The 140,305-nt window shown below is 32.8% G+C and overlaps 19 protein-coding genes across 29 annotated transcripts; 10 read left to right on the top strand and 9 right to left on the bottom strand.

Moving 5' to 3' along the window:
• Positions 1-913: 913 nt before the first annotated feature.
• On the bottom strand, positions 914-4,993 carry LOC110607085 (methylsterol monooxygenase 1-1). Its single transcript, XM_021746142.2, has 5 exons — positions 4,502-4,993; positions 3,465-3,787; positions 1,669-1,816; positions 1,551-1,583; positions 914-1,352 (listed from the first exon to the last, which is right to left on the bottom strand). The coding sequence occupies exons 1-5, from the start codon at positions 4,829-4,831 to the stop codon at positions 1,275-1,277; spliced, it is 912 nt and encodes a 303-aa protein (XP_021601834.2). The 5' UTR covers positions 4,832-4,993; the 3' UTR covers positions 914-1,274.
• A 9,956-nt stretch (positions 4,994-14,949) lies between these two features.
• On the top strand, positions 14,950-17,618 carry LOC110606475 (pentatricopeptide repeat-containing protein At4g22760). Its single transcript, XM_021745293.2, has one exon. The coding sequence runs from the start codon at positions 15,422-15,424 to the stop codon at positions 17,150-17,152; it is 1,731 nt and encodes a 576-aa protein (XP_021600985.2). The 5' UTR covers positions 14,950-15,421; the 3' UTR covers positions 17,153-17,618.
• A 1,702-nt stretch (positions 17,619-19,320) lies between these two features.
• Positions 19,321-21,198, top strand: LOC110607273 (uncharacterized protein At4g22758). The gene is made up of 3 exons (XM_021746362.2): positions 19,321-19,885; positions 20,235-20,442; positions 20,682-21,198. The coding sequence occupies exons 1-3, from the start codon at positions 19,553-19,555 to the stop codon at positions 20,915-20,917; spliced, it is 777 nt and encodes a 258-aa protein (XP_021602054.1). The 5' UTR covers positions 19,321-19,552; the 3' UTR covers positions 20,918-21,198.
• A 5,656-nt stretch (positions 21,199-26,854) lies between these two features.
• On the top strand, positions 26,855-28,924 carry LOC110608122 (uncharacterized protein At4g22758-like). Of its 2 annotated transcripts, none has more exons than XM_043954256.1 (3): positions 26,855-27,372; positions 28,528-28,631; positions 28,707-28,924. In XM_043954256.1, exons 1-3 carry the CDS (start codon positions 26,988-26,990, stop codon positions 28,728-28,730), a joined length of 513 nt encoding a protein of 170 aa, XP_043810191.1. In that variant the 5' UTR covers positions 26,855-26,987; the 3' UTR covers positions 28,731-28,924. The 2 variants fall into 2 exon arrangements, with proteins under 2 accessions (XP_043810191.1, XP_043810192.1); XM_043954257.1 differs by having other exon boundaries at positions 26,856-27,372; positions 28,722-28,924.
• Positions 28,925-30,212: 1,288 nt separating this feature from the next.
• LOC110608120 (protein cornichon homolog 4) lies at positions 30,213-32,787 on the top strand. Its single transcript, XM_021747329.2, has 4 exons — positions 30,213-30,439; positions 31,049-31,230; positions 32,296-32,418; positions 32,513-32,787. Exons 1-4 carry the CDS (start codon positions 30,368-30,370, stop codon positions 32,550-32,552), a joined length of 417 nt encoding a protein of 138 aa, XP_021603021.2. The 5' UTR covers positions 30,213-30,367; the 3' UTR covers positions 32,553-32,787.
• A 915-nt stretch (positions 32,788-33,702) lies between these two features.
• Positions 33,703-35,242, top strand: LOC122722532 (general transcription and DNA repair factor IIH subunit TFB5). Its single transcript, XM_043953606.1, has 3 exons — positions 33,703-33,846; positions 34,734-34,809; positions 34,940-35,242. Exons 2-3 carry the CDS (start codon positions 34,775-34,777, stop codon positions 35,115-35,117), a joined length of 213 nt encoding a protein of 70 aa, XP_043809541.1. The 5' UTR covers positions 33,703-33,846; positions 34,734-34,774; the 3' UTR covers positions 35,118-35,242.
• A 1,527-nt stretch (positions 35,243-36,769) lies between these two features.
• Positions 36,770-37,430, bottom strand: LOC110608119 (trigger factor). Its single transcript, XM_021747328.2, has one exon. The coding sequence runs from the start codon at positions 37,428-37,430 to the stop codon at positions 36,975-36,977; it is 456 nt and encodes a 151-aa protein (XP_021603020.2). The 3' UTR covers positions 36,770-36,974.
• A 1,475-nt stretch (positions 37,431-38,905) lies between these two features.
• On the bottom strand, positions 38,906-44,384 carry LOC110608118 (AT-hook motif nuclear-localized protein 1). The gene is made up of 5 exons (XM_021747327.2): positions 43,538-44,384; positions 40,946-41,013; positions 40,463-40,594; positions 39,588-39,749; positions 38,906-39,474 (listed from the first exon to the last, which is right to left on the bottom strand). Exons 1-5 carry the CDS (start codon positions 43,905-43,907, stop codon positions 39,244-39,246), a joined length of 963 nt encoding a protein of 320 aa, XP_021603019.1. The 5' UTR covers positions 43,908-44,384; the 3' UTR covers positions 38,906-39,243.
• A 6,706-nt stretch (positions 44,385-51,090) lies between these two features.
• LOC110609919 (ACT domain-containing protein ACR8) lies at positions 51,091-54,479 on the bottom strand. Its single transcript, XM_021749758.2, has 7 exons — positions 54,002-54,479; positions 53,529-53,574; positions 53,278-53,392; positions 53,050-53,117; positions 52,386-52,952; positions 52,169-52,273; positions 51,091-52,071 (listed from the first exon to the last, which is right to left on the bottom strand). The coding sequence occupies exons 1-7, from the start codon at positions 54,061-54,063 to the stop codon at positions 51,706-51,708; spliced, it is 1,329 nt and encodes a 442-aa protein (XP_021605450.1). The 5' UTR covers positions 54,064-54,479; the 3' UTR covers positions 51,091-51,705.
• Positions 54,480-60,539: 6,060 nt separating this feature from the next.
• LOC110609528 (ATP-dependent Clp protease ATP-binding subunit CLPT2, chloroplastic) lies at positions 60,540-63,234 on the top strand. Of its 2 annotated transcripts, none has more exons than XM_021749151.2 (5): positions 60,540-60,827; positions 60,911-60,959; positions 61,036-61,145; positions 61,669-61,848; positions 62,876-63,234. In XM_021749151.2, the coding sequence occupies exons 1-5, from the start codon at positions 60,659-60,661 to the stop codon at positions 63,031-63,033; spliced, it is 666 nt and encodes a 221-aa protein (XP_021604843.1). In that variant the 5' UTR covers positions 60,540-60,658; the 3' UTR covers positions 63,034-63,234. The 2 variants fall into 2 exon arrangements, with proteins under 2 accessions (XP_021604843.1, XP_021604842.1); XM_021749150.2 differs by having other exon boundaries at positions 60,541-60,827; positions 60,921-60,959.
• A 159-nt stretch (positions 63,235-63,393) lies between these two features.
• On the bottom strand, positions 63,394-65,306 carry LOC110609527 (protein DETOXIFICATION 56). The gene has a single exon (XM_021749149.2). The coding sequence runs from the start codon at positions 65,115-65,117 to the stop codon at positions 63,591-63,593; it is 1,527 nt and encodes a 508-aa protein (XP_021604841.1). The 5' UTR covers positions 65,118-65,306; the 3' UTR covers positions 63,394-63,590.
• A 10,206-nt stretch (positions 65,307-75,512) lies between these two features.
• LOC110608723 (AT-hook motif nuclear-localized protein 24) lies at positions 75,513-77,198 on the top strand. The gene has a single exon (XM_021748003.2). It carries the CDS (start codon positions 76,051-76,053, stop codon positions 76,930-76,932), a length of 882 nt encoding a protein of 293 aa, XP_021603695.1. The 5' UTR covers positions 75,513-76,050; the 3' UTR covers positions 76,933-77,198.
• Positions 77,199-86,877: 9,679 nt separating this feature from the next.
• LOC110610137 (kinesin-like protein KIN-UA) lies at positions 86,878-96,009 on the bottom strand. Of its 3 annotated transcripts, none has more exons than XM_043954466.1 (19): positions 95,522-96,008; positions 95,050-95,150; positions 94,815-94,937; positions 93,649-93,834; positions 93,251-93,472; positions 92,913-93,069; positions 92,359-92,523; positions 91,585-91,673; positions 91,290-91,493; positions 90,841-90,987; positions 90,521-90,646; positions 90,288-90,419; positions 89,183-89,321; positions 88,969-89,061; positions 88,668-88,793; positions 88,434-88,559; positions 87,901-88,044; positions 87,545-87,673; positions 86,878-87,445 (listed from the first exon to the last, which is right to left on the bottom strand). In XM_043954466.1, exons 1-19 carry the CDS (start codon positions 95,733-95,735, stop codon positions 87,285-87,287), a joined length of 2,784 nt encoding a protein of 927 aa, XP_043810401.1. In that variant the 5' UTR covers positions 95,736-96,008; the 3' UTR covers positions 86,878-87,284. The 3 variants fall into 3 exon arrangements, with proteins under 3 accessions (XP_043810401.1, XP_043810402.1, XP_043810403.1); XM_043954467.1 differs by having other exon boundaries at positions 92,359-92,508; XM_043954468.1 differs by lacking the exon at positions 93,649-93,834 and having other exon boundaries at positions 95,522-96,009.
• Positions 96,010-101,853: 5,844 nt separating this feature from the next.
• LOC110609738 (zinc finger A20 and AN1 domain-containing stress-associated protein 1) lies at positions 101,854-103,836 on the bottom strand. Of its 2 annotated transcripts, none has more exons than XM_043954352.1 (2): positions 103,506-103,836; positions 101,854-103,284 (listed from the first exon to the last, which is right to left on the bottom strand). In XM_043954352.1, the coding sequence occupies exon 2, from the start codon at positions 102,648-102,650 to the stop codon at positions 102,129-102,131; it is 522 nt and encodes a 173-aa protein (XP_043810287.1). In that variant the 5' UTR covers positions 102,651-103,284; positions 103,506-103,836; the 3' UTR covers positions 101,854-102,128. The 2 variants fall into 2 exon arrangements, with proteins under 2 accessions (XP_043810287.1, XP_021605211.1); XM_021749519.2 differs by having other exon boundaries at positions 101,854-102,666; positions 103,506-103,831.
• A 3,585-nt stretch (positions 103,837-107,421) lies between these two features.
• LOC110608668 (protein LITTLE ZIPPER 2) lies at positions 107,422-108,445 on the top strand. 2 transcript variants are annotated; one of them, XM_021747946.2, is made up of 2 exons: positions 107,422-107,888; positions 107,980-108,445. In XM_021747946.2, the coding sequence occupies exons 1-2, from the start codon at positions 107,785-107,787 to the stop codon at positions 108,197-108,199; spliced, it is 324 nt and encodes a 107-aa protein (XP_021603638.2). In that variant the 5' UTR covers positions 107,422-107,784; the 3' UTR covers positions 108,200-108,445. The 2 variants fall into 2 exon arrangements, with proteins under 2 accessions (XP_021603638.2, XP_021603639.2); XM_021747947.2 differs by having other exon boundaries at positions 107,450-107,888; positions 107,983-108,445.
• Positions 108,446-109,623: 1,178 nt separating this feature from the next.
• On the bottom strand, positions 109,624-117,269 carry LOC110610131 (ycf49-like protein). Of its 5 annotated transcripts, XR_006349960.1 has the most exons (5): positions 116,881-117,266; positions 112,214-112,292; positions 111,117-111,185; positions 110,097-110,266; positions 109,624-109,928 (listed from the first exon to the last, which is right to left on the bottom strand). XR_006349960.1 is itself a non-coding variant. In XM_043953941.1 (4 exons), exons 1-4 carry the CDS (start codon positions 117,189-117,191, stop codon positions 109,860-109,862), a joined length of 528 nt encoding a protein of 175 aa, XP_043809876.1. In that variant the 5' UTR covers positions 117,192-117,269; the 3' UTR covers positions 109,624-109,859. The 5 variants fall into 5 exon arrangements, 4 of the variants coding, with proteins under 4 accessions (XP_043809876.1, XP_043809875.1, XP_043809877.1 ...); XM_043953941.1 differs by lacking the exon at positions 110,097-110,266 and having other exon boundaries at positions 116,881-117,269; XM_043953940.1 differs by having other exon boundaries at positions 109,624-110,266.
• A 2,634-nt stretch (positions 117,270-119,903) lies between these two features.
• LOC110604999 (transmembrane protein 64) lies at positions 119,904-124,232 on the top strand. The gene is made up of 4 exons (XM_021743288.2): positions 119,904-120,428; positions 121,662-121,898; positions 121,972-122,189; positions 123,820-124,232. The coding sequence occupies exons 1-4, from the start codon at positions 120,147-120,149 to the stop codon at positions 123,992-123,994; spliced, it is 912 nt and encodes a 303-aa protein (XP_021598980.1). The 5' UTR covers positions 119,904-120,146; the 3' UTR covers positions 123,995-124,232.
• A 2,027-nt stretch (positions 124,233-126,259) lies between these two features.
• LOC110609341 (probable LRR receptor-like serine/threonine-protein kinase At1g12460) lies at positions 126,260-130,046 on the top strand. The gene is made up of 2 exons (XM_021748858.2): positions 126,260-128,235; positions 128,321-130,046. The coding sequence occupies exons 1-2, from the start codon at positions 127,067-127,069 to the stop codon at positions 129,804-129,806; spliced, it is 2,655 nt and encodes an 884-aa protein (XP_021604550.2). The 5' UTR covers positions 126,260-127,066; the 3' UTR covers positions 129,807-130,046.
• A 509-nt stretch (positions 130,047-130,555) lies between these two features.
• On the bottom strand, positions 130,556-133,783 carry LOC110609340 (probable aminotransferase ACS10). Its single transcript, XM_043953939.1, has 4 exons — positions 133,091-133,783; positions 132,845-132,979; positions 131,547-131,707; positions 130,556-131,462 (listed from the first exon to the last, which is right to left on the bottom strand). The coding sequence occupies exons 1-4, from the start codon at positions 133,589-133,591 to the stop codon at positions 130,607-130,609; spliced, it is 1,653 nt and encodes a 550-aa protein (XP_043809874.1). The 5' UTR covers positions 133,592-133,783; the 3' UTR covers positions 130,556-130,606.
• Positions 133,784-140,305: the final 6,522 nt, after the last annotated feature.

The following is a 140,305-nucleotide window of genomic DNA, read 5'->3' as shown; positions in this document are numbered from 1 at the left end:
AATTGTTTTATATAATTAATCTATTTCAAGGAATTTTTTTTTAATTTAGATTAATAAAGAATATTTCAAAACAAGAGAGAAATGTTGTCAATTCTCACGTTAAGATTAAAAGAAATTAATTTTTTTTAAAGTTAAAAATATATATTTCATAAGAATTAGAATTCATATGATGAAAATGAAAATTTTAGATTTTGACTGTTTGGATTTGTGTATTAAGTATAAACATTTCAATATAAGGTAAAATCCACACGTGCTTATTCATACTTATAACTAATACATTATCATAACTATATTTGGGAATCCCACTTTTAAAATTTAATATATTAAAGGTTGTTTGGCATTGTTATCGCAGATAAAGTTGAAAAAATATATATATTTTAATATATTAGTTACAAATATTTAAAATTATTTTAATTATATAAATATAAAAATGATGAATCAGTTTTTTCAAACTTTTTTTCATTAGAATTTAAAGATTATTTATTTTAAAATATTTTTTAGCGTCCAAATTCAAATGCCATATCAGCTTTTAAAGGAATGTTTAGTATTGAATTTAGATTAAAAAAATGTTTTTTTTAAAGTATCATTTTAGATATATTAAAGAAAAACTATTATTATTTTAGTGTTTTAATATTTTTTAAATAGTATTTTTAAAAAAACGTTTCTCTCAATATCAACTTCAAACACTAAGTAGTTGAATAAAAACCCGTTACTACAGTCACCACTAAACTTTGATATTTGCATTTTGGCAAAATCTTATGTCCTCAAATTAAATTGAATTGCTATGATATTTCATTAAATTAAATTGAAAATAATATAAAATTTTCATGAAGTACAATATAAATATCAAAAATTTTATTAAAATTGTCATGATTTTGGTAAGAGACTAATTTTATCTCTAAACCTAACAGCGTCTGATTAAAAAAAGAACTACTAGTCTCCAATATATGAAATTTGACAAAGATGTAGCTTTTCCTCCAAGAACAGATAGAACGAATATATCATCTTAAGTTACAGGAGCAAACATAAAGTTGTAGCATTTTATACATTTGGATTTTCAACAAAAGCTAAACAACAACTAAAATCTTAAATTACCCCAATCCACTGAACTTCATTAACAAAACCCCAAATTTGAAACTTAACTCCCTCATGCTACAGACGAAGTGCGTTAAGCTGCATCTGCCAGGAGTAGCACATTGACGTCAACCTGAATATAGAGGTTTATACGAGATGCACCCTAAGATCATTGTTCTGAAAGTTCTGCAGTCCCATGGCTACTCAGATTTAAGATCTTGTATAGGTAAGTCTGAGCCTCCATTCTGTTCACCATCACTTTTCAATCCCTCTTTCAACTGAATTAGATCAGAACAGAATAATTTTATCAGGAATAAGCTCAGAAAATTGAAGGCAGAAAAGCATGGTCATACTTAATCAGTCAACTCCGTTCAAACTATTAGGTTCTGCTTATTAAAGAACGAAGATGCTCAACATCAAGTAAGCTCCAACAGTCAAATAATATTTTAATAAAATAAAGAGTGCTGCAGGTTTACCTTTCCAAGTAGCTTCTTTTGATACCGATAGCCCTAATCCAAGAAGTTATACCACGTAATTATCAATCACCTGACATTATACCCCAAATGCACGTAGTTGCAAGATTTGTATAATTACCTTGTCAGTTCCATAAATAAAGTCACAGTAGGTGAACATTGAAGCAAAGTTGCTTTGACTCTGTCTTCCAACGTAATGGTGGTAATCATGGTACTCTGCCCCACCATAAAACGGAATATATTTTGTGGGAGTCCAAGGGAAATCATACCTGTGTACCCAGAAATATAATATGACATGCTAAGTTTCCCAACAGTTAAAACATTTGTGCATAATACATACATCAAGTCATCAAGGATAAGAAAAGCAGCATTCGAAACATTATGCAGTCTCAAGATTAAAATCATGAATAAAGGAATACAGTGTTTATGTATAACAGAAACTAGGAAAGATTCGGAGACATAGCAGTGAAAGAAAAAAAGAAGAGATTTATATTACATACAAGGTGCAAAACGAATGCAAAGAAATTTCCATCAGGAAAAAAATCATATTCAGAGAGACAAACATATGACCATTTAGGGTAAATTAATACCCTCAGTCAAACCAAATAAATAAATAACCCAAGGTTTAGTATGATATGCTTCACTGGACTCTTCATGTAAGTTTATCATAAAGGCCCCATCATTATTAACATTTCAATGTTAGATATCTCAGATATTTTTGCTACCTTCTATGAGAAGGACAAGAGAATTGAAAATCTATCTAATAAAATTTGCCATTACCCATGCTTTACATGGATTTAAAAAGGGGAAAAAAACATTTCCATCATCTCCTAGCTGCAAAGCAACTGCTTCAACCTGAACTATAAGATGACCTTTTCTCATACAACAAAAAGTTATTCCAATGCATCATAATACCTCAACATAAACTAAGATGACCTTTTCTCATACGACATAATCTGACAATGATAAGAAAGTTGCACAATGAACCGGTAACCTTCATGTTTTCTGAAATTCATCTTATTTATAACTCAATTTTCCAACCCAAGGGTCGAGAAAAATGTGATGTGGGAAAGATGAAAGCAAGAAACCATAAGCAACGGCAATAAAATACAACATTAACAGCTGGCCAAGTGGTCAAGCTTCAAGTCCCTTGATTTCAGTGTGTTGTGAGTGACAAGCCCCATCATGGACTATTATAACCGATAACCGCCGGGTCTTTTCTCCTCCAAGGCCGAGTCAGAGACCATAATAGCGAAGGTCAGCTCAGAGCTCGGAGCACCACAAGAAAAGCCTGCCCACAGCAATGGATCGAATTTGAAGACATCAACCGACTTGGGCCGCCTTCAAGTTCAGAACCTGCTGTATTGAAGCCAGCCCCGTGATGGGACCCAAGGATGGGCAGCAAGCCCGGTTTTTTTGCAACCCTTCTTGCACCCGCTTTGGGAGAATTAAATGGCCGCCTGACATGAGTAAGGGGAACTGACACCATATTGTACGTATGGAACTGAATGATAGAGACAGACGTCTTTATAGCAGAAAGGGCGTTAGACGTCATTGGTCAGAGAAAAAGAAAAAAGAATAAAAGGAGAGGGGCTTAGAAAAAAAAGAAAAACCATTGTAAAAACGATTCTCTAGATCAGAGAACATCAATAACTAACTTTGCAGTATCTCTTTTTCACACCCTCCTTATCACTTAGCAGGGTTGCGCTAGGAGCCATGGAGTTCTACAAATATCAGAAATAGAAATCAACAGCAATAAAAAGTATGCCACCGCTGATGATACTTGAAATCTCCTCCTAGTACTTAACCAGAAATCAACAATAAAAGGAAAAAGAAATTCGCAAGTTGGCAACATTTTGCCACAATCAACTAAAGCAGAAAGGCTCTCAACAAATATTTAAATCTTAGCACGCGTACCCGCTGTGTGTCTCAATTGCCTCAATCTGCCGCAAAACAAACCACAACCAAAATGTGATCATGTGCCCGGGAACTATTGCTGGCCCAAGGAAAGAAGGAAGTCCCAGGATTAAAATTTCAGCCCAGTGTGCATATGAAGCAGCAAAAGCAATGGGAGCAGTATACTCATGGTGAACTCGGTGAATTTTCTCATAGCCCCATTTCCCGTGCAGAAACCTGTGGATCCAATAATTGGTATAGTCCTCCACTATGAAATACACCAACAATTGTAGAAAAATTTCCCATCCAGACGGCAATGGCAAACTTGTCCGAATACCGATCATCTGCGATTACAAGAATTAAAGTATTAAACCCACAAATTGCATTGAAGTCGACAAATATCATTTGGTTAGCGTAGGTTTCGCTACAAATAAAATTTCATTCAGAATGAAACAATATTAGAGAATTCGACTTCTGAAATTATTACCCAATAACCAAAAATTAAAGCCAATAAAAATTTCACAAATAGAAAAACTAAAATGGGCACTAGTTACCAGCAGCTGCTTAAAAGATAAAAGGCCAAAATAAAAAGGGAAAGAAAAACGCATATGAGATTTTATATGTCCATAAACGTAATTGCAGAACAGGCTAATGAATAAAAAAAACTAGAACAGAGCATATTCCACCCAAAATCTATGAAACAAACCCCCACAAGAGAAAACTCCAAAATCTCTTCATGTGTCACTGAAAGTAAGTGATTAGATATTTTAAGCCAACACAATTCTTCGCAGGTAAAGTAACATCACCAGTGCAAAATATAGCAATTCCCACAACATAGAAAAATGAAAGAGGAAAAACAAATCCATATTGATTTTCGGAAATAAAATAAGCAAACTACAAATTATCACACAAATCAACAGATCCACGTGGATACTAAAAAAAAATTGCCAAACCCACAAATCCATTCCATAGAAACCATTAACTACAAACCAAACTTATAATGATGATCAAATCTCACTAACTCCTTAAAATAAACAACTATAATTGCTTATTCTCACCTTGACAGAGGGGTATGAGAGCAATTGCAAGGGACCTACAACGAGAAAAGACATGCGCATGACATCTTTGTAGCATTTGAACGTCTCGGAGGACGACAGCTTAACCTTGGGCTGAATCTTATACTTTTCGAACCCAGCAGATCTCATTAACTCGACTAAAACATAAGGCAGAGGCACAGTAGAATAGATTAAAAACATGAAGAGAATGTTATGGCAGTAAAGGAAGTAATCGGACTTGTTTGCGGAGTAATTGAACCACAATGTCTCGGCGAAGGTGAGGTTGCGGCCAAGAGAGACCGCCGCCTCGTCCAGCGAGTTGTACGGCAGCATAGGAGGTGGTGGAGTGAGCAGGGATTTGGAGCCGATTTATGCAAGTGTTAGTTCAAATTTGCGGGAGTTTTGAATGCATTCGACGAAACAAGCTTTTTACGTCTTGTGATCAGACGTATTACCAAATTTTATATGAAGATAAGGCGGTATCATACTATTGCTGTATGTAGGGGTGAGCATTCGGTCGGTTCTGTTCAAAACCGAACCGAACCGAATAAACCGAAAACCGAAATTTTAGTTTTTATGAAAACCGAACCGAACCGATTTTGGTCAGAAACCGAATCGAACCGAACCGGTCTGATTCGGTTCGATTCGGTTCGGTTTGATCGGTTTCGATTTTTAATATTTTTTTAATTTTTTAAACTTTATTTTTAGTATTTTAAAATTTAATTAAAATATTTTAATTTTAATATAATTTAATTTCTCTATATTATTGAAAAAACATATTATTATTCCTAATCGGTTCGGTTCGGTTTTTTCGGTTTTTTTCTGATCAAAACCGAACTGAACCGAAATAACCAAAATTTCTGAAATTTACAACCGAACCGAACCGAAATATATAAAAAACCGAACCAAATTTTCAAATCGGTTCGGTTCGGTCGGTTTTTTCGGTTTGAACCGGATTCTGCTCAGCCCTAGCTGTATGTCAATTTTTATAAAATTATTCAACTAAAACATTTTGTAATTCAACTCTTTTAAGGAAGGGCCGATTAAAATAGATTAAATAATATATTTTTAAAAAAGTGAAAAGTTTTATTTTATAGGGTAAACTATAATTTAGTCCCTTTAGTTTAGTGAAATATAATATTTCATCCTTCTGTTTTAAAAAATCATCAATTTAGTCACAGTGATTTTTAAAAATTATGCCATTGGTCCCTCTCGTTAGGTTTTCAGTTAAGTCACCATTAGTTTTAGTTAAAAGACTAAAATACCCATTCTCTAATTCACCTCATCATTGTCAACAATGGTAGCTAGGAGTATTCGGTTCAAATCGAAAAAATCGACCGAACCGAATCGATTTGAAAATTTGGTTCGATTTTTTATACATTTTGGTTCGGTTCGATTTTTAATTTCAGAAATTTCAGTTATTTCGGTTCGGTTCGATTTTGATCAGAAAAAAAACTGAAAAAACCGAACCGAACCGATTAGTGATAATAATATGTTTCTTCAATAATATAGAGAAATTAAATCGTATTAAGATTAAAATATTTTAATTGAATTTTAAAATATTAAAATAAAGTGTAAAAAATAAAAAAAATTATTAAAAATCAAAACCGATCAAACCGAACTGAATCGAACCGAATCAGACCGGTTCGGTTCGATTCAATTTTTGACCAAAATCGATTCGGTTCGGTTTTCATAAATACTAAAATTTTGATTTTTGGTTTATTTGGTTCGGTTCGGTTTTGAACCGAACCGACCGAATGCTCACCCCTAATGGTAGCAAAGAGTGTTTTAAGCGACAGATCAAGCAACGGTAACAGTAACCATTAAATGAAGCCACCTACTTCTACCGAACACTTAAGCGACAGATTTTGATCACATATTTTGCAGCAAGTGTATTCCTCAAATCTCATGTCAAGCCACCAATTCAAGAGTTAATGAAAGATAAAATAATTAGAAACTGCCATATCAGGAAAATCTCTCTCCTAAAGATGATAAGGCTGATCCCGAGTCAATAGAGAAGAGATAAATTCTGTTTATAGTTTAAATGATGTATATATTATAGTAGAGTTCTATTGTTGTATGTCACTATATGTATTTATACGGTATTACAGTTAGTAATCAATATAACACAAATTCTCAAATTACTGAAATCCTTTATGGTATCAGAGCCTCTCCATCTCTAACTGAGGTTTTTTTTTTTATCCTATTTCTTCTCTTCAATATGGGTGAACTTGATAAATACAAGGCACGTTTAGTTGCAAAGGGGTTTACACAACGGCCAGGTATTGATTTCAATTCTACCTTTAGTTCAGTTGTTAAACCTGCTACTGTGCGATTGGTTTTGTCTATAGCTTGTCAACGGCAATGGGGTTTACATCAATTAGATGTGAATAATGCTTTTCTTCAAGGGCAGCTTGAAGATGAGGTTTATATGCAACAGCCTCAGGGGTTTGAAAGTACTACATACCCGAATTATGTGTGCAAGCTTCAAAAGGTGATTTATGGACTTAAACAGGCGCCGAGAGCATGGTTCTTATCACTATCTTCTTTTCTGCTCAGCTATGGTTTTCTTGGATCGAAATCAGATTCATCTCTTTTTATATACTCTAAACTGGTGTCTTAATGTATTTGCTGGTGTATGTTGATGATATTATTGTCACAGGCAACAATTCTATGGCGGTTAAATGGATGATTGAAGCTTTAGCTGTAAGGTTTTCAATTAAAGATATGGGCAGATTGCATTTTTTCCTTGGTGTTGAGGTTGTTCACAAACCAGATGGGCTTGTCCTCACTCAATCGAAATACATCTCTGAAATACTTAAGAAGTATAATATGCATGAAAGTAAAGGAGTACTATTGCCTATGTCAAGTTCTCTTATATTGCAGGTTTCTGATGGTTCGGCACTAGCTGATACTAAACAGTATCGTGAGATTCTTGGTAAATTACAGTATCTATCTTTTACTCGGCCCGATATTAGTTTCACAGTAAATAAGTTATCTCAATACATGCACTCTCCGACAGCAATGCATTGGCAAGCGGTCAAGCGTCTCTTGCGTTACTTGAAGCATACTATTAACTATGGGATATTCTTGAGCAGAACTTCATCTTTGTCATTGCAAGTGTTTGCCGATGCTGATTGGGCAGGTAATCAGCATGATAGAACCTCCACTTCTGGTTATATTGCTTATCTTGGTGCCTCTCCTATTAGTTGGTCCTTTAAGAAGCAGAAAACTGTTGCTCGGTCCTCCACAGAGGTCGAATATAGATCAGTGGCTGAAGTCAATTGGCTTCAAAATTTGATCAAAGAGTTACCCATTTCTTTGCCTACAGTGCCCACTGTTTTTTGTGATAATGTGGGAGTAACATATCTTTGTAAAAATCCTATTTTTCACAGCCGGATGAAGTATATTGCTATTGATTTTCATTTTGTTAGAAATCAAGTTCAAAGTGGCAGCATTCGGGTCACACATCTTCATTCGGCTGATCAACTCGCAGACATGATGACCAAGGCGCAGACCAAAATTCTGTTTCAGCAACATTTTATAGTTTAAATGATGTATATATTATATTAGAGTTCTATTGTTGTATGTCACTATATATATTTATACGGTATTACAGTTAGTAATCAATATAACACAAATTCTCAAATTACTGAAATCCTTTATCTCCCTCACCCATAAACACAAACACTTTGCTTACAATACAATCAAATTGTAGCCAAAATTAATCAGAGATTCAAACAGAGCTATCAATTCCTATTCCAACCCAACAAACACAAAATGCCAAAAAAAGAATCCCCAAAATAATAATTCAGAAGAACCAAACACAAATTCATAAATTTGAACATACACAATCAAGAATCAGCACTATAGCTAATACCCAGAAAGCAAGAATCGACACAAGAAAGAAGAATGGCAGTTACCTCTGTTGCCATGGATGTCTACAGCTTCCACAAGAAAAACAAGGGTGTTAAGTTAACAGTGGCAAAGAAATCTTACAGATAATTAGTAAGAAATTTTACATAATAAGACCAAAGAACTTGGTCTTGGATTCCACTTTGGATTCAGATTTTCAAATCAAAATAAAATTTTCTTAGATAAGCAACTGATAATCACAACAGAGGAACCAATGGCATAATTTTTAAGATAGAGGATCTTGAAGATGGAGGAGTACCCATTTCGAATCATCCTAAAAAAAGTCTGAATTGAGAGCTTTGCTTCGTGGGTTTGCAGATATGGATGCTAGAACTCCATTGAAGTTCTTAAGCGGCAATGAGTGAATGGGTGAGAAAATTGGTATTTTAGTCTTTTAACTAAGACTAACAGTGATTTAACTGAAAATCTAACGGGAGGGACTAATGGCATAATTTTTAAAGATCACAGTGACTAAATTGACGATTTTTTAAAACAGAAGGACGAAAGGTTATATTTCACTAAACTAGAGAGACTAAATTACAGTTTACCCAAATAAAAAATATGATTAAGTTTGATAACATATATAAAATAAGATCTATTAAAATATATATATTAGATTTAGAAGTCTTATACGAACCTCTTAATATAGTCGGATCGAACAATAAAAAATTTAAACTATAAAATACAAAGATCATATCATCATTACTCTTAATTTTATCAAAATTTGAAAATAGAATAATAGACAAGTTTCTTTAAAACTCTTAACATAAATAGAAATTAAATATGAACAACTATCAATTTTAGTGATCGATGATCTTATCTTCATGATGAATTAGAACGCGATATGATAAGATTAGAGTGGAATGTTAACTTTTTATACTCTTATCATCTTCTTAGTATATCACCGGATCATAAATGCGCGTGCAGTAAAATAAATTAACATGAGGCACATAATAAATAAAATATAAATTAATTAATTTTATATTTATTATTCAATCGATCTTCATTAATTTGTTACCTAAAAGAGTAAGCCACCCAATCTAATTGGATATAACACAAAAATTATTAGAGTGATTAGAAATATATATATTAGAACCTTCTCTTCCACGCTCACATAAAAACTTTCGAATACATTATCTCTTTTCTTTCTAAACCTTTTTTTATCTTTTCTTCTTTATTTTATTTATAATTACATTATTAAAAAATTATAAATCTAACTTAGCCTCTAAGGTTTCACTAAAAACATGTCGGGTAAATTTTTGACATGTTTTTATTTAATTAAAATAATTATTTTTATTCTCAATATTATTTATCTTCCCTTTCAAATACTGTTACTTATTTTTATTTGTTTTTTTACAGTTCAAAATGTTATAAATACAAAAAATGAAAAATGAGATATGAGAGGAGAGCCACTGAGATTTAAAAACGTGGTAAGAGGTCCTCCTTGAGAGGGGTGTCGGTGGTTCATAATTAACTTCAATTTTTTTTTTTCATTTTTTATTTTATCCTTTTTTATAGATAAAATGTGAAAATTTTTGTAATATAATTTTATTTAAGTTATATATTCATTCAAATAAAAAAATTAATTTAATTAAATATAAATATTTTTTATATTTGATGACACTTTTTATTATTATCATATTGATTCTTATGAAAATTGAGTATTTATTTTTTAAAATTTGAGTAATATATAATTTTTTTATTAAATTAAATATTATATATATATATTATATTTATATTACTTTTATAATTACACTCTATTTACTTTCTAAAAATTACTCTTTAAAAAATTAATGTTCCTGGAACTAAATCATTTTGAATTAAACCAAAACTATAATATCAGAAAATGGATAGGATGAACATATCATCCTAAGTTATAAGAGCAAACATAAATTTATAGCTTTTTATACATTTTGATGTTCAACGAAAGCTAAACAACCATAACAACTAGAATCTTAAATTATCCCAATCCACTGAACCTTCATTAACAAACCCCAAATTTTGGAACTTAGCCCCTCTATGCTACTGACGAATGGGCTAAGCTCCATCTGCCATGACTAGCACATTGATGTCAACTTGAATACATAGGTTTGCACCCTAAGATCACTGACCTAAAGAAAAGTTCTGCAGTCCCATAGCTAGTCAGATTTAAAATCTTGTATAGGAAAGTTTGAGCCTCTTTTCTGTTCACCATCACTTTTCAATCCCTCTTTCAACTGAATTAGATCGGAACGGAATAATTTTATTAGGAACAAACTCAGCAAATTGAAGGCAAAAAGCATGGTTATACTTGATCAGTCAAACTCCGTTCAAACTATTAAGTTGTGCTTATTAGACAATGAAGCTATTCAATATCAATATTAAGTAAACTCAAAATTTCTTTTTTAATTTACAAAATTTTAATTTAAAAAAAATAGATTTATAAATAATTTTATAAGAATCATTTGAATTTTATTATTATAAAATAGATTATATCAAATGAAGAGTTAAATGATATTTATTATAATAAAATCCCTTTTCGTCATATAAATTTATAAAATATAATACACAATTTATTATTAAATTTAATTTTTCTTTAAATTTAAATATCCTAACCTAATACCCATGAATACAACATTTTAATTTATTTTTTTTCTAAATTTAAATACTTTAATCTATTACTCATAAAGATATTACTTAATTTATATTTAAGATTTTTTAAAAAATTTAAATTATTTAGCCTAATACAAATTAAATTTATAGTTTCTAAATTTAAATTCTTAAATTTAAATAGTCCATAAAAACTATTGAATAATCTATTATCACTTATAAAGTAGTTTTTTAAATATTTAAAATTTATTTTCTCTAAATTTAAATAGTGTAATATATAATTTTAATCATATAAATATATTAATAATTAAGTGAAATAAATAAAAAAAATTATTATTTTTTAATAATAAAATAGTATATAAAATTAAATTAAAAATTTTGGAGAGTCTCAATTTGAATCTTAAAAATAAGAATCAAATGTTTTGAATTGAAAAAAAAAAAAAAAGAAGTGAGAGAATAAATAGTAAATATTTTTTAATAAAATGATAAAAGAGTTTAATTTTATAAGATATATAATATTTTAATTGTGTAATAATAAATTTTTGGGAGATTTATAATTTAATTTTTGGATATTGCCATTATTAACAAGTCAGTCCCTATATTTTCAGAAATCTATTAAAACGTTCTTAATTTTTTTCTCCTTCAATAAAATAGTCTTTCTGTCATTTTTTCTTTTAAAAATAAATAAAAGATGAGAGAGAAAATTTTTAAAATTCAATTTTGCTCTCAAATAAAATTTTTTATTTAGTCCTTAGATATTATCATTATTAACAAATCAGTTTCTATATTTTTAAAAATTTATTAAAATGTTTTTATTTTTTCTCAAATTATTAAAACGTTCTTATTGTTTCTTTCTGTCAATAAAATATTAGCTCCTCATTTTCCTCCTCCTTTAAAAAAAAAACAAAAGAAGATATGATAACATGAAGGAAAAGAAGAAGAAAAAGAAAAAGAAGAAAAAAAAGAAGAAGAAAGAGAATAAGAAGATAAGGATGAAGAAAAAAAGAAGAAGAAAAATCTACTCTTTCTTAAGTCGAAGAAGAATACGAAAAAAAAAGGGAAAAAAAGAATTGGGTAATTTGGTTTTTTGCTATATTTTTAACGGTGAAAATAGACGAAATGATTATTTTGTTGATTTATTAATTCGGTTGTTTCGGAAGGTAATGTTCAATGGAGGTTTACTAGTTATTATGGGTTTCCGGAATCGCAACGACGACGTCAGTCCTGAAACCTTATTCGAGTTTTATCTCGTAGAAACTCTCTTCCGTGGCTTTGTTCGGGAGAGTTTAATGATTTATGCTCGAGAGATGAGAAAGAGGAGGAGTATCTTTGTCAAATTATCTTAGACAGAAGTTTAGACAGGCACTTGAGAAGTATCATTGCCAAATTATCTTATGTGGGATTTGATTTTGAATGATTGTAAATCTTTATTAGACTTTAAAACTGATATTTTTGTTAGATAGGTTCGTCGTAATGCTACTCTGACTGTTCATACTTTGGCTAGAGAATCTATTAGGCATAATCGAATGATATCCCTTTTTGTTTGATGAAATTTTATTAATATAATCAGTAGTTTTGCTTTAAAAAAAATTATATATATTAAATTATATGTATTATATGTTAAAATTGAAAATTTTTCATTGATTTTTTTTTTCTATTTCTATAAGTTGTATGTGATATTTTTTTAGAAAAAAAAACAAATAAAAATAAAGGAAAACATAGTCTGAAAGGTTATTAAGTCTTGGTATAATTTATATCTGAGAGTAGAATAAAAGAATTACTTAATATCCATTATATTTTATATTATTACAATAAAGATTAAATTTAATTAATTATTAACATTAATTTGTTTTGAATTTTAAATTTTTAAATTTTTGTACTTAAATTCTTTTAATTAAGTTTTTGCTTTTTTATAACTCAATTAAAATGGAAAATGTTATTTTCACTTTATAAAAATAAAAAATAAAAATAATAATTTTAATATGTAATATAACATTCACTTTTTTAAATAAACTAAAAAATCTTTCCTTTTAAATTAATTTGGATATAAAATGACTAAAAATAAAAAATTAAAAAAACATTATTTTCACCTAATAAAACTGGAACATTAAGATAATGATTTTAATATGTGATGCACCATTAAATATGTTTTTAAAAGATAAACTAAAAAAAACCCCTTTTTTTTCTTTTTAAATTGATTTGTATAAGAATTTATTAAAATTTAAAAAAATATAAAAACTGATAAAATTTTAGCTCAATTTAATTTATTGAAATTATAATATGTCACATTTAAATAAAAATAAAATATAATCTATAATCTACTTATAATAAAAATTAAATAAACCATTTCAAAAAATAAATAAGTTGAAATTATGTAGACTCAAGTTTCCTCTATGATTTCTTTGTGATTCGATATTGTCGTCTTTTCATCATCCTTAAACCTAACTTCTTTTTTTCCCTTTCCTATGGGAGACAATATGTGTTAATTGACTATCAACGAATAAGAAGACGCTGTTGTGCCTATTAAGAGTTTCAAAAATATTCCGATCATCACTTATGATTTCTGCATGATGGGAAGATTTATCACATACAATCTAATCAATTTTCAGAATATACAAATCTCTTTGGCAGATTTATAGTATTCTTTAGAGGGATATCTATTATGGAATTAGAGGCAAAAAAATATCTGTTTCGATTTTTTAATAATATTAATTTTGAAAGTATAGAGAATTGGCCCTTGGTTGTATAATAAATTCCTGTTTATTTGGAAAGAGATACAAGATAATGAAAATCCTCTTCATATCCCTCTAACTCATTCTGATTTTTGGGTTCTGATTAAAAATCTCTCTTCTGGTTATTATAACGAGACATTATTTTGTTGGACACTATAAAGAGTATTATATGAAAAATGCTTCAGCTATATCGCCAGAAACTTTTAATGATTTATGTTCAAGAGATGAGAAAGAATGAGGAGCATCTTTGTCAAATTATTTTATGCAGGGGTTTAAACAGGCACTTTGATGAGCAATTTTGCTAAATTATCCTATGTAGGGGTTTGATTTTGAAAGATTGTAAATTTTTATTAGACTATAGAACTGATATTTTTGTTAGATGGGTTTGTCGTAATGCTACTAACTGCTCATATTTTAGCTAGAAAATTTATTAGGCATAATCATCTCTCTTTAAAATGATATCTCTCTAAAATTTTATTAATACAATCAGTAGTTTTACTTTTAAAAAAAAATCTATTTACAATTTTTTGAATTACCTATAATACCACTATATCTTTATATTATTATAATAATGACTATATTTAATTAAATATTATAATTAATTTTACTATTTAAATTATTAAGAAATTTTATGTAATTTTAAGACTAGTAATCATTTAATTCTTTTAGTTATTTTTTATTATAATCCAGTTTAAATTTTTAAAAAAATTACTTTCCCATTATAATGTAATATGTGATATAATATTAAATATTTTTAAAAATTTTAAAAATCCCTTTTAAATTAATTTTTACAAAGATTGATAAAAAATAATAAAAAATTACTTTCACCTTATAAATGCAACATTAAATATTTTTTTTAAGGTGAATAAAAAGTTAATATGTGTATATATATGGTTGATTTTTTAAAAAATTGATGCAATTCTTCAATTAGAGAAGACAAAGAATGAAACTAAATCTTTTATAGTATTGTTCATATAATACTGCTCTAAGAGTTTGGGACTGAATTCGTAAATGAATGAGTAGAATTTATTAATTTAATATTTTTATTTTACTATTTGATAAAAATTTAATTTAATAAATTTTAATTACATATTTAAGTCCATTTAAAAAAAAAAAACATATTTAAGTAAAAATTTAATATAATAAAATGAAAATTTGAGTAAAAATAAATTACATATTTATCTGTCTTGACATGAACTCTCTTATGTGTGGATTCCCTGTCTTTCGGTTGGAGTTTCGGTGGTTTGAAGATCTGACTTCCTTTGGACCGGCAAAGGATGATGTGGTCGACGATACTGCTACTGTGCTTGCACTGGATTCTGCCATGGTTAGAGTTTATGATAGTGGGCTTCAGATTCTTTGATTTATACTCCTAACTTTTGTTTAAGTCCATATTCTCTCTATGAATTTTCATTTCATTATTTTCTTTTTTCACTTTTTAATCAACTTTCTCTTCAATTTGAGATAATATTAAGGAGAAAATAAGTAATATTTTCCTTTCTCCAGGAAAGGGAAAAATATCTTGTCAACTTTATTTTCCACACAGTATTTTCCTTCCTCCTTTTTTTATCTTATCCAAACGCAACCTTAGTCATCAGACGATCTGTCGTTTAACGTTATGAGGTCTGGGAACTTGAGAGGAGAGAAGCATTCTTGTTGCGAGTAATTTCAAGTTTTTGGTATTGGAATGCTGGTTGCTAGATTAACAACCATATTGAACAATTGTCCTACTGCTAAGCAGGCAAAGCAAATCCATTCACAGATTATTGTATGTGCTCTTAGTAATCTTGAGCCTCTCTTGGTTCGCCAAATCCTTCTCTCAGCTTCCACTTACTCTACAACTGTTGCCCAGTATGTCCTCAAAATCCTTTTCCATTTGCAATATCCAGACGCCTTCTCATGGGGTTTCACGGTCAGATATTTCTCCCAGCAAGCCCAGTTCAAGGATGCCTTGTCCCTCTACTTTCAAATGCGTAGACAAGGAATTTGTCCAAGCACATTTGCTATGTCGTCGGCTTTAAGGGCAAGTGCTAGGATTGTCTCTAATACTGAAGGAATGTTAATTCATGCTCAAAGTTTTAAATATGGTTTCTGTGGGTGTGTTTATGTTCAAACGGCTCTAGTTGATTTGTATTCAAAATTGGGTGATATGAACATTGCACTGAAGGTATTTGATGAAATGCTGGAGAAGAATGTGGTTTCATGGAATTCAATTTTATCTGGGTATTTGAAATTGGGGCATTTAGCAGAGGCTCAGCGTGTGTTTAATCAGATACCAAAGAAGGATATTGTATCCTGGAATTCAATGTTATCTGGGTATGCAAAAATTGGGGATATGGACCAGGCTTGCCTTTTGTTTGAACAGATGCCGGAGAGAAATTATGCTTCTTGGAATGCAATGATTAGTGGGTTTGTGGAGTGTGGGAAGATAGACTCAGCAGAAAAGCTTTTTGCTGAAATGCCCCAAAGAAATAACGTTTCCTGTATTACAATGATTGCCGGTTACTCCAAATGCGGTTTTGTTGAATCTGCTTGGGAAATATTTAATCAGATGACAGACAAGGATCTTATCTCGTTTAATGCGATGATATCTAGCTTGGCTCAAAATAACCGGCCATTGGAGGCTCTTAAATTGTTCAACGAGATGTTCAAAGCTGATGTGAATATTCAACCAGATGAGATGACCTTAGTAAGTGTTGTCTCAGCTTGTTCACAATTGGGGGATATGAGGCATGGGTCATGGATCGAATCATGCATAAAAAATTTTGGAATCGAATGTGATGACCATTTAGTCACTGCTTTGATTAACTTTTACGCAAAGTGTGGGAACATTGATAAGGCGTATGAACTATTTTATGGCCTCAAGAAAAAGGATGTGGTTGCTTACAGTGCTATGATCTTGGCTTGTGGCATTAACGGGAAGGTTAATGACGCCATTAAATTGTTTACAGCAATGGTGGATGCCCAAATTCAGCCAAATTTAGGCACATTCAGTGGACTGCTGACTGCATATAACCATGCTGGTTTGGTCGAAGAGGCTTACCTGTGCTTTAAGTCCATGAAGGAACACCAACTTGTCCCTTTACTTGATCATTATGCAATCATGGTTGATCTTTTAGGGAGGGCAGGAAGATTACAAGAAGCATATGAGCTTATAAAGAGTATGCCAATGCAGCCTCGTGCTGAGGTTTGGGGAGCTTTACTACTTGCCTGTGAAGTACATAGCAATGTTGAGTTTGGAGAGATTGCAGCTAAGCGTTGTTTTGAGTTGGAACCAATGACAACTGGTTATTATTCTCTTCTTGCAAATATTTATGCCTCCTTTGGGAGGTGGGATGATGCTAGGAAACTGAGAAAGGTGATGAAAAACAAAAAATTGTCCAAGATACCCGGGTGTAGTTGGACGGAATTAACTTAATTCTTCCTATTGGGACAAGCAGATGCTGTCCAAGATCTTGAACATTATGGTCTTCAACCTGGTTTTGCTTGTAAACTCTGTATGAAACTTCGAGTTGGCATGCCTCTTGGCCAGTAACCAAAGCGGCTGGTTATAGTAAGACTTAGCTTAAGGATAAAGACGTTAATGCGATCATTCCCCTGCCTCGAAATGGTTGCAGCATTCGTATCAATGGAACATTGATGAAGTCTTGAGCTATAGCTTTACCAGTAAAGGATCTCAAAATTATTGTCTTAGCTAGAAGGGACCTGTAAACAAATAGAAAATAGTCAGAAGTTCATCGGGGAGATCTCCAATGAAGACTGCTCAAGTTAGATATAAAACTATTTTTATGAGTGTGATACAGAGATAAAATAGAGCGAGAAGGAAATAGAGAACCTCATTTCTTCCTTACCTATCCCTATAAAGAGGAAAATAGTTGAGGTCATATTCTAGTGATACAAGCATATTTTTTAGTTTATTCCTTTGTTGAGAAATTTTTTGTGGTCTATTATTTTAAGCTAAATATTTTACATGTTATCAATTATATTCCATTTTTGGTGAAAAATAGCAAATTTTAACATTAGTAGACTTGTAAGAGGTTTTCAGGGCCTACAAACAGCAGCAATATTGCATGTGAATGTAGTAAAGTGTTTATTTTTTCTTGAGAAGAGGTAATCTTGATACAAATTCCATTGTTTGGATATAAAAGGTCTGGCATTCGGATCAAATTAGACATGCATATAAAGTTTGTACCAATAATATGGTTTTAGCTATTGGACCAAATTAAGTTAAACGTCTCATAACTAATATTTACATTCTATTTTATTTGTCAATTGCAATAAATTATAGTACTAAATGCTAATATTGTCAGTGAATTGTTTAGAACCAAACTAGAAAAAAAAATCAAAATTTTCTTTTTTTTTTATTTACCAAATATAATTTTTTAAGCAACTGAATGAACGAGAAATTTTAATTGTTTTGAGCCAATTGGGCTGCCTGTACTTGGGTCATTCGTATACTATTTTATATATATATGACCATGAAAGGTAAGTTGCATTAAAACTCAACCAAGCAAAGTACAAAATGCCCATTATGGCTTAATCTTAGAACAACCTTTCCAGCTCGTTATACAAAAGTCCAAATCCAAAACTCAACCAGTCCAGGATCCATATGCTATTGTATTAACTATAAAAGATATATTCAAATAAAAAAAGGTAACATAAAATTACTGAAAAACTGGAGGGTAGTAAAATCGGGCAAAAGAGTTAAATTTGAGATTTTTCAATTAAGAAAACTGAATTGAACCTGAAAATGGAAGTTTTAAAAAATAGAAATGGCCTGCGGTGGAGATATATTAATTTATTGGCATGAAGGAACCATCATATTATAATAAAGTAGTTTTGTCTGTCTGTTGAAGCAGTGTTGACGCTTGCGTGTCTTCAAAGGCTAAGGCAAATAACAAGAAACGAAGTTTGTCTTTCAGTAGCTTAGAAGCCTCATTTTAATTTCACATTTACACACACATCCCCACCAAACACTAATCCTTCCTTTCGCGTATTGCTGTATCATGCGACAGGGTATCTATTTTTATAATTGAGTTATTTTTAATATGAATTATAATATTTTTAAATAAAAAATTAAAAATACGTCTTTAATATATTTTTAAATCAGATGTAACAGTAAAAACTATAGTGTTGCTGTCATAACCGTTTGGCTTTGTCATATATTAAAAAAAATTCTATCGTTGATGGAAGGTATTGTTAGATAGCATGAAGCTAAGTATTCCAAGTTTCAATCACTCCTTCACCAATCCAATTTCCCGAGGGCTCAGATTTGCTTTCTTGACATTTGACACTATTATTTAAATCATACAGCCCCAAATTCGCTGTAAAGTAGAAGTTATACAAACTCATAAAATTATTATTTTTTTAATCAATATCATACGTAGACATTATTCTTATTAAGAATGGGACCCCCAAAAAAGTCACATCAACATAAAAGTATTAAAATACAAAATAAATGAATTTTATTTATTTTTCATATTAATTTTACTATTTATTTGTATAATTCTGCTAAGTATTTTTCCATAAATAATATTATAACTTAAAAAAAAAATTATAATAGAAGGCAAATGTCTATTTATTCGGAAAGGGCAAAAGACGAATAGACAATGGACAGGTAGAAGCATCCTTGCTTGGCCTAACTGCTATCCCAACGTCTCCTTTCACTTTCTACATTTCAACACGCACACACACCTTCCGCTCTTTTCAACGCAGAACAAAAAACAGGCTGAAGCAAGCAAAGAATCCAATAACATCCACTGCTACAAATTTCTCATCTCTCTCCACCTATTATCGTGCAAATTTTTGTCTTTTATTTATGCCTGAGAGGAGTCTCCGCCGAAGATTGCCGGCGTCCGGTAGCCGGAAAAGCAGGCCTCCTCATCCTTCGCCTTCCCCCAGTAGAAAGACCCCACCGCCACGGCGATCTGTCAAGCACCCTAGACCTATAAAGATTTTGAAGCGTAGCTTGTCGGAGCCGATGCTATGGAGTTGTAGCGAGAGTGGTGGGATCAGTGAAGCTGAAGTTCAGCGACAAAGGGGTTTGTGGTCTACGGGTGAGAGTAGTGGGGTTCTCCCTAGGCCTCATACTTTTACAGATGGTTTTGCTTCCTCTCCTTCCTTGATGAACTTTTCTCCGCGGAGTTTTGAGGTAAGGAGTTTTGTTTTGGTTTAATTTTTGGGTGAAATTTGATCGATCTCGTTTTTTTTTTAATAAATTTTCAACATTGGGTCAATCGAATTTCCTCCTCTGTTTATTTTGTTTTCAACTGGTTTAATAATGGAATCATGGCTGCTTCCTGCATCTTTTATACCTCGAAAGTCACGTCTCATCATCTTGATTCCCGAAATGGGGATATAGTTCATTACAATGGGATTGGCCTGTTAGTGGTGATGAAGACTGGCTTACAAATCAAAAATTTTTTAATTACAAAAAATGCTTTGATTCATCTTGCTTCCAAGGCATTGTTATATATGTCTGATTGAAATTTGGAGTGCAGAGTTACAACAAGGATGCAAAGGTGGTTGTTAATGTAACAGTTGAAGGGAGTCCAGGACCTGTGAGGACCATGGTTAAATTGGGAACTAGTGTGGAGGACACAATTAAGCTTGTTGTAGACAAGTACTCTGAAGAAGGAAGAACTCCAAAGCTTGTTAAGGATTCAGCGTCCTTTTGTGAATTGCATCATTCCTACTTCAGCCTTCAAAGTAAGTCAAGACTTGAACTTGCTGTATAATTAAATTAAGATTCTAACTAATTAATCCTCGTCTGTTAATTAACCATCAAATGAAGCTACATTAAATGAGAGATGTCGTTGTAGTTGTTTCACTCGTTCTGAAGTTCATCCTCTCTTCGTTAGAAGTGAAATTTGCCTTCATTATCCAGAATCTTTAGTTCTAACACATATAAGTCTATCTTAATCAGGGTTTATCTTGGTGTTCAATAGGTTTAGATAAATCAGAGCTGATTGGGGATATTGGTAGTCGAAGCTTCTACCTCAGAAGAAGCTGCAGCAACCGTAGTAGTAATGGAGGATCCTCTCCTTCCATTTCAGACAATGCTGTGGTGAGGGACTCATCACCACCTCCTCAATTCTTGTTTTCATCTTTTGTTGCCCGGAAACTGGGAAAAATCGTGAGAAGATCTCGTAGAATTTGGAATGTCTTGGTCTGCTGGAAATGATCGAAAGAGTAGAGCAACATATTATTTTGCTGAACCCTTAAATGAAGATCATCCCTATTTTTCTTTTTTGAAATTCTTTTACAAATTCCCTTCCTTTACACCATACCTGTAAATGTCAAGATACAGCAACACATCTCATAAATTTTAGGTGTAAGGTCATCTTATCAAAAGAAAACCTTTTGATTTTCTATGTACATAACTGAAATGGCGAAGGAGCCGTTTATATTTAGCTTCAATGTCTCCCTTTATCTATGAATAAATGGATGGAATTTGATGCCTCATTTTAAGCAGTCATGGCTATGGCTTGGATTGATTATACAGTGAAATGGGCATGACATGATATGAGAAGTCAATGTAGATGAATGAGAAACTCCGAAATTGTCCTGTGACAAATTGCCTTTTCGGCAAATTCAAGAAGGATTTGTATGGTTAGTTATGAGGTGATTAATTAATATTTTATCATTCATTGTATGCTTAACAAAGAGAGAGAAAGGTGAGATTCAATTAATTAATCTGACCAAAAGTTTAGAATATGAAGCATAGTGGGTCAGCCACGGCCTCACTTAAAGCCCATAATATTCTACTTGTTCCACCGTCCAATTCTTTTTAAATTATTTTATTTTATCCACACAATAAAGACGATCTTTATTCCTTTTTTATTTATATATTGCGAAGTTTCTTATATGTTTCTTTATTAGCTACTATTACCAAGAAATTTAAATGGTTAAAAAATTAAATTTATTATTAAATTATACAATATGATAAAAAATATATTAAATTTTATTTTTTGACTTAAATTTATTTTTATAGTATCGTTAAATAAAACTAAATAAATTTAGGAGAGATAGCTTTTGCTTTTAAATTTTAATAAATAAATATATTATTTAATATTTTAATAATAATTTAAAATTTTAATTATTTTTTATATTTTTAACCGTTCTTGTATAACTAAGAATGATTTTTTTGCTAATTGAAATATTAAAGTGACGCCAAATTTACCTCTAGATGATGTATCTTAAATCTAATTATATCGTTGCTGCATCAATTTGATGTCGTTTTGATGAAATGTAGCTTTCTGTTTCATTGTGCAACCTGTAAATTTTGTCAAAAGATTGCACGCAACCAGCAACTTCAAACTTCAAGCCAATAAGATAAACGAAAACCCCACTAATGGGCTATGACTGATGAGACACAAGAAGATAGGGCATAGGCAATGCAGTGTCGTTTTGCTGCAATTAGACAATTCCCAATTACAACTATAATCTTATGAAAATGGCAATGCGGCTAATAGAGACAATTTAGTACTACCAAGGAACCCAATGGAGATGTGGAATCCCTTGCTTCCTTTAGCAATTAATTCAAAATATTACTCATCTACTGCATCCATCCCATAAACACAATTTTTTTTTATTCGTTTTTAAATTATAAATAATTTTCTTTATTTTATGATAAGCTGATGAAGAATTAGAGTATTAAATTGAGACATTTTAAAATTTAATTAACATATTTGCCACCGAATTAATTCCACAAAAAAATAGATCATTTTCTTTTTTAAATAGTGATATATTGGTTAGATTCTCAATATTCCCTTTTATATTATGCACTAAAAAAATTTATTAATTTTAATAATAGTAATATAAAATTTATTACTTGTAACCATATTAATTATATTTTCTCAATGATAAAAAAATATGCTTTCTAAATTTATATAAAAATAATAAATAGAATGGAGAGACATTGTATTTCAAAAAAATTATTTTAGTTCTTATACTATTATATCCGTAGTACGTTATATGCGGATTAAGATTTATACATTTAAATCAATAAAAATGAATTAATATTACAATGTCCAAAGTCCTTTCATGTCACTTTCGACGCAAGTTTCTTTCTGTAATCCCTTTGTGATTCGATACTCTCGCTTTTTCCTTTTTCTTAAATTTAATTTCTTATTTCCTTTTCCCATGAAAGATGATTTGCATCAATTAACTATCGATGAAGAATAAGATGCTATTGTCCCTATTAAGAACTCCAGAAATATTCCAATCATCATTTATGATTTTCGTATGGTGGGGATATTTCTCACATACAATCCAATCAATTTTTAAAATATGCAGACCTCTTTGGCAAATTTATGGCATCCTTTAGAGATGGTATCTATTATGGAATTAGAGGCAAAAAGATATTTATTTCAGTTTTTTAATAATATTGATTTTGAAAATATAGGAAATGGGGGTTCTTGGTTGTACAATCGATTCCTACTCGTTTGGAAGGAGATACAAAGTAATGAAAATCCTCTCCATATCCCTCTAACTCATTCTAATTTTTAGGTTCTGATTAAAGACCTCCTTTCTGGTTATTATAACGAGACGTTAACTAAATTAGTCGGAAATTTTGTTGGCCACTATAAAGGGTATAATATGAAAAATGCTTCAGTTATGTCGTCAGGCCCTATGAGAGTTAAAGTGTGTTTGAACATTCGGCAACCTTTGAAACGACGGAAGGAGTTTGTTGGAGATGATAGTACTGTGTTTCCTGTGAAGTTTCAATACGAAAAGTTGACTATTTTTTACTATTTATGTGAAAAATTGGGTCATGTGGAGACTTTATGTGACTTGCAGCTGAGGTTGAAGAAAGAAGATATCAAGTTTGATTGGGGTAATTTCCTCAGAGCACCTATTCGTCGGAACCAGAGACCGACAAGCCTATAGCTGCATGATTCCGGCAATTCTGCTCTGCTGGGATTTGTGGCAGGATTGGCATCAACTAGCAATTTTGAAAACACTAATTTGACAGCACATAATAGGCATTTCTCCTTATTTGGCAAAAGTCAACTCATTGTAAATAAGGAGACTAAGGACCATATTATGGACGTGGACAATAATTCTGTGGGCCAAGGCAGTTCTGATAAACTTGATGAGGAGATTGCAGGGCGAATAAATGATGATACTAAAAAAAGGTCAAGAAACACTAAACATAATGTTGTTACATGTTTTCCTTCCTCTCAACAGGATGACTCTAACAACACCCCTGCGAATGTTAATTTGACAGTCAATAGTGAAGCGGCTTATCCCGTCAAAGGTTGGGATAGCCGAAAGAAATGATCGTCCTGTGTTGGAACTGCCAAGGACTCGGCAATTCTCGGACGGTTAATGCATTGAAGGATTTGGTTACTAGTTACAAGCTGAACATTTTATTTTTGATGAAACAAAAGTTCTTAGTTCTCGTATGAAATTTTTTCATAGTTTTTTACATTTTGATGGTTGCTTCTCAGTCAATAGACACGGATTGGGAGGAGGCCTTTCGTTAATGTGGAAGAGTCATGTGTTTGTTTCTTTGGTTGGCTTTTCTTTAAATTTTATTGATTCGATTGTTTCGGAATGTAATGTTCAATGAAAATTTATTAGTTATTATGGGTATCCAGAATCACAACGACGACGTTAGTCTTGAAATCTTATTCGAACTTTATCTCGTAGAAACTCTCTTCCGTGGCTTTGTTCAGGAGATTTTAATGATTTATGCTTGAGAGATGAGAAAGAAGGAGGATGATTTTTGCCAATTTATCTTATGCAGGGGTTTAGATAGGCACTTGAGGAGTATTTTTGTAACATCCTAAATATATATATATATATATAATATAAAGAATAATCATGTAAATTAAAGGAAAAATAAGAGAATTGTTACAAGATGTAATGTCTCCGACTCAGTTAATTCATTAACCGGGTCGGGGGTGTTACAATTTTTGCCAACTAGAATTGATATTTCTGTTAGATGGATTCGTCGTATCTTGAAATCTTATTCGAACTTTATATCGTAGAAACTCTTTTCTGTGGCTTTGTTCGGGAGATTTTAATGATTTATACTCGAGAGATGAGAAAAAAGGATGATGATTTTTGCCAATTTATCTTATGTATGGGTTTAGATAGGCACTTGAGGAGCATTTTTGCCAACTAGAACTGATATTTCTGTTAGATGGATTCGTCGTATCTTGAAATCTTATTCGAACTTTACCTCATAGAAACTCTCTTCCGTGGCTTTGTTCGGGAGATTTTAATGATTTATGCCCGAGAGATGAGAAAGAAGGAGGAGAATTTTTGCCAATTTATCTTATGCAGGGGTTTAGATAGGCACTTGAGGAGCATTTTTGCCGACTAGAACTGATATTTCTGTTAGATGGATTCGTCGTAATGCTACTCTAATTGCTCATACTTTAGCTAGAAAATCTATTAGACATAATCGCGTCTCTGTTTTGGATGATATCACTCTTCATTTGATGAAATTTTATTAATACAATAAGTAGTTTTACTTTTAAAAAAATGAATTAATACACTTAATTTTAAAAAATTTATAATAATTCATTCAAAATACTATTTAAATTGTTATGTTTTTCTTTATATATTAGCATCAAATGATTAAAAAATTAAAAAATATATATATAATATAAATTAATACTATTTTAAAATTCTCAAAATAAAAGATAAATTAAGAAAAAAAAATCTAAAACGGATGAATATTATGAGATGGAAGTAATATATAAAATTAAATATTTAGTTTCTATATTTGTAAACATAGTAGTCAGTCTCCAACTCTTCAACCCATTAACTATTTAATATTTCACTTATAGTTGTTATTTTAAAATTATAGGATTAAATGATTTTAAAATTTCAAAAATCGAATCTTTTGTAATTTTAAAATTATAATAAATGTATAATTATATTTCAAAATTATAAATATTAATCAGAAACAATTTATTTTTCATTTCACTAGTTAATAGCTAAAAATTTGAAAATAAAAAACTAACTAATTAAGAGTTTAAAAAATAGAGGTATAAATGAATCAAACTGTTCGCGAACTATTCGAGACTCGACTCGATAAAAATTCGATCGGACTTGACTCGTTTTCTAAACGAGTTAAACTCGAGTTCAATTTTTAAACTCGTTTAATAAACAAGCTGGGTTTGAGTTTATCAGTATTCGGCTGATTTAGACTTGCGAGCTCAACTCATTTTCAACGGCTCACGAACAGATTCGTGAGCAGGCTCGCGAACAAGCTCATGAGCAGGCTCGCGAACAAGCTCATGAGCAGACTTGCTCACCAACACCAATCTCACATCGAATCGAGTTTTAATATTTATTTTTATAAATCAAGTTTGAGCTTATAAATAAAGTTTAAGTCGAGTTCGAGATCAGATTCGAGTTTTTAAATTTATTTTTTAATAGAATCTGAACTTGATAGTTTGACTCCATTCGATTACAGTCTTATTAAAAATATAAGAGTAATTAATATTTTTTTTAAAAAATATCAAGTTTTTATTTCATTAAACTATAAAAATTAAATAATAAATTTTCTTATTTACTCATTTTAAAATCCATTTAATCTCCTATCTCAATAGTACAATATTGAAAGAAACAATGGTATGTTTGGTTTAAAAAAAAATTATAACTAGTTTAATGATTATTATTATGTTTATAATTTATTTATTATATTTTATAATTTTAAATAATTTATTGATATGGAAATTTAATTTTAAACTAAATAAAAAATAAATTAAAACAACTACAAATTTGATGAAAAATAGTTATAATTATTGTTTTTTTAAAGCCTATCAACTATCACTCGCTTCTACTAAAATTTTTTAAATATTTTATTTAATAATTTGGATAATTACCATTTATCAATTCCATTCAAACTAAATCAAACGCCTTAAAACAAAAGAAAAAAAATTGTGATTTGATTCATTGGCAATAGAATTAATGCTTTGTGATTTCCATATCCAAACAATAACTACATTGAAATTGTTATAAAATCTGTAAATTTATATTTTGGGAGATGCCATGTTTGTGTGTAAGAGAAATTGCTCCAATAGTAATTCGGAATTTAGCGCTCTTTCTGGGAAGTTTCGTCAGGCTCCCCCTCTTAAGCCTTAACGGTCTTTTCCCTGCCCATCACCTTTATCGCATGACGTAACCGAACCTCTCCCTCTAAATCCTAACCCACACTCTAAATTTTCTCTGCAAAAAAACCTAACTGCTCTGCTACTCTCTACCACCAAGCGCATTTAGTGTCTTTGTCCATGACTTCTCGCGCTCCGATCACCTTCCGCCACATCGTAACCAGACCTCCTTCCAGCCCCTCTGAGAGATCTTTGCAGACCTTCCCTCCCGAGAGACACTCCGACCTCGTTCGGAGGCGAGGTGGCCGTATATCTGTGCCCGGGAATTTGACCTTACCAACGACGGAGATTCGTAATGGATCGCAAAAGCTGACGAAGTTGCTGCTGAATGTGAATATAGAGAGAAGTTTAGGGCCAGTGCAGGTTATTATGGCGCCGGATAATATGGTGAAGGATTTGATAAAGGCGGCGATTGAGATTTACGCGAGGGAGAAGAGGAGGCCTCTTTTGAAAGAAACTAATCCTGATGGTTTTCAGCTTCACTACTCCCAGTTCAGCTTGGAAAGTAAGTGTCAGTCCTATTTCTTCATAGTACTATACAGACGTATAGAGAGAGAAGTGTCACAATTCAAAGAAAAATCTAACCCCATTCTTAAGTATTAGTCTTATGATTATCTATAAGTCATTTTAATTATTATTATTATTTTATTTTATTTTTCAAACTGAACAGAAACTGAAATCTATCATTTTTAAAATAAATTTTATTTAATTTATAAATGCTCAGACAATTTATAATATAGTCGTTGTATATAAAATAATTATATTATAATTTGATTATGTGAATATTATATAAGTTTCATTATAATGAATTATTAATATATACCTTTTTTTTGGAATTATTTTTCCGTAAAATGTTATTTTCTTATATTAAAGAAAATGGTGATAATAGAAAGCAAACAAATTTATTTTCTCTATTCTTTTAGTTAAACCAAGGAGATATAAATCGAAATATGGGGAAGAAAGGAAACAAAATTATATTTTTCAGTAGGGCTATTTCAATGAAGAATATAATAATCTACATCATCTTACTAGTCCAGCAAAATACACCCTCCCAAATTCAAGTTTTAAATTTGAATATAATGATAATAAAATTTATAATTTTAAATAATTTTATAAATTTTTAAAATTTTAAATTAAATTATAAAATAATAAAAAAATTAATTAGACTTTTCAGTATTATTTGACTATTCATAATATTATTAAATAATTTCAAATAATTAATATGATTTTATATTTGCTAAATTATATGATTTTTCAAATATTAAATTAAGTTTTATATATAAGTCTTTCAGTGAATATGTAATTATGATAACTTTATAATTATATAAATTTAAAAGTAAAAACATGCAAGTGTATAATAAAAAACAATACACATTTTTGTAGTCCAATTAATTTTTAATTAAATAAATGATATTATAAAAATGTATACACATTTACGCACACACATTCCTTTAATCCAATTAAATTGTTAATTAGATAAAAGATGGATGCTTTAAGATATGTATAATAAGCAGATTTTATAATTTAATCGACTTAATTTAAATTTGGATGAATGCAATCTAATTTGGTTGTAAGCACAATCCGAAAGAAGATATATATGCATACTGTCGTTGCTTTGGAATGTGGGTGTTAATAAGAAATAAGTGTGTGGTGAGTGTAGGTTTGAAGGCAGAGGAGAAGTTGATAAACTTGGGATCTAGGAATTTCTTCTTGTGCTCAAAGCCTTCATCAGCAGTAAAATGTGGCTGCTCCAAGCAACCAAAAGTACTGACCATCGAATCTGCATTTCCATTTATAAAGTTGATGGACTTCTTGCTTTAATTAATTAATTCATCTTAGATGCTCTTTCACCAGGTTAATTAAAGCATAAATGAGTTAGCAGATGCATGGAATGGTCCTCTTCTTTCAATCACCAAAAGTTTCCTCTTCTTTGAAGCTGAGGAGAATACTATGACGGGCCGGAATGCCCCATCTTGGGCTCATATTGGACGACGAATCGTCTGTGTCCAAAACTTATAGAGAGAGAGAGTAGAGTGTGTGTGTGTTTTTTTTTTAAAGCAAGAGAGATAGTGTGTTATATAGACATCCTTTTGGTGATGTAATTTAATAAAATAATGTTTATAATTTTTAAAAATTCTCATTAAAATATTCTGAAGTTTATTTGTATTGGATACTTATATTTTTCATTTATTTAATTGTTAATACTTGAGGAAAAGTCCACAAACACCCCTTTTAGAATAGCAATGTTTTAATCTTACTCTAAAATATATATTAACAAATTGCCATCCATTTGAAATTTGATTAACAAAATATGTTATACTATAATTAGAAAACAAATAAAATGATTAAGTATCCAACAAAATTAAAACTTAAAAAAATATTTAAATAAATTTCTCAAAATACAATGATATATCAGTAACGTTTCCCAATTATCCATATTTGTACTCTTTTCTTATCCTATATTCATATAGAATTTTTTTTTCTTATTTTCAAGTTCATATTAGCATTTCACTATTCTTGAAATTAAGTGGAATAGAAAAATGAATTCTACCAAATCTTGATGAGGAGGAAAAATATACAGACATATACACAAACACACACGCAAAAACTTTTTCTAAAACAAAATATCAATTAGCATTAAGTTAATTATATCAAACTTGTTTAAAAAGATTAAAAATTTTAAATATGAGTCTTAATTAAAAGTAATTATATATATACATATGTATTGAATTTAAATTAGTACAGCTTTAATTTATTATTGATGAATTAAACCAAGACAATTAATATAAATTAAGTTTAATTTTTATGTTTTAATATCATTTTTATTAAATTTATAACCTTTTAAAAATTAATGTTGGTCTAAATAAATTAAATTGAATTTTAAAAATTTTTGACTCGATTTGTTAAAATTTTTTTGAGTTTAAATCGAATTCGAATTTTATTTATTTCAAACTTGAATTGAGTTCTACTAAGCTAAAATTTAATTTATTTAATAAATAAATTTAAATGAGTTAAATTTTTATTAAATTTAATTTTGAATAATTAATTATCAGTTTAATTTATTTATATATATAATAATTTTATATAAAAATAAATTTATTTATTATATTTTATAAAATTAAAATTATATTTTATTTTTATAAATAATATAATAAAATATTATTTTACTATGATTAAAAGTGAAATATATAATTTATAAGAATAAAAAGGTGAAATTTAGAAGATAAAATATAAAAATATGATTAAAATGATGTTATTTTATCGAAAACAAGTTAAATGAAAGTTTTGATTCAAAAAAAAAAAGTTAAATGAAAGTCACCTAAGAATAATGGGAAAAAAAAAAAGTCTTCTCGGTAAAGGCAAAACAGATGCGATAGCGCTTTACACACCCGGGTGTTGTGAGTTGCTATCATGCGCCATCCTGACAAATCCGGAGCAAGATTGCAGGAGAAATTAGAGAGGAGAGAGAGGCGGAGGAGAGGTAGAATAGGGTAAGGAACATGGAGGATCTGTATGTATGGCTTATATCCTTCTTCTTCCTCATTGCCCTACTTGTCATCATCGTATTCCAGGTCAATCCCCAAAAACCCTACATCTCTCTCTGTCTCTCTCTCTCTATTACTTATGAATGTTTCGTCAATTCTTTTATTCTTTGCTTTCAACTGTTGCACTCAACTTTCTAATTGCTATTTTATCAAGAATAGCATCTGTTTGAATGTGTTAGGCCGTGCAAGTTGATTTTTTTTTTAAAAAAAAAAACCTCATATATATTCATTGAGATATGTTGGTGCCAATTTTGCTTTGAAATTTTATTGCTTAATGTAGTCGAAGGCGATGGGCAGCTGTGGAAACACAGTTTATGCGGATTATAGCTTATTGCGGTCTATTTATATGTCCAATAAGCTTAAGATTTGTTCATTGGATCGTACGCTATTTACCAATTCACAGTTCCTAATTGTGGGGGTTTTCACGTGGATAATTGCATATTCTAATTAATAATTATAATAATTTTATTCATTGCAAAAACTAAAATGCTTTTAGGGAATAACTGAAGTTAAAACAATGTGTGGGCATTGCATCCAAAGGATTATGTTCTGCATTGGTTTGTGTTTTATCATTGCAATTGGAGGTATATGATATTAGATGATGGAAGCTTAACATTTCAGAGGTATTTGTTGCAGCTAATGTGCTTGGCAGATCTGGAGTTCGATTATATTAACCCTTATGATTCCTCATCTCGGATAAACAAAGTGATATTGCCCGAGTATGCAGCTGAAGGAGTTTTATGCTTGTTTTATCTCCTAACAGGACACTGGTGTATGTCGCTATTGTGTGTTCCATACCTTTACTACAATGTGAGGCTGTAAGTTCTGTAATCTCTTTGTTCAACTGACTAGTATTTTGCTTCATCTATTTAGAATTGTTTGTCCGTCTTGATGTCTCTGTGTGTGTGTGTGTGTGTGTGTGTGAGAGAGAGAGAGAGAGAGAGAGAGAGAAATTGAAGGGTGTAGATTTGGGGAGAAAGGAGGTTGCACTTATTTAACATAGAATCTTTATTGCCTAACAACCATTTCATAAATGCTTCAATAGATTTTTTTTTCCCTAGTATTGCTTAATCTATGTATCTATTCTAATTCAACTTTGGTCTTGATGGTCTTTTTTATTGTTGGACAAAGTGCAAATATCCTGATGAAATAATTGCATACCCAATTCTGTAGAAGCTTTAATGCTTTACTACCCTGATTCTTGCTTGGACACAAAATATTTAAGCAGTTCCTGAGTTTCACTTTGGTATTTAAGCATATCTTGAGCTTTGTCAATAACTTTTGTTTTGAAAGAAGCTTCCTACAACTTGCTTATTTACACTATTTAGCAGAGGCATCAGTTATCTCAATAACCAGCCAAATAACAGCACAGCTTAAAATTTTGTATACTCCCTAACTTGCAGAGGACACCAAAGGCAATGTGCATTTTTCTTCCATCTTCGTCTTGAATTATTATTATGATTACAGGGAAGTAAAACCACACAAATTGGTATTTAACATCTTCTGAGTTGGCTTGCCTTTGTGTTGCTATACTGAGCTGCCATCCAAGCATGAGGGCAAACCAGTGGCTAGGGGGTTGCAAACCCTGTAGAGTGACTAATAAAATTGTTAATTTATTTTGTAGGACAGGAATTTATCGTGATCACTCCTACTGACTAGTTGAATGGATTTGAGAATGGTGCTAAGAATTAACGGATGAACTTTATTGCCCAGCTAACAAAGAAAATACGTGTCAGACATTATGTAGTCATTTCATGTAATTTTATTTCATTGCATTTTAATTATGTCAATGCTTGAACATGGCTAGGCTTTGAAATTTTCTGGTTAGGTCTAATGGAAATGGTAAGAGTCTACGTTTCCTAACATCTTCTCTCCGTTGTCAGTTACACACGAAGACAGCATCTGGTAGATGTGACTGAGATATTCAACTTGCTTAGCTGGGAAAAGAAACAGCGACTTTTCAAACTCTTCTATCTCATTTTTCTCCTCTTTCTGACAATTTTCTGGTATGTGAAGATTCAGAGCTACAATCAGCTAAGTTCATTATTGAAATTACTTGCTTTTGATATTGTTTTGACCTTAATTTTTTCATATATGTAGGATGATTTTGACCGCATTGGAAGATCATGACCTTGAATAATTGGGTGCTAATGCGCATCATTGTAATATTCATAGGGAATTCTGGATTCCATAAACTGCCGGCTTGTATGAATGATTAGGACAACAAAGGGGTCTGTTGTAATTCAAATAGTTCACGTCCCAGGATTGAGCAATCATTAGATTCTATTGTTTTAGATGCTATACATTTCTTGGACTTCGGCTAATGTCGAATGTTTTTTAGGCATTTTAATCAGTTCATCTAATCTGTTCCTTCGTGGTCGGTGATTCCCCTCGTGTGTTTTTGGCCCTTAGCACGCAGAGCAGTGCTAGTTCTTCTGCTTGAGTTACTTGTATAAAAGCCTTGATTAGATATCCTATCTGGAATGATGACAAGTGAAATGCTATTTCTTTCCTCCTCCCAAAAGATTCTGGATACAATCGAAGAAAAAGCAAAGTTGTTTTTTTTTTTTTCAAAGTTTATTTTGAAATCCAAATTTGATCTGAACTTGATTTAAACGCTATTTGGTTCATTATTAATCAGATCAAAATGCTAATTTTAATAGGACTAATCACTTAAAAAACAGGGTAAAAAAGGTTGAAAAATAAATAAATTTCTTCTAAATTTATAGATGCGGTTCTTATCTGGACATATCCATTTTATCACGTCACCTCATTTGCAACGGTAGACAATTAAATTGAGAATGGGTGAGCCGGCCGGAGTTCATGGCAATTGGCAAAATATCCAAAGCAGCTCTTAAAATTTTTCATCAAAATTCGAAGGACCTTTTTTTTTTGGTCTATCAAAACTTTTAATATAACCTAATGTCGTAAGAACTGACTAAATAACGCATTCTTTTTTAATAATAAAATATTGTTTTTATAATTTTAGAGATTAAAATTATTTACTTTTATTAATTAAAATAAATATTTAAAAATAGAAAATACATGAAGAAAAATGATAAATAATTATAAATATTTTTGATAAAAAATAATTTTCTATTAGATTATGGCTTATCTGGACTATCATTATAAAATTCTAAAAAAAAATATTAAAATTTAATAAAGAATTTGATGAATTTATTTATTTTTTTTTTTTTATATTTAATGACGCATGAGTTTTCATCCCTAAACTAACTTAGTGATAAAGATGCATTAATTATCTGGACCTAAAAAAAAATCCTATCGAAACCGCTTGAACCGGTTCAACTTTTGATCGAGTAGCGCATTAAGTCCTAATACGGATAAATCTCCAAACCCACCAGCCCTCTCATCTTCTTTCTCTTCTCTCGGCTGTTTACTTGGTGTTCATCTTCTCGAAAATTCATTCTTTTCAAGTGAGTAACGTTTTTTCTCTTTTTGAATCCAAATATGTTTATGATGTCTGAGCTTACTTGTTGGGTATATAAGAGGATGGAATGACGTTTCTCAATTTGTAATTTCTCTAATCCTTTTGTGCTCCGCTGCAATCGAATATATACATTATACTCGTGTGGGTTTTTGTGCGTGCAATCCTTTTGTGAGTTCTATTGAAAATTTGTTGAAATAAAGACTAATGTGAATGAATTGAGAGTTTTTTTGTGAGATTATTGAAATGGGTTTCTGAATTTTATTGAAATGCTAATGTGAGATTTTCTGTGAAATTCTGGGTTTTTTTTTTTTTTAATGTTGGGATTATGAGTTAATTGGGTTTGGACAGTAATCGGGTATGGTAATTGTAAACGGGTTTGATACTTGACACTCCCTAATCGAGTAGAGTGTTTCTGATGTGTCTAGAGGTTCATCCGTAGGTTTTCTTGATATCAGTTGATGTCTTATTTTTTAATCACACTCTTTATCATTTATTATTGCTCCTAATTTCCCATCTGTCCAATATTTCCTTGTTGATAATGAAATTATACGCCCCTTCTACAAGAATTAACAGATCTATGGATTCTTCTGTGCCTGCCATTGTAAGGAGTCCTTTGTATGGGAGCTTTCTAGCTTATAAGAGTTGCTTTTCTTCAGAGGAGGCTCCTCAATTTGAAAATGTTCTCTAATAGTTCCTTGAATTTGGAGATGTGTTCAATTTTTGAATCCCAATAATAGTTCGTTGATATTAATATATCTCCAAAATAATGATTTTATCATAATTTATTTAGTTATTTTATAAATGATTTTATTTATGTTTGGATCATGGATAGCAATGATCATAAATTGTTCTGCTTTCTTTCTGATGGTATAGGTTTTTGCGGTGTTTCAGAGTCTTAAGATTGCTAATACGAGATGGTCAATGCCACTAAAGGATTGTTCATATCCTGGTAAAAGAATGTTCTGACTTTAATAAATCTCATATGTTTCCTCACTAGCAAATAACAATTCATTCTTGAAATTGAATTCGATAGTTGTTAATTGAATAGTTTGAGCGCAAAAGTTGGTTGTTCATTGCAGTGACATACCCATGGCGCAATTCATTATCAATTTGAATGCTTCTTTACCTGCTTCGCAGAAGTTCATTATTCATGTTATTGATAGCACTCACCTCTTTGTACAACCGCATGTTTCTGAAATGATACGTAGTGCTATTGCTGATTTTAGAGACCAGAATTCCTATGAGAAGCCTAATTGATTCAGTTTTCTTTTCTTTCCTTTATGTAATGGAGGAGTTACTGAGATATGTATATGTATACCTTTGTAAGCAGTTGGTTTAACTTGTTATTTTATGAAGTCAAATGTCGTCCTGTGTTGCTTTTCTGAATGCATGATTCTCTGTGGAGCTCTTGAAATGGCCTGTTGAACTTTCATACCATAAATTAGATTTGATGATCTGAATATTTATGCATTGTCATTTCTATTTAATACTGTTAAGTGCTTGGAGAACATCACAGGGCATTCTGCTCATTAATGGCATTCGATATTATCTATCTACTTATTGCATGTAAAATTTTCAATTCCTACTTCAGGTGGTTGAAAAAATCCTTTGTGGATCAGGGAAACTAACGTTATTTGGTTGGATTGGAGTTGTAATAGGAAAGGCAAGGACAAGGCTATCCCTTTGACTTGCAGGTTTGCTAATGGTGTAGAGGAACTTGAAAGTAATAATTAGAAATTAAAGAATGCTTTGATATTTTGATTAATATCTTATGGTGTTCTCTAATTTTTACTTATTTTTAAACAATATATTTTAGTTATTGAAGAGGATAGAAATTTTAATATACTAAAATTAAAAAATTATTCTCCACACAGGATAAGAAATACTTATATTTACAAACTTTCACTGGTCTACCTCTTTTAGGGGTAAGCTGTGTGCAGTATATCTAGTCTTCGGTCGAATTGAATTAATTTAAAAATTCGATTTGATTTTTTATTTATTTTAGTTTGATTTGATTTTTAATTTTAAAAATTTTAATTATTTCAGTTCGATTTGATTTTGATCAGAAAAAATTTTAAAAAATTAAACGGAATTGATTAATGATAATTGTATATTATTTTTAATAATATAGAGTAATTAGATTATATTAAGGTTGAAATATTAAAATAAATAAAAACTAAAAAAATTATTAAAAATTTAAATCGATCAAATTGAATTGAATTTAATTGAATCAGATCAATTTGATTTCACTTTAATTTTTTATCAAAATTAATTTAATTTCATTTTTATAAATATTAAAATTTTAAGTTTTACTTCATTCGGTTCGATTTTAGATTAAACTGATGGAATTCATGTTTACTCTATCTGTTTATTTTTTTAATTTTAAACACATAAAATAATGCGGTAAAATAGATGCAAATTTAATTTTAATTTTATTTTTTATGTATGCTTTTTTTTTAAAAAAAAATAATTGTAATTTAGAATTCTGACCTATTGCATTGACATGCAATTCATATTAGTCTAATTTATGTTCAAAATGTTTAAAATTATAATATTGATCCTTCCCTTTAAAAAAAAAAAAATACAGCAAAATGCCAGCATTCTCTAACAATATGTCCTGGTTCCAAAGCCTGAAGTTCATCTTCTTCGAACCAACAGGGCAGAAGATTCATTCGTTCAGGTTATAAAGTGGCTTTGTTGTTTTTGGCAGTTGAGGAACCAAGTTATATTCAGCTTTTTTTTCTCCACTTTTTTATTTAATATTAGTAATATATAATTGTGGTCTCTCCCCTTCGTTTTTTTTTTTCTTAGGGGTAATAAAAATCGCCTTTTCTAAGTAGAGGAGGATGGCAATGTCAACGTGCATAACAAGAAGAGTCCGCCTTAATATTATGGTAGAAGCTTGCAGATCATACGATATTATTAAGCATTGACCTATTCTATTTTTCAAATTCAGTAGATAATAACTAAGTTAAAGAATATTTCAAATGGTTTTATCAACAAAATCTATGCCAATGTTAAAAGAAAAAAGAAGAACAAAATCCCCTACAAAAATGGGTATTAACAAAAACCAATAAGAACATTTACGTGCATGTGGAGAAATGGGACAATATATTATCCAAGCTTGGACTGAGTTTGATGATTTTCCCTTAACCATTCATCCCTCCATCCTCTGTTAACCTTAGCAATGAACTCTTCAATTCTTCTCTGCAAATTATCATCTTCTTCTTCGTCATCATCTTCCCAACCAATTTCACCATCCCTATCACCTTCATCATCTCGGTCGTAGCCATCAGAAAAATCGTTTTCCTTCTCATAATCATCATCATCATCACTGTCATAATCTTCATCCTTATCGTATGCGTCTTCTACCTCTTCATACCAAGACTGGAAAGCATACCAGCCTCCATCACCTTCTTCCACAGAAGGCCTATAACTTCCAACAACTACAGCCAAGATTACGGTGTTTAACATTGAAAACAAGAAAAGAGTGGATGAAAAGTTTAGAACCAAAGTAGCAGCAAAAGACAGAATCAAGAACACAAGTGCTGGTGTCACAATAAACTTCATGTCCAATGGTGGATGATATTGATGCTTTTACACGTAAATTTAATTGGGTTGCAATGGTTTCCAGTTTCTAATATATAGGATGATTTGGTAGAAGAGGAAGAGTGCTAAAGCATACATTCTCAGAAAGTGTTGAGAAGTGTGAAATAAAACCATAGAAAAATTAATGGGTTTAGTTCATTACATCAAGTAATATAAACTTCCTAAGATGCTCAGAAATTTCTACTATCATTTCTTTGTTTACGCTACTCAATAGTTACCGTGTCCGTGTTCCATGACAGCCACCCACAATTTTTTTGGCCATTTTCACAAGTTATCTAAATTTTGGTATTTTTTATGCTTCTTTAATTTCTGTTCTAGATTCACTTCAAATTCAATCTTACGGTTAATTTACCATTTAATTTCTTCTACTTCAATTTTTGTTTTACTACTTTTATCAAATCTGAAAAGTTTGCTTTATTAGTGAATTCTATTTTTTATGGACTATTATTTTGAATGATTGCTAAATTACGTAATTCAAAATTTTTTTTATGATTAATTAATTATTGGCTTGTGAATAAAGTTTCTTTGATATTTTATTTAATTCCTTTTGAAATATAGTATAATTGATTTTGGGTGAATTTTCCATGCACCAACATTGATCATTCATATATTCAAAATAAGACAGCAGCATGAATGACAAAAGCATGCTTAGATTCAGGGGAATGATTTGAAGTAAACGGATTTAATAGAATATGCTAAGTGCTAACAACCAATCATTTCATTGACCTCATCTTTGGTATTTTAAAACATTATGAAAGGCCTCTTCTCTCCTCTTTTCTTTTAACTGGCACAGGGGTTTCCTATTTTTTATTTATTTTTTTTTTTTAAGATTTATGAATTGAAGGGTTTTTTCTTTTTTTCCTCAACTTAAAAATTGACTTGATTAAACATGACAAAAAAAAAAAAAAAACAGTTGGGTTATAAGCAAAAGCTGAAAATAGCTTATGGGGAAAAAAAATTCAAAAGCAAAATAAAGCTTTGCTCCATTGGAAAATACATGACAGAATTGGGAGCTGACTTTGATGGTAATTATTATTTGCTTGAAGAGGAAACGAAAATGCTTTGAGTTGACGTCTATTTTGGCTGATTTAATTGATTTTACCCTCTGAGGTTCGCATTCAGAAATAATATAATAAACAAAATGCAAGACTACAATGTAAAACCACTGCTTCTTTTCAGCCGTTGAAATAAAAATTAAAAGAAAAAATAATTATTAAAAACTTGGGTTATGAGCAAATCTAAAATTGTAGCATTGCTTTTGTTTCTGGCATTGAAAATAGATTTAGTCAGCAGAGGAAATTTGGAACAGTAGAGGAATATGATTATATCTGAAGCTTACAAATCAAGAGAGAAACCATAAGATGATCTGATTCATTTTGGAATTGCAAAACTAGCATTCAACAGGCCAAAGAAAAATTAGCTCACTGAAACGAAAGTAGACAAAAACAACCTCAAATTAAGGATCCTACAAAGAAGAAAATGTAAAATGAAATGTTAGAACAACAAGTTTCAGACAATTCCCAACTCCCAGGCAGCTCTAGCTGTGGATTACCTTAAATATTCTACATGACACAACAGCAGCAGGAGCCTACCTAATTTGGTTAACTGACTAAAACTCTACCCTCAAAATAAAGGGGTAAAACAAACGTGCCATTTTCTCAAGTATTCAATAGATTTTACAGACAACACATGGGAGATGAGCTTCTTCTGAGTGGAATTCGATAGTCTTGTCATCAATGGCGAAATGTTTAATCCACCCGTAAGATGAACCAATTTAACCTGCTGACAGAGACACATTAATATCAGTTGGCTTATTCCTTGAATCTGACGGCAAAGGAGGCCAACTATCTCCTCGAAATGAGGAAGAAGAAAAGTTGGGTTTTGGATCAGCAGTAGAAATAGGAATCGCGACAGTTGGTGTGACAACAGTTGCAATGGAGTCGGGTTTCTGTTTCTTTGGTTTCTGCTCGTGTTGGTTCCCCGCCAGAAAACTTCCGACTACAACCTGCTCAATTGTAGACAAAAGCAGAGGAAAAAAATGTCAGAATTCATGTGTCCTTGTACTCAGGAAAAAATGTCATGGATGGAATGCAGGAAAAATTTCTAGACAAGACAAACCTGCACAGGACCTGCAGCTACCAAAAGACCTGCAACTCCACCACCAACAACACGTCCATCTGGACTTGCCAATGACACGCTCATCCCACCAGATCGGCTCCTAGTTCCTCCACTTTCACTCGGCATGAATGAACCAGATAAAGACAGTATCTCAAAACGTCCCTGGAAGAAAGACAAAGGGAGGAAATCGGATTTAAACTGATTATTGTCATATAACATGGAAAAAATCAAACAAGACCACACGCAAGCAGTATCATGCCCTTTCGATGAGATAATTTGCCAATATTTCTTGTGTAAACAATCTTAACATTGGAATTGGAAACACAGATTCACCTCTTATCCTTTCACTGCTAGGCTAGTTTCATGAACATATGAATGGACCAATCAAATTTTATCCCCTACACCAAGACGATGTCATCCATTCTCCCTTGTTACCCAGAACAAAAAGAGATCCAATCCTGACCTTAAAAATAATGTGTGCCGTTGATGTTTCACCAGTGAACCTATAGAACTGGCTTGGTTGCATATAGCAACATGTTTGATTCATGTCAATGGTTTGTCCATGTGTTTGAAAACTTTGGACCAGAGTCCAGACAAGGGACAGAATCCAAGTTAACAAGAAGCCGTAAAAGAGAAGCCTCCTAAACTAAAATTGGAAGTTCATGGCCGTGAAAATTGCCTAAATGATGGGTTTAACTTGAAAACTTGAATGGGGGGATGTAAAAAGAAGCAGCATGAGTGACGATCATGAAAATGGGCACCAAGATGTTCTAGCACAACTACGAGCAGGAAAACAAGTCATGCAAATTGACACCAAGATGCTCTACTACAACTACAAAGAGAAATAAAGATAACTAAGGATAAGAATGCACCACCTCATATGTTAATGTGCCCCCAGAGGAATCAGGCTGACGAAGCGTAACACTTGAGATCACACCATTTGCAGAGAGGACGCAAATAGCTCGAGGCCCTTGTTGAGAAAATGATATGATCTTCATTGTAACATCCTAAGAAACCATAGTAAGAACTCCATTTATTGTTAGCCAACCCAATAAAAAAAAGAGAAAATATAACACTGAAACATTGAAGAATCAAAAGAAAGAGCTAGCATTAGCGTGTAAAACATAGTCATTTTTTTTCCCTTAATCACTCAACAAGGAAAAAGATTTACTACATCTTTCAAGAATGATCAAAGCTGATGGGCATTCCTTAGTAATTTCACAGATATTTATCAATAAGTTCAGCACAAAATTCACATATGATCCCATATTAAAACCAACAAATATGACATGAAAAAATATTATCCTGCCAGTACAAGGCGTAGCAACAAAATTACACCGATCATGTTGATTATGTACCTCGCCAGCATTAACAGTTATGATGTGGGGAGTAAAATTAGCACCAACAGAGCATGCAACCCATTCACCTACAAGGGGAAGTCACAAGAAGATCAGTGACGTGGTGATTCTCACTTCATGAAATTACTGAAAACGTATAATATGCCACAAAGGAAACAGGAAAATAATGCAGAGAATTGGAGAAATTTCAAAATACTATAGATTGAACTGTCAACTTTCATTTGCTTAAATCATTTGAAAAATGGAAGAATATGGACTTCAGCATGAGTGAAGTCATTTGACCACTCGTTTTATCAGCTTCTGGCATAAGGTATATCATAAGATTCATAACTCAGTTGATTAAACAGTCAAGTAAATTTTTTAAGCAACTGATTTTAGTTAGAACTTGATGAGAGAATAAAAGAGGAGGGAAGGGGTGGAATCATAACTAATAACAAGTAAATACAGCATTCGACCAACATGCCTCTCCCAACTTCCACATAAACAAAATTCAACAGCTAAGGATTATCGATGCAGTTGAGAAGTATTTGATGAGATAGCACACAAGTTTATACAAGGAAGTTTTATACTGCTGATTAACTTCCAGTTACAACTCCATGAGGACATAATAATTAAGAAGATTAATTTCTTTAGAAATAAAAGACTATTCACCCCTTTCCTTCTCATTTTTGTCTGCTATATAAATATATCAAGGGCATAAATAAATCGATGAAATTGTCTAAGATTCTTTGATCTAGAGTGTTGTGACATTCAACATGAAAGAAATGAGATGATAAGATATGATGCAAGGGGAGAACAATGCAAATGACAACATTGTCCTAGAATTTGAAATCTATAAAGTAATCAAGAAGACTAGAATCCATATTTTGAAATCAAGAGCAATCAGAAGAAAACTTTCCCCTGGTCACTAGTAAAGACCTTCTAACCATCTCATGCAATGGGCAAGCCCTTGGCAAGTGGACATGGTGGGCTACTGGTACTACGTGTTATTTGCATAAGCCTTTATCATAACTAGGAATATTCTGATTATAATGCTGTTATGAAAATACTAACTCGCCTAGCCACAGTAAGCCATCATTATTCACAAGAGGAATCAAAACTTCATGTATCAGAGCATTCAGCAAAGCTACTCAAAAGAGAAAAATTAAAAAAAGGCAGGAAATGAAGCACCAATGTAGCAGATGTGTTAAGACATATTCTTTTGAAGCTTTGACCGCTAGTGCAGGCTGCATAAATAGTTCAAACTCAGATTTTCTTTTGTGGAACAATAAGACTATCAAAACAAAAAACAAGAATTATAGAGAATAGTAATCAATCAAATCCTTTTGGCTAAAAATGAGAAAAACAATGTCCAGAAGAGCTTGTAGAAACCAACTAACTCCCATGATAGCCGCTACAATCCAACCCGGAACAATTAGGAGGAGTACACAGTAAGACACATATGAAAAAGGAATTGTCATGAGAAAGCTCACTAAAATTTTCACGATGAGCACATTGAATCCATGATAAAAAAAAGGGAAAAAATGATTAATTACAAATTATGCAGCTTTTATTTAAATTGAATCCCTCGTGATAATAAAATACTGGATTTCTTGTAAAAGAACAACCAGTAGTGATTTGGAAAATGAAGGCACTTTGTTTTATGGTGTTTGACAAGAGGTCTGAATAATAGTGCAGCATCTAAAGTCTTTTTAAGACAAGGAACTGCGTAGCCACAGAGTTATCACATCTATCCTTGTATTCTTGCACATCAGCTATAAAATTTATTGAGAAGCAGGTCAAACTGACAAAAAAAGGGAAGATATAAATCAAGAAAGCAAGAGCAATCCAGATTATTGTATTGCTTTCTATGGTATCCTCATGCAGCTAGCTAGACTTTGAATTGATTTTTCTACTTCACCTTGGAAAATGGTAAAACAAGGTAAAATCAGAAAAGCGACCAAAGAGTCAGCATGATAAGAGATGGAAAATGTGACAAGTCAAAACCATAATTCCAGACATTCATACACCCAGACCCACTTGGCAGAAAAAAAGAATCAGACTACATAAGACACGAGAATAACAAGACCAACAAGGAAAAAAACATTTAAAAAACACGACATAATACACAGAAACAGTAACTGTCAACAAATCACGGAAACAACAACTTTCAACTTTCCGCTTTCCCCCTTAACCGCAGATCAGCCTGCCAGTTGATCACGTCTCTCTGTGGTCCGATTCTGTTCATCATGACACAGCAAACTTTTAACAGACTTTAAGCAGGTACCCACATAGTATCCTTCACAAATTCTCTTCTCAAAATGCGACAGACGCCAAGTGACATCTTACAATAGCAAGATTCCCTCGTTCCCACCAACCCACATACCTCACTATCCATAAGCACCACCCACAAACTCAGACACAGATCTCAATTGGCGCATCATATCACAGGTCCCACATTCATAAAAACCATTCAATTTTAGCATGGAAACAATACAAAACCACCAATTTAAACACCAAAAATCTCACAATTGATCACAGCACAAGCATAAAAACCACCTCAGCTCAATCAAACGGGTGTCCATAAGATAATAACGAAAAATATTCATTTACCTACATTCTCCAGTTCGTACTTGGCCTTGCTCACCGGCTTTATTTTCCTTGGTTTCTCAGCAGAGAAATCGATCACCGGAGGAAGTGCCGGAGCTGCAGAAGATATCGGCTTCGGAGACAACGCCATCCTGACGCTACCGTCGGGACCATATTTTCTTGGCCTTCCTCGCTTCTTCTTCAAAGGCATCGTTGCCACCGTGGATGGAGGAGACACCATCGCCGGTTGCTGCTGCGGAGGTGGCGCGGATCCAGATGCGGAGCTGGGTTTGTCGGCGGACCTTGGAGCGATTTGGTAGTCCGATGGAACATCGGATCCCACCACTGTAACCCCACCTCCACTACTACTACTTACAGTTTCTCTTGCTTCCATGCTTAAACCCTGTGGATTATATTTTTCTTTCTGGAAGATTTCATCAAACGCCCATTCTGCTTTTCAGCTCAAATCATCCAAAATGAAGTTCAATTAAAAAAATAAAAAATAAAAAAAACTGAAAATCAAAGCACTGCAAGTAAAACAAAGCTTAAAATCTAAAACCCAGAAGAGAAGATTAACCTCAAAAAATAAAAATAAAAACAATGCTTTGAAGTTTTGAAAAGCTAAGTAAGAGCTAAAAAGGAGTTGTACAGTGAGAATTAATCTGCAAAAGCTCTAAGCTTTAGCTTAATTTTAGAGATTAGAGAGCTGAAGCTAGGAGAAACAGAGCTTCACCAATGTTTTTAGGAAAAAGAAAATTAGAAAAAAAAATTGAGTTTTTATTTTTTAATTTTTGAAGAAGGAGAGGAGAATGATAAGAGAAAAATAGGAATTTGTGCTGATAATGAATTTTGATTTTTGGGTATGAATTGTAAAATTGGTTTTGAGATAATAAAGAAAAGATTGTTTTATATTTTAGGTTGTTAACTTTTTGTAAGTCTGTCCAAAATGACATTAAAAAAATAAGGAAATAATGGTAAAAATATAAATAAAAAAATATATAGAATATTAAAAGTAGGCATAATGATTTCTGATTTCTCACATATTTTAATTTTAAAATATACATATTATTGTGTTTTGGTAGGAATCTGGTGAAAATATGCATTAAATAATAGTGAAAGTGGTAAGGGATGATTTTCTTTACTTACTCTTTCTCTATTTCCTTTTTTTATTATTATTTTATAAAAAAAAATGGACATGATTTTTAATTTTTTTTCTTTAAAAAAATTAAATATTTGAGTGATTGGCAAGTAAAATTAGGTTTGCCCAGCAATAAGAAATTGGCTAGAAAGGAAATAAGCAATGTGGATTAAGGCAAGCATGACCTTTTTATAGACCTGGCAACCAATTTCTGATGCAAATAAAAAGAAATTACTAAATAAAAATATCTTGATAAATACAAAATTTTTATTTCAATGATAATCCTTCTTCTATCATGAAGTGAGCTGATGTTGCAAGATGAAAGGGAAATAGGATTGTCTAAAATGACAAATCCCATAGCCAAAATTAGGTAAAAATGGAAGCTCAGCTCAGCTCTCAGCTCTGCCTCTTCAGTTGAAATCATAGGATGTTAAGAATCTTTCTTGATCCTCTCTTTGTTTTATTTTCTTTTTTTGTTGATTCCAACTGTTTAACCTAATTACAATAATTATCACTTAGGAAGTTGGAACCATTAGCTAATCCAACCAAATAGATTTTGTCATTATGGATTACTCATACCTATTTCAAGGATGTCTGCATATGACTTGTGAGAATAAGAGTTTTCCTAAATAAAATTTACAAAATTATTTATTTTTCACCATTTTAATCATCTTATTAATAATAATAAATTATTTTAACCAATAATAAGAGTATTAAGTGGAGAAATTTATGAATTAATAATTGATGACAACTATAACAACTTGAAGCCTTGTCCAGAAAGTTATTATTTTATTTTATTTTATAATTCTAATAAGTCTATTTTGTGAGAATTATTTATTTCCCACCTAATCTTTAAAGTCATTTTTCCAAATTATTTAAAATAAGGGATTATAGATAGAAGAAAAATTGAATTAAATTAATCCTTGCAGGGGCCCACAAAAGCAATTGACCATTGAAATGTCATAAAGGACAGCTGAGCATATAAGGCATCATTTTCTGAACATGGGTTAGATAAGTTTTTTAAACAATAAAATATTTTTAAAAATGCCTGTTTAGATAAGAACACAACAATTATTGAATTTCTTGACTATTTTTTATATATATAAAAATAATGAATTCTTTGAATTTTGAGAAATTTTATTAATTTATTTTTATTTTAAAATCATTTAACTAAAATATTTTTATTATTTTATAAAATTAAACTCTTTATTATTTATATTTAAAAATATTAATTAATTTATTTTAATTTTAATTAAAATAAAATTTTAAAAATTAAATAATATTTTATAATTATTATGAATATTAAATACTATAAAAAATTAGGAGTATAATAATAATTAATCCATTTAGACAGATGGGATGAATCCAACGTATTTTTTTTTTCTTACGTCATATAATTTTTTTTCTAAAATTTTTTCTCATTGCTTGTCCATGTCAAAAATGGAATCTCGAGAAGATGAATTTCAATTTCTGTTATAATTAAAATGAAAATTTTGCAACTTGATCACGAATTCATTTGATTTTTTTTTTAATTGCCGGCTATTAATGCTTAAAAATTTCCCACAGTTTTGTTTTCATTTTTCAATAATAATAATTCACTAACTTCTGCATGTATTTTTAATGAATATTAAAGAAATTAAAATATTGATTATATATGAAAATATATTTATTTAATAAAAAAAATACTTTCATTCACCTCTATATATAATGAATAATTATAAATATTTTTTATACATTTCCTCTATTTTTAATAAATGTTCATGTTGTCAATTTTAATAAAATTAAAGTAAAAATCAAAATAAATTAATAAAACTAATAATTTATTAAAATATTTTAATTAATAAATAAAATTAAATACTAAAAATTAATAGCTAAAATAAAATGTGTATTGGGATTTTTTTAAATTTTTTACAGACACTAAGGAGGTTGCTAAGTACGGTGAAGATTTGTTGAAAAAATAGTGAAATGAGGATAGATTTGACTCTACAGTTGAATAAATGCAGAGACATTAATAGATTCATTTCAAGTTTTTTGAGTCAAAAGTCACATGTACAATGTTTTTGCATAGGTGGTCTCCTTCTATATTCCCTATTATTATTCCTTTTCTTTTCTTACAGCCTTTTTTGAGAGAGAAAAAAAAAAACATTTTCATATTCTTTGGGAGAGCAAGGCCAAGGACTACTTAACTTGAAAGAAAAATAATTAAAATTATGAAAATTTAGGAGTCAAAAACAAAGCAAATTGTCCCCACTGTCACAAAATTAAAGGACTGATTCTTGGAATTCATGAGAATCAAACAAATAAAGAAGATTTCCATCAACCAATTATTTTGATTTTTCAGTTCTATCTGTCTTCTTTAGAGCCCACAATCCTCCTTTTTCCCATTCTTTCTTTCTTTCTTCTCCTTTTTTGGGGAAAAAAAAAAAAAAAAAACTTAGAAAAGGGTTGCTCCCCGTATCTCACGGCCGACTTATTCCAATTTCTATCAAGGTTTATGATAATTTCAAAAAAATAAAATTTTATGCTAAAAATAGTGTTCAAATTTTTGAATAAATATATTAGCGACTTATATTTATGTATTATTATAATTTGTTTAAGTTTTTTTTTAGGTGAGATATAGAATATTCTAATTGAAATTAATTTAAGCTGACAAATTATATGTAAGTTATTAAATATTTAAACTTATATAAAAAAATTGTTTTAAAAAAAATGTTAATTATTTCTAACTATAACTATATAGTAGTTATGCAGAAGCAATAAGGGCTTAAAGCCTTTAAATCCAAATGCTAAAGTTTGGACTTTGAATATGATTCTGTAGGCTGTGGTCCCATTGGATTGAGGCTATCAAGTCTTAAAGATGGGAAATAGCCCAACCCAATCTCTGTTGGTGCTCATGTAATTAATCTTTGAGATTCATCATCAACAAGTTCGCATAATTATTATTATGGCCTCTTGTTTTATCAATTGAAACTTTATTTTGGCATGGCAACCGCCCGCCGGCACGGCTAATCATGAACCAGTGGTGTCTATCAGTCAGTGGTCAAATGGAAGATTTATTTAATTTATGATGGGTTGTTGGTTTATGATTATGATTGAATAAAGAATGTGGTTTGATTTTAAATTACTTACCTAATATGTAATTAAATAATTTTAAAACAAGTCAAATAATTTTATATGGGAAAATAGTCATTAGGGTTGTCCCTATGTGAAGAGAATATAAGCTTGTTTTCATGCAAATGCCTATATATATCCTATCATATTGATATTATAATTTTTAATTTATGAAATTAAAATTTTGGCAAAGTTCGGCTGGAATCTAATTGATTTGTAATTAGATTCAAAATATAAGATATACCTTTCTTTCCAATGCATTATGAACAAAGCGAGAAGTTCAAAGCTGTGTGAACTAGAAAAAGGAAGATTCTTGCTTTATTAATTTCTTACAACAATACAAAAAACAAACAAGTCTCAGCAGTTTGCTTTGTTGGATTCTTTAGCCAACTAAAAGTATTCTAAAATAATAATTTCTTTTTTTTTTTGGTATATATCCTCAGCTTTCACTAAATCACTAGCTAGCTAATACAAAAATAAAGAGAAATTTTGGTAGCCCAGCTAGGTAAGCATAGTTTGTCTTTGGCTTTATGTTTGTCACTGAGCTAATTGATGGGAGAGAACATTACAATGCCTTTAGGACAACAGATGAGACATTTGCATGAACATGCACAGGATGGTCTGAAGTAATTATAATGAATATTAGTAAGCTGCTTTTCTTTCTTTTTTTTCTTGCTCATCTTTTAATTTGTACTCAAAGAATATAGCAAGCGAGTAGTGTGAACTGAAGCATAATGGGGGTGGTGGAGGGTATCTGGTTTTAAGCATAGCTTAAAGATTTGGAAAAGGCAACTTACAGGAGGAGCTGACTCTGAAAAAATCCCTATGGCTATGGAACAAATGCTTGTTATGGAGGATGTTTTTTTTGCATTGATGGTGCTTTGTGCTGAACATTAGATTCCAAAGATAATAACTTTGGCATAAAGATAATGATGACTGTTTATAAACCCTAACTTTCTACAAGTAGTCCAATGAGAATGAACCCCTCGAACCAGCTCCCATGTGGAAATGATTGTGCATTCTTATGTGTAGAGAATCTCTTGATTCTGATTCACGTAATCCAATTCCATTCTTTCTTTTTATGGAATATCAAATTGCAATGCAAGAAATTATTCAGAATGAGATTTGGAATATATAATTAGCATTTCAGTTAGGATTTATAATCTGTAAATGATAATCTAATATCAAAATTTATTATTATACCTTTAACAGTTTCATATATATAAATGAAAAAAATTGCCCACAAAGCCTGCTGCTCAAACAGAAAGAGAAGCGTATGAAAAGCAGAGCCATTTATACACGAGATTTTCAAATTACAGAGAGGACAGGGTGTGACTGTGTTACTTTGTTTTCCCTTAGGCTTTTAACTGAACCAGTCTCGCTTAGAAATTTAGTTAAAACTGCTGTCTTCTTCAACCTCACAACCCAATGTGCCCCACAAATAATTTTCAACCCATTTTCCTGATTTCCAAGAAAATTTAAAAAAAAAATGGAAGACGGCATCTGTAAAGATATAGAAACAAAATCAGAGAAAATAAACAAAAGTGAAGCAACAAAGCCAAAGCTGCAAAATTTTAAAGTATAGTTAGGAGTTGGGAACGGAATGGACTGAATGTCGGGAACTGCGTTGTTTTGCTTGGACACATAAAAACACGCTAAAGACAAGAAGCCGTCTCTCCACAACTCTTAGTTTCCTTAAAAAAATTCCTGTCTTTGACTGCTTTCTTTTTATTATTTGAGATCTGTTTATATCTGCCTGCTACACCCTTCTTTTTAATTAATTTTTTTTACTATGATAATGTTTTTTTTTCAGATTGTTGAGTCAATAATTCTAACCCACTGATATTTTTTCTTAAAAAAAAAAAAAATTTAACTAGTACTACTGTCCAATAATTTATCCGAGTATTAACTACCGCAAAAATTGAAGGTAAACTTAAAATATATATTTATAAACTTGATTTGGAGGGCTCATGTTTTTCTTTCTTTATTTTTTTTATTCTTTAATGTTGTGTAACTGCCGTATTGTTATAGTATAACTTGTCATTATCACGCGGAATTATATGTGAATATATTGTATTCTTTTCTATCGTCAGACGATTATTTAATTTTACTATACAATCGTAATCCTGAATATATAGAGTCTATAATTCCACTGACCTATTAAATCAATTGAGTTAGATCTCTCACTAATGAGTCTGAGCCTGTCCGGTCTATTTACACAAAGAGCTCTTCACTGGTAGATAAACTTATATCGTAAATCTTAATGAGGATAGGGTCCAGTCTTCCTTCATAAATTTCGTTTAAGATAAGATATCCGATATTCAATAATTATTAAAAATATTCTTACTAAAATATTAAATATGGTTTTTTTTTCTCATTTGAAAAAATATTTTTATATCAACAATAAAAATTATAAAGAAAAGAAAAGCTTTAACGTGGAACGTGGAACAGTAAAAGTAAGAAACAGAAAAAAGGAAATGTCCAAGATTCTAATATTAAATAAAAAATCCATTCCACTTTATTGAATTATATTAAATTTCATTACATAAATTCTTTAAATCGGAAGTTTTTTTTTGATGTTTTCAAACAATAAAAGAAGACCGATTAGCTTGTATCATAATTGGGAAATCGGGAATCGCACCCTTTTGGACTTTTTATTTAAGAATCCCTACTTGCCATTTTGTTTTTTAAGATTGGAAGGGATATATTTTTCTTTTATTAGATCAAATCAAAAGAATAATAAAAGTGTGGGAGCGGCAAGACACTAGATTTTTTTGTTTTTATTTTTATTAATAAATATAAAATATAAATTATATATGTTAAAAAATTATAATATTTATATACTTAAATAAACTAATTTTTTAATTAATAAAAAACTATTGTAGCGAATTACCAGAATTTAGAACGGAGAGAAAGTTTTTGTCAACGAAAACAGTACAGGACAGAATTATGGGTTTGGAATGGAAGGATACATTGCTTATTCCCACAAATTGACCATCTAATCCACCAACATCATCCTTACACGTTTTCAGCATAACTAGTTAAGACTTCAGAGGGAAAGAAAGAAAGAAAAAAAAAAAAGAATTCGTTACTTCTCCATGTTTATTCAACTCATCCCTAATTATAATGATTATATTTTAAATCTCAATTAAATAAAAAAATATGAAATTTTGAGTTTAAATACCTCCATTGAATAACGAAAATTTCTTTCAGATCAAGTAAAATTCGAACACACCGCCATAGGCACAAAGTTAAAGAATACCGTGTCGGCTGAAATATGAAACTTAATACCAACTTGGAATTAAAATTATATACGGGTGAGCTGTGATTAAAGTTAAAAGACAGCATCTAGAAGCAGACACGTTTTTGCAAATTGATTCTTTTAAATCCAGTGATGTGGGACCCCCATGTCCCCATTTACATATCAAAGAAACACTACATGCACGCCTTCCTCTCTCCAACATTTCAATGAGAATGATATTAAAAGAATAATCAAGTCAACTATTAAAGCTAATATATATTAAACATGTCGTTATGTACAACTGTGTGCCCCTGTATGAAGGCTTTGTTTTCAAATCTACCCTTCTTTTTCTCTCTTTCTGCCATCAACAAAGCTATATTTATCACCACAATCCTCCACCAACACCGTCTTTTACTTTCTATCCATCTGTATTTCCTTTCCAAATTTCACAACTTTCCTTCAAACCAAGCATATCTTTCTTTCAAATAAATATGTATGTACGAAAGCAGCCCCCCAATCCGTGTCTCTATCAGTTCAACCAACCAAACCAACTACTATTAATGCTACTATCACCAAATTCCACCTTCTGCCATATGTACACAACACAACCCCAAACCTGAAGCAAAGAATATTGCCCCACCTCAAAAGAGCTGCTATCCCACAAATCTCTTTCTTAACCCAAATTATCTTTTATGTATCACTTTAAGAATATGATCTGATCAATCCCAAATTGTAAAGATTCCTTCTCACTAGACCCCCAAGTGATAGCAACACTGCCCCAGCAACTCCAACCCCCTGCTCTTCCCTTTCTGCCTCTTCGTGGTATACCAGTGGGGGCAATTCCTTAACTTTCAAATTACTCAATCCAATTTTTTGTCGAACAGAGTCAATTAACTTAGGATCTGCAGGGTTACCAATTGCGTCTGTTACATAGAATACATTTGCAGCCATCTCACTTGTGGTGGATATCTCAGCCCTAGTCACATTAAGACCATTCTCTCTAAACGTTCTTGTCACATCTGCTAAAAGGCCTTGTCTATCTGGAGTGCATAATTCTAGCCTTACACCCTGTAAACAGAAACCATTCCCATTAACGTTTGCAATACAACCTCTAACAAGTGCATAAAAATCAAACTAAAAACATGACTTTGGAATGGATGATTACCTCAGACGCTCTTCTCTCAACTGCAGCTTGTAAACACTGAATTACCCGCTGCCTTTCCGGCTCTGAACTAATTGGGGTTCCATCAGTGTGTTTAATGTAGAATTCCTAAAACAGAAATAGGAAACTATAAGTTAATAAAAGAATCATAAGAAATCAAATTTTACCATATTCAATTATAGAAATCAAATTATGATAATTACTTATACAGAAAATGTACCAGATATGCTCTGTCCCCAGCTGTGTTGATTGTGGCATGAAATACAACATATTCCATGTCTGTCAAGGTGCAAACAACATCGAACAAGAGTTTCATTCGATCCTTGCATTGAACATTAATAACTGAATACTCTCTCTCAACCCAATTCTGAACTGTAACCACTGGGGAATCAGCAGTACGCCGCAAAATAGGCTTTCTCTCGTAATCCCTATCAGCAAACATCATTTGATGCAATCTTCTCTCCGTGTGTGTGACTGCCATTGAAACTGATGTTTTGGCACTTCTAATGTCATTATCCCCCTTTAGAACATTCCTTAGGCGAGCTTCAATTCTATGTATTTGTTGTGTGTCCTCGATTGGGGAACCTGAATTGCAGTCCTTTACACTAATTAACGAAGCAATTCGACCATTATGAGTCCAAACTTTAGCCTCCACAACATCACATTGCAGGTCAGCCAGCACTGCAAAGACCTCCGAGAGAAGGCCGATCCTATCTGTCCCAGTTAGTTCTAATGCTGTTAAACCATTAAGATCATGGGTTCTGCCATAGTGAATGGTACCAAGTGACTGCAATGTACAAAACATGAAACGGTTGAGCTTCCGGAAACAAACATTTCCATTTATTACAAACTAAGGTAAATGCCATTAAGCTAATAATAATTACCTGCTCAATGTAGTTAATAACGCTCTCCTCTGTCAATTTATTTCCGTTTATATCAGTCACATGAAAAACTGCAGATCAGGATAAGAAACCCAGAAAAATTAAAATTAATAGAATCCTCGGAGAAACAATAATGCGCTAATGTGCGCAAGCGTAGCAGAGCACTTTAGCCAGGAGATCCCCCTTTTTTTGTGAAAAAAAAAAAAGTTGCTTTCTTAGTGAATTACTTACCATCCATGAACCACCTTCCATCGGAAGAAATATAAGCTTTTTTTATTGAAAGGTTTAGATCCGTGAGAACCTGAACAGCGTCAAGCAAAATTCCATGTTTCCTGGCACTGTCAACCTGCAAGACCAAGAAAAGTACGAGTCAAAATTTTGAACAAATTAGAAGAAAAAAATGTATACAAATATGTTTAGTCAATTCTTTAGACACTATAACTCTGATTTGTGGGTATCTTGAGGTTTCGTGGAAGGGTTACCTTGACAATAGTCGCAGTGGGGCAAACGGCATTGTCGATGACGACCCTGCACAAGCAGAGAAACGTCAAATCAGAGAAAATACTATATGGGAATTTAAAATTCTAAGTTCAAAGAAATGATCGTTCACATACTAGAAAATATTTATTCGAGATTATTGAAAAAGTCTAAGATTGGCAAACTAGCAGAAAATAAAAAAAGACGAGTCAAAAAATTTATAAAAGAGATCTGGAATCATCTAATCGATCAAGCAATTTCTGATAACGAAAAGCAGGGATTTGGTGTTAGAAATTTCATGTATTTCATATAATTCAGAAAACCCATGAAATCAAAGAAAAATAGAAGTAGATGCTTGGTGATAACCAATAAAGAGCAGAAAAGAACCTAAAATCACAGAGCGTGGAGATAGAAAGACGGAAAAACAAAAATAATGAAAACTAAGCAGACTGACATATAAGGAGAAGAAAGAACAAACCTGGGAGTGGTCATCCTTATAACAAGCTTTTCATACTCATCCATACAAGCACTCCACTCCATTTCTATAAAGCCTCTCTTAGTTTCTTCGCTTCAATTTCAACACCAGAAAATAGAAACCTACACTGAGCTCTAAAAATAGAGGTCTTCCTTTCTTAAGCCTGCTGGAGTTTTTCTGTTTTTTCGCAGCCCACAAAGCTCACAGACGAGATATTCAAAGATCCAAGCAAGTGCAATCACCGAGAACAACCACGAAAATTAACTATCCTTTTTGAAATAAAGACAAATGCCAGATTTTCGCAAATCTCTCACTTCTGTTTCCTCTTCGTCCAAATCGCCATTAACAAACCCCAACAAACTCAACTTCCTTTCTTTCTCTTCTTCTGTTTTCTTCCCTCGCTCTCTCTCTCGAAAGTTACGATTTTCTCTCACTTAACTCTCTCAAGCGCAAAGCACGCCTTGTTCTTAACTCTCCTCGCCTCTGCCCTTTGTATATTTCCAATATATTTTTTCGTAAATATTATTTTCTTTCTCTTTTTGTTTTTTTTAGAAAAATCTTTCTATTTAATTACAGTATAAAAATCAAACCACGCCTATGTGAAAAGACGGGTCACATGGCGTGAGTAACGCCTGCCCGCTCCATAACTTCGAGGTCAACCTGAGCTCTTGCCAGGTGTAGCACGATCCCCAATCGTGGTTGTTCATAAGTCCAGCTCGGATGCCACGTCGGCAATTTCTGTGTCTTTGCGTGCATTCCACTCATTGGGAGAAGAAGTTTTGCCTGATTCTTGATCAAGGGGAAAGGGTAACTCCACATGGCATTTCATGGGCCCCATATTACTTTTTCGCCTTGGAGATGGCTTGGTTATTAAGTTGAGATTTGCCGACTGGGATTTATGACGTACGCACGTGACAACATCCGACCCCGCCTCCAACTCCACCTCTCCCCCCATCTCGGCTTTTTCACTGTCACTTTTTCGCCGGTTCTCTTTGTATTTATCGTTTCTTTTCTTATTTTTTTTATTGTTATTATTACTATTATTATTCACCTTATAAATTGAAATTTCTAGGTTCTTTGATATTTACACCGACTTATAATTAATTTTTCTTTCCACTTTTACCCTCTTGATTTCCCGGATTCTGTAATCCACAAGGTCAAGTTTGTACTTTGGCTCATGATAGCATAGAAAAAATCTGATGCAAATTGACCTTTTTCCTTGGGGAAAAAGATATGTATTCGCACTTTCCCAAAGGCGAAGCTTTGATCCACTCGCAAGATACTATTACTCCTAGTCCATAAGATGCATCAGATCGTGTAATTTAAAGTAATTTTGTTTAAATTGGAATCTAATATTTTTCATTCAATAAAATATGAAGTATCCAATACTTAAGAAAGTGATTATACGCTAACAATTCTAATACGTATATAAATTATTTTACTTTCTAAAAAATTGGATAAATTAGCCATTTAAAAAATAGATGCGGGATGCCTCCCGTGGCGGTATTTAATTGGTAGGGCATGAAACGGCTCGCATGAGGGAAGGCGTAGTCGTGGAGACACGTATTTGGCTCTCTTGCGGGCGAATGAGTTTTTAAGCTGTTATATGCTTGACACTTGTCGAAGATCCGAGCAATGTCAACTCGAAATATGCTGTCTCTCATCTCACGTGGGCCCTACAGTTTCTGACATTCACGTGCAGGGTTGTCAGAAAACACGTTCACCGGTTGTTCCGCTGTCTCTGGCTGCCGACTGCTTAGGTGGCACCTTAAATACCTTTTTTAGAGTAGCACTAGCAAGTAACATGAGCAAACAACTACGATCATTACCGTTCAGATTTACCATCATGCAAGATGCAGCTACCAAAGGGTGCATATCACATTTAATTTCTCCATAATATATATATATATATATATATATATAATTACTTCCTTCCATACAATCTGAGAATTTTATTTCATTTCATCTAAAATTTTAAAATTAATTTTTTATTACTAATTTACTTTCTTAATATTAGATATAGCAATGGTGTGAAGAAATATCAATGCTCATTATTATTAATATTAAGCGTATTGGAGCTGAATTTATATTTAAAATTTTATAAAAATAAAATAAAATAAAACAATAATTTCCTAACTTATATAATAAATTAAAAAAAAGTTTTAGATTGACTGGAACAGACGACTAATACTTTATTATTATACATGTAATTTTTAAAAATATTTTTATGGATAACAATTAAAAATGAAGGGGCTAGCATTGCAATGGCTTTTTGCAGTGTCGAAGAGGTGTTGTACGATGTGGTTGCAGGGGAGTAGAAAGCATGATGACACGTGTTTCAATGTCATAAATAATAAAACCCATTTCTTTTATTTTTATTTCCTTACAAAGTCCCGCCCTTTCTTCAAGGGACCATGCTTTTTCCAAGCGTTACAGACTTTTGGCGCCAAATTCGAAAACCGTATTCATATTTGGAAAACCAGGCGCGGCAGTAGTAATAGTAGCAAGACTGTGAGTTGGGATTGTATACAGCGGCGCCGCATATCTCTCCGTAAGACACTCGAGGCATGTCTTCGTCTAACATGAATAAACATTTTTGAGCTGATAAATTAAATAATTAATTAGAGAACGTGAGAGATTGAGTTTGATTTGGGCAGTGAATAATCAATGTCTGAGTGGAATCCAGTGCATATTTTCTACTCGTTTTGTTGGAGTACCATATCAGAATCCCGATATTTACTGATTGAGAAGATCTTGGCCGTCAAATTAGGTATGCAGAATTTAACAAAGTTGGTCAAAGTGGGTGCATGTGAATGCAAAAGCAAAAACTCAATTCAACCCACATGATCTGGAAATTTTAGTTTCTTGCTTGATTTAGCGATTATGGTTAATCAATGGCGATTAATTTAAAAATTGTTGACCGCGTGATTTTAAAAATGATTACTTCTCACCGGCCGTGTCTGAACTCACGTCCTCCATAAGGAATTTGGTAAAGAAACTTTGCGTCTGGCCAATTAGATTGAGGCGCAACGCAGCGTTTGATACGTCTAATCGGGTGAATATAATTAACAACCGAAAAGAAGCGCAGTTTCATTACAGATGGTAGAAGTAAGCAAAAAGCAAAGGCCATGGCTTGCCTTTCAAGTCTGGTTTCTATCTGCTCTCTTTTAATTTTGGATTCGCTTCCCTGACTCACTGCCCACTCCTCCAATTATATTAGGGAGACATACAGATTTACGTAAGACTTATTCTTACTATCAAGTTTTTCTTTTTTCCAAATCTTGTAGATGTTTTTCATGTTGCAACGTGAGGAATATGAATTTATTTCCAAGTAGACAAATACACCACATATTGATAGTATGAATTATGGAAAGTAAATATTGAAATTAATATGTGCATGTAAATTGGTTAATTAATCGAATCCTCCACGTTTTGGTATGTATTTAATTTTGTTGGATGTAATAAATTTCATAGCATGATTTAGGAAAAATTCATTAGTTCAGGTAACTTTAATTTTAATACAAATTAAAACGTAAGAATAAGATTAATGTAGTTGTTATAGAAAAACGTGCAAAGTTCATAGTTTTGCTATGTTTTGATGAACAATATTGTGCTAGACACGCATACTCATATTTGCAAATATATATGTGAAATTGAAATGTTTTATAAAACAGTGTTATATAAAATTCACTTTTTGGAGCATTTAACAAGTAAATAATGCAATTTTAAAATTTGTAATTTATTAATAATTATCGATAATTTATTAAGACGAATTTTATTGTCAATTATTAAATTTCATAAAAAAATTAATTTTATAATATTAATATGTCTATAAAAAAAGAATATTATTTTAAAAAGGTGGAATTATGATTTAAGGAAGATAGCTGTAAATTGGAAAATGAAAGCAGGCAGTTGTTACATCAAAACAGCCAGCTGGAGAATGGTAGTTGAGAGGAAAGTATAATCTGGTGCAATTTTTTTTTTTTTTGTTAAAAAAAAAAAAAACCTTACCGGAAACCAAATGAGAAATGCTGCAATTTGAAGTGATGTCAAGAAAAAGACCTTATTGCTCCCTGTCATTGACATTTTCATAATTGTGATTTTTAGATAATGAGCAAAAGGGGCCTTTTAGCTTCCTTATCAGAAGACATTATATCTCATTGGGCCAATCTCTAACATCTCACAGATTAAACTAATAATTCCCACTTTCTTACCTTAAAAAAAAAATCAAAACACTAAATATTTATCTGAATCATAACATTTGAAATTTTTAGCTGTTCCAATACGCATTATTATTTAATTACAAATACAAAAAAGAAAAGAAACCCACGAAAGTGACAATTGCACTTGAGGGAGTCATGATCTTTCTGGCATTTGAAAATTGCTGCACTTTCAGCCAATACCGCTATTTAGATCATGCAGTGAGTAAACTCTACGCAAATACCAAAACCATAAATTGTATTTTATCTCCTTCAACCAACAGAACATACTTTTAATTTTTTTTTTTTTTAAAATATTTATGCTAAGCTTATAATCAATCTGTCAACAGAAGAAAAAGAAAAAAGAAACACCCATCATTGCACAAGTTTTTGACCTCAGATATTTCACTATTGCATCCTTATGAGTTGACAAAGCCTCGGTAACACAACAGGGAAAACATAATTTTGTAGGTCAAATTTTGGTCGGCCAAAAAAAAAAAAAAGAAGAGTTTTGATGAGAAGTCGGTGTAAATTATAGAGGGCAGATTCTCAATAATAATGATGATGTTGCTTAATTAAGTGATGCAATCGGATTCTGATATTGATTTGTTTAATTATTTTCAAAGTCATGGTAAAAATTAGGTGGGTGGATGCAACAATGCAGTTAATACAAGGATTAATTAGTTTTGCTTATTACTAATCGATTTGGAATTCCTCGTTTTGACTTTAGCGACAATGGTGACATGATTTTACGTTTTTGCTGAGATCATTCCACTGCACTGTTCTCTGTTCTGCCTCTTATCAAAGCCACACTCGATGTTCAACTTCGATTGGGATGCTTTTGACGTTGCAGCCCAAGCCCAAGTGAAAATGGAAGGTGAAGGAAGTCAAAAGCACAAGGAAAATTGAGATATTATAGTACAAACGTACAGGACATGCAGAGCTGGAAAGGGTCCCATTCCCATACGCGAGATCTGGTAGGTGCTGCACCTGCACATGCGCATCCTCACTGCTTTTACCTCTTTCTATAACTTTTTTCTTCTTGTTTTTTATAATTTATAGTGCAAAACTCTGTCAACTTCTTTGCTTTGACCATGCAGTCTTCACATTCTATGTTAGCCTCCTCAATCTAATGCAAGAAAACCAGATTGCAATCTATAAAAGATGACAGCCCAATCTATATGGACCACCACCTGTTGGGGCTTAGATGACTTTTTTCTCATGTACCCATGAGAGCAATTGCAAATGACCCCACTGGGATTTTGCATTTTGTAATTGTGTAGAGAAGTTTGACAAAATCATGAGAAAAAAAAAAAAAAAAAGTAGAAATGGGTTTTCTTTGAACTCCCATATGCTGCTGCCTGATGATCACATGGCCAGAAATGGGTTGTGTTTTGTTGGCGACCATAAATTTAGAGGAGTATAGTTCTGAAAGGAAATGACAATATCAGATGTTGTTGTCCCTATTTCTGCAAAAGGGCAATAGCTGATGTAAGGAAGAAGACTCAATGTTTGTTACATTTAGATGATAATGGAAGTATATACGCTGAGACAGAGCAGTGTAGTGTTATGCTTTGTCTGGCCTTTTTGAACACAAGAGAGAAGGGGACAGCTTCATTATGGAAGGAATATGGGCCAATGCTCAATCTTTAGGGCTTTGGTTAGCTTGGGTGTTTTCAACTTTGAAGGATTCCTTCATGGGCTTTCCCGTTTGGGCCCAATTCTATTTACAGAATTCCAGTTTAAGCTCCTTTCACTTTCCCATTTGCCCACCAAGTCCTGGCTGACAATGGAGGATCAATTGAGACCCCAATGAATTGAAAAACTATCCTGTTTGATGTTGGAGAGGAGAAAACGATTTTTTAATGGAATTTGATTTAATTCAATAAAATTTAAATTTTAAACTAATCAATTTGATTTTATTTCATATTTTTCAAAAATTGGCTTTAAAAGTTTTAGTTAGCCGCACCTCTCATTTCTCATGTGTTTTTTTTTCCCTCTCTAATGTCTCCCATTCCCACTTGGGTCTCAGAAAAACAATATATTTCTTATGTTATAAAATAATAGATTAATTTGTTTTCAGAAAAAAAGCATATTGATTGATCGAACTGAGTGTTTGTGGCCCATCAATATTTGAAGCCCAACCTTTACAGAATATGAGTTTATTTGAAATCGTGATTTAAATTTATTTTATTTAAAAAAATTATTTTAAAGTAATTTTAAAAAATCTTCAATTATTTCAAAACAATAATTTTTTAATAACTCCACTATTTTGTAGGTAATGCCAATCAGAATTACAGATACGATGTCGTTCCACATCTCGCTAAGCCCAAGTCCTGATCTACAATTGCGTATTGTTAACTGAAGTCGCACGCACTGTCAATAGTTTCGCAAGAGATGGCTGCTCATTCCTTGGCCAATCTTCCATGGATGCCTCCAGCATTCACTGAATCCAAGCTTCATGGAACAAGACCCAAATCTCTATTACCTCACTCTCTTAAACACTACTCTTCTCGAAAAACATCATGGTTGGGCAGTTCCACCACCCACATGGCCAATTTCTCTGTTCAGTCCTCAAATCCTGCCCGCCGTCCCATCTCCGCGACGGCCCTCTCCAGCCTTCCCACTGCGTATTTCCCCTATCTCCCATCTTTCGTTGATGTCATTCCTTTTGCTATTTTCACATTTTTAGAGGGCTAAATTGCAGTTTCAGGTTTTTGCAGGAATCCAGAGAGATTTGCTTCCATTGAGAAAGTTCCCAAGTTAGTGGGTTTTTCCTTGGTTTGATTTTCGGGTAAATTTGAGGTTTTGTTAACATTGGTGCAACTAAACATTCAGGTGGTCATGGAGGGCAATTAAGGCATTTTCAATGGCTGAACTAGAAGCTAGAAAACTCAAGTATGCAAATACTGGGACTGAGGCTCTTCTTTTGGGGATTTTGATTGAAGGTAGTGACCAATTTTGCGCATCTCAAGCTTTTTGTTTTCTTATTTCAATTTCTATTGAAAGTTGTATTTGTATTAGTTATTTACATTCCAATTTCATGTATTTAATATTTGATTTCTATTGCAGTTCAATGCTATATTGTAACACATAGCTCCCTGTTTCTCCTCATACAAGTAGCGAGAGAAAGTTATAATTCATTTCTGTGTGAAAGCAGTACAAGTAATGGACTTGCAAGCATTTCTATTATCCTACTTGTCATGCTTCTAAATAGTTCACAATCACATAACTGAAAGGAAGGGCTTAAATATTTCATATAACTGAAAGAAAGCCTCTAATTGTTCCCATGTAGCATAGCAAACTGTTTTCCTTTGAAGCCTTGTGTTTGTTTGACTGCCTCTTTTTTGATATTACATCTTTTGGGTTACGTAGAAAGTTAGATGTTTCAGCTCTTCTGGAAGGGTAATAATGTAGTGATTCTCAGTGGTTTATCATTACATAAAAATTATCTTTTCTTATGGATTGTAGGGACTAGTCTAGCTGCTAAATATTTATGGAAAAATGGAATTACTCTTTTGAAAGTGCGTGAAGAGACTATCAAGTTACTCGGTAAAGCTGATATGTACTTCTTCCCTCCTGAGCAGCCTCCTTTGACTGAATCAGGTCAGAGAGCCCTTGATTGGGCTGTTGATCATAAACTAAAATCAGGTGAGTCCTGTTAATTTTTCTCAGTGTTAATTTAGTTGGTTTTAACTGCCTTACTGCATTTTATTCATCTAGTGTTTAATGTCTTACAAGTTACAGATTTTATAGGAAGTTTTAGAACACAGATGAGCAGTATATCTGCAATTCGTAAGGACTAGCTTGTAAGATTTGTGGCTAAACAACTGTTATTGGACTAATAAAATGGGCAATGTGATGTTGCTTTTGTTGAGGGATCTTGAAGTTTTGAAGTTGTTTTATCCAATTTAAGCCAGCCGGTTATTATGCATATCTCAATTCTGGGTACTCCTTAGTGAGTGTGTTTCTTACATCTTATGAATATATTCAAATGTAGAGAATTGCATTCTTGTCATCCCATCATTTTGCACTGGCGTAGTTTGAAATGTGAAATAATACTGACTTTATTTGGTAGTTTATGCTGTCATTGCTGAGTGCTCAAAGTTTTTATGACATGTATCTCTCTGATGAAAATGCCATCTTGTTTATCTGATTTATGAATTCTAAAAAAAAAAAATAACTTGGTTGGGAATGTAATTTTAGGGAAATCTTTTCCTATTAAGCAGCACAGTTAGTCACTAAGCAAAGTGTTGTGTGCTTTCCTTGAACTCTTGAATGAGAATTATGTCCCAATTGAGCAAAAAAGAAAAAAACAGAGAAAAGACAAAGATCATTACATGGGTACAGATGCCAACAGAAAAATGAAAAACAATCAAATGTAAAATTATGTGATGAGATGAGATCAAATGGTCAAATAGTTCCATTTCCTTGCCTTTTTTTTTTCCTTGTTGTTTATTCTTTCTTACAGTGTTAGTGCTTTGTTCTTTTCTAGTTTCAATAACTATTATTTTCTGATAATTTGTCCACATTTCATTTCTTTGTTATCCTGAATTGAACCTTGGCATGACCACTGACCCCAAAAGGGGAAAGGAGTGGGAGAAAAAGAGAAATTAATTATTTGTACTGTGCAGAAGCTAAAACACTTGTCTTTCACTAATGAATCTCTCAATCACAGGGGATAGCGGGGAGATTACAACGAGTGATCTGCTTCTTGGCATTTGGTCGGAGGTGGAATCCCCAGGTCACAAGATATTGGCTGCACTTGGCTTTAGTGATGAGAAAGCCAAAGAGCTGGAGTCTTTAAGTTCTGGACCGGAGTTTCTAGATGGATGATAGTCTTGTCATTCTTGTATGGATAAAAACATAAATATCATTATGGATAAAATCATAAAAATCATTTCATTTTTCAAGAAGTTAGCCGATAGGCTGTTTAAGTTGTTTTCTACTTGGTTAAATGCCTGACTGAGAATTCAATGTGCTGTGTTTTCCTTTAATTGGTTCAGGGTCCGATTAAGAGCTGATTTTCTTGCTTAATCCCATCTGCGAAAGTACTGCTCTGTTGTGTCTTGCTTTAGCTTCTTTTTTCATACCTTTGAATGACGCGAGAATTGGCTAGCCATAAAATTACAGATGATATTAGAGCTCAATTTATTGTGAATAATGGAAAAGCATATCCTAAAGTTACCAGAGGAATGGGAATGGACAAAGTGCTCAATGTTGGAGAATTTCATTTCGAGTTTTCCTCCAAGAGATACAGCTTTACAAAACCTCTTTGGGATCACTATGTTCCCCTCATTAATCATATTTTCCTAGTCGTACGAGGTGAATCATTCATGATGATGGCGACAGATGCTAGAAGTTCAAACAAAACAAATGTTGGCAAGTTATTCTCATGCGTTAGCATCAGTCACTGTTGCACTAGTTCTGCGATCTTCTCTTCCTTCAATGCTCTCTTGCACGTCAATTGCTAGTTTTTGTGCCTGGTCTGCTTCTACTTCCCAGTTAATCCTCATAACAAAAAACACCAATAACGTCACGCAAGCAGCGATTCCAACCAGGTAACCTAACAGCAACCCGCCCAGCCCCAGCCCGGCTTTAAAGGCTAAAAGCACGGCTGTTGGCAAGGCCACAAGATAGAATCCTCCAAGATTGGCGTACATACCCAACCATGGCCTAGCAGTCCCCCGGACAATACCTCCACATACTGCTAGAGGAAAATTTACCACTTCCACCAAAGCCATTAACAACATCATCTTCTTTACACCTCTTATAATGCCCTTGTCATGGCTAAACAGAGGCCCCCAAATACCTCTAGCTGCTACCATCACCAAGGCTCCAATAAAACCTGATATAAAACTCACGGCTAAAGAAACATATGCCGCTTGGTAAGCAGGACATGCTTCATTGGCCCCAAGCTCATTGGACACCCGAATTGAAGCACAAGTTGCCAGCGAGAGCATCACAGAGAACAGCAAGTAGTCAAAGTTTAGCACAATGGCTAACACTCCCACTGCTTGCTTGGCATTCGCCAAGCGCCCTGTTAGCAAGACCAATATCTCCCAGCACCACCACTCAAGGCAGGAGGTAAGGCAACATGGTCCAGAAAGCTTTAGCAACCTGAGCCAGTCATAAATGCCTTGGTCTAACCATCCTCCCTCCTTCCAATTCCCTCCCTTACCATTTTCCTTCAGCAACACGCATGAAGCTAGTAGAATCACGACTATAGCATCTGTTATCCATATAGCCATGGAGATCCCCTCAAGACCCTTGGCTTTTGCAAGAAAAATGTTGATGGGTATGTGCAAAGCTAAACCTACAGCTGAGCTAAACATTATAGGAACGGTTACACCTTGAGAGCTCAAGTAGGCTTTGAGAGGACAAAGCAACGAAGTTATAACCAAGTCCGGAAGAAGGTAGAAAAGATAGGTTTTTGCAATATGAGAAATATCTTCCTGCTGGCCAAAATGGATGAGAATTTTGTCAACATTAAGCCACAAGAAAGACACAGGCAGAGTCGTCAGTAGCAACAAGAAAATTGTCATGAGAAGGGTCTTATGGAGTAGCCTAAAATTTTTAGCTCCATACGCTTGACCACAAATAGGTTCCATGGCAGCACAAAGCCCATTCAAAACAGAGAAGCCAGTGACATTAGCAAAAGTGAAACCAAGAGTGCCACCAGCTAGCGGAAGCTGTCCAAGCCGTCCCAGGAAAGCAGTCGTGATAGCTATCTTGGCAAACCATGTCAAATTCATGGCTAACAAGGGAAGCGTTATTCCTCGTTGTATTTTCAGCTCCAAAAGTAGCACTTGCATAAGGTTTGTAGGCCATTTTTGTGTATTCTGTGAAGGCGATGATGGAGATACAGACGCTATAACAACAGGGTTCTCTTCCAGTTTTGATGTTGTGGCGGTAGACATTGTGGCTAAGCAAAATGGATGCCAAATCCAAATATATATATATATATATTGGAGATGAGATGTAAGAAAAAATTTTTTCTCTTCAGACAAGATAGATTAATCTTGAGTGCATGGATTTCGTGGGGATGTTGGTTTCTAAAGAAAGATGAGCAAGCAGAGAGGGATATTTACGTTGCCAATTGCACGAGACAGAGCTGGTAGTGGATTTATAGTGCGAGGTGAGGAGGATGCTGAGTCCGAGGGCCATGCTCATATATTAAAAAAGCTACCTTATTATTTTAGATTTTAATAAGATAACCTTTTATTTTTATCTAACATTCCTCAGTTATTTATTAATTACGTTCCTTCCTACTATTCTTCAAAATTTTAAGTAGCTGCTCAAGTAATAAACAGCAAATTTTGATTCCGGTTGTCTATTGAATCTAAACTTACATGATATCGATAAAAATTAAATTTTAAATTCAAATCTCATTTATATTAGTAATATAAATTCGAACTATTTTAAATTTGATTAAAAATTAACATAAATAACTTGAATTCATTCATAATTTAATTATTATTATCTAAATAAAATTAAAATTTATTTAAAGTCATATGTTTTAATTAATAATTTATATAAAAACTATTTTTCATTAATAATTTTCTTTTAAAAAATTTAATATTTCTAGAAAATATTTAAATTTTAATTTTTAAATAAAAATATGTAAAATTTTTTATAAATATTATCATAAAATATATATTTTTATATTAAATTAATAATTTATATAAAGAGATTTAAGTGTTAGATACTTTATAAATAAAATCTGAATTCAATATAAACTCATTATGAGTATTATTGTTCGAACTCGTTTTAAATTCAATCATAATTATCCAAACACATTTTATTTGGATTGGGTCAGATCGAGTAAAAAAAACATAGTTGCACTCCCTAACCAGTATCAAAAGATTTATTTTTTCCACCTAAGATAGCCGCCCAAATCTAATACCCTGTTATGTTCTTTTGATGAGCCAACTTCATTTCTAGTGGACTTCTAACTATATCTCCACCGTAAAGCTAAGTTTTCTCTTTTTGTGTTCCATTAGAATATGTTCAACTTTGTGAAAATTCTAATGCTTTGCACCCTCTCTCTCTCTCAAATTCATAGTTGATTTAACTAAATTTTATTTAATCAATATTTATATTTAATTAAACAAGTTGAAATTAATTATATATGCAATCGGTTAATTGAATTCGTACTTATTGAATTTTGGACATCACTTCTGAGTACAAGATGCAAGCATAAGTAAAATAGTGTTTGTGTGGTGGGAAAACGAAAGAAAACGAGAAAGGATAGGAAAATAAAAATGAAAACGAAACTGTAAAAGATAATTAAAAAAAATGTTGGAAAGTTCATGCTTTTGGTATGAATTCATACGTCAGTCTCCTGAATTCCAGGTATGAAGTAACAGAAAACAATTTTGTTGACATGAGCAACTAACTAACAAACTTGTCTCTATAAATGAAAAAATAAAAATATCTATACTAATTTAAATAAATTCAATACAAGAATTAGAATATATGATCTAAAGATAAGATATCCATATGACAAAATAGCTTAGGATTCCTTGGCCAGCGAGCTGCTGTTGCTGTTTTTTCTTCCAAAAAGAGGGGAATCTTAAACTACGGCTTTGCCTTCCCACTTGCCCTGTAAAGTTTCAAAGGGTTAACTTATGATAATTATAATTAAGGGCCATCTTGTAATTCTAAAGTTGCTTGAATTATAAACATAAATAAATTATTTATATTCTTCATTAGCAGTAAATAATTATATATTGTATTTTATACACTAAAAAACTCTACTCATTTAATTGTAATTTAGTGCAAAAATGTTTTAAAACGAAATTCATATAAGGTGTGGATTGATTAGGAATGCGAGTTGAATTTAGTTGTAATTAATGTGAATGTGGTATAACACGTTTGTGCATTACAAGTTTTTGATAAAGATATACTTGTCCTAATTATTCTTAATAATATAAAATTAAGAATTCTAAATTATAATCACCCTCCTATCCAATCAATCACTTTGCTTTCCACTTGTTCCCAATTTATAAAGCACCCGTATCTGCCTTAATTCTGGTGCTGCTCTCTCTATCATTGAGTTTTGAGTAAAGCATGCAGTATCTTCTCAATCAGCATTCTTTTCCCATGCTTGAGTTAGAGTGGGCATCTTCCTTCCAAATGAATATTAGCATCAAATTAATGAAATTCCTTAGCATGATCTTGCCTACAAAACCTTAGTTTTTATATTCCACGGCATAATTTAGTTCTTCTGGTTTTAGGATGCCCCCATGAATGTACTCAGAATCCTAATACAATATGCTTCCCTAATCTAAGAAGCTGAGTGCTACTTTAACAGAAACATAATACCAAGTACTTTGCTTTATTAAATTCCTTTTCAAGTTTTTTTTTTTTTTAAAAAAAAGCTAGAGAAATTTTATTAACAATTATGAAGAATTAACAAAATGAATTAATTGGCAAATGCAATATTGATCTGTCACACTATGCACTGCATCGCAACAAGGACATGGGCATGTCAATCATTTTCCTGAAAAGGAAGAAGTAACATTGTCATTTGCGTTAATTAAAAAAAAAAAAGAAAGAAAAAGTAGAAGCACCAATGGCCACTGCCACACAAACTGATAAGATTGGCTCTCTAGCTTTAAGCTTTTTTATGATGAGTAACCTTTTGATGCCCTTATTCCCTGATTTCGATAATCAATAATGAATCAGTCTTGTTAATTCAGGCCACATTCCGCAAACAACTGTCTTTGCTTCTGAAAGAGACATTTCCTTTCTTTACCATATTTGGGCAATTGTTAACTCCTTATCGATGATTACTTAGTTCATTTTCATCCAACTTACTGAGATGTCCATGCACAGGACAGGAAGAAAATCCAAGTTCCAAATATCTAGAGTCTTGTTTCAACTGAGTTGAGAAAATTGCTTGCAGATGTCACTAAATTAAACTCAAAGTCAAAAGCACTAGCATTATTTTATCACTAATCTTATATTTGATGAAATAATTAAGGCGCTGCACAGATACTAATATCAACTATTCATGTCTTAATACTTTAAGATTATCTCTTTTAGACCGTAGCAAACTTAGTGGTGGAATGGTAGCAGCAATCATGGTTTTGTCAGGTTGTTGTAATGGAATCAGAGGTGTACCTCTTTAGTTGTCCTGCTCATTAAAGATGGGTTTCTTGTGGGTATCGCAATGAAATCCAATTGGAGTCAAAGCAGAAAATGACAGATTGATATATTTTAACACGACACTTAAAGAAGCAGTAGAGCACCCAGAGAAAGATGTTTTTGTTTGTAGCATTCAAGGGTTTCATTTTCCCACTCACAACCCAATAATTTGCTATCTTTTTTGAGTTTCATGCCAATTAATCATTACTACAATCAACAATTGGACTACTGGGCTTGGGCCAAATATGGTCACCATGGCCTTCTTCTGCTTAAACAAACTCCAAATACCTCTGGGCTTCTTTTTCTTTTTCGCTTATGTACTATTGATTTATTTAAATAAATGTTACCCCCTAAAGAGAAAAATAAAGACATAATGCAAACATTCTTTAACTTTGTAACTAACAGGTGGCCATTAAATAAATTCCTAGGTATTATTAATTTGAAGCTACATTAATATAGAACCTTTTTTAAAAAAAAAATAAATAAATTTATGGGAATTTATCCTCTTACAGAGAACTCTACTCCTCAAACATTGGAGGAATAGATGTCTAAACAGGAAAATGATATATATTCTTGCTTCATGCGCAAACAACAAAGAAAAAAAATATATTAAATAGATTACTTTTTTGTTTTTCCTGTTGATTTGTGTCTAGTTAAAATATATATAATGCTGATCTTTTAGGGTTGTTTAATTAATTATTGGTTAATTAATATAGTCTAAAATTTAAAATAAAAGCACTTTTTAGCTTTGTGAGAAGGATATTTATAAAAATTTATTGGATTGGATTGTCTCAAAGTTACCAGTCTTGTCCCAATGTTATCTTATCTTGCCGTACAATGATGCTTACATTATTTCTAATTTAAATTCCCAAACTTTAGTATTGAAATCTTTTTGAGAATCTTATATTAATTTGGGGGAATTTAGTAATTAAGAAGCTCAATTTCCAAGTTGATTGTATAAAAATCATATAGTCCTTACAGCGTCAAATGTTGTCTACATGGAAGCTGCTTCACAAGTACATTTGTATTGTAATACATCATGATCTTGGAACAAAATTCTATGTTTTCTTTTTCCCATTTTCTGAAAATGTTGTAAGTAAAGTTTCGCTTTTGGGTAGCAATCTTTTCTTCTCTTATTTATTTTCTTCTTCAAAATATTTAAAATATTTTATTGAAAAATATTCTTAGTCAAACAAACAGATGCTTAATCTATATATATATTTTTTATTTTATAAAAAATATGATTCTAATGTTGATAATGAAACTATCTAACTAAACCCGAGAAATTAGGTTAGTTTCATACGAGCATAAATGAGATAGTAAGCAAATTTGACCGAATTATTAGTCAAGTCCTAGACTTTATTGCCACTTTGAATGGTCAATTAATGCTTCCCATCACTTTTTGTCGTCAAATTTATTTTTTCTTATTTAACATTTTTTTTCTAATTTTCACTCCAAAACTCTGTTTATTTTTGAATAATTTTTTAAAAAAAATATTATTTAATTTTTATAATATAAAAAATCCATTAATTAATACATTCATTTTAAAAAACATATTTTAAGAAAGCTAAAAATTAATCTTTTTATTATTTTTAACTATTAAATATTATATACAATTTTAAAATTAATTTAATATGAAAAAAATTAATTATTATATATTTTTATAAATTAAGAGATTAATTAATAATTTTTTTATATTATATAGATTAAATAATAAAATATCTAACACTTAAAATTAATATAATATTTAATTAATAAATTTTTTAAAATTTTAAAAATTATTTTAGTATATTTTTCAAAACTGATAAACTAACTAATAGATTTTTCCGATTCATTGAAATTAAATAATAAATTTTCTTACAAATAACTTCATTTAAAGTATTAATATTTATGTATAGAAAAGGGTATGTTAATAAAATTTTAAAATATTGAAAAATGACTTTTTAATTTTTATTTTGATTACTAAAATATTTTTTATTAATTAAATGTATTTAGCATTTTAAACGTTAAAAGATATAAAAATATTTTCTTACGGCATATTTTTCATAAAATAAATAGAACTTCATAGCAATTAATTTAATTTTTTCCGTGGAAGACTGTATGGCTCAACTTGACAAATATATAATACCTGTCCTATACAACTATTTGTCACCGTTTATAATGTGAAAAAGTCCATTTACGTATTCTTTTGTCAACTTTCATATCACTTTTTTTTTACAAAAAAAAAAAAAAAAAAACTTGATTTCTTGCTGCACATCTCAAATAAACTAAATATTTCAATTTGAGGGAAAAAAAGAGAGAAGAAATTAATGTAAATATATATAAAAAATATGAAAAAGATTAGGTTTAATCACTTATGTCTCAAGTGATGAACAAAGTTGAATTTGGAATTGGAATTCCAGTGCCTAAGTCTACGCACAACTGCTTCATATAAATTTGATAACAGAGAGAAAAATAAGTGTGAACAGAAACAGTTGTATATATAGTTAATTGTTTAAACATTGGATCAAGCAGGTGAACAAGATTCCAGATAGATGGGCAATTGGCCTCATTTGTCGTTTGCTTAGTGTCTAATGTAATTAACTGATTAATTAATTAATCAAGCAACCCACATGTGAAAGGGTTAGCTGGAGATTAAGGCCAAATGAGAACAACAGGCTTTGAGCTCCGAAGAGAGGACTTTTACGAGAAAAGCTTGAAACGTGCAGCACTATTATAGATTCGAGGCAATAGGTGCCTCTCACATGGCTTTGATTTCTTTAAAGCAAAAATGGATTTGCTTAAGATATGATTGTTTAATGAGGAGAGATTGGTAATGGCTTCATTTTTTTAATTTATTTATTAAGGTATGCTAGATGCTTATAATAATAATAGTTTATTATATGATTCAGCCACTAAAATTAAAGCTGTGTTAGTTTCTAAGCATTCATACCTTTCCTCGTCATTTTCCACACCTTCTTTCTCAAGTTAAGAGCATGCCTTTCTTGAAGACTCCACCTAGCTTCATGCATATGCACTACAGCTTTTGTCTTTTTCTGCTTACCCAGAATTACCTATTTATCATTTCATGCTTATTTTCCTTGTAGTTTAACTGGTTGTAATTTGATTTGAGTAGACTTTCAAGATCTGCAATTAATCTTGCTGATCATAGCCCGTGAATTTATTGTTGTGTACGTACGACTTTAGGCATGGAGGAAGCCTTCTGATTGTATTGATAAAACGACAAAACCATATCAATTCTTGTGAACTTGAAAGTCTTGGCATAGGGAATCCAACTGAAGTGTTATTAATTATTGCTAAACTTAAGGTGTAATCTGAAGATTCTGTTAACTAAATTCAGGATCAAATGCTTGAAGGCAGCATGCTAATGCAGAAAACAGACCAATCATAGTAGAATCATGTGATGCTGAATTAAGTTTAAACATGAAGAAATGGAGTGGGTTTTGGGTTGAATTATAAGTTACCAGCTTGTCAGGTCAATTTTTGTTCTCTAGCGTAGATAAATTGCACATGCAAATTATTTCTCTTAGGTTGCCATAATAGCATAGAGATAGGATTCTTGGAGAGCAAAACAGAAGATGAATCCTCAGCGTTTCAAGTTTGTGTAATTTATATCAATCTCCCTTGATTTGAATTTTTGTATTAGTTGTTAAACTTCCGTCTTCTGTTTTTAAATTATTGGAATGTTAAAAAAGTCATTAATTTCTTAATGCAGAAGTATATCCACTTAGTAAGCACAGAGAAAGTGGGAGCATGTGCATATCGTAATTCACAACAAAGATTAACAAATGAGTTGGATTTTGCAAGCAGACAAGGGGGTCTTGCTGTAACGGTAAACTAGTAAACTTATCCCTAGTTTTACTGTGATTTGGAAGTTAAGCTCAAATATGGAAACATCCTCATCATACTTATAATTAATGTAAGAAAAAAGCTGCATCTACTTTGAGTTTTTTTTTTTTTTTTTTTTTTTAATGATTCCTTAATTAACCCACTTTATGCAACATCTTGTGCATCAACAATTTCATGAAAAAAAATATATTTAAAATAATAAGAGCAGTATCCTTTAGGCTGTTAATTTGTTTGTTTCCCTAATTGTTTGAAAAACTCAGCTGTAGAGCCGCTCGGAGTTAGGTCCCTCATATATGAGACACTAACTGGATTTTTTTAAAAAAAGGTGGTGATCCGGTGAGTACTCCGTTGACTGGCCTTGGTCATGGTTGTGTTTTTGTGAGTACAATAATATAGATTCCGTTCTTGTATTTGTTTGTTTTCCAAGAAAATTAAGGCCGGCCAGATCCATCGAGAAAGACAAAACATGCCATATAACGTTGACTGCAACACTGGCCCTTTTAATTTACATTCTCCAATACATGCCATATAATTGTAGGATCTATATATGAAAAAATTAATGAAATGTAAAGCAAAAAAATATTAATTTGTTTGAAATTAAGAAATTTACAATTTATTTTGTTATAATTTATCATAAACCAAATTGATGACGTGTGGGCCACATGTGGTCTTAATAAATTACATATGAAAAACTATTGGTTAGGACCTCATTATCCATGCCCTAATTTTTGTAATACAAGTCAATGTAGATTGGCATTGACTAATTGAGTGCCCTTCTTGTCATTATCACATCGTCCCTCAAATTGAGTGAGGAAGTCAACATCACATCAAAGAAAACCAATTCACAAGAAACAAACGTTAATTGTTTTACATTTGGCTTATGTGATGAATCTAACGTAGGAATTAGGTTTTTCTATCGGTAATTATTCTTATTCTATGGATTACATAGGCAATTAATTTTTCCTACTCTCTTTATCATTACATCAAATGCATATAGTACATAGTTCTCCATTAAATAAAAATTGAAAATATAAAATTATGCATGTATTTATGATTAAGAAAATTGTTCAGACCTTCCAAAATTATGCATGTATTTATGATTATTTTATTATTAAGTTTGTATTTCATATTTAAATTTAAAAAATATTATATCCATTTTCATTTATTAAAGTTTTAAATTATTATAATAATTGAATAGCTATTTTATAATAAATAAATTTAAATATTCAAATGGGAGAGCAGATTAGAATTTAATTAAAGGGTGAGGGCTGATGTATACTATGAACAAGAATTAAGAAAACATAGCATATTTACAATCTCACTTCACAGGTCTGAACTTCCGCCATAGAAGAAAAAGAGAAGGGGAGGATTGAAGGAGGTGTAGAATCCATGGAGGAAGAAGAAAGAACAAGTAGGGGGCCACAAGGGAGAGATGAAGCCGACAAAGAGCATCTTTTGATTTAAAAAAAAAAAAGGAGAAAGAAAGAATATGAGTATGCGTAGAGGTGGTGATAAGATGCGAAAGAGTGGCTTTCTTTGAGTCGCCAAGCACCAAATTCTCCGGCGCTCGTGCAGCGTGGCTCCTTCTGTTTTTTTGTTTTTGTGTCAGCGCCTCTCACGCGTCTTTTCTCTTTCTCTCCAACTCCTCCTCTGGATTATGCTCATCATCTCCCCAACCCCCACCACCTACTTCCTCACTCTTACACCCTGTACTTCTGCGTCTTATCATTCTTTCTTCTCTTTCCCTCTCAACTGCCATTAACTACAGCAAGTCTTTCATGGCTGCTCCTTTGAGTCTATGTTATTCATATGGGATTATTGGTGGTAGTTGAGATCAATGTAAAGAGACAAATATAATTGATTGTGTCAGTAGAACATGAATATTATAAGGATATAATTAACTATGGGAATATTTTACTGGTTGAAATTTGATATTAATGTAGATGGCATGGTCAGTCAACAACAAATTATATGTTGGAATGCATTCTTGTATTGGATTTCTTTTCTTTTTTTTTTTTCCAAAAAAAGAGAAAGAAATTTAAAATGTGTAACTGAATCTCTTTAATTTAATAAAATGCATTGATTTTAATATTTTTCTGTAATAAATTTATAGTTTTTTAATAAGATTAATTATATATCGGGTGCAGATTCTATACATATATATTAGTTTAGGGAAATTGTTGGGTAGATTATTTTAAATCATCACAAATCATTAGCCCATTTCCAATCATTTCATACAATCAACTAGGTGCACAAAATACAGGAGAATAAAAGGCATCAGCTTAAAATTTCTTATGCCGTTGGAAATATAACAAGTTGCATTATTTTTTAGCATTTACGTACACTAGGAGACAGAAATCACACTGAAACCCTCATAATCATCAAAATCTTTCTTATGTGTTATGATGAAAATGCATCTTTTTTTTTTCAAAATCACAACCAGCTGCAAAAGGTAATGCCTTTCCTCCTTTCTTTCTTTTTTTTTTTTTTCTGTTTGATGTCTGATGCTGATTTCCCATTAGATTATAAATTAATATGATAGTGGCGAGGAAGAGGGGACGTTGGTTTGGAATCGAGTTTTGGAGCTTTTTGATGACCATTTATAATTCACTTTCTTTTTTCCTTTCCTTTAATTTCGTTCTGTGAATGTGATGGAGATATGGCCCTTTCGCGTACAGCAGAGGAAAGATGAACCTCTCATAAATACAGCCATGACAAGTACTGTGGAATATCCATAGAATAGACCCGGAAACACCGGGGGAATAGACACGTGTCATGCTTATGATGTATTTGGACCGTAACGTTAACACTGAGTCTGAGAAGAATGGATGGAAAAATTGAATCTTATATGCAGCGTGTATGGGTCATGTCCGAAATTTCAATCTCTGTCTGCCAGCTGCTATAATTTGCTGCTCTGATTAATTAATATGAAACCGACTGGAAGGTAATTGGTGATGCTTGCTTGATCACTTAATTTTGGTGGGTTGACTATAATTAGGTTAATGAAGAAGAAGAACACGACTAAGTTTTAACCTTAAACGTACCAGGAGTTCCACATATGATATATATGAATATGATCGAAAACAAAGGTTCAGCTGGAACAGATTAACCAAGCTGAAGCTGATTCTGGTGCTGATAATGATCAGAAGAAGGAAGACGTTGACTGGGTAAAAAATGAGAGAAGGAAAACGTTGAACAATTTGGAGATAAGGACTAAGAACAAGTGAGAAAAAAAAATATTTATAAATTAACGTGTCTTTATAAACAAGAGAGAGAGAACGTGGAGTGCTGGAAGGGACAGAGAGTCAGAGGGAGGGGTGGGGACCGATCCACCGCCATATGCACGCAGTCTTACCAAAACCAAACCCATCTCTGATCTATATTTTATTTTTCTCAATCCAACCCTAACCCAAACTCAAATACTACCCCCCTTGCAAACAACAAAGGTCGAGACTTGAAACCCATCTTCTCCTTTCATCTCTCCTAATACTTAACCAACACAACCCCACTGCTTATGCTGAATTCTGCTCAAAATTTGGTGGCTGACACCAAAAATCCACCTATGTTTCCTTTCTTGGTGAGGCCTAGCTAGCTATTACCCCAACTTCATCTTTACAAGTATTTGATTTCCGCTTCTTCTTTTTTTCCCCCTCTTTGCTTCCACTATACCCGTTTCCTTTTTAATAACCTCCACCAACGTTAACGTTTAGTGCTACTTTATTTTTATTTTTTCCCATTATTAGTTCTTGGGTCGCCTCCCTATCCAATTAGGTCTTGTATAAGTGAATAGAGCTGTTTTTAGGTACTTAAAGAAAGAGATTATTAAAGTCAAAGGAAAAAAGGGGCAAAAATATGGATCCAGTAACGGCTCATGGTCATTCTCTTCCGCCTCCTTTCCACACCAGAGATTTCCAGTTACACCAAAACCAGTTTCCCCACCACCAGCAACACAACTCGGAAGATGAGCAAAGCGGCAGTAGTAGCGGTGCCGGCCTTAACAAGTCCCAGAAACGTGAACGAGATGAAATTAGCAATAACAACGGCGAAGGCAGAGAACTGATCCCTGCTGGCTCAGGTGGAGAGATCAATAGAAGACCCAGAGGCAGACCCGCCGGATCCAAGAACAAGCCTAAGCCCCCAATCATCATCACTCGCGATAGCGCCAACGCTCTGCGTACTCACTTGATGGAGGTTGCTGATGGGTGTGATATTGTTGAAAGTGTAGCCACATTTGCCAGGAGGAGGCAAAGAGGGATTTCCATTATGAGTGGAACTGGAACAGTAACCAACGTAACTCTGAGGCAACCAGCTTCGCCAGGTGCAGTTGTGACCTTACACGGTAGATTTGAGATATTATCACTAGCTGGGTCATTCCTGCCACCGCCTGCGCCACCTGCTGCTACGGGCTTGACCATATACTTAGCTGGAGGACAAGGGCAAGTGGTGGGTGGCAGTGTTGTTGGTACACTTACTGCTGCAGGTCCTGTTGTGATTATGGCTGCTTCATTTAGTAACGCTGCTTATGAGAGGCTTCCATTAGAAGAGGAGGATCCACAGCTACCTATGCAAGGGGGTGCAATTGGGTCGCCAGGAGCGGTTGGGCAGCAGCAACAGCAGCAGCAGGTTTTGGGAGAGGCAAACGCGCAGCTCTTTCACGGATTGCAGCCTAATCTTCTCAATTCAATTCAGTTACCAACCGAGCCATATTGGGCCACTGGTCGACCTCCCTACTAACGAAAAGAGTGATTCACAAGGCTGTAATAGCTCAGTTTCTCATCACCTTCAGGTTAGTTATCACCAAGAGGTGACAGACTTTGTAGCTAGCTAGAGAATTTGGGTTTTGAGCATTTTCAGGTGTCGTTTTTCTTTTATTTCCTCGGTTGTTGTTTTGCATTTAATGATCATTAGCTAATATGCCTGATTGTTGATTGAAGGACTGTAAATTAAGGCTCCCCTGTGGGTTTGATTTCATGTTAATAAGTGCTGCAAAATTGCCCCAATTTCAAGAAGTAGAAGAAGAAAACAACAGCCAAAACATTGGGATGGATCTTTCTCATCAAATAATGCGTTTGTTCCACCTTTAGAACTCCCACTTAACATAAGGTTTTCATTTTTCTGCCTCTAGAGAGTATCATGAAACTTAATTACCTCGAGATTAACTCATTCTTGTCTAGGAAAGAAGTTAATTTAGCAGCATGATCCCCTCACTCTCGTATCCATAGTTTCTGTCTATTCCATCAAGAGATACTGCATTAATCATTTTCCCAATGAACCCAAAATTCCTATTGATTTTCGTCCTGCATGCCAACAAAAGGGACATGTATATGTTTTGTCAATGTTGCTATAATGCTAGTGTAGTAGTATACACTGAAAGATAGTCCAAAGTATTGTTCGAAGTTGAACACAGTAGGTTCTTGTTGACAAGGTTGTAAAGTCAAAGGAGGTTCAATTACAGCTGGGCAGTGGCAGTATCAATGGTAGGCAAGAAGGTGTTAAACTATTTACGAGAAGCTCAGAGGTATGGGCTTAAGAGTTTCCGTGTCCATCTTTCTTAGAGGTGACTAAGTAGCTGGCTAGGGTTTTAGGTATGGAGACATGAAAATATTTGGGTACTGGTTTGCACGTGCACTGCTCTGAACTAGCTCCTTTTCGAGGCAAAGTCTTAAGAATTCCATAAAAAGTCTAAGAATAGGTGATTGGGCAACTGTTAAAGATCAAGCAAAAACAAGCTCAGATTCTCTGCACTACATAGCTAGTCCTCCATGTCCTATATACTCAATTGTTTTAGTGCTTTTTTTTTTTTTTTTCTAATTATATAGTAATTCAAAGCTTAGGCACTTCCAGTTTGTCTTTGGAGATAAAGCTCGTCCTTTCCACTTCATAATTTGCTTAGCTAGCTGAATCTTGCAGACCAGGACCATGGCCATGGGTTTCCTTCTCCTTTTATCTTCGTGTTTCTTGGTCCAACTATTTCAAAATTAAATATAGGTTCTTAGAACCTGAAGCCAACTGCCATCTTCTCCATGAATAAAGCCCATTAATTATGGTAGGTCCCGTACCAACCATTAAATTCCTGTGGTAATTACCAGTTTTTAATACATATACCATCTTCCTTGGATGGGACTGCTTCTGGCTGCATGCTTCGTGCGGTGGTGTTGACCAGTTAGCAATACGAAGTATTACAATAAAACTTGACAGTTTCTTCTTCTTTTTGAGGATTTCTCCAAATCTTGTTGCTTCTTAATTTAGCATCAAGTTCTGTTTTTTGTCCGCAGCATATATTTAGAGGTAGGAGAGAAAATCCAACCTTGATTATTAGAGAATTTTTAAATATATCCTGACCATCCATTTGTGGGTAGTAAGCATTTAGCATAAAATGAATGGTGATATTTGAGTTTTCTATATGTTAAACCATATATAGTTTGAATGTGGTTAATCCTAAATCTTTCCCATATGCCTTAAGAGACTGACATATTAAACAAGAGAGATGCATTTGGAGTATGGTGTTAGAGTTGATGAAATCAGCGTTTATTCTTACATGGATAAATTTTCTTAGTATATCTTCCATTTTAAAGCTTTTTTGGAGAAATTATATTTTTGAATAGCTGATTTCATATGGTCGTCTACATATGTTTTTGGTTTGCTGTTTCAAATAAGTTATTTTACGACAAACTTAATTTATCAGAAAATCGTGTGGTCTCCTCTAAAATTTTAGTGTGCTTTTATTAATAAGAATCTTAGTATAGGATTTTTTTTTTTTTCTTTTTTTTGAACTGGGATATTTGTCTTTAACTTAAGTTTTAAAATCTTAGTATAAATTTTAAAATTATTTTATTTTTTAAAATTTATAAATTAGTCTGACCAACTTATAAGTTATGATAGACTCCTAAGAAACATTAAATTCAAATTTTTTTTTTAAAAAACTTTTGACATTCACCTTGCTCAATCTTGAATAAGTGAAAAAAGAAAGATTTGAAGTTAAGTCGTTGGAGCATATGATCTAAGCTTATGACAACAAATACACGAGTATAGTATTGAGATTGACACGTGTAACAAAATTTGGAGAATTTATATTAAGATTGGTCTGGATCAATTCATTTTTTCAAAGTTTTCAAAGATTGATTTGAATTAGAGATTAATTAAATTAATTACATTTAAAATAATTATCACTAAATTTTATTAAAGGTAATTTAATATGAATCAATAATAAATTTATTGTTACTAAACTATATCTTTTAGTGAAAAATATGTCTAAAAAAATAATTTTTTTAGTTTGTATATTTAAAAAAAAATAGAATTCAATATAATAAATAAAAATAAATAAATTTAGATAATAATAGATATTATATTATTTTTTAGTTAATTAAAGTAAAACATAATTTTATAATTTTCAAATGAGTTTATGAATAATTTTAATATTTTTATTATTTCCAAAACTCTATATATAATATAGGATAAACTATGAAATTTAAAATTTGAGATTTTTTAATAATTTTATAATTAATTTATTTAATAAAATTGTAATTTATTTTAAAATTTAAATAGGATTATAAAAAATTAAAAATATTGAGATAAAATAATTATTGAATAATCGGTTCATCTTCTTTTTAAAAAATTATCTATTATAAAAAAAAATCTTGTCTCAATAACTTATGAATTAATTAAATTTGAATATATTAAATTAATATAAAATTAAAAATTTATTATTTTAATATTTATTATTTTTAAAATACCTTTTCATATTATTTAATGTTTCCATGTGCTATTCTGATAATTATTGTCCTAATATTTAATACTATTATAATTTTTATGAACCATAAATAATAAAATTTACATTAATTTATAATTTTTAAAAATTAGTAGTGATAAATTGATTGGTACTAAATATTATTAATAACATTTTAATGTATATTAGTTATAAATTTATTGTTACTGATCCATTTTTTGGATGATATATGTCACTAAAGATGTTTTATTAACTTGCACAACTTAAAAAACCCTGATGCAAGTTAAAAAAAACATATGCTATTAAGAAAAATTAATTCTATACTAAGTTTATTCGATTATTAATTAATTTATAGTTAAGTAAACTTTTATAAATTAATAACTTTTATTTATAAAATTTAAAAATAATTTAAAAAATACAAAATTATCTAATTATAATTTTAGTATTTTCTAGATTTTATTTTAAATAATTAAAATATCCTATAATTTTAAGATTATATTAAAATATACTTATATTTTTATTATATTAATTTTAAAAAATACTTATTAATTTTTACTCGTTTTTACTATTATTTTTATATTTAAATTACACTCCATAATAAGATTCATCGTCCATACTTTTTGATTCGTTTTCATAGTTACCCGTTTCTCTATATTATTTAAAAAACAATAAAAATGTATAACTAACGAGTATTTAAAATAGTCCGATTCAAACTGATCCTGTAACGATCCGGAAACCGGACCGATATCGGCGCTAAGATTCAAATCGACTTAAGGTCGCTGGAACCCGTAGTAAGTCTACTATGCATCCTGTGTACTTGATAAAATTCCATACATGAACATACATTTTCATAAAAATTTTAAACTTTTTAAATACCAAGCTTAATATGTACATACATCATAACTGTATACATAAAACTCCATACTAGAGCCCTCATCAAATGCTCCAGTAGGGTCAACATCATAAACATCAAGCTTCATTCAACATATCTCATCATTAGAAACTTTTACATAAAAGCATGTTCACTAGGATTTACAACATAAACTAGGGCAAAGCACAATTCTAATCCATTACATGATACATGTCCACTACTAATCTATTACATGAACATAAACATCACCCTTGCTGACCTCCTGTGCTATCTCTGACCTGCAGACCTGGGGGTTAGGGGAAAGGAGTAAGCTACAAGAGTCTAGTGAGCAGAACCATAAAAAAACAGTTTAATAAACAATGCTTTCATGAAATGCATCACATCACAAACAATTCACATCAAGGATAGACTTGTCACCAGTAACCCTCTACATAATCCAAATAATGCTCGGCCCTCGACGGAACTCCTCAGAACTTCCTCTTAAACATAACATAACATATCCAACTGTGCCAGGGGCGTAGAATGGGTCTCGACCTGGACTTCCATATCATATCACATCATATCATATCATGTCATATCGAGGGCTAGTGGGTCATCCAATATTCATCCACAACAACAACTAATTATGCAATGCATCATATTCGTGAATTCTAATGCAAACAACCTATTATATAACATGATATTCGTGATGCATGAACATGCTAAAAATTTAGTTACTTTAAAAAAGAAATAGTTCAGTTCTACTCACCTCTGGCTGACGCTTAACTGACTCTGGAGCAGCTAACTCACTGCTGGTCTCTTTGGTCTCTCAGGTCCGATCCTACACAGGTGGACTCAAATGAGGGACCAAACATACTCTATAAGGACTCTAAACATCTCCCAAAAAACCCCCTAAAACATCATAAAACATGCATCGAAAACATGCAAAGGAAGGCTGGGCAGAGGACTTTCGGCGGCAGGTTTGGCGGCCGAAAGTCCCTACAGATCCGAAAGTCAGGCACTTTCTGGGGCAAGGTTCGGCAGCCGAAAGCCTTCACAGATCCGAAAGTCACTAACCTTCGGGGGCAGGTTCGGCGGCCGAAACTCCCCTCCAGAGCCGAAAGTCCATGCTTTCGGGGGCAGTTTATGTAGCCAAAGGCTGCTTCCCCAGGCAGGTTCGGCGGCCGAAACTAGCTTCGGCGGCCGAACCTAGGTTCTCCAGAAGGGTAGAACCCGATTCTGCCTCACACATCCAACTATTCTAAAATATGCATATACACTCCAACATGCATAAGGGGTATAAAACTAGCCTAAACCCTAACAAACAATACATAGAAGCATACAATTGTTTTCAAACTCACATAAACCCTAACATTTTCAAACTAACCAAGACATGCACTATATACCCTTAACCCTTCTTAAAACTCATTCAAAACATAAAGAAAGGCAAGGATCTATACTTACCTCATGGAGATCGAAGGTAGGTGCGACCCAAACTTGAGTTGAGGAGAAAAGGGTCTTCAGGAGGTCTCCAAGCTTCAAAACTTTAGATTGAGCTTAAAAACTTCAAAAACAAGATAAAAACTCATAAAAATCTTGAGAGATTTGAATGAAAAACTCAAGATCATCAAGGGGTGGCGGAGACTCACCTTGCCCGGAAATGGAGAGAGAAAACTCGCCCATTTTCGGACATGGGGCCTTTTATAGGTGGCTGGCCAGACCACCTGTAATACCCGGCTAGACCTCGGCGTCGAAATTCCTACCTTCCGGCGGAATCTCCGTTGGAATCCGGAATTCTCGGATGTCGGAGCCTTCTAGAAGGGTAAAATAAAGGTTTTCTAAAATGTTTTTATATGTTTTTATGGTTTTAATGAAGAAAAAAATTGAGTTTTGAAAGAAAAGACCAAGAAGGGAAAAGTCAGGTTCGGCCGCCAAACCTCATGTTCGGCCGCTGAACATTGGGCTCTTGCGGAAGCGCCTTTGGCCCCCGAAGGTGGTCTGGCCAGCCACCTATAAGGGCCCCTTGTCCGAAAATGGGTGAGTTTTCTCTCTCTATTTTCGGGCATAGGTGAGATTTCGCCCTCCTTTGGTTGATTTTATGTTTTCCTTCATTTTCTTCAAGTTTTGATGAGTTTTTACCTTTGTTTTGAAGATTTTAAGCTAAGATCAAAGTTTTGAAGCTTGGAGACCCCCGGAGCTCGATTTCTCCCAATCTCCAAGTTTGGATCACCTCTCCTCTCGATCTTCAAGAGGTAAGCGTAAATCCTCACCTTCTTTTTACGTTTTAAGTAAGTTTTGAGGGGTTTTAAGGGTGTTTAATGCATGTTTAGAGTAGATCTATATGTTAGGGTTTATGTTAGTTTAATGATAAATGTGATGCTATGTTGATGTTTGTTGGGGTATAGGCTAGTTTTATGCCCCTATATGCTTGATGATGTGTTTATGCATGCTTTTGAGTGTTGAGTATGAGTTTGGAGGGTTTTGAGAGGCTAGACGAGAGAGGCGAATCGGGTTCTGCCATTCTGGAGAACCCAGGTTCGGCTGCCGAAGCCATGTTCGGCCGCCGAACCTGCCTGTGGAGGCAGCTTTAGGCCGCCTAAACTCGCCTCCGAAAGTTGAACTTTCAGCTCTAGAGGGGAGTTTCGGCCGCCGAACATGCCTCCGAAGGATAGTGACTTTCGGGTCTATGAAGGCTTTCGGCCGCAGAACCCTGCCCCCGAAAGTGCCTGACTTTCGGCTCTGTAGGGACCTTCGGCCGCCGAACCTGCCGCCGAAAGTCCCCTACCCAGCCTTCCTTTGCTTGTTTCTTATGCATGTTTTGATGATGTTTTAGGGGTTTTTTGGGGAGATGTTTAGAGTCCTTATAGAGTATGTTTGGTCCCTCATTTGAGTCCACCTATGTAGGATCGGACTTGAGGAACCGAGGTGATCAGCAGTGAGTTAGCTGCTCCAGAGTCAGTTGAGTATCAGCCAGAGGTGAGTAGAACTGAACTATGTTTTAAAGTAATGAAATCTTTTTAGCATGTTCATGCATCACGAATGCCATGATATGTATTAGGGTGTTTTGTATTAGAATTCACGAATATGATGCATTGCATAATATGATGTTGATGTAGATGGATATTGGATGACCCACTAGCCCTCGGTATGATATGATATGGTATGATAAGCAAGTCCAGGGCTGCCCATGCCACGCGTCCTGGCACAATGTAAGCAAGTCCAGGGCTGCCCATGCCACGCGTCCTGGCACCATGTAAGAAAGTTCAGGACTGCCCATTCCACGCGTCCTGGCATTATGTTATGCTTAAGAGGAAGTCCTGGGGAGCTCCGTCGAGGGCCGGGCACATTGGATTATGTAGAGGGTTATTGGTGACAAGTCCATCCTTGTGGTGAATTGTTTGTGTTGTGATACATTTCATAAAAGCATATGTTTATAAATTGTTTTATTGTTCTGCTCACTGGCTTTAGTAGCTCACCCCTTTCCCCTAACCCCCAGGTTGCAGGGTCAGAGATAGCACAAGAAGTCAGCAAGGGTAAAGGCGTTGTATATGTAATAGTATAGTAGTGGACATGATATGACATGTAATGTAATGTAAGGTATTGTACAAGAATGTAAGGTATTGTACAAGAATGTAATGAGGATTAGTATTGTGCTTGACCCTAATGTATGGTTAATCTCTTTTGGTACATGATCTTTATGAAATGTTTTTAATGATGAGATATGTTGAACCAGCCTTGACATATGAGATGTTGACCCAACTAGAGCATTTGATGAGGGCTCCAGTAAGGGGTTTTATGTATATAGTTATGATACATGCACAGGTCAAACTTGGTATATGAAAAGTTTAAAGTTTTTATGAAAATGTATGATTATGTATGAGATTTTATCAGATGTACAGGATGTATGTTAGACTTGCAACAAGTTCCAGCGACCTTAAGTCGATCTGAATCCTAGCGCCGGTAGCGGTCCGGTAGCGGTCCGGTTTCCGGATCGTTACACCACCTTCGGGGGTCAAAGGAGCTTCCGAAACCCCACTATGTTCGGCGGCCGAATATGAGGTTCGTCGGCCGAACCTGGGCCTTTCCCTCAATCTCTTTTCTTTTCTTCTTTAAAACTTTTAACTCAAAACCAAACAATAAAACTATGAAAATCATTTTGAAAAAACATATTTTCGGTGTCCGAGATTCCGAATTCCAACGGAGATTCCATCGGAAAGTTGGGATTCCGACGCCAGAGTCTAGCCGGATATTACAGATCCAAATAATTTTTGGACTCTAGTTTTCATCTGACTCAAAATGATTAATTTAAATTATTTAGTAGTTTCGTATTAACTATTATATATAATTCGGAATCGCTGTAATCTGCTGATGTGGGATGATTTTTCACAAGTAGATAGTTGACCATTACAGTATTGATCGCACGAATAATTACAAGTGAACTAATGAGACCGGAAAGTAATAAAGTGAATGATGAGTTTTATTTATTATGAGATTAATTTAGATATATATTTTTTTAATTTTAATAAATAGACTAATAATAAAATGGATAAAAATTAAAAAGTATTATTTTTAATTAATAAAATAAAAATAGAAAGATATTTTAATATAATTCTAAAACTAAATAGTATTTTAATTAGTTAGAACGAATTATAAGAGCACAATATCAAAAAAAATTTTACTTTGATAAATAAATTAATAATAAAATAAATAGATAAAAATTAACGGATATGTTTTAATTGATAAAATAAAATATAAAATTATTTTAATATAATTTTAAAATTATAAAAATATTTTAATTAATTAAAATAAATTATAGAAACGCGATAATAATTATAAAAAAAAATAAAAAAAAAATAAAAAAAAACAAGAAAAAAGAAAGCTTGAACTTTGATTCTTGTTTCCTCGTCTTCTTAAATCTTGGCCACGCTGCAGGGAGAGACCCATTTAGGGCCCAAGGGGGGCATTAGGCCCCCGTACACGCAAAAAAAATTAGGAACATTGTTGTAATTTTTCCTTTTTCTATTTTTTTAAAAAATATTATCATTTAATATTTATAATTTAATAAAATAAACTATTTAATTCCTAATATTTATAATTTCTCATTCTCCTAATAATTAATGGGTTAATTAGACTATTTAAGATTTAAAAAATAAGTCATAAATTTAACAAAATATGGGTTTCACGTGTTAAATTATTTAAGTTGAGAAAAAAAAATAAAAATTCATAAAGACGTGAGTTTCATGATCTAAGTTATTTAAATGTGGGAAGATTTTAGAATTTAGAAAAATATAATTTTATGGGTTAAATTAAATGGAGAAATATAATTTAGAATTTATAAAAATATTATTTTATGCGTTAAATGTAATTTAAAACAGTATGCTAATTTTTTGTAGAAAAATAAAAAGAAAAAAATCTCTTATAAACTTACATTTATTTTAGTGCATGTCATTTCTATAAAATACATATTGCGTTTTTTGCGTTCTTCACTGCTAGGCTGAAATAGAATGGAAGTAATAAAAGCTGAGGCTTTGATGTGATGCGTTTATTAGAGCAGAAAAAGGGGGGCGCGGTGTGAGTGGCATCCCATGCTTTCGTCTCCTCCAGACCCAAACACATGACACATCCTGTTAAGCCTTTGCTCCAAGCAACCGGAATCTTTCTTATTATAACACTTGATAATAAATACCCTGAAGAAATTGCCTATCTTTAAGTAGTATAATAATTAAAAAATTAATAAGGATAAAAATATAGGTTCATGAAATTCAAAATTTGTTTACTCCCAGCCTACTTCCTATTATTATTTTAGTTTTTCTTCAAATATTAACCAATTATAGATATCTAGCATATTTAGTAGATAACCAGCATATCAAAGAGGAGGGTAATTTGGAAATTTTATTTTTATCAGTAATTCAAAAGTTTAAAACTCTTCTCTCTTTCTATTAAGATTTTAATTGCAAAATAAGTTTAAAATAGATTACAAGATTTTTTAATCACAAAAATGAAAGATAAAGAAGCTTACAAAGCTTTTAAAAATATAAAGATTAATTTATACTTAATGACAATACATGTCTAAATAGAAAATTCTCCCAAAAACAAAATAATAGTAGCAAATAGCCAAATACTGCTGATACCCTGAATTAAGTAGAAAATGCAACACATCAATCGGTTTTTTTTTTAATTACAATAAATGCTAGAATGTTAGTGTTCCCTATTCAACGCATATACAAAGAGATTTACACACTAACTCCAAGATACAAAATGGGTCTCACTAGGTTTAGTAATATATACTTCATCAACAAATCTAAGGCTTTAAGCGTACTCAAACCCCCTGGCAGACCTCTTTTGATAACAAAATTCTACAGGAACACAGCAGAAAGTCTTCCTGCTCGCTCTTTTCAGGAGAAGATAGAAATAATTCCAGATGAAATTAATTTATGCTTTTCAGTACAAAAAAATAAATAAATGAATGATTTAAGACGATATGCCCGTTTCTAAATCTCCAAAACTTCATCAATGCTCTATACGTAGTCGCCTCAATTCAGCTTGAAAAATAGAACTAGATGCTAGGGTTCGATTTGCAAGAGTCCTTATGTCTTCCCTTGAACAGTCTCGCGAGATGCGAACCAGTTCCCAAAGTGCACCTCCACTAATCATGTCTCTGGCATTTAGTTCTGCAGGGGAGTAAATTCAAGCCCGCTTGAGTCTCAGATAACATTCCATGGGAGGTCAATTGGCTCCATATTCTATGTGAAGAAGCAAACTAAACTTACCATGTTGTGCTAAGTGGCAAAGTGCAAGCTCTATGTGGCGCCTGATTTGTGAGGTTTCATTGTTAGCATTCTGCACAATCCATGGAAGCGCACCATCCTCGATCAGAAGAGACCTTCCGTTCTTAGATCCTGTACCATTTGATACTTGTTCCATATTATGTCTCACATAAGCATCATATTCAACTAGAGATTCATATTTGGAGTTCAATATGGCATAAACCAAGATTATATGCGAACTTAATCGAAAAGTCTTGTTAGTTTAACAGTTAATTGCGTGACAAGCAGAGAAACTATTCTACAGACTACAAACAGAAACATTGACAAACTTTAATTGAGCCTCTTTTGTAGATTAATACCTTGAGTTGATGCTCTTGACTCACATTTTGCAAAATTTGCAATTCCACGAGCAACTTGTGCAAGAACATCAGGATGCCTGCTCTTAACCATTCCTAGCAAAGCCTTGATGCCGCCTTCACCTCTTAGCTTTGTTTGCAACTTATCTGGTTAATGCAACTTCGTAGTAATTATTTACAGGTCACAGGTACACATGCAATTAAAAGACCAAGTGATAATATTTGGTAACATCACTACAACCGCACATCAAAAGATATGTGCTGTTAGCCTAGGAAGGTGAAAAAGAGAGAGGAAGAGAAGCAGAGGGACATTAATTTTGAGTCTATATCCCAGTTAACTATCAATAGCTTAACATTTATCTTTCAACAACAGATACAATCACAATGGAGAAAAAAGTTAGAGAGATTTTATAACCTAACGTGCAGTTCACAGGACAAAAGTCATCAAATTCAAAGGGATCTTAAATTTTGAAACTCAGGAAGCAAGAGGAATTAAAAGTCCACAGAATGAACATCAAATTAAGAAAAAAGTTTACCATTTCCACAAAGATTGGCTATGGCTCCAGCAACCATTCGAAGCGTTTGAGGATCCTCAGCATTGGCTGCTGTCATGGATAAAAAACGGATGCCCCCTTGAGCCATTATGAGCTCTTGGTTTTTTTCTGATTGGATATAGATATGTCATACATAGAAGATGAAAATCAAATGCAAAAGTACCCATTGAGAAAAGTAGGAATAACTCAGTATGATCTAACGAATCCGATAAGTACCATTCATTGCAAGATTAGCAATTGCACCAGCGGCTACTCTATGTATGGTCTCATCCCCAGAGCTTTTTAGCAGTGTCAACAGAGACGTGAGACCACCAGCTTCCACAATCTTCTCTTGATTTGTTTCTGTACAAAACGGGAATTTTCACATCAATACAGCCAGATAGAAGAGGACAGCAAGTTTTGTTGCCCTAAACAGCAACAATTACATATGATAAATACGAGCACAATTCTGACCATACTGGGATAAATGTTGGAAGAGGTTAAGAGAAGTGTGTAGTAGCAGAAGTTAGAAAGACACCTTCAGCTGCTAGATTTGCTACAACTTTCACAGCATGAATACGCACATCAGCATCTTCTGCTTCAAGCAATGACAGGATCTTATGCAATCCAACTGAAAAATATTCAATCATATTAGGGGGGAAGACTCGACGAGATCAAGATCCTCAACTGAAGTTATAGTGCCAAATTCAAAATAAACAGATAAAGTGTCAGAGTCAAGAACCAACTACTACCTTGCTCAAAGAGTTTAGCAATTGAAGCCTTTTCCCCATTTCCTGCAGCATTCAGCTGTGGTTGTCGAAGTTGAGACATTTGGGAATCTAGACCACTGAGAATTTTCTCCGACCCACCTTTATCAAGTCTTTTTCTTGTCTAGAAGATGCTCGATAATCAGGCTTCAGATTTTAGATATTCAAGCAGTCACATTTTTAAATGTGTTATGCACATAGCACCCATGTGTTTATTTGCTAATAATAAGAAGGCCTAAAATTTTTCAACCCTAACGTATCGCAAAGGCAACATCTATTATTGATCACCTATTTTTTTAATTTAGTTTAAAAAAGGTTGATTACTACTGCGGCCTTTGCATTGCAGGGTCAATTTCCAACATCTACCACTCACGGAGAATTTGGCATTTCAACATCTTGAATCTGAAAGAACTATGTTATGGACTGCAACTGCAAGTATCAAACTAAGCCACAAGAGAAGGAGTTGCAGCAAAATTATCAGTTGATTTAGTTTAGCTTAAGAGCTGTAATCTATTCAATTATGCTTTTCTGTTTTTAGTTTTGGTTTTAGATATCTAATTATTAATTTTTGGTATCTAATTTCAGTTTGTTAGTAGCATTGATATTTGGCACTTTTGTCCCTTCTCTTGCATACATAGGCTGAAATCTGTTGAATGACATACGAAAGACATTTATTTCACACTATTTTCTTTGTAATGCTAAGGTCATTCAGCAGCAATCTATTATTAGAAATCATTTCCAGTCTAATTGATTTCTTAAAAATTAGTGCGATGCAGGACAGCTAAGAGAGTTTTTATGAACAAAGATCAAATTTAAAATTTGTAGAACTAAAGAAATTCGAAAGAGAGACAAGACTTGAGCAACTGAAATCTGAAATTACTTGGATTTTAAGCATATATTAGAATTCCTTAGGCATCAAGCCCTTGCTTGCTTCTAAACCCTACTACTGACACCACAGTAAATAATTACTGTGATAACCAAATGAAGTTGAAATCTTGCTGTCTACATCACAGTCCAATAGACTTCCAGGTCCCTTGGTACTCAGAATTAGAGGATCTTTCTTAGAACTAATAATTTCAATGAAGCATACCTCATCAGTATCAAAACTTATTTGTAACAACCGACTTTGTAGCATTGCTATTTCCCCTTCTAGCTTTTGTTTTTGGCATGCCTCATCTTCCAGCATCTTGCGAAGCTTTAAAATCTCAGAATTTGCTGTTGCCTAGTACACCAAAGTCAAAGTTCTATGAGACAATGATGGAGACCAAAGATGCCAAAGAAATAAAAAAGGGGTGAAAATCGCTGAGAGAGACCAAAACATACCTCCAACTTCTTGGATTGAGCTAACTGACTTTTCAGATTATCCACTTCCTCTTGGGCAGCTTTCATTAAGAGTGCTTCTTTCTGAAGCAATTTTTTTAACTCGGCAACTTCCTTCACAGCAGCTACCTGGGAGTCATGTGTACCACAAGTGAAAGGATGAAGACCAAAAGATCCTATATTCAAAAATCAAAGAGGTGAAAATTTCTACCAGTTGATCATTAAAAAAGCATTTTAAAATCCAGTTAGTTATCATCTTAATATCTACGTGCCAATATTACAGACCACATGATCTCAGAAGTTACACCATGTTATAGATTTACCTCCCCCTTAGATGTCACGTCTGAACCATCACCTTTGAGTCCAACCTTGTTTCCATCAATAGCATGCTTTTGCTGGTTCTTCATCCATTTCTCTTCTAGTTTCTTTATTGATTCCATACACTCTTCGTGATATTTTACTCTTTCCTTCTACAAAAAGGAGTAAAAATTTCAAATACATGCCTAATTAGCTTCCACATTGAACAAATCAAAGACACATCACCATACCAGGCACGAGAACCAGCAAAATGAATTCCAGGCAGCAATACCAATTTACCACGGGCATTTCAGGAAACACTTTAATGCCAGTAATGACTAAATTTATTAAAGCATTATATGTACAACGCAAATCAAGAACTACGATTTCAATAGAAGTTGAAACGACATGCCTCTACCTCAATCTCCATCAATCCACACAAAAACTGATACTTCATTTATAATAGAAAACACACCTCTAATGCATCTGCATATTTCCTTTCAACTTCAGAAATCTGATTTTGTGCTTCTCTAGTTATTCTTTCAATTTCCTTTTCAAATGATTTCTGCTGCCTTTCATGTTCTGCAATGACTTTGTCCAATTGTATATCTAGCCGTCTAGCCAAACTTTTGTAGTCAAATTCCTCCTTTAATTTCAACATATTCTCCACCTTCATTGCCTATGATTAGAAGAATGGATAAAATTTTAAAAATTAGCAAATAATAACAACAAATAAAAGTAAAAGAAAATAATGTAACTTCAGTACCCACCCTTTGTCCAAACATTATAGTGCTTGCCGTCTCTCCTCGATGGCGTGGGGAAGGACCAATAGTAATAACCAGTGAAGTTCTTGCTGTCCCTGTAAAATTTCATCAAGTTAGGGACCTAATAAAGTCACTATTATAAAATATTCGCTTTTCATAACTGCCTAGTTCATAATCAATTTATTTAATAGGTAAGAATATATAAAATCGCTTAATATGGCATGTTGATTAAGGCAAAAAATTTAAACTATATTATTGAGTTTGATATTTTTAATTAGAAAGTATTTTAATGAGCTTAAACAATTGACTCAAACATTTAAAAAAAAAAAAAAACAATTGATTCAAGTAATTTTAGATGCAAATGAACCGATTGTTAAAATTGATACTAATACCAAAAGTTGAAAATCTTGCATTTATTTTAAAGAAGAAAGAATGCTGCACCACAGTAAACCTGATTTTATGCGTATCTAATAATTTTGATGATGGTGTAGTCCAAGTCGGACAAAAATAACAAAGGTGAGTTTCAAAAACTTTTACGGATTTAATAGTATACGATTCTGTTAAATTTTATATTATTGGTTAAATAGTTTTATATAATTTTTATATTTCTTATTTGTTTCAGATATGTGTGTATATCTATTGCTGTTTGTGCTTTTTAGTCAGTTTATAAGTTTGTTACTCATCGATACTTATATTTTATATACAGAAAAACAAATTCATGCATGGGCTCAACAAACATCCAATTTTTCTTTCAAAAAAAATTCTATGTAAATATATTACCCCCAAATGAATCTCGAAGCAATCTAGTAAGCTTCGAATCGCGAACTGGAACGTGTGGACTATTTTCTGCCAGTGCATTAATGCACTTCCCTAGTGCACTCAAGGAGAGATTAATAGATTTGGCCTCCTCTAGCATATGGCCCTCACTTCCTGCCAAATAGTGAACTAGTAAAACAGATTCAAAATGAGGCAAGCTTGTAGCGGAAGAATGGCCTAATAGGTGCTTTTATAAAATAAAAAAACATAGCGCAAACAAACAACATTGCCAGGGGAAGAGAGACAATTATTCCTTGTTATCAAGATTATTTAATTCAATTTTTGCATAGGGAAGGTAATCAGGTTTCATTAAGACATTCTGAGAAACAGTCCTGTTCACAATCCAGTTACTCTCTACAGTTGGACATACCTGTAGCTCGATTATAGATCCATTTACAATGAATAAATTGGTATTTTATGCTATTGTCTTGTTAAACAAGAAGAAAGCAATAATGAAAAAATATATGAAAGAAAACAGAGGTGGAATGGGTATGGGATGGTTCGCAACCCCAACATACCAGACTTGTCAATACGCTCTGAGCCAGCAAGATCTACCACAACAAGCTTGCCTTTCCGAACTACAGGAGGCTTCAGACTTTTAACCACTTGGGAGCTGTCCCCATTGTCGGTTGAAAGAGCAGAGTCTATTCCATTAACAGACCTCTTTACATACACCTATAGTATTTGAGGATTCTATTAATTTACTTAAATAGACATGCAAAAGCTCAAAAATCCTAATTTTAGCTTGTACAAAAGGACTTATAAGATAAGGAAATATAGATTAATTCACCATCAGAAATAGTATGACTACGTGAAGATTCATTATCATAAAATACGGATATATAAATTAATTCACCATCAGAATAGCATGACTACGTGAAGATTCAGTATTCAATTTCGTATTTGCAGCAAAGCGATGTGCTTCTCCTAAACGTAATAGTTCCACAAAACTTTGCTGGTCCCTAATGTCAACTAGGCTGGCTCCTGGTAGGGAAACGTCTCCAGTTTTTGGGTCTTCCACTATAGAAATGTTGTCATTAGTAGGATCAAATAGGTCCTGTATAGTCTCCATGTACAACTGCACAATTAAAAAAGATGAGAATATAAGACAGTTTTGACCAATCTAAACACTTGAAAAAATTGTTTAAATATTAAAAATCCATAATACTTAGCAAGATACTGAAAAAAAGAGGGAAAAAAAAGAGAGATAATCATAAACATAAGACACAAGGATTTGCTTTGATGACCAGCAACCTGCAAATAAGAGACTGAGACAGAATCTGTTCCCTGAGAAACGCCAGCGAATATATCCTCCATAGCACGGACCATTATTCCACGAGCAGCTGTATCTTCCTCCCCAAGTCGCCCAAGAGTATATGTCTTACCAGTTCCAGTCTGCCCATATGCCATGACTGTCCCATTGTATCCACCCAAAACACTCTGCAGACACAATTTACAAGTAGGTTTATCGGTGGAGTCTCAGCAGGATTAGAAGAAAGGAGAATCACATTTAAAGTCTCAATGTATACAACGCATAGTTAGATTACATTTCCAAGTTGTGAGGCAAAGAAAAGTGAATCATTAATGAACTTCACATGATAGCACTTAAAATAAGCATTGTTGCCCGAATGCATTCTGAATTATCATAAATGAATGATCAAAGGTCTTTGAAATCAAGGGGAAAAGTGGATGAAGGAGAAGCAAGCATGACATTATAAATGAATGAGATTCAATTAATTTAAGGCGATAGTGACGTTGTTACAGTTATTCTCCCTGTAGGCCAAGTATGACTTGCAATCAGCGAAACTAAACACAACTTGGCACTCTGGATTCCTGGCCAGGACTGTCAAGTACACTAGTATTGCTCAATTCTCTTTTGCAGAGTCGACCAACTCCAATTAATGAGTGCAGGAAAGCTGATGTAAGTAGGATTGATTTGAGGAACAAAAAAATATGTTCAATTATATTACTTGCAACCTAATTAAGAGGTGATAATTAAATAGAGCATTACTTGATTACTGTTAAGGACAGAAGACCACTACCTCGTGATACAGAAAACAACTTACTGAAAACAAGAGAAGGGAACAAGTTCAGGAGGAAGTAGGAGGAGGATTATGGTGCCCTGTTGCTATTTATTTGCCAGAGGCAACTGTCCTTTGACATTATTCATGCCTTATTATATATGAAGGCAAAGGTCAAAATAAACCTAGGTGCGTCTATATTAGGCAGTTGAATGAAAAAAGTAATGCAACCAATAAGGTGCACGACAATTATAGCTTTTGATCAATGACATAGAATTGGATCCCATTGACGACATTCTGTCGATGACATAATCATTGAACAAAAAACTAAAAGTTCACCAAGAATTTGGACAATTCATGTAGGAAATAATAATTAAAAAAAAGAACATCGAAATCTACCTCTACAACGGGCTTTGCTACAACCTCATATACACGTTTTTGAGATGCAAACTCGGTGAGCACTTCGTCAAACTCATAGGTATCTGAGTCCCAGTTGTTTTTCCTAAGTTTCAACCTCTTAAGCTAAAAGCACGTAGAAGACAGAGAGAGAGAGAGAGAATCCATGTGGAATTTAGTTAGCCAAATTTATCAAACGAAGACGCTATTCAGAAAAATATATCAAGGCTCGAGATACCTCAGGCTGCAATTCTACACAATCAGCAAAATCAGCATCTGCCACCATTTCTTCGGCATTTCGAGGCCGCAATCTCACAGCTACCCTAACTCTTCCAGGAACTACAAGCAACCAAAATGAAATTACAATCAATCCCTATCAAACTTCAAGAAAAATGCATCCCTAGAAAGTTTCTAATGATCTGCATTTATATGGCAACGAAGAAGGATATAGCAAACTAATTCTCACAGCTACAAGAAGAAAATAAGGCAGCAGAATTCGAATTCTCAGTTCAAAGGAAAATGAAGCCGTTAAAACTAAGCGAGAATTCAAATTTCCAATAACGGAACGTTCTATCTTGGCAACTACTTAGCATTCAAACTTCCTCAATTGCCATTTCTGCTGTGAAGAAGTCATAAACAGAACTGCATCCAAAATACAAAGGCAAAATAACACAATATCTCAATCCTTTAACGAAATGGAAGTCACAAACCTCCAGCATCGTCCTTGGCGGCTCCGGTGGCGGCACCGAGAGAACCAGGAGCGCTTTTACGAAGGCCCGAACTATTCAAGGACTTGGATTTAAGAGAAGGATTCTTAGGATTTGAGTAAACAGAAAGAGGCTTGTCGACTTTGTTGGAGCTACCGAGAGAGGTCCTGCTGCTTTGAGTGCCATTTCTGTAATTACCAAAACCTGTAGCGGCCATAGTGCAAAGGAAGCGAAGCTATGGTGAGGCCAGTGAAAGCAGAATAACTGCTCGTTTCTTCTGTTTGGTTCGCGAGGAAATAAAATGTTAGTGTTGTGAAAACTAAGTGAGAGAGAGAGAGAGGAAGAGGACGAGGATCATGTGAGATGTGAACGGATAAAACCGGAAAGGGGAGGTTTTAAGTTTGAAGTTGAGCGAAGAAGAGGGTGGAGGTGGAGGTGGAGGCGTGGTGGAAGTGATGGTGGTGTGGGAGAATAGCTAAGGTAACCCACGGCTTCTGTGGGTCCCGAATTTATAACTCCCTCCTTTATTTATAAAGGTAAAGTTACGGAAACGCCCCCACTGATGGATAGTGATATTTGCACTCGAAATTTCAAATTTATGTTGCGGTACGTTTAAATGTGATATGTACTACGACGGTGAGTGAATTAAATTACTGAATTGGCCTTTTAACTGTCTTCTAAATGAGGCTGTAACTTCCAACGGTTTTGAAGATCATGGCTTCACAGACGATGGCAGTCAAAATATGAAAATAATTAAGGGAATAAATCATCATTTATATATAAAAAAACTAATAGCTACTAAATTTTAGAATTTGAAAATAAATTACATATTAAAATTTGTCCAGTTGATTATTCCCTATATTAATTAATTAATTTTTATAATGTAAACAACATATATTAACATAAAATTGTAAGCAAGGTTTTGCCAATTTCGAGAGTTTGAAGAGTGGGAAATCCAAATCTTTCTTTTGTCAGCTTCCATTACGATTCTTATTATTTTAAATTAAACCCCCGAACCCCGTTTAATGTGTGTATAAAGCAGAACGAACTTGAAAATAATTAATTATAAAACTTTAGCTAGCTAATTAAGTTCTTAGAATATAATATTACCAACATGATTGATTTTCAAATTTGATTTTTGGCAATCATCCCAATACAGTAGGGTGACATAAGGAGATAATTGTGTAAAATCAAATTGTTGTTTTTAAACCAAATGTAAATTTAATTTTTAAACCAATTGTAGTTAATGAGTAGACCTAATAATTATAAATGGAGTATAAATAAATAAATAAAGTTTGACTATCAATGTGTAATGACATGTACTCTAATATGAGACTTAATCAATAGATTATGATAAAATAAATAATTTGTTTGCAGACTAATTAAAATTTAAATAAAAATGATCTCAACACCATGAATTAAAATCCTGTATTAAAATAGGAAGTTAGTTTTGGAAAATGTTGATAAGAAGAAATTTGGAAAAGTTGGTAATCGTACAAAGAAGCAAATCATATAGAAAGAGATTTTGCATGGAAAAGAGCAAAAGCAACAATGGATATGAAAATTTTGAAATCTATTATCACTTATGAGTTCTAACACATAAAACATTCAAATTCAAACGTTCCAAAAAGGAAATGAGACATAAATTTTTTCAAAAGCAAACTAAGCTTAAAGCAAAGTCATATAAAAACCTTTAACCAATCTAAACACAGGCCTTATAAACCAGAAAGAGTGTCCTTTCAAATCATAATCATACATTCACATTGGTTTTGTTTATTAGGCACTTAGTCTCTTTTGAAGACAATGAAAAGACAATGCTCCTACTCAAGTGTTTCATTCTGGAAAAAGTTTTTAAGTCATGGCCACACCAACCATGTAATATAAACAAAATGGGTGATGGATTGCTATGTCATCTTTAATTTCATGTTCTCTTTTATCATTACAAAATTTTGTGCTTAATTTATTATAAATTAGAGATTAATGAATTCGAAATTTAAGTCGAAAATTTTAGGCAAGCAATTGAGATGGTAAATTGATTGCTAATTGATTAAGTTTTTGATGAAGATGGAAGGCCAAATCAAAGAAGATGGAAAAATTTTTAGGTGATAGGAAGGTTGGATCAGAATGTGGTCTAACTAAATAAAAGTTAATGTAATGGTAAAGAATGCTTATGATTTTAACACTTGAACTTTGGTCAGTTGACATGTCTACCTTTGAGGGGAAAATAATCAAACAATAATCTTTTCTTCAGGTTCAACTTTTATTTTCTTTAATTTTCTTTTTTATTTTGGATTGTAGAAAAACTATACCACTAATGATTGTATGATTTTTTTATTAAAAAAAAAAATCGTCTATTGTGGTGCATGATTAATTACTGATTGTGCTGACCAGAAATTATGAGTAAATTTCTGATTAAACCACATTTTCTTTATAAAATTTATCACTTAGCTTCCTATAAAATTAGAATATTTTCAATATTTTCTCACATTTCAGCACTCATGAAAATTAATAATTCAAAATATTTTTAAAAAATTAAATCATTTTTTGCACTATCTTATCTGCTCCATTAAACTTTATATTCATATATAAATTTATTTATTATGTTCATTTTTTAACGAAAAATGAATTTTTTAATAAATATTTTTTAAATAAAATACTTTTCAAATATAAATTACTTTTCGTAAAGAAATAAAGCCGCAGTTTCATTTTTAATTTAGAAGATCATAAAGCATCCACGTGAAAATCATTATGCATTCATGGGCCATATAGCCAATAGAATGCGCAAATTGTGATACAGGGAAAATGGTTTTGAGAACATGGACTTCATCAGATGGTCCAAAAGGAACACTAGAACCATGGTCCATACTCTACTAATTGAGCATTGGGATTTTTCATATTTTCTTTCATGATGAGCTCCTTCCATTATTTTGCTAAAGTCAATTACTTCTTATCCTCTAAACTTCTAAAGTTAATGCCTGACCAAAAGGAAGATGCGAAATTGATGCAGATTTCCATCACACTGTAAATCATTACACAGCAAGGGAAAGAAAAAGGATACGAGGCCTTAAGTCTGCTCCACCATGGCAGGCCTTATGCGTTGGCTTTGTCTATCTCGCAGGCCTTATGGGTAGCTTTTAATTCCCTCAATTTCACTTTGTTTTTTATTAAGACTTGTCAGATTGTGGTCCTCAATTTTGCCATAAAGATTACTTTTCATTTTGGTCTTTGTGAGGGTCAAATATATTCTTTTCAATGTAAATCAAAGTGCAAGTCACTACAAATATAGTCAAGAACACGCAGCTCGGTTATGGAAATTGCTGTGCAGAATTGGTAGTAGTTCTTTCTTCTGATCATGAGAATTGAGATTTTCCTGTTGCAGATTGCTGATTAAAATAATAGAAAAATACTCCAGACAAGAAGATGAAGAAGCATCATAGGATGGTATACGTTAACATGTTTTCCCCATTAGAAACGAAGTTTGCTGCTTGTCTTCTCTGGACCTTTAACTATTCCATCTCAAAAGAGGAAAAAGTAAAGGTTGGTTCTTGCCTACGACCTTTCTTAACCTTTATACATTATTGTGCACGCGGTGGGAGGCAGTACAATCGAACTTAGGCTACAAGTCCATAACATTGACCTAAACAAAGGCTGCACACTTCCACTGCAATTTATATGATCGATTATAGGTAGCTACGCTGTTGAAATAAAGGCTAAACCGGATATTACACTCCCGCCAGCACTCAAACTCGCTCTAATGGCAATCGAGTTTATGTTTATTGAGGTTTTGGACTCATAGCCGAGGAGTTGAGCGGGCCTTTCAGCGTCCGTATGTAGAATTAAATAGAGTTTGGCTTTGACCTCTGTGTTGGAGGCCAGATAACAGATTATGTTCTGCATCCTACGTAGCTCGCAGGCAGAACTTCTCTCAACTGCTGGATCTACCCCTTTAAAACAATGAATTTTTTTTTTTTTTTTGTTTTCCAAAGATAAAACGCATTGCGAGTCCTCAGCTGGGCCGGCAACACAATGGAATTGAAAGGAACACATGGTAATTATTATAAATGAAAAAAGTGATAATGTCCTTTCCTTTTGTTATTTACATAAAAGAAGGGGAAGTTTTGAAGCCCACTTATTATACAAGTAGTTCACGGGCTCAGAAATGCATTTACGTTATGCAACTTTATTTTAGTAACCATTTCGCACTTGGAACTTCTTAAGAAACAATGAGAATGCATTTACAATACTGTTCATCCGCATTGCAACAATTACAATCCACATTCTATCAATCCATGCCACCTTTTATGGTTGGGGAACGTATTTACTACAGTTAAGGATCTAAGATGAAAAACACACAACATACAAGCTAGAATACTAAATGGAGCACACTACGGTGATAATCTGGTTGTCATATTAACCACGGAACAAGGCTTCTGCAATAGTGGAGAACAATGTAAAGAGCTCTGTATCGAACCTAATGAAACTAGGATGAAGTATAAAAGGGTAGTATTATAATACACAATAGGGACGAACATAAAGACAAGGGATCCTTGAATGGCGACAGCAAATGCCAGCGAAAGGAACAAGAAGATGCAACTCCACACTGCTTGTACTCGAGAGACAGCAAGCATAAACATATCAACAACTATATCCATTCGAAGTCTCCCATTCCCCCATGCCATCTCTTTTCCCCTGAACTGGTATTGGCCTGGTGAATGACTGTGAATCTCATTAGCTAAAGAATCATTTGCTATGCTGCTTTCTTTCAAGATGTATTGGAGTTAAAAAATGAATCTTTTTACTTACAGTTTTCTAGGGCTGTAAATAAGGAAAACTATTCGTGAGCTACTCGAGACTCGGCTCGATAAAAGTTCGACCGAGTTCAGCTCGTTTTTTAAACGAGCCAAGCTCGAGCTCAATTTTGAGACTCGTCACTTAAACGAGCTGAACTTGAACTCCATAGTATTCGGCTCGTTAAGGCTCGCGAGCTGACTCGTTTTTAGGCTCGCAAGCTGGCTCGTTGAGAAGGCTCGCGAGCAAACTCGTTGAGAAGGCTCACGAGCAGGTTCGTTAAATAGGCTCGTGAGTAATATTGTTTAAATAAATTGGTGAATCAATTCGTTAAATAAATTTATGAACAAGTTCATATATTATTAAAAAAATAAAAATAACTATAAATTTATAAAATTTAAACTATTATAAATACTTGAAAATTATAGTATTGAAAATTACAAATAATTAAAATTAATTATTATAATTAATATTTTTTAAAATTAAATTATAAAAATCTTTTGTATATAATTATTATAATAAGATTCTATAAAATTAATGTATAATCACAAATAATCAATATTAATTATTATAATAAATATTCTTTAAAATTATAGTACTACATGATAAATTGAGTTGTAAAAATTATATACATTTTAAAATTAAAATATAATTATAAAAATTTTTTTTATATAATTAAGAATACAGTATAAAAGATAATAATTATCAAAGTATATTAATAATAATTAATTAAGGTTATATGGATGTTGAAGTTGAAATTCAAGTTAACTAATTGAACAAGTATGAAGATGATTATGAAGATAATTAAATTATATTAGCTTATTTCAACTGTTGAAAGTTGGAATCAACTTTATTCGTTTGATATTAAACTTTGTGTGTAATCTAATTTTATTATGTCATTGAATTTATATTTATTTGTGTTATTTTAATTATAAATTGTGTTACGTAATTTTTTTTATGTACACTCTTTTTTTTTATATTATTTAAATTAATGATGATTAAAAACTGATTAAAGTGTAATTATTAATTCGAGCTCGAGTCTAAACTTGAACTCAAACCAAACTTTTTAATTTTGAGCTCGGTCTCGAGCTTTTTTAACGAGTTTCTTAATCGAGCTTTTCCGAATTCGAGCTCGAGTTTTATTAACGAGTTTCTTAATCGAGCTTTTCGAACTCGAGCTCGAATTAAACTCGTTATTAAATCAAACGAACCTTTCACGAGTCGAGCTCGATTATAATATTTAATTCTCGAGCCGAGCTCGAATCAAATATTAGAGCTCAAGTCGAGCTCTAACTCGAGCTTCAGCTTCCAAACTTTTTTAATAAATGAGCTTGAGCTTTACAAAGCAGTTTCCTACCCGACGGAAAGAGGTCTTGGAGTGATCCGACCCGAACAGTGAACTCAATACTAAAAATAATAAATTGGTGCACGACTAAGAGGATATGCAGGGAGATGCAAATATAATACTACAAGAAAAGACATTTAAGCCATATATATAAACAGAGAGAAAGCACATAAATAGGCAGAGAAATGGATACACAGAGAAGTGGTAAAGATTCTTATCAGCACTGAAAAAGGAAAGCTTAAATGCAATTCGAAAGCAAACAATCCAAGTGATCCATTTTATTATGGAATCAACCTTCCCAACTCTCAATGCAATCATCCAATCCAGCCAGTGCTCCCCAATCCCAACATCCAAAAAGGCTAACCAAACCAACATTAAACACAACCCTTTGACCCACTAACACTAATAATCTATAATTAATCTAAAAAAGAAAATCAAGATCCCATTAAGAATTCCAAATTGCCAATCAAGAGAATATCAGATCCTCTCCACCTTGTCAGCTTTAACAACAGGATTCGCCTTTGCGATCGCATTCCGGCCAGCGCCCTTGAAATCGAACGAGCAGTCATGATTCTCTGGGTACCGATGAGACCCACAGAACGTGCTCCCGCACTTGCACTTAAATGCAGTCAAGCCAACCTTTTTATTGCAGCTAAAGCACCTGTTTGCCGCTTTGGGATGAGCCTGATCACCTCCAGCCACCGGAGGCTCAGATAACGAAGATGATGACACATTGACCGCCACATGATCAGAAAGATTAGGAGCCGCCGCCACATCACGGGTATCAGCAATAAGATCCACTTTCTTGGATTTCATACTGAGAGTCTTCTCCATCGCCGCCTTGGCTGAGGCAGCTTGATCTTCCTTGACGCGAACGTCGCGGTAGCACTTGGAGCAAAGATTCATGTTGGCCGCCGTCCCAAAAAAGCCACACCCATTAGCGCAGAGAATTGGCTCAGAGGGAGGAAAGCTTGTACCCTCGTTCTGTTCAGAACCCATCTTCAATCTCTTGTTTCTACACACGAAAACGGGGGTTAGGGTTTTGAAATTTTCTAGTTTTCGTTGAAACAAATCGATGAGGCACTCAGCACAGATCCTAAAACTCGACGTAATTTATTCGACAAATAATACATCATTAAATATTTAGCATTAGTCGGTTGCTAAGATATTCACATTAACAGTTTTATGAACTGTCCAATTTACCCTCTGACTGCTTGCTCAAGAAACATAAAGACTCCAGGAAGTATGCGGTCCACCAATGGAAATTTATACTTTTTCCTAGGGTATTATTGTCAATAAAAACCATACTCCGTAACCTTTAATGAGTTGTAAATCTTGGAAATTTTGGAATACGACAACAAGTCCACGTGTATCCTTAACCAGAAATTACTAAAAAATCCCCGCACACTCGCCTATCAGCACGCACTATATAAGGGCAATATTGACACTACAAAACATAATAACTCCAGGTAAGCAAATTCCAGGACCTCCTTGAAGAATCCAAAACATACGGTTGGTTCCAGCTCATTGAATTTATCATTGATTTGTCTAAATAATTATCGATTTCGGCAACTGCTTCGATATGACTAACCGAGTCGAACCGTCCAAGTCGCTCGATTAAAGATCAAACGGTCTATAAAATCACAAACCAATGAAGTTATCTTTTCCCTTTTCTTTCGGAAAAAAAAAATCCTTTTCTTTTCTTTACGAAAAAAAAAAACAGAAAAAGAAAAAAGGAAAACAATTGCATCCGATTTCCATAGAATTTCCCCACAAAATTTCGTATTTCTAATACAAAGACGCGATCATTTCGTTGAACCCAAAATCAAGACAACAAAAACAACAAGGAGTTACCTGATAATACTCGAAACTTCAAGCCTATTCTCTCTCTTCGTTCGATTGCTAAATCCGTAATTACAAATCGCGATTCACGACGAGGAGGAAAAGATTGTAAGGGTAGAAATAGTGGGGGGAGGGGAGGAAGGCGGTGAAGGACAGAGCTGAGATTTTGATGAAGTCGAGGGAAGAAAAACCCAGAAATTTGACGCGATTATTAACATTAGAAAGGAAAGTACATACTCTTCTCCTGTTTTTATGTTTGTTTCCAAGGCAAGCCCACGGTTTCGTGTGGGAAATAAATATAATACCACCGAATTTTCATGAACTCCAAATATTAGCTGTCTGATAATCTCATCGTGAAGTCATCCTTTTATGATCAAGCGGTTAGAATTTTTCTCAAGTTGTATGGTTGAAGAAATTTAGCATTAAACGCTTGCAGGCAACGATTGGAAGTACCTGTGTCATTCTTGACTGCTTGTGGTGTGATTATTTAAATAATTTTTTTTTAAAGAAAAAAAGAGAGAAAAACTAAATCAAAACAGAACAAAAAAGTATAGAAGTGCTTTTGGAAAAGCAAATCCTAATGCATGTAAAAAAAAACATTTAAATAAGTTTTGTATTAAAGTAGTTAAATAATTTTTAAATTCTTCAAAATAGATTAAATATGACATATATGCCTTTTAAATTTTAAATGAGGTAAATAAATACTTTAATAAACCATTCAAATTTTAAAAAATTAAATATTTCAAATTATAATATATTATATGTTTTTATCTATTTTTAAATGTTATATTAATTTATTTTAATAATTGAAATGTTTATTTATATTTAAAAAAATTCACAATTTATATGAATGTTGACTTTATATTTTAAATGTCAAGAGGTATTTTATCTAAAAGAGTATTACTTTAATTATATTAATTAAAACAATATTGTAACTAGTAAATTTTAATGCATACTTAAAAGATTTCGAGTTTAAATTTATTATATTAAAGAAATAAATTTAAATTTTTTAATAAAAATATTGATATATTTTTCAACATTAACTCAAGTCATAACATCATTAAAGAAATATTTTAGGGTTGCGTTAAAGTAAATCTTACTTCATAAATAATCATTATTAAATGAACTAATAACAAAAGTAATGAAAATAATTTAAAGTAATGATAGAATACACATTTTAAATAGATTTTAGCGTGTTGCTTCCTTGAGACATCGTCCACGGTGAGGTGAATTGGCAGATAACAGAAACTAGCCATTATTTGGTTTAAAAATATTATTTTGCTGTGAAATTAGTTTTTTTTTTAAAATAATTTAACTTATTAGGAAAAGAGAGATAATAAGCAAGAATAAAAATTACGTAATGTAATAATTTATTTATTTATTCGACAAGTTACGAAAATCAGCGTGGTAGGCTGATTTTAAGAATTTATGAACCTTTATATTAAATTAAAAGAAGAATCGAGTCAGAATAAATAGGCTGTAAGGCGAGTGAAGCCCACACATTAAGAGATGGGGAATTTGTGGCATTGATTTTTTATTCGAAGCTATTCCAGTAGCGCAACCACAGTATTGGGTTCCAACGCTGATTTCTATTACTTAAACTCATTTAACATTCTATTTCAGATTCCAACCCACTCAAGGAGAAATCAGACCGTCTCGATCCACCGGGAGAGCTCGCCAAGAATAGCGTCTGCCTTGTCAAACGTTGTCACAAGCTCGATCTCAAAGAGTTCACCACGGTTGCCTTCCACAGGATTCATTGGTTTCTGAGTGAAATTAATCTTTATTAATTGCGCCATCAGCTTATTCTTCTTCTTCTGAATGGATTTAAGCTGTTGTGGTCTATCCATTTATGTTTCTCAAATTTTGAGAGTAATGGTAAACAATCTCTCATCCATAAGCTTTTGTCATTACAATTATTCATTTCTGAGTTTTTATTATTAGTATTTTTATCCTTATTAACCACCTTTTAGTCCTCTAATAATAAATAAATTAATCAAAATGAATGAATAGACTAATATAGTTATTGAAATTAAACTATTTTTAAAAATATGAATTTAAGTCATTAATTTTTTTCTGGTTCAAAAAAGCTTACTTTATGGCATGAGCTGAGAATGGGCCGCAGAAAACAAGCCCAGCCCACCTGCTTCCAGGATAAATTTCACTTGGGCTTGGAGTGCTTTTCTTTACACCTTTGGAATCACTAATGGCAGAATGTTAAAAAGAAACGGAGTAAACTTTTTACTGTTATTAATTAATTAATTAATCAGAAATAAAATTCATAAACTTATAATTAATCAGAGGAAGGGCTTTAATCAATTGGGTTGATTAGATATATAAAGTGAGGACAGCAAAGAAATTATATATAAAAATTATTTATTTATTTATTTTTATTTTAGGGCACTTGAAGATGGAGGAGAAAGATAGAATAGAAGAATTTGATTTCAGTGTTGACTATTGCACAGCCCCATATATCGTTTTATGTAGTAGTAGTAGTAGTAGTAGTAGTAGATAGTAGAGGTAGTAAAACAAGACATAAGTGAAGCTCTCGTGAGTGCTTTTAGTCCTCTTGGATTATGCCTCTTCTTCCCTCTCATTCAAATATCTCATCATTATCATGCTACTCATCATCCATTTTCTCAAAATTAATATATCTGTATCTAGAAAAATAGAGCAAATTTTTTATATATTAATAAAATAGAATGATTGTTCCCTAATTTATTCTGAAAATAGAAAGCAGAGGCCCAAAATTAGCATGGGAATATTAATGTCATCATACCAATAAAATTAATCAATCATATGCATCATGGATTTTAATTTCCACATCAGTTCATGGGTTATTAATTAATTAGATGCATTTTGATTAGTGGGTTTGCAGAAGTTGTTACAACTGCACATGTATGATTAATCAATTTCATTATAATAGATAATTATTGATTAGTATAGAAAGTCAAAAGCAATTAGTACCACTGCTAATTAATAGCGTATGATATCCAAATGTGAAAATCTATTAATACAATAAAGTTGTAATTTTTATATTATAATTTAAAATTATCTCAATGAAAAAATGTATGCATAATGATGTTATGCTCTACTAAATTACTGATGCAAGAAAATCATAGAAGGTTTGAAAAATAATATACCTCTCTCCTTATCCTTTGAAGAAGAAAAAAAAAAAAAAAAAAACAGAGTACAATGTAGATGTAGATATACACAAAGTATCATGATGATGATGGACAATATATAAATATTGTTTTAATTTTTGTCGAAGCATGATTTGTCATCAAAGGGAAAGAATAATAAAGAGTTGATGGGGTTTCCAGGCCCTCAATGTAACATTTGACTCTTAGAAATTTGTGTTCAAACATAGTATAATGAGGTAAATAAAAGTGGAGATGATGAGAAAGAGCTGTAAGATAATATGAACGAAAGGTGCCAATGCAACTTCTTATGCTTCTTCTTCTTCTTCTTCTTCAAATGGTCCACCATGCTCAAAAGTCAGACAGAGATAACCTATTACTATGTCTTCAATGTGTCCCCAAAAGACAAGATGGTGCCAAGCAAGCCACTTGTAATCAGCCTATCCATCAATGGATGTATATTAGCTAGTCTGCTCTCAATCTCTAATGGTTGCTCTTGTGATAGAAATATTAATATTGAATATCAAGTTTGTGTAGAGAAAGTTAATTAGCTTTTAATTAACTTGCTTAAAATAATCAGTAAGAAATTAGGTAGGCCAACTTACCAATAACCTTTGTCAGATACTTAGTTTTCATAATCATTATCGCCCATTAAAGATCCCCTCTCATAAAGAAAACGGCTTGTATTTTGTATCATTCAAGATTTTATATATATATATAATTAATTAACTTTTCTTAATTATCTAAAAACAGTTCAAAGAGATATTGATGGATGAGTAAGTGGTAGTATTCCATTTCCTTATTGGTTTATTGATCTTTCAGCAATATGCAGCAGAAGAGAGAGAGGGGATTAAGCATAAATGTATGGAAACTTCCGCTCCGCTTAGGCTCCTTTTTTTTTTGGGGGTTTCTTCATTGTTCATCGATCAATATGGGGTTGCTTCTATCAGCAATCATGAGTCCAAATGCCATCATTACCATAGAGGAGAATCCATCTCTCTCTCTCTCTCTTATAGCGCATACCCACCAGCCCACCACATGGATAATAGCACATCTATATTTATAGCAACTTCCACATCCCACTCTCCTCCCAATTCTCACTCCTTCTTTTACCCTAATTCTTGTAGAACAACGAGCGACACTCTAAGAACATGTGTATGAACAGAGTAGAAAAGTTCCCATCTCCTCCTTCCTTCCCTGCAAAGAGAAAGCAACGATCAAAGAAACCTAAGGTTCAAGTTCTTGGACTTTCCAGGTACACAGAATTTAACTCCTTATACACAATATATATATAGATTCCAGTTCATATATATTATTATGCTGATGGTTTTGTATATATATGAAAGCAGGAGAGGTTGCCAAAAAGAGGAAGGCGAGGATATGGAGCTAAAGAACTTGAAGCTGTATTTGGAGAACCAAAGTATTGTTGAAGAGAACGAGAAGTTGAGGAAGAAAGCAAATCTTTTGCACCAAGAAAACTTAGCTTTAATGTCTGAATTTGAAAAGAAATTCCCTCATTTGGATCGCTTCTCCACCACCCTTTCTCTTCTACATAATAAACACTAATATTTATGAGAGAAGGCAGATTAAAAAAAGAGAGAGAGAGAGACTATCTTCACTCTTTAATTTCTTGGTTTTTTTAAAAATATATCTTCTTCTTCTTGTTGTTCTTCTTCTGATGAATTATGTTAATAAGATGTAATGGGCTTGTTAGAAGTAGATGTTGCTATTATTATGATGGTAAATGATGATGAAATATTTGTACACCAACTAAATATCAATTAAATGATTCTCTCTATTTTAATTTTGGAAGTTGATGTATCAACCAGATGCTTTAATTAATAATGATTCTGGTATTTCCTTAGATTTGAAGACTGAGAATGAGAAAAGAAAAACCAAAGGGATATGCTTCGTATACATGTATTTTCAGCAATAGCATCTAATTAATTATGTACATACTCTGATAATAAATTCAAATTTCAATTGTAGACTTAGGTAAAAATTAATTAATTTCATTATAGTTGTATTACGGCTAGAAAATACATTCAAATTTCAAATATAAACTTATAAAAAAAATTAATTTATTCCTACAAATAAATTGAGCATATTTATTTAATCTATATACCATATGATGGTTCTTGTATTTTCCTTCTTATCGTTTGCCTTTGCCTCAAGGAAAATACAGTGGAAGCTGAAGCAATATGTGAAAAGGATTTTATTTTTTGGTAAGGGATTTCATTTATATATAGAGAGAGATTTTTCCCATTTCCATTAGCATATGGTGGATATTAATTTTAATTGGATTTTAAACTCTTAACTACGTATGAGGTAACACACCATAGGGTTCCCCAACAGTGCAATTTTAATGCAAACTTGCTAAGTCCATGTTCGGAAAAGCGAATAAGGTAGGAATATGATGATCATCCTTGACCTTGAGAGCACCCCCCCCCAAATTCCATAGCTAGGGTTTCAGGTAAGCTATAAAAGTATTGGATCCACCTTCAAGCATTGAGGGCCTATGAGTCCTTAGATAAGGTTAGAGATAAGATTTCGAATAAGAATAAGCATGCCTTATGAATTCTGTTATCCTTAATGATTATTGTTAATATCTCTTTTTCAATACCCATGAAAAGGGTTTGAAATTCAGCCCTCCCAAGTTTTTAAATTAGCCGTAAGCGATGATGATCTCGTTTCTTCTTCTCTGTTATCTGTCTTTTTATCACGTCAAAAGCTCATAATGGCAACTTGGAAACCTGCACCGCCATCCTTGTAGGGGAAGTTCAAGGATGCTTCCGGCTCTTTCTTTGGGTCTAATGAGATGCATCAGTAGCTAGCATATCAGTCAAAAAGCAATTTCATTTAAAATTGGAATCGTCTTAGTATAATAAGTTAAATAAGAAACACAGCTATACAAACTATAAAGTCTGCAGTTGCGGCAATCCTCCATTAGTTCATCAAAACATTTGAATAGAAAATGTAGATTAATCAAGTAGAAAGGCTCAAGTCAATCCCACTTGATTGAAAAAACCACATACCGTCATGATTGATCTCCAGTACATTAGATACAACTAAAATAAACTGGCATTTTGACTGAGAGGCTCCCCCCCCCAAGCTATTCTACAGTTAGCGCAGGGCAGAATTACACCTTCCCATAATTACATTGTAAAGATTAAATTATAATAATAATAACAAGAAGAAGAAGAAGTCAATTAAATTTCATCCAAGTCTAGCTAACTCTCAGAACCCACATTTTGTTCTCAATTGTGAAGCTTCCTGCAATGGTAAATCCCATTTCCTGAAAGCAGGCAGGTAAAATGTTTTGAATATATCTATAAGTGCACCACACATACACACTCCATTACATTTATGTATATTCACGTATGTACACATGTAAATTTGTGTGTTGCTCCATGTAATATCAGCAGTTCCAGTTTTTGCTAGAGCTCTACTAGGGGAGCCTTACCTTGCAATTAAACAACGATATGGTATTTTCAGGTACAGTGTGGCATACTGAGTTGGAAACTCTCAAAGATTCTTGGGACGTTCCTCAGTTGATTTGTATATTCGGAATGCAGCAATGCACATTGTGGCATTACCTATTACTGTCAATGCTGCTTGAAGAGCCACCAACACCTACAACTCACACCAAAACACTCTAGATTCGGTTCAACTGTGGTTGATTTTTAGATTAAAATTAGGGGAAGGGCTAAAGAGTACCACTGCCACGGTGCCTCTAAAACTTGTAACTGTGGTCTTTCATGTGTAGATAGATTATGCAATTCAATAAGTACCTTTCAAATAAACTAAATGGGATAGGAGATGCCCTAGAAGTATGATGACAGAATGAGCTCCTTTTCTATAGCATGCAAGGCACTTAGGATATACAAATGGGTATGGTTTCTGATCCACTCTGCAGAGTGCACTCAAACCATTCATAAATAAGTATGGTTAGGTTGGTCATGAAGAAATATTACTCAAGCAAGACAAGTGGTTGTATTAGTCTAAAAACAGCCTGGCATAGCATTAGTGGCCTGGCCCCTTGGCCCAAAAATGGACATAAATAGCACTTGTACCATGGCAAATATTAAATATTGGGAATGAAATTCGTTTTATTATCAACAATCCAGGAAACAGCCGTTCCAACTACATATAATCATGTACAACTTTTAGCAGAACGTTAACATTGTCTTCATGAAACATTACACGATTATGGAGTTTTTTTTTTTTTCCAATAATCTAGAAAATTACAGTTGTTAGACTATACAACGATAGCAATGTCCAAACCCAAAGTTCACGTTCTCAGTGTCATATTCGAGCTATCCACAACATGCTTATGCATCATGACTGAAACTAAACTTTCGTTTAATTAGTTAATGTATCGGTCATTTCTTGTATTCCAACCAATTTATTTCATTTATAATACGTGTCACTATGAAACACAAAATATTTTTTTTTCACAATATAAAGGTAGAACCATTCTTACCTCTAGAGATTCAGAATTATAAAAGAAATGCCAAGTGCATGCACAAAATGCTCCACCAAGCAGAGGTACCTACTTTAGGGGGGGGGGGGGGGGGGGTACAAAGAAAGTGAGAATCAGAAAGCTTTTGATCATAACAATAATGCAAAAATTATGGACCTAAAATAGGATATGTTTTGCATGTAGTTAAATCAAAAGCCCAAATGAACAGACTGACCATACTATACTAAGTTATGTATCACATAGTAATACCAAAACTAGATAAGGAAATTCTTCTTTAATTTTCGAGCTCTCCAGATTCTTTACCCATCTCAATACTAAATACATTAGAGAAACGTACAAGAAATCCGAGGGCAATCAGATTCAGGAATCAGTTTTGAGACACAAAGAAACCGAGGTACAGCATTAGAAAAACATAGAATTGCTACTACTAAAAAAATATGCAGCTCAACAAATCATTACACATAAACATATTAACAGAAGAAACGCCTAATGGATTGAAGCAATCAATTATGATTTGCACGACTGTTGAATTCATCAAATGTTTTTTCGCTTACCATAGCAATATTTATAGAACGTTTCTATAGGTGCTTGCCAATAAATCAATTACATAAACTGCATAAAGAAATCCATCAACTTATGAAGAGCCAATGAGATGAAGTTTTTGCAAAATCCAGCGTACTCTTGGTTATTGAATTATCCAAATCTATCATTCACCCCTACAAACTCTACCTATAGATTGACCTGGCTAGGAGCCAGACCAGAACCAGAACTGGTCAAAATGGTTTTTGTTTGGGGATTTTAGGGGCTGGTGAACCAGAACCAGCTCGTGCCCAGACCTACCTATAGTGACTTGGCACAATGAATGCCTTGACCTAGCATAAGAAAGCAATTCAAGAAACCATCAATTTTATACCATTCACGGTCTAGCAATACACACGTAAATAATATTGTATCGGCAGTGAATTTGTTGACTATGCAAACATATTCTGAATAAATTTACAGAAGCATCACCACTGTGTAAAATTTAATCAAAAGATGACTCAAATAATCCAATTATCTAAACCATGACCTAAAATTTACAATACTCAGCAACTCACCATACCCCAAGAGAGTCCCTTCCAAGATTCAAGCCCAGATTTCTCCCCATATTGCCACACCAAAGCCATTGCTGCAATCCTGTTCAGCAAACACTTCGCTATTAAAATATTTATAGTGTATTTGGATGGGCTGAAGGGGAGTTTTATAAAATAAAGTAAATTAACGGAAGATAAAGCATCAAAATCTTCCCAAAATTCCAATTTAGTGGATTGGAAAAAGTGATATTTGGAGATTTTGAAACACAAAAACCTTAGTGTTGAGTTGTATGTATTAGTTTAATGCTTCATTGTTAGTTTACTGTTGTAATAAGCAGCTGTTATGTTTTGCATTAATTGTTAAGGTCTTTCATATAATTTTTAGTTTGGCTTTGTAATAGGCACATGCTTTACTCGTGACTTGCTTTTGGATATAAAAGCAAGAACTAAGAGGCTTCCAGACACTTCTTGTAACTTTACAATTAGAGAAATAAAGTTCAAGATGTTTTTTTCTCTTCTCTCTCTATCTCACTTCGTACATGGTATCAGAACTAGGGTTTGAGCCTTCAGTGCCGCACCGTCCCTTGCATGCAAGCGAATATGAGAGTTCTCGAGTGATCAGATGATGACGAAACGAGACAATAGTAGTAAGCAACAAATATCAACGGCGGTGCTGGAAAAGGGACAAACCATGGTTCAAGGAATGAGAGAGCTACAAGTAGTGGAAAAGATGTGATTTCATGGTCATATCTTGGACCCTTAACTCCACGTCCAAAGAGTTGGTGGATGGCTTCGTCTACACTGCCTTAGCCAGAGATCTCTGGCTAGAGATCTGTGAAAGATTTGGTGAGTGCAACAGTCTTATGATCTATGAGTTGTATCGAAACTTTTCTCTTATATTCCAAGAGAATGCTTCTATCTCCGTCTACTTTACTAAGTTAAAGAGATTTTGGGATGAGCTTAGCTCTATGGAAACTCTCCCTACTTGCACATGTGGGGCTTCTAGAGCTATTGCGGAAATAACAAATATAAACAAGCTTATACAGTTTTTAATGGATTTGAATGAGTTTTTTGAATCTGTAAGAGATCAGATACTGGGAATGGATTCTTTACTAATAGTAAACAAAGCTTATTCAAAGGTTGTTAAATTTGAATCTCAAAGAGAGATACTGGGAGCCATGAATGATAATTCTGAGTCCCTTGTGTTGTTCAATAAGACATACTCTCAAACCCAAATAAGATCAAGAAGGTTAGACATAAAAAAGGGATGCTGCAGTTTCTGTAACATGGATGGGCACATACGGGAAGTATGTTTCAAACTAATTGGTTACCCTGATTGGATTAAAACAAAGAACAAAACTGGCACACTGCCAGTTAAGGGATATAAAAACACCAGAATGGTGGCAACTACAGAGGGAGCTAACATTTATGAACTACCCTGACACCACAACCAGAATTAATGAACTAACATCTATGTTATGTTCATTAAAGCAAGAAGTTACTCAACTTGTGAAAGGCAAGGGCGTTCAAACTACAAGTTTCTCAGTTGAACCAGACTCTCATTTCATGGATTTTGCTGGTAAGTCCAATGCTATCAAAATTTGCTATGCAAAATTATATAATGATATTAGTTGGATTCTAGACACTGAAGCCACAAATCACATGTGCTCAAATAAAGTTTTGTTTACTTCCTTGCACCCTCTGCATAAACATGTATCTGTTTGCTTTCCAAATGGGAACATAAACATGTACCTGTCATGCCTATAGCTCTTTACTCACCAGTAAAGTCATCATTCACCAAAGATCATGTCCATATACTCCACATCAGAATGGAGTTGTGGAAAGGAAACATAGACTCATTCTTGACACTGTTAGACTCATGTCCCTACACAGCTCTAGTCAGAGTGCATTCTGACTGCCACCTATCTTATAAACAAAATGCCCATGCAACAGTTTAACTGGACCACACCTTATGAGAGACTTTATAGAATCTTAACTTATTACTCACACCTCAGAAAATTTGAGTGTCTTTGCTTTGCCACTACTATGGGCACCCATAAGGATAAATTCCAAGAAAGAGCCATAAAGGCAGTGCTGGATAGTTATGCAAGCACACACAAGACTTATAAGCTGTATAATCTCATTGATAAGTCCATCTTCATCAATAGGGATGCCATCTTTCATGAAAATATTTTTCCCTTTCAAAACAATAATAATATTGAGAGTTCTGTTCTTCCCATACCTGAATGTACTAATTCTCAACCTTGCAAATCCAGTCCCACAAGTGACAGCTTTCAGGAATCTTCTTTCCCTAGAAGGTCTCAAAGACATAGATAGCCTCCTATTTGGATGCAGACTATGTCAATCCTCTGCACGCATCCTCCCTTTCTTTATGTCCTTCTTATAGCTCTTATATTTGTAATGTCAACAAGGTCCATGAATCTTGTACTTATGCTAAGACTTTCAAGGATGCGGGTTGAGGCTATAAAACAGGAGCTTCAAACCTTGGAAAATAACAATACTTAGACCCTTACTATTTTGCCTAAGAAAAAAAAGGCAATAGATTGTAGATAGATATATAAAGTGAAATTTAAACCCAATGGAGATGTTGATAGATACAAAACTCGTTTGGTTGTCAAAGGCTACAACCAAATAGAGGGCTTAGATTATGAAGATAGGTTCTCTCCTGTGGCCAAACTTACCACAGTGAGAATCTTCATTGCCTTTGCTACTACTAGACAGTGGCCAATCTTTCAATTAGATATAAATAATGCTTTTTTGCATAGACATTTGAATGAAGAGGTATACATGATACCTCCTAAGAGCTATTACAAAGTTCAATATGGGCAAATCTATTTACTTCAAAGATCTCTGTATAGGCTTAAATAGGCCTCTAAGCAATGGAATATTAAGTTTACTATCTTTCTTAAAACTTTGGGCTTTATACAATCCTCACATGATCATTGTCTCTCTATACAACATACTGATACTCTATTTTTGGCTCTGCTACTATATGTTGATGATGTTATATTGACTGAAAATTTTGTTGATGCCATTAATAAGCGCTTGCACTCAAAGTTTACTATTAAAGATTTAGGACCTATGAAATATTTCTTGGGTCTGGAGGTAGCCGGATCTTCACATGCCACTGTTTTCAGTCAAGCAAAATTTGTTTCAGATGTGCTTAAAGATTAGGCATGTTTTATGGTAAACCAGCATCATCTCCTTTACCACAAGATTTACATTTGACTCCTGACTCTGGAGAGTCTCTAACTGAATCTAATATGTACAGGAGGCTGCTTGGCAGACTTTCCTTAAATTTAACAAGGCCTGATATATACTATGTTGTGCAGCACTTGAATCAGTTTATGAGCATGCGCAGAAAGCCTCATTAAGAGACTGCTTTACATGTGCTTCGATATCTTAAGGGGTCCTTGCACTAGGGACTCTATTTTCCTGTAACCTCTGATTTATCTCTCAATGCATATTGTGATTCTGATTGGACAGTTTGCCCATATTCACATAAATCCTTATTTGGTTAATGCATTTTCTTGGGGCCTTGTCTCATATCTTAGAAAACAAAGAAACAGACTACTGTTTCTAAATCTTCTACTGAGGCAGAGTACGTGGTATGGCTAACACAGTCTGTGAACTTCTCTGGATTAGCTATATTCTTCAGGATTTGCAGGTCTCTGTTCAGTTGCCTATATCCCTTTATTTTGACAACAAGGCAGCTATGCATATTGATGCTAATCCAGTGTTTCGTGAATGCACTAAACATATAGAAATCAACTGCCATATTGTGCGATATTAGCTCCAACGGAGATTTATTTTCCCCGATCATCTTCCTACACAAGATCAACCGACATACCTTTTCACCAAAGTGTTATCAGCTCGCCACAGCTGTCTATCCCACAAGTTGAATCTCTTGGCTTTACCGACTTCATCTTGAGGAGGAGGTTTTGAGTTGTATGTATTAGTTTAATGCTTCATTGTTAGTTTATTGTTGTAATAAGCAGCTGTTATGTTTTGCATTAGTTGTTAGGGTCTTTTTTGTAATTTTTAGTTTGGCCTTGTAATAGACACATGCTTTACTAGTGACTTGCTTTTGGATATGAAAGCAAGAACTAAGGCTTCTAGACAATTCTTGTAACGTTACAATCAGAGAAATAAAGTTCAAGATGTTTTTTTCCTTCTCTCTCTCACTTCGTACACTTAGTTTACTTAAAAGACTTCCCTTCCAAGCATGAATATTAGTTTAAAAGTCCCTTAATTTAATTCCCTCCAAACACAGTATTAAAATAAGGGCACAATACAAAGAAATTAAAACAAAGTGTGAAGCAGCACTGTTGCGGAGAAAGCATAGGGGAAAGGTAAAATTTTGAACATCGTATTTCTGAAAGCTTAACTTAGCCATCGACCCAAGTGTCAAATTTGGTCATTGTTTTCTCATTAACCAAATGGAAACAAAAACCAACTATTTACCTAGATTGAGTTCAATTGTTCATTTTTCAGTAAGATAAGGAATTAGTGGGTATTATGCTACCTTAATTTAATCTAAAATAAAATTTAGAAATCAATAAAAAGTCCCATATTAGATGCACCAAATGAAACCCATTATAAACATCACAAAGTAAAGACAATAATCGCCAAAAAATGACCTGAGCTGAAGTGAAGGACCGGGAACTCACCACTCAACAACACTGGAAACATGAATAGCCCAAGTAGGTAAAGATAATGCGTTGGCCGGTTCACTGAGCTGAGCCAGCAACGGTAAACTCGAAGCTGAGGCGGGTCCCGCTAAGGAGAGGGCCAAACCCGCCCCAATCATACCCGCGACAGTACCATAACTTGAAGATTTTCGTGTCACGAAACGGGTTTGAGGAGCAGCAGGAGTGCGATTCGGGAGAAGAGAGAGAGAATAGAAATGGGACTGTTTGGATTTGCAAGAGAAAATAGGATTTGCAGAGAACAAGGGAAAGGTCATTGTTGCGGTTGCCATTGGTGCTTCGCGAGCGGGCAAGATGAGGCTCTAATTTCTTCTTCAGTTAATGAACAACGACTGTTTAAATTATGGTTAGGGATGTAAAGCGCACAAAATTACGCCGTACCAATCCGAATTCGATAATCCCGTTTTATAATTTTTATTTATTATATATATATATATATATATATATTTATCAATTTTTTAATTATATTTATTTTAAATATATTAAATATTAAAAAATATTTTTAAATTTTTATGAAAATAAAATAAAATTATAATAATTAATTTATATATTATTATAATTTAAAAAAATAAATAATAATTTTAAGATAATTTTAAAAAATAAATAAAATTATAAAATAAAAAAATATATAAATTTATTTTTAAATACATTTAATTAGAATTCGATCAAATTCAATATTTAAAAATACTAAATCCATTGCAATTTTAAATTATGGTTTTACCAAACATAATGAACTTTAACGTATAAAAGGAAATTGGACGGCTGAGATCATTGAAAGAAAAAGATTAGCCATGTTTACCCTTTTTTTTCTCCCAAACCATAAGTTTACGACTTGCCGTTTCACTAATCACAATTTTTAAAATAAAAAAAAAAATCAACTGACTGAACAGCGCTTATAAATAGTTGAGAGCAAATTCGGGATGAACTCTGAGCTTAAATTTTGCTCATCATTAAATCCAATTTTTATCGAGTTATATTTTTAAAAAAACATAAGCAGTTCTGCTCATTTATAATTTTAATAAATTTTTAATTAAAATATGCTCCACTTACTTATAACTTTAGCAAATTTTATATTTAAAATAATAAATTAAAAATAAATAATTTTAGTTAAATAAATAAATATATTAAATAAATAAGTTTATCAGTGTTAATAAGTTTGTGATTGGCTTATTTATTAAAGAAATTTAAAAATTAAGTTTAAATTTTATTTGTTAGAATACAAATTAAATCAAAATCAAACTTTTTATTAAATCAAATATCAGTATTATATGCAAATTGATTGGTTCATAATTTTTACAAATATAGATTAAGGCCTCATTTTTTGGAAAATAGCTTATATTTTGAAAATATTTTTTTATAAAATAATTTAATTTTATTATTTAATTTTAATTTAAAAAATTAAAAATATATTAAAATTTTCAGAAAAATAACTTCATCTTTTAAAAAATTAAAGTTGTTTTCTTAAAATAATTTATTTTTTTTAATAAAAAACTATTTTTTGCTATTAAATGTTGTTTCTGTAAAATAAATTGAGCTAAAATGTACCAATAAAATTACCAAAAATTATGGTTGAAAATCATGTTCTCCACAGAAAGAAAAAGAGCCGAAATTTGCTTGAGTTTCCTTTCTTATAATATAATACAAGAGTCAGAAAGAAGTGAATTCGATTTGCTTAAAGCTACTTTCTGCTCAACCATCTAAAATAAGAAATTAATGCAGAAAATAACATCAGTTGGCTGCTCGGCTGGCATAACTAATATTACGCGTATGGTAAACTGGCGAAGCTGAAGCATCCCTCGTAACACATGCAACTCTAAAACAATCAATTAAGACTGGAATCCAAGATAATTTAATTTCAGATTTTATGAGAACTCTTCTCCTTTTTAGAAGCATTATTCAGAGCTTCTCACACCCATTACTATATTTATAAAAAAAGAATAAGAAAATAAAAAATAATATCATGTTGAGTAATTTCTAGCTCGTTTGCAGCATACCTATCCATTAACAAATGATCAGCCACGCAAATAAAATAATGAAAAGAGAGGAAACCAGAATAATAAGAAATGAATTTCCCCTAACGGGCCGTGCAAGCTAACGTCATGTCTTGTCCTCCCTGGCTGCCAGCTTCAATTTATGCCTGTACGTGTCATATTTTGATTGTTTAGTTTCTGCTGTGCTCAAACAATGCGTCAAGCAACACATATTTCTTAAAGCAAAATTTACAAACATAACGTGTTTGAATGCTGTCACGAAGAATCTGTCGCTTTTAAATTATTATTAAAAAAATATATTTCAATGTATTAATTAAAATGTATCAAAATTTAGTTAAACATTAAAATTGATATATATATAACATATAAATGACTGAATCTTGTAAATATAATCCTATGCATGATAAAAAAAAAGAGTGAGTCTTAATTAAAAAATAAATACATTTTATTAAATAATTATTTTTAAGTAGGTCTCATAAAAAATAACTAACAAATATTATTTATTTTCAGTAGATTACATAAAAATAACCAAATAAAGGCTTTTTATTTTTTCTTAATATATATTTACTTATATCAATATTGATTATTATATTGTTATTCTCTTTTTTTTTTTAGTGTATTGTTATTCTATTATTCTTTTTTTTGAAATAGTGTTATTCTATTATTCTATATGTAGACTTACAATAGTGCCTTAATAACGGCCGTGTCAAACAGTAATCAACTCAGTACACTGTAAACTGACTCAGCGACTTAAATACTTCCGTGTCGGCTAAGTCGCGAGAACAATCACACCCCGACTCCACGTCACCACCACATACGCTCCCGCTCCTGCTCCCGTTACGCCAAGCTTTAAAACGGGCCCTGTAAACGTCACCGTCTGGCTGCAAAAACTAAGTAATAACGATGCAAAGGGACCGACACGTCGCCGTTTAACGTGGCAGAGAGGTAAATAAGAATTAGAGCAATATTAAGTTGAGAATATTTATTAGCCAATTAAATAAGAATTTCACGAAACAGAAATCTCTGCTTTTCTATAATCGATTGCATCGGGTTTCTAAAATCTAAACTGTTCATTGATCGTCTGTTTTTCATCTACCAGTCTTCGATTCATTCATCCTCTTTCTTTCCCACAATGACTACAAGTTGAGATTGTCCGACATCTGGTTTTCTCATGAACCAAACGGAGAATTAACTTTATTTCGCTTATATTTTATCAGGGTTTTTGTTTTGATAAAGATGACTTATTACGAGGATGACAGGGTGGTGCCACAGCTGAGGACTAGAGTGGAGGCTCATAGTGATGATGAGGGTGATAGCAAAGGGGAGTTTGTCAATTTGAGAGATTGCGAGGTGGAGGAATGTGGGGTTATTGCGGCAACAGAAGGGTCTAGCTTCTGTCTCTGGAGATGGAGAGGGTCCGTTGTATGGTATTGGGTCAAGTTGGCTGTATTGTTTACTTGTTTGGGATTGTTGGCTGCTGTTTTCCTCAAATGGATTGGTCCATATTTCATGGACAAGGTTACTTTCAATCATTAATTTGTTTGTTATGCTTTTTGTAATTGAAATGATGCCTGTTTTTTATGAGTTCGTTGATTGTGCTTGTCATGGTGATTTTTGGTTTTGTCATATGCTAGTCGGTGCTTTCTGGGAAATGGGTAGGGACTTTCTCATGGATAAGATTATTTTACTTTATGAAATTTCATGATTTTGGTAACGTGTAGATGGTTTGGGTTTATTGATTGAGATTTCGTAATGCTTTAATTAACATGTTTCTAGGACTGTTGATGGTGTTTTGCATCAATGGTATGGTTTTTCTTTTTAATTTAGCCAATCTTATTCCAGTTTCTTATGTTGGAGGTTATTCCTGGTGATAGCTTGTTCCCATAAAATTATCAAACAAGGCTACTACTACTTGTCATTGGATTTTTTTTTTCCATGTAATTGTATTATGCGGATCTTGTATGAGCTGATTTCGCATGCCTTTTATTACGAGTCTCACTGAGTTGTTTTATAATTGGAAATGACGGTTGTTTTCTTAATTAAAATTTCCAGTGAAAATGTATGTTGTATGCTTTCATAGTTTGTATTTATACATTCTATGTATGTGCTGTGGCTTTAATTTGTATGTTTGCCTTCGTAGTTTCTTATGCTGGTCAGTGTTCTCCCAAAAGCCTTTATGGATAAATTTGGTTATATGATTGATTTACTTATATGCTTAGGGTTCAGTTAGGACATTCTCAGTTTTGAGATTTGTTTAATTGTGGTTGATGTTGTTATTTTTATTTTATTTTTTTCTTATTTTATTTTTATCTTTGTTAGAGTTTCAGTTTCTGTGTCTAATACCTAAGGGCATTGTATTGTGCAATTGAGACTATTGATATTCACAGGGACTTTTATTTTGAAAATTGCATCTAATAGTTGTTATTTTGATCTATGTTGTATTACTGGATATGCTTAGTTACGTCTTGGAATTGTAGCCTAAAGATTGTCAGTTCTTTTAAACCAGTCTATATACATTGCTTCAGGTCTTCTTTTCCAAATTTATGATCTTAGGCCTTTTTCTGGTGCTTTATTTCCTTATGCCCTTATGATCCGTCATAGATGCATAGACTATAGGATGTAAGCATGATTATATTGGTTAGGATGCGTGCATCAATCTAAAACCAGCAAAAGATGCTAGAAGCTTCACATCATTTGTGGCATATTCATGCATATCTAAAGCTGGTCGATTTTTGACTAATAATTTTTCAGGAGCTCATTCCTATCATTAATTGGGAGACAACAACATTTAGCACTCCAGTTCTGGCAGTTCTGCTCTTTGCTTCTGTGGCATTGTTCCCCACCCTACTTTTGCCATCTACACCTTCTATGTGGGTAGCTGGGATGACATTTGGTTATGGCTTTGGATTTCTATTAATTATATCTGCAGCAGCTGTGGGCGTATCACTTCCGTATTTCATTGGCTCACTGTTCCTTCATAAAATTCAAGTATGAATTTTTAATTATTTACACCTTCTGTAAACTTTCTGTGCCTAATGTATTTCCTAAATTCTTGATGCAGGGGTGGTTAGAAAAATATCCAAAGAAAGCTGCTGTTTTGAGAGCAGCTGGTGAAGGAAACTGGTTTCATCAGTTTCGAGCTGTAACATTAATCAGGATATCTCCATTTCCATATATTTTATACAACTATTGTGCTGTTGCCACAAATGTTAAGTATGGTCCTTACATCTTAGGATCATTAGTAGGATTGGTGCCAGAGATTTTTGTTGCAATCTACACGTAAGAACTCTGACTCTATCAAGTGCTTTTTTGCCAAAGAAACTTGCATGTGTTTCTATGTATGCCTCATAGGATTCTACCATAATAGGTCTGTAATGCTCTTCAATATAATTCGTGCAAAATTCCTAGGTTTTTTAACACATTTACTGACTTGTCACTTTTTTCCTGGGAAAAACTATAAGTCCCTTCTGGGAGATGAGGAGGATTGGATGGGTGTATTTTTCTATGGTTATGATTTACTTGAACTGTGCAGTTATATTGCTCATGTTTGAGTTGAGCATCAGTCATTATGGACACATATTCAGCAACCATATTGTTTTTGAATAAAAGAGCATGGGTTCTGTCAGATAGGCATTCCTTGTCATATGAATTCATTTAAAAATGCAATTGTGCATGTTGAAACTTTGTTGTGTATTATCTTGTTTGGTATTATGCTTTGCCCTCTCGTAATTAAAACAACTTAGGAAATGATAGATAGTTAGTTACCAAGTCTAGACTCAAAATTTAAACCACACAACACCAGGGTAACTCCAGTTAGTGACTTTAAGGTGTATCAGAAGAATGGATTGTGGAAGACAATACCCTAATGTCATTTGAAAAACCCTTGAACCTATGTCTGCCATTCTTAACTTCCTCAGATGATGAGTGCACTCCATCAATCGACTTCTTATAGATGTGAGGTTCTTGCCTTGTGATCATCATATCATATCTTTTCATCTGGTGACCACAGAACCCAACTTCTTCTCCCCGTTTCTTCAACCCTGAGGAACCCAACTTTTCAATCCCATCCTTCTTAGATCTGAGTCACACTGATGCCTTCTGAGTCACAGATTCTTGTGTTTGTGCTTTTATTCTCATATTTGACAAAGGACTACTCTTCTGTCTTTGTTTGGGTTTATTTCTGTATTGCATTCGAAGGCCTCTCTAGTCTCTCCCCCTCTCTTCTGTCGTTTTGGGATTTATGTTCTGTTTGGGTTTAGTTTTTGCATTATTTTGGTTTCCTTGTTATAATGATATTTATATGCACTTATTTCTCCTTTTGATGTGTTTGGCATGAGAGAAAATGCAAGAAAATGAGACAAAGAACAAAACATCATGTTTGGCTTGAGATAAAATGCAGGAAAACAAGAAAAAATCTGGATAACTAGAGAAAATTTTGGAACTTCAAAACCATACTGAATCAAAATAATTGGTCTGATTCTATTTGGAACCAAAACGATGGATTGTACACTCCTAGTTTCTTCCATTTTCTTCATCTTTTCCTTTCCTGAGATTACATGCTTCAATCCAACTGTAAAGCCTACTTTGGCCTAGATAACTTTCCCAGACAACTTAGGCTTGGCATTCACGTGCACATCCAACACTAGTAATTTTCACAGTAATATGTTTGAGAGCGAAGTTTGGGTAACACATGGATCATTTGATTGTCGGAATCTCCCTCTCATTTTCTTCTGAATGCACAAACTATTCAGTCAGCAGCTACCCCATTTTCCTTTCCAGTTTCTTTTCTTGTCAATCATTGGTTGAAATTCCATCAACTTACCTGACATTGATTGTTGAATATGATTCTTAAGCAAAAACTACACATATATTATTTGTTCCTGAAATCATATACTTTGATTTATTGCAGTGGTATCCTTATAGAGACATTGGCAGATGCTTCAAACGAGGGGCACTCCCTTTCAGCTCCACAAATTGTTTTCAATGTCATTGGATTCTGTGCAACAGTAGTCACCACTATTATCTTTACAATATTTGCAAAGAGGCGGCTCAAAGTATTGCAAGACGAACCACTACTGGCATAGGTTCTGAAATATAGTTTGAGACAGGGAAATGCTATGCGCTATCCTGGAATTTTCAGAATTGCGTGTTTAAGCATGATGGAGCAGATGAAGTTTTATTTTATTGAACAACTTCATCCATTGAAGGTGGTATTGCATGACAATTTCAATGATGCTATGCAGACGTTGGTGAAGAGAAGGAACGTCTAACATCATATAGACTTTACACCCATCTTGTTCATTCTTTTTTTTTTTTTTTTTTCACATTTATCACTTTTCACTTTTTGAGGTCTCCATTTCTTTCAATTGTTACTTATTTGTATATGATTGAAGTACCTGCCTTGAAAAGGTTAAATTGGATGTGCCGAAGTTGTTGCTTGTAAATGAAATTTATATATATAGTGTTATTGACTTGTGTAGTGAAATACTATTTTCAAGTATTATTCTCAAATCTCTGCTGAGCTTGTACTCTTGCCATTGTTAAACCTTTGCTAGATGTCAGCCCACATAGAACGGATGAGGCCCTGAACAACTTTACTTGTCTGATAGGTCACTTTTCTGTGGTTAGTTTCAAAAATTAACATATGGTTTGCCACTATCCTTCACTTCCCAAAATCCTCTGATGAATCTGTCAATGAAAATTATATTGCATTGAGCAGTCTTCATATGTGGAAAGGAGCATGTTAGTTTAAGACTAGGGGAGCTTTTTCTTTATATAAAAATGAATATTTAATGGTTTTTAACTAAAATTAATGTAAGAGGAATACTAGCTAGTCTTTCACTTGAATGTAATTGTCTAACATTTTTAATTTTGTTAATTGCTCTTTTATAATAAGTACTTTTTGAATAATAGAATGAAGTATTTTCATAATTACTTTATCAAATGTTTTATTATATAAAATTAATTAAAACAATAAATATAATAGTTCCATTTGGAAATACCAGGTCTGAAAAAAAGAATCTCACCTCCATTGACATATATAATAAGAGTGTTGCTTTGTACTTGTTGTTACTTGTTGTCTTACCTACAATTTCTGATTTCAGACTACAACGTATGCATATGTACATTGGCAAACCTCTCGAGTCCCAGACAAAAAGGTATGGCTCAAAATTCACTGGGTGTAGTGCTGGCCACTCAATTAATTCAAATTGCCATTTCATTTTAAAAAAAAAAAAAAAAAAACAAAGAAAAATTGTTTTAGCTCATAATCCGCTCCCGTTCACTACACGCGCGCACATGCATCAGATGTGGCATGTACACGCTCATCAAGTGCGGTTGAGAAATGGGCTGTCTCTGTAGCCGAAATTAAGTGTGTCGCAGCAGCATTGACGTTGATGTGGCAAATTAAAGAGGAAGGTTGTGATTGGGTGTTTGGGGGACCACCAATGCTCACCGTTGCTTGAATGCATTTAAGGAGTCTTCCTTTGCTTATTTATGGATCCGACCAAACACGGCATTAAGTGGGACCAGTGTAGATGATAAAGAATCAAGATGATCGGTCCTTGTTTGATGATCAACGGCCATTTATGGTTGTGAAGACTGCGTAGGACCACTTGCTTTCTATTTAAGCCCATTTACTTCCTTTTTCTTTACATTACTTAACCAAATGTATTCCCTGTTTTAGTGTAATAGTGATTGTACAATTGATGGAAATTAATAATTTGATGGATTATTAAAAATCAAAATAAATTTTATTAAAATAGAACTCCATCCTCATAATTAAAAAATTTTAATCTCACAAATTGCAAATCTCTCTTCAACAATTTCCCTTAAAAACCATGTTAAAAAACTAAAACTCAAATAAAAATTAAAAAATAAATAGCAGCAAATATCACACAAGAGAAGACATATCCAAATATTGCGCTGCTTTTTCAGAAGTGGAGAGGATTCGCTCCTCCAGCTGGAATCACTGTGTATGGAACCACTGTATTTTTGGTAAAAAAGGTTTTTTTTTTCTCTTTATTTTTTTAACACCTGTTTAATAAATCAATAATAAAAATTAGATAATAGACATCACACCTAGAATATGATTTCGAGTACTGATTGAACTATGATAAGATAAATTGGAATAATTATAATTTAATTTGGAATGAATTTAAATTTAAAAAATAAGATAAACTGTGGATTTAAATTTTATTTATAGGGTATTTATATAAATAATTAATTGATATATAAAATTAATAAAGAAACCAACGCATGTCCTCTCGAAGTCGCTCTCAAAACGGCTACAAATTACAAAGAAACTTCAATTGGATGCCATGCCCCTAGCAAAAAGCAGCCCAAGGACTCGTCAACAAGACAGACAAAAGCCAACCCACATAGGACTCTTCTTCTCTCCTACATCTTTCTTCCCCTTCTACACACTCTCTCTCGCGCGATTATGCTGAGGTGGAGACCAATGTGGTCTGGTTGGTGAGAGAGAATAAATGCATTACGATACTCACTGGCTTACGCTGGTCAGTGAACAAGACAGATTAGAGGTTTCTTTCTTAATTCTTGATAATTGCATTACATTAATGTCAGTTTTTCTTTTAATTATTATGAAGAGAAAGAGCGAGAGAGAAATGGACATGCACGTGGTTCATTTTCTGTTGGCCTTCTTGGCATCCGGAGCAGTGTATATAGAGGGACTTTTTTAAGCAGGTTATTAAATTGGCTCACCTGCTTCCTTTCCAGCCAAGGTACTGTCTGTCACCACTTCCATTCCTCATCCTCCACCATCACCATTTTCATTCCATCACTTCCTATGCTTCTCTGTTCCCTCAATTTCATTTCTTTACTCTACCCCAGAAAAGTAAAATCCCCCAAAGATCTTTCTTTCTGTGTCCATTAAACTCAAGGGTTTTTACTTTTTTTTTTTTCGTGCAAATGTGTTCCCAATTTACGACCTTTCTTCATTTTCAGTGATATCTGTGGCTCTGTTGAAAAATGCTGCTACTTGGTTATGATTGTGATTTTGTGTTTCTTACTATGAAAACTCTAAGGATCAGTTCCAGTAAAGCAGCAAGGCAACCTCCTGAAGTCTCTTTTAATTCGATCTAGCATCAATAATGCCAAACGGATAGATCCATTTATGAACACTTTGTGCAGTGAGCATGAGAAGCTTTTATCAGTGTTGTGTCTCTCATGCTCTTTTGCTCTCGATTTCTTGCTTTCTTGGATTCATTTGTACTGTTTCCCCAGCTTCGGAGCGAGAGATCTTGCTGCAGTTCAAGGCAAACATCACCATTGACCCATATAATAGCTTGGCTACCTGGGTTCCAAGTGGCAATCCTTGTGAATACAGTGGCGTGTTCTGCAATTCGCTGGGATTTGTGGAGAGAATTGTCTTATGGAAGACCAACCTATCTGGAACTTTGTCACCGGCATTATCAGGTTTGAGATCTTTGAGAATTTTGACATTGTTTGGCAATCGATTTTCGGGTAATGTCCCACAAGAATATGCGGAGCTAAGCACATTGTGGAAGATAAATTTGAGTTCTAATGCGCTGTCTGGGTCAATCCCAGAATTCATCGGTGACTTGCCCAGTATTAGGTTTCTTGATTTGTCCAGGAATGGTTATAGTGGAGATGTTCCATCAGCCTTGTTCAAGTTTTGTTACAAGACCAAGTTCGTTTCTCTTTCGCATAACAGTCTTTCCGGTACAATTCCGATTTCAATCGTGAATTGCACTAAGCTTGAAGGGTTTGATTTCTCTTTCAACAATCTCAGCGGTGAATTGCCTTCTCAAATTTGTGATATTCCTTCGTTAAAGTTTATGTCTTTGAGTAGCAATATGTTAAGAGGGAGTGTGCAGGAGCAGATTTCAAGATGCCAAGCATTGAGTTTTTTGGATCTTGGCAGCAATATGTTTTCCGGGTTGGCACCATTTGGGGTCCTTGGATTCCAAAACCTGAGTTATTTCAATATATCGTATAATGGGTTTCATGGAGAGATTCCTGATATAGGAACCTGTAGCGAAGGACTGGAAATCTTCGATGCTTCGCGTAATGATTTGGATGGAGAGATCCCATTAAGCATTACAAACTGCAAAATCCTTAAAGTTCTCAACTTGGGATTTAACAGGCTGAATGGGAGTATTCCAGGCGGGATTGCTGCACTGGAAAAACTTTGGGTGCTTAATTTGGGAGTTAATTCCATTGATGGGACTATCCCTGCTGGATTTGGAGGCGTAGAGCTGCTTCTGGTCTTGGATTTGCACAATCTTCAACTTACAGGCGAAATTCCTAAAGATATAAGCAATTGCAAGTACCTTCGTGAGCTGTGAGTCTAGTAACCATCTTGCTGTCTTTTAGATTTTATCTGCATTCTTTTGATCCAAACTTACATGTATTTGATGTTGGTGCAGGGATCTATCTGGTAATGATTTAGATGGAGAAATTCCCAATACCCTTTACAATATGACTTTCTTAGAAGTTCTTGACCTGCATCGAAACCAACTTAATGGTAGCATACCTGAGACTGTAGGAAACTTGACAAACCTCCTAGTCCTTGACCTCTCACAAAATAATATTTCTGGGACAATCCCATCTTCCCTTGAAAATTTGACAAACTTAACATCTTTTAATCTGTCATCCAACAGCCTCTATGGTCCAATTCCTTCGATACCAAAAATCCAGGCTTTTGGTCCATCTGCATTCCTTAATAATTCTGGGCTCTGTGGTCCCCCTTTGGACATTTCATGCTCGGGCACCGTCATAAATCCAAAATCCAAGAAAAACAAGGTGCTTAGCAACTCTGTAATTGTAGCAATTGTTGCTGCTGCATTGATCCTTACTGGGGTCTGCGTGGTTTCATTCATGAACATTAGAGCAAGAGGTAAGAAAATGGAGGACGAAACAATGGTTGTCGAGAGCACACCAATGGGTTCGACAGATTCCACTGTTATTATTGGGAAGTTGGTTCTGTTCAGCAAGACTTTACCCTCAAGATATGAAGACTGGGAAGCTGGAACCAAAGCTTTGCTCGACAAGGAATGTTTGGTTGGTAGTGGATCAATTGGAACCGTCTATAAAACTAACTTTGAAGGTGGGATCTCAATTGCAGTGAAGAAGCTTGAGACTCTAGGTAGGATCAGAAGTCAAGATGAATTTGAGCAAGAAATCGGACGGTTAGGTAACCTTTCACATCCAAATTTGGTTGCTTTTCAAGGTTATTACTGGTCCTCAACAATGCAGCTAATTTTGTATGAATTTGTTTCGAATGGTAATCTATATGATAATCTACATGGACTTGATTATCCAGGCACCAGTACTAGTGTCGGAAATCCGGAATTGTACTGGTCTAGGAGGTTTCAGATTGCCCTTGGAACAGCAAGGGCACTTTCTTTCCTTCACCATGATTGTAGGCCGCCAATACTCCATCTCAACATCAAATCTACTAACATACTCTTAGATGAAAATTATGAAGCCAAGTTATCTGATTATGGGTTAGGGAAGCTGCTGCCCATTTTGGACAACTATGGTTTAACCAAATTCCATAATGCAGTAGGGTATGTTGCGCCAGAGTTGGCTCAAAGTCTAAGATTGAGTGAGAAATGTGATGTGTACAGCTTTGGAGTGATTCTTTTGGAGCTAGTTACAGGGAGGAAACCAGTAGAGAGTCCATCAGCAAATGAGGTAGTTGTTTTGTGTGAATATGTTCATCGTTTATTAGAGACAGGCTCAGCTTCAGATTGCTTTGACAGAGGTTTACGAGGTTTTTCAGAGAATGAGTTGATTCAGGTTATGAAACTAGGATTGATTTGTACATCTGAGGTTCCTTCAAGAAGACCAAGCATGGCTGAGGTTGTTCAAGTCCTCGAATCCATAAGGTCTGGAGTGGAATCATCATAGTCAGCATCAAAGTCCTTTAGAGGGTGTTTTTTGGCTCATCAGTTCAGTTAACCATGTGTCGGTTTCAGTCAAAAGAACTACTCTAGTTGGAAGGTTGGCGAGTTAGACTGTGCAGAGACAATCTTGTCGCATATTAGGGAAAATAGAAAATCATTCTTTTCTATTCATTTTTGGAATTACAATTATTAAATTGTTCCTACCATTTGTAACCTTTTTCAATAAAATCATTCATTTATTGTATTTCATATGCTGACAAATATTTGTTTTTTTTTTTTTTTGGAAATAAATTAACTTAAGTTTTTGTGGTTTCTGCGTCACATAGAAGGTGAAATCTTAAGAGTGTATGACACAGAGGATGCTCTTTTCTTTCTTTGTTTTTATTTATTTATTTACTTATTTTTCCCCCTAAGCAATTTCATTGCAATCCACAGATTAAAGAGGGCAAGCTCTTTTAATTCTATACAGGATAAAGTTATAGGATTCCATTCTACGCACCCAGAAGTAACAACCTGATGAGATCTTTCACATTTGCATCGTTTAATTGCTTTTATCTGCTAGTAATTATGGAATACGGTCCATTTCAGTCTTAAATATCCAAAATTAAGAGGAGAAAGAAATATGAACATTATTTGTCTTCAGCATCAAATGGTTTGCAAAAGAAAAATACCACACTCTCATTGTCAAGGAATCTTCTATATACTTCCATTGTTCATGGCCATTATTAAACAAGCTACTGCAAGAAACTTGTCTACACCCAAAAAAATCTATGTGCAATTTAACTGTCAAATGAACTCAACAATTCAACTGCCAAATTTACATGTTTCAGCAATTTTCTGAATTCTGTCCATAACTACAGGTATGTCTCTTTCAGACAATGTGGCAAAACAGAATCTGAACCATCCAGGTTCAATACAATGACAAGAAGAACCAGGAGTTGCATTGAGCCTAGCTGTATTCAACAATTTTTCCCATAGCTCAAGCTCCCCCTTCTCACTGTAAGAGCTTATTAACCCACTCATATCAGCCCAACAGTAGAAACCTCCATTGCCTTTTGTGCACTTTATGCCCAGTTGCTTCAATCCCAATGCAAATTTAACATGCATCTTTTGCAGCCTCTCCCTATTAACCTGAATGAAATTTTGAACAAATTTCATATCCGACAGCATGGAGATAAGTAGACGCTGGGTAGGAGCTGAAATGGATGAGAACCTTGTTAACTTCTTAGCAGCAGCCAACACATTCTCATTGGAGGAGTAAATAACGCCCACCCTGAAACCTGGCAGAGACAGATCTTTTGATAGACCATATACTATATGCACTCTGTCCTGGTCTGAATCTTCTAAATCAATGAGTTCTGCCATGCTAACAAACTCTTCACATCCATGAGTGGATCTAGCATATATTTCATTAGACACTATATGGATGTTCTTCTCCCTGGCAAAGTTCAGAAGGCTATAAAGTGTTTCCCTGTTAAGCAGATTGCCCACAGGATTTGATGGGTTTGAAATTATCATCCCACGAACTTTGAGGCCACGTTTCTTTGCTTGGTTGAATGCTCGATCAAGTGCTGTTATACTTAAACTGAAGTTGTCAGTACTACGACAGGGAACAGGTATTATCTCCACCCCGGTTCGCCATTTTACATCCCTATCAAACCTGCATATTGCGTTTGAACTTCAATTTCTCACAGGATAGCAGGCTACTTGAACGTACTTCAGAAATAGACAAATCAACAATTACCCTGGGTAATATGGTGTTGGAACAAGAAATGCATTTCCAGCATCTGCTAGACAGAAGATGAGCATCTCAATTGCAGGAGTCACACCTGCTGTCAACACTATCTGTGAGGGATTGAAGGAAACTGCATTTTCCAAGATTTTAGACATAAATCCTGCCACAGCCTGCAGGGCAAGTGCATTTAGAAAAGACTAGAAACAAATACCAATCATGTGCAAGAAAGCAAGACTCCCAGCCCATTATAGTGAAACCACTGCAATTTAAACATTTAATACTATATCTATATGTAAATGCCTAAAGCATTTGATTAATGTCCAACCAGCAATTATAACTGACATAAAGCAAGGATCCCAACAGTCACAGGTAAGACTTGTAGTTTGATTGCACACCTTGTGTGCTGCAGCACATGCACAAGAGGGAGAGGGATAGGAGGTGGTAAGGCTCAAGAAACATCCAACTCCACATAAATTGTAAACAGTGAACACTAATAGCACTAAGGAAAGCAACCAATATTTAGTGGTTACGCTTGCACAAGTAATCTGCAATAAGGTAACCTTAACACATTTATCCAAGTAACTGGATAATTCACCCTATGCTAATGGTCAACCAAATTATAGACTTCTTCTGGATACATACCCTCTAAATCACATTTCATGCGGCAAACGTTTATCTTTTTAACAACATGCAGCCAGTTACCTAAGTCACATACAACGGATGGTTTCATTGTTCATGAATTTTGTATAATGAAGTCCTTTCCTTCAATTGTTAACTTCTCCTTTCTCCATGTGGTGCCATTAAACATTTACACCAACAACTCATCTCACTTGTCCATAACGGAAGGATGATTTTTACAGATAGAGAGCTTGCATAGGACATGATAACCGGTCAGGATTTAGTATCCTATTGTGTTTGTGCATAAATCCATGAACAATTTGATTTAACACGAGGGCACAAAAAGTATCACAAACTTCATTCATTAAGGGGAAAAAAAAACAAAGATTGACTATATAAACAGTTAATTCTTCAATTGATTGACTGTATAGAAAAGATTATTCAATTGATATTTCTACAAGAACACTAGAGCAGCTGCAAGCTTAAAAATGATATTGAAGTAATTCAGTCTTTCCAATTTGACAAAGTAAATATCTAAGAAAGAAAAAACAATTCCTTGCTGAATTCCGGTGAATATATAAGTGGAATCTTTTCACAGGAAAACACAACATGTTATAAATCAACTGAAACGGACTATCTTAGAAACACATTACAGTTAATAAAAAAATCAGAAATGAGTTAGTAATTACCATTTTTAACTCGGGTAATCCATCAGCAGGCTGGTAAGTAGCAATCCCACTAACATTCAACTCCTCTCCTCCACCACCCAATATTGCTGCCCTTGCATTCTCGACAAGCCACTCTTCCACCAAATCCAATGTTAACTACACGCATCCCAGAAGAAAATAAACAAAAAGGGCATAAACATAGCATCATAACACAAACAAAACGAATAAAACAACACACACTCAAGGCCAAACATAAGCTAAACTTACCTTGTTCTCGGCCAGACCGAGTTGAATAACCCCGTTCGGGTTACCCGTCTCTTCATACGGGTCCTCCATGACCTTCCTCAATCCAACATAGTCAGGCGAATCCCCACACCTCACTACCCCAATGGCCCTACTTGACACATAAGCCTTTCCGCTTGGACTTTTGGGCGAGATGAGATTCCGAGAAGTAGACCGAGAAAACCCAGAAAGTTCCGTCAGCTGCCCTTCCGACCCCGACCGAGATGGTGCCGATTGATTCTGGGAATTAGAATCATCTGAGTCAGCCTGGTCATTACGGTTGCGTTTTAAATAGAGCTGAAAGAAGTAGAAAAGAGCACAAGGTATCACTGAGCCGAAGAAAAGGCCACCTCTGCCTTGAACCACGCCTTGTAACGGTACTATAATTCTCATGGCAGTTCCTCCTCCACCACTGCGTGTGGTGGTTGGCACAGTGTCCTCGTCGGATTCGGTAGTCCGGCTCCGGAAGAACCGGGTTCGGGTCATTTCCGAAACATGAGAGTCATGGACATGCAGTTTGTTCTGCTTTATGTTTATTGGCTAAAGGAGGTCTCGGCGATGGTGCTAATGGTGGATGAGGAGGACGACGACGAAAATGGAAGTGGAGCTCTTGGCCTTGGGGTTTTTTTTCCTTTATTTTTTTTTTTCTTGTTTTTTTGGAATTTTGGGAATATTTATGTTTAATTATTAATGTAAATTTTGCAACGTAATTTTGTATGCCGTTCCTTGTTTGAGGGAAGGGATTGGCTTTGGGATCTAGTCGTTGAGATTTTTTGTATTTTCGAATTTACTTAATTACCCTTTTGTTCATTTAGTTTTTCGGTAGCCCTCCATTTTTGACAACTTGGCGCCAATCAGAAGCTATTAACATTTGTTTTGAATTTTAATTCCTACCTAAATAAATTACACTCATTCTATTTTATAATTTTTTTCACTATCTCAAAATTATTATTATTATTTTAAATTATAATAATACATAAATTAATTATTATAATCTTATTTATTGTTATTTTTAAATAATTTTTTAAAATATTTTTTAATATTTAATAAAATTTAATATATTTAAACATTAATAAAAAATTATTTTTTAATATATATGAAAAATAAAATAAATAAAAATTATGATAGAGAATAAATAAAAAAAATTAAAAATAACAATAAAAATTATGGCATATGAAAAATGTATAATTACTGTAAATTTGATTTTATGTAAAATAACTCTAACAATATTTATAATAAAATTTATATGTCCGTTATTTTAATAATATATATTTATTTTAGTAAAGTTTAACTTATATTTGAATTTTTTTATTTTTTTTTTTCGTTTCTTTGTGGGGGAGTCTTGTTTGATGCAAAGCTAAATTTTAGAGTTTTTGACTTGTTGAAATCCATACTATTTCTTAAAGCAATAGACAAAAACCTTTTATTTTTCTTCAACTTTTAGGTCAAAATTTGGTAGAGAAAATAAAGAAATTAGAAATGTCTATCTTACCTAAATGTACCAATAATAATTCTTTATAGACATATATATTATCTGTTCACTTAGTTTTAAACTAAAATATAAATATTTAATCAAAATAATAATAAAAAATAAATTTTCAATGAAAATAAACATGAGACAGATTATTTCTGTCATATTATCGTCCAAATGCGCTTCACTATTGTTGGAATTTGCCGGTGGTGGAGTTATCCAGACAAATGTTTTTGAGTTCATACGCATCCACACAATTGATTGTGGTTTTATTGTAATTTCAGACAAACTGATTAGACCATGATTCTAGCAAATGACATTGTTTTATAAATATTGATGTATGTGCCTATTCATTTGAAATCCATAGGAATCTCCAAACCCAAACCATAACATAGAAGAGAATCTGTCCACAATTGTTCCCCAACACAAAAGTCCTCCCTCTCCCCTTGCCGCTTCAAGACAACATCCCAATATTTTGTCCTTTCTTCTGTCACACCACACACCACAACAAGCTACAAAAAGCCTTACCTCCGGAAAGCCAAAGCCTTGCAATCCCAAGGACATGGCCTCAACTTCATTCATAATTTAAAAATCAGCCCAGAAACTCAAGAGGATTCATAAGGTCGGGTGCACAACTCTCCAATTGAAACTGTATGGTCATTTTCCAGTTGCTTTTTTGGTGAAAACCATACAGTCCATGTGTCACCTAAATCTCATTTGTTTATTTGAGCCACATGATTTACTTATTTTGTGTGCATTTTTTTTTGTAGTGATCCAATTTCAGACCAACACAATACTCTTTCTTCACATCATTGATCGCTGATTGGTTAGCCTTTTAAAAATATATAAACATATCATCAGGAAAAGTTTGCTTAATAATAGGATCATCATCACATAGTGAACTTTATTTCAAATGTTCTGGAAAAGTAAAGCAATTGTATTAGATTCACAATTTTCAACAGATATATTTGGGTATTGTTTTTATTTTTTAAATATATATACTGCTATAATAGAGACCACAAATGATTGAGATTGGCGGTGAGCAGAAGACATAGAGAGAGAATGACTTGCAGCAAACGAAATAGCATACGTATGAGTAGCATATGTACGCAAATTAGATGGGGATGCAAAGCAAAGGGTTGGATGAGAAGATAAAATTAGCCACCAAAATTTGTTCCGTCTAAGTTTTGATAAGTTGAGGTGTTCTGGCGATGGATACAGGATTGGCTCTAACCTTAGACAATTCCAGACTGTAATTAGTGACCTTGTCTGCTTTCATTTTTGTCATTTCCTTAACTTCTTATGCATTTTCTTCAAGCATACCATTGGATGTGCAAATACAACTCTTTTTTTCTGTTATTATAGACGTTAATGTTTAAATTTAGAAAGGTACCGAATCAAATATTTTTGAATATTTGATCCGACCGAATTTTAATAAAATAGATTTAAATAGTTATAATTGAATTTAAGATGGACTCAAATTTAAAGAATAATATCCGTTGTGAATTCGAATCGAATTCGAATCTTATGTATCTACTATTTAAGTCCGTTTATATAAATAATTAATTTGATATAAAAAATATATTTTATATAATATTTATAATTTTTTTATATATTTTTATTTAAAAATTAAAATTTAAATATTTTTTAGAAATATTAAATTTTTTAAATGAAAATTATTAATACAAATATTTTTATATAAATTATTAATTAAAATATATAAAATTAAATGAATTTAAATTTTATTTAAATAATAATAATTGAGTTTGAAATAAATTTTAATAATTTAAATTAATTTTTAAATAAATTTAAAATAAATTTAAAATAAATTTAAATATTACTAATATAAATTAAATTCAAATTGAATAATTTAATTTTTGAAGACATCCTACCCATTTACATTCCGATTCACTTTGTTGCAGTTGGGCTTCTTGCCCTTATTTAATAAAGAGTTATAAGAAATCAATCAATTGGGTCAATAGTTGGGGTCAATAGTTGTAGCTCAGTAGCTGGGCTACCCAATCACCATTGATAGCCTTGAATCGTGCCATTGGACCATGATTGAATCCGACTTTTCCCTTTCCTTAATAGAACAATTTTCACTATGATCTCCATTCTTTACAGGACGAAAGTGATTATGACAACAATCTCAATAGCACTCGCAGGATCTCAATAGCATTTTTCTAAACTCTTTTCAATTTTTTAAAAGTTCAATATATTGTGAATCTCAAAGTTTAGTAATGAAAATGATTATGACGATCTCAATCGGTTCCTTACCATTCATAGGATGTCTCAATAGCATTTCCCTAAACTCCATTCAATTTTTTAAAAGTTCAATACATTGTGGATCTCAAAATTAAGAATATACTAAAACAAGTACCATGAAAATGATTTCCAAGAATGAACGCAAATCAACACCCTTTCCATCGTCACTTTCAAAAAGATGAAGTAAAGATTTAGAAATTGGCAAAATTTTCAAATATGGAAGATGTTTTAGTAAGTTGGTGTGCATTTAGTCTTGTAGATACGTGAGCATGATTTTTTTTTTTAATAATTTACATTATTGTCCTTAAAATTTAATTATCTCTATTTTTGTAATACTAAATAATTTAGTATTTAAAATTTTATTTTATTAATAAAATAATTATTTTGTTAAATTAATTATCAAATAAATAAGCCAAATCAAATTAAAGAGATTAAATTATTATAAATATTAAAATTATCGATATTAAATTTTTTAAATTATTAAAATTAAATTGATTAAATTATTATAAAAAATAAATTTTGAATGATTAAATTGTTATTAAATTTTAATGGAATGATTGTTTTATTAAATATAATAAAATATTAAAAATTAAATTATTTCTCATTAAATGTTAGAGATTAAAATATGAATTTTATTAAATTTCAAAAATTATGATATAAATTAATTTTTTTATAAGATTACAAATAAATAATAATAATAATAAAAGGCTTTTAAAGCCCGCCAATAAAAGCTCCAAACAAAGAGCCCAGACCCAATGCAACAAGCATTTCTGTTTTCTTTTTGAAACAGAACAATTTCTTTCTAGACTGATTGTAAAATTATGCACATGCTGCAAATATTCTCACTAATTTTGACTTCCTATAAGTAACAAAAGTTTCTCACAAAAAATTTAAATTCCACTGCAACATTTATTATTATTATTATTATGCAATAAAACTTACATTAAAAGGTTTAAAAAGCCACTAATACATGATAAAAGCTCTAGCATAAAGTACATAAATCAAATTAAAAAAAAAAGATTTATTCAACAAAATTAAACGATTCAAATTAAAATTCCAATTCAGAAGCAATAGGGCAAGCAATTGAAGGGTGGTATATATGATCAATATGCACACAAGTAAATCAATCGCTGTAATAAAAATCTCATTAAAAACTATAACAGACATCAGCCAAACAGTCAAAAGAAATATGATAAAACCAAACAGTTAAAAAAAATACGATAATTCATATAAAGTTCTCAAAACAATAAAGACTCAACACCATAACTCAATAAAAGTTAATATCTTCAGTCTCATATAGTTATACTATGATTTTAAAGTGTTTAAAAATAAAGCACCGACGCTAACTATTATCAATCTTCCTTTTAGTCGGTAAATATTATATGGTCAAATCGTAAAAAGAAATGATTAAAAAAAATCAACGAACGATAAAAAAAGATGATTTATCATTGTTGGAGGAATAAAATATATTGATCAATCAAAGCGCAAATAGATAATATCGTTACTGGGACATTAAAATTTTATGTACAATCAATATATGACCTCTCATTTGTTTAATTTTTTCGTTTATAATATTTTATTTTTTTATTAAGTAAAATAATTTTTTTAAGAGATAGGAGAATTATAACTGCACTCATAGATTTAAATCGATAATAAATATTACTTCTTCAATTTTTACTTCTCAAATAAAAAAAAATCAAAACTAAAGTGGAAGAAAGTCAAACTAACTTAATGCCGTGGGTCCAAAGGCATGAATTTAGGATGAAATGTATTTAAAAAAATAATAAAACACAAAAATTTTTCAATAAAAGAAAAAGGGAAGCTCCAAATATATTAGGTGAAGTGTGTTTAATTTCAATTGCAGCAGACGTTGAGTACATGACCTAATAAGTAGCACGTTTTCTTGGTTGGGGGATTCATAACTGCCATTCTGCACTGGCATTATGAGCAAGCATACACCCGATGAAGGTATCCACTGGATACTGATAATGAACAATACATATCCATTGATTGATTTTCACCAACAGCCGGAGAAAAAAATAGAAGAGAATCTTTTTTTTTGGGAAGAAATAAAAGAGAAGGAAAATAATGATATGTTCTTAAATTTATTATTTTATTTTTTTTATTCTTTTATATAGAGGTATATATATAAATTTAAAATAAAAAAATATATTTTTTTATTTTCTTTTCAAATTAAAGAGAAAATAATCAAAGAAAAATAAAAATTATTTTATTTTCTCTATCTCTTTTCAAACTCCAATTTTCCACATATCCAAACATAGGCTTAAAGTCTTCATCTACCCACCGCCTAGTTCCGCAATTCCCATGTAAATGGGAAAATACAGTTTTTTTTTTTTTTTAAAATGTGAATATGGTTGTTTTCATGGCTGTTTTGGTTATCGCTAACTATTTTAATAATTGGTAAATGTTGGTAATTAATTTTTTAATATTAAAATATTAATATTTTAATTGATTTAACATATTAAATAATATCTTCAAAATTATTGTAAAAAAAATTATAATCAAAGTACAATATAGATAAATATTTTTAAACCTTGATTGAGATTATAATCTTACTAACTGGAATAATGATATAGGAGATCTTATATTTTGTATTATTATTTATACTTTTTTTTCTATAAAGTTCTAACAATTATGATTGTGAATTATTTATTTATTAGAAATTGATGAAATTACTAAATGGGACGAAGATGGATTAAATAACGAGATAGGGCAATAATGCTTCACCTATTGTACGTTATGAAATTATCCGTAATTTCTTTTAAGTCATGAAAAAAACAGGGCTTCATTATTATTATTTTTTATTAAGAATTGAGTTAGTGAGGATTTATTTTATACATCTTTTATTTTTTATTATTTTAAAATTACTATCTATTTTTTTAAATTATAATAATATATAAATTAATTATTATAATTCTAGTTAAATTTGTTTTATTTTTAAAAAATCTTTAAACATATTTTTATAATTTAATAAAATTTAATATATTTAAAATAAATATAATAAAAAAATAAAATAGATAAAAATTATGAAAAAAAAAACTTTTATTAAATTCACATGCTGCTGTAAAAGAAAAAAAATGATGTACTCAAGTTTTTTTTCTTTTTTTTTTCAAAGAATCATGTACTCAAGTTCGGAATTGGCTGATTGGTATACCAAAGATCAGACCGTTGCCTTTATTTTAATTCCACATTTATCCTTAGATGGTCTCCCTCTCATTTTTGAATTTGCAATAGCGGGCCCCCACTCTTCCACTACTATTACCTGACAAAGGAACAAAACCGTTAGTGGCAATTTCGCAATTCCTCATAAAACTCAAGGGCAAGTCTTCCTCCCGCCGAAATTTCAGACGCCCTCGACAGTTTCTCCCTGCCCGATACTATTCTCAAACCCCAATAAACCCTTTGCCTCTGTATTCGAAGACAAAAATCAAATTTCTCAATAT

The sequence above is a fragment of the Manihot esculenta genome, chromosome 2 (genome assembly GCF_001659605.2).
Source record: "Manihot esculenta cultivar AM560-2 chromosome 2, M.esculenta_v8, whole genome shotgun sequence".
Classification (NCBI taxonomy): Eukaryota; Viridiplantae; Streptophyta; class Magnoliopsida; order Malpighiales; family Euphorbiaceae; genus Manihot; species Manihot esculenta.
This window is presented reverse-complemented; position numbering and strand designations above follow the sequence as displayed.

Excerpts from the sequence above, each read along its gene's own strand:
- LOC110607085 (XM_021746142.2), bottom strand. The coding sequence starts at position 4,831 with ATGCTGCCGTACAACTCGCTGGACGAGGCGGCGGTCTCTCTTGGCCGC. Across the intron at positions 1,817-3,464 it reads GCAATTGAGACACACAGCGG|GTATGATTTCCCTTGGACTC; the intron begins GTACGCGTGCTA and ends CTGGGTACACAG. Across the intron at positions 1,584-1,668 it reads TTATTTATGGAACTGACAAG|GGCTATCGGTATCAAAAGAA; the intron begins GTAATTATACAA and ends TTCTTGGATTAG.
- LOC110606475 (XM_021745293.2), top strand. The coding sequence starts at position 15,422 with ATGCTGGTTGCTAGATTAACAACCATATTGAACAATTGTCCTACTGCT.
- LOC110607273 (XM_021746362.2), top strand. The coding sequence starts at position 19,553 with ATGCCTGAGAGGAGTCTCCGCCGAAGATTGCCGGCGTCCGGTAGCCGG. Across the intron at positions 19,886-20,234 it reads TTTCTCCGCGGAGTTTTGAG|AGTTACAACAAGGATGCAAA; the intron begins GTAAGGAGTTTT and ends TTTGGAGTGCAG. Across the intron at positions 20,443-20,681 it reads TTCCTACTTCAGCCTTCAAA|GTTTAGATAAATCAGAGCTG; the intron begins GTAAGTCAAGAC and ends GGTGTTCAATAG.
- LOC110608122 (XM_043954256.1), top strand. The coding sequence starts at position 26,988 with ATGACTTCTCGCGCTCCGATCACCTTCCGCCACATCGTAACCAGACCT. Across the intron at positions 27,373-28,527 it reads CTCCCAGTTCAGCTTGGAAA|GTTTGAAGGCAGAGGAGAAG; the intron begins GTAAGTGTCAGT and ends TGGTGAGTGTAG. Across the intron at positions 28,632-28,706 it reads GCTGCTCCAAGCAACCAAAA|ATGCTCTTTCACCAGGTTAA; the intron begins GTACTGACCATC and ends AATTCATCTTAG.
- LOC110608120 (XM_021747329.2), top strand. The coding sequence starts at position 30,368 with ATGGAGGATCTGTATGTATGGCTTATATCCTTCTTCTTCCTCATTGCC. Across the intron at positions 30,440-31,048 it reads TTGTCATCATCGTATTCCAG|CTAATGTGCTTGGCAGATCT; the intron begins GTCAATCCCCAA and ends TATTTGTTGCAG. Across the intron at positions 32,419-32,512 it reads CTCTTTCTGACAATTTTCTG|GATGATTTTGACCGCATTGG; the intron begins GTATGTGAAGAT and ends TCATATATGTAG.
- LOC122722532 (XM_043953606.1), top strand. The coding sequence starts at position 34,775 with ATGGTCAATGCCACTAAAGGATTGTTCATATCCTG. Across the intron at positions 34,810-34,939 it reads AAAGGATTGTTCATATCCTG|TGACATACCCATGGCGCAAT; the intron begins GTAAAAGAATGT and ends TGTTCATTGCAG.
- LOC110608119 (XM_021747328.2), bottom strand. The coding sequence starts at position 37,430 with ATGAAGTTTATTGTGACACCAGCACTTGTGTTCTTGATTCTGTCTTTT.
- LOC110608118 (XM_021747327.2), bottom strand. The coding sequence starts at position 43,907 with ATGGAAGCAAGAGAAACTGTAAGTAGTAGTAGTGGAGGTGGGGTTACA. Across the intron at positions 41,014-43,537 it reads GTACGAACTGGAGAATGTAG|GTGAATGGGTTGCATGCTCT; the intron begins GTAAATGAATAT and ends TTCCCCTTGTAG. Across the intron at positions 39,750-40,462 it reads GGGGCACATTAACATATGAG|GGACGTTTTGAGATACTGTC; the intron begins GTGGTGCATTCT and ends TCTTTCTTCCAG.
- LOC110609919 (XM_021749758.2), bottom strand. The coding sequence starts at position 54,063 with ATGGAGTGGAGTGCTTGTATGGATGAGTATGAAAAGCTTGTTATAAGG. Across the intron at positions 53,393-53,528 it reads CCACTGCGACTATTGTCAAG|GTTGACAGTGCCAGGAAACA; the intron begins GTAACCCTTCCA and ends TTGGTCTTGCAG. Across the intron at positions 52,072-52,168 it reads TTGAGAGAAGAGCGTCTGAG|GGTGTAAGGCTAGAATTATG; the intron begins GTAATCATCCAT and ends TTCTGTTTACAG.
- LOC110609528 (XM_021749150.2), top strand. The coding sequence starts at position 60,595 with ATGGCTGCTCATTCCTTGGCCAATCTTCCATGGATGCCTCCAGCATTC. Across the intron at positions 60,828-60,920 it reads CTCTCCAGCCTTCCCACTGC|GAATCCAGAGAGATTTGCTT; the intron begins GTATTTCCCCTA and ends AGGTTTTTGCAG. Across the intron at positions 61,849-62,875 it reads TGATCATAAACTAAAATCAG|GGGATAGCGGGGAGATTACA; the intron begins GTGAGTCCTGTT and ends TCTCAATCACAG.
- LOC110609527 (XM_021749149.2), bottom strand. The coding sequence starts at position 65,117 with ATGTCTACCGCCACAACATCAAAACTGGAAGAGAACCCTGTTGTTATA.
- LOC110608723 (XM_021748003.2), top strand. The coding sequence starts at position 76,051 with ATGGATCCAGTAACGGCTCATGGTCATTCTCTTCCGCCTCCTTTCCAC.
- LOC110610137 (XM_043954466.1), bottom strand. The coding sequence starts at position 95,735 with ATGGCCGCTACAGGTTTTGGTAATTACAGAAATGGCACTCAAAGCAGC. Across the intron at positions 93,070-93,250 it reads GTAGTCATGCTATTCTGATG|GTGTATGTAAAGAGGTCTGT; the intron begins GTGAATTAATTT and ends CAAATACTATAG. Across the intron at positions 90,647-90,840 it reads ACGTGACATCTAAGGGGGAG|GTAGCTGCTGTGAAGGAAGT; the intron begins GTAAATCTATAA and ends CATGACTCCCAG.
- LOC110609738 (XM_043954352.1), bottom strand. The coding sequence starts at position 102,650 with ATGGGTTCTGAACAGAACGAGGGTACAAGCTTTCCTCCCTCTGAGCCA.
- LOC110608668 (XM_021747946.2), top strand. The coding sequence starts at position 107,785 with ATGTGTATGAACAGAGTAGAAAAGTTCCCATCTCCTCCTTCCTTCCCT. Across the intron at positions 107,889-107,979 it reads CAAGTTCTTGGACTTTCCAG|CAGGAGAGGTTGCCAAAAAG; the intron begins GTACACAGAATT and ends TATATATGAAAG.
- LOC110610131 (XM_043953940.1), bottom strand. The coding sequence starts at position 117,191 with ATGGCAACCGCAACAATGACCTTTCCCTTGTTCTCTGCAAATCCTATT. Across the intron at positions 112,293-116,880 it reads GTTTCCAGTGTTGTTGAGTG|GATTGCAGCAATGGCTTTGG; the intron begins GTGAGTTCCCGG and ends TTTGCTGAACAG. Across the intron at positions 110,267-111,116 it reads ATAATTCTGAATCTCTAGAG|GTGTTGGTGGCTCTTCAAGC; the intron begins GTAAGAATGGTT and ends TGTGAGTTGTAG.
- LOC110604999 (XM_021743288.2), top strand. The coding sequence starts at position 120,147 with ATGACTTATTACGAGGATGACAGGGTGGTGCCACAGCTGAGGACTAGA. Across the intron at positions 120,429-121,661 it reads GTCCATATTTCATGGACAAG|GAGCTCATTCCTATCATTAA; the intron begins GTTACTTTCAAT and ends ATAATTTTTCAG. Across the intron at positions 121,899-121,971 it reads TGTTCCTTCATAAAATTCAA|GGGTGGTTAGAAAAATATCC; the intron begins GTATGAATTTTT and ends TTCTTGATGCAG.
- LOC110609341 (XM_021748858.2), top strand. The coding sequence starts at position 127,067 with ATGAGAAGCTTTTATCAGTGTTGTGTCTCTCATGCTCTTTTGCTCTCG. Across the intron at positions 128,236-128,320 it reads TGCAAGTACCTTCGTGAGCT|GGATCTATCTGGTAATGATT; the intron begins GTGAGTCTAGTA and ends ATGTTGGTGCAG.
- LOC110609340 (XM_043953939.1), bottom strand. The coding sequence starts at position 133,591 with ATGACCCGAACCCGGTTCTTCCGGAGCCGGACTACCGAATCCGACGAG. Across the intron at positions 131,708-132,844 it reads GATTACCCGAGTTAAAAATG|GCTGTGGCAGGATTTATGTC; the intron begins GTAATTACTAAC and ends CTTGCCCTGCAG. Across the intron at positions 131,463-131,546 it reads CCAACACCATATTACCCAGG|GTTTGATAGGGATGTAAAAT; the intron begins GTAATTGTTGAT and ends CGCAATATGCAG.